Source organism: Arvicanthis niloticus, chromosome 9 (genome assembly GCF_011762505.2).
Source record: "Arvicanthis niloticus isolate mArvNil1 chromosome 9, mArvNil1.pat.X, whole genome shotgun sequence".
Lineage (NCBI taxonomy): Eukaryota > Metazoa > Chordata > Mammalia > Rodentia > Muridae > Arvicanthis > Arvicanthis niloticus.
The window spans coordinates 59,689,672-59,803,198 of record NC_047666.1 but is presented as its reverse complement, the minus strand read 5'-3'; the positions used below and the strand labels follow the sequence as shown (position 1 = coordinate 59,803,198).

General features: G+C 39.5%; 1 protein-coding gene, 3 long non-coding RNA genes and 3 pseudogenes across 7 annotated transcripts; 2 read left to right on the top strand and 5 right to left on the bottom strand.

The window, feature by feature from the left end:
* Positions 1-3,442: 3,442 nt before the first annotated feature.
* LOC143443634 (uncharacterized) lies at positions 3,443-7,445 on the bottom strand. The gene is made up of 3 exons (XR_013112771.1): positions 7,312-7,445; positions 4,175-4,287; positions 3,443-3,514 (listed from the first exon to the last, which is right to left on the bottom strand). It is a non-coding gene; the product is annotated as an uncharacterized LOC143443634 (long non-coding RNA).
* Positions 7,446-7,476: 31 nt separating this feature from the next.
* Positions 7,477-22,027, top strand: LOC143443633 (uncharacterized). Its single transcript, XR_013112770.1, has 3 exons — positions 7,477-7,585; positions 18,305-18,440; positions 21,037-22,027. It is a non-coding gene; the product is annotated as an uncharacterized LOC143443633 (long non-coding RNA).
* Positions 13,524-14,593, bottom strand: LOC117715736 (farnesyl pyrophosphate synthase pseudogene; annotated as a pseudogene).
* Positions 22,028-28,284: 6,257 nt separating the features above from the next.
* LOC117715735 (murinoglobulin-1-like) lies at positions 28,285-81,125 on the bottom strand. 4 transcript variants are annotated; one of them, XM_076940503.1, is made up of 37 exons: positions 80,905-81,124; positions 79,554-79,737; positions 78,574-78,733; positions 78,410-78,462; positions 73,989-74,009; positions 73,591-73,759; positions 73,119-73,203; positions 72,037-72,145; positions 66,607-66,736; positions 66,352-66,461; positions 65,206-65,367; positions 62,268-62,324; positions 60,966-61,196; positions 60,717-60,780; positions 58,238-58,386; positions 56,365-56,514; positions 55,300-55,455; positions 54,788-54,872; positions 52,665-52,851; positions 51,843-52,071; positions 50,975-51,101; positions 50,592-50,713; positions 50,074-50,125; positions 39,847-39,930; positions 38,842-39,018; positions 38,540-38,627; positions 37,306-37,462; positions 37,003-37,077; positions 36,063-36,243; positions 35,111-35,334; positions 33,513-33,731; positions 33,225-33,352; positions 32,284-32,374; positions 30,730-30,798; positions 29,849-29,951; positions 28,748-28,789; positions 28,285-28,429 (listed from the first exon to the last, which is right to left on the bottom strand). In XM_076940503.1, the coding sequence occupies exons 1-37, from the start codon at positions 80,988-80,990 to the stop codon at positions 28,413-28,415; spliced, it is 4,533 nt and encodes a 1,510-aa protein (XP_076796618.1). In that variant the 5' UTR covers positions 80,991-81,124; the 3' UTR covers positions 28,285-28,412. The 4 variants fall into 4 exon arrangements, with proteins under 4 accessions (XP_076796618.1, XP_076796617.1, XP_076796620.1 ...); XM_076940502.1 differs by having other exon boundaries at positions 28,360-28,789; XM_076940505.1 differs by lacking the exon at positions 39,847-39,930 and having other exon boundaries at positions 28,360-28,789; positions 80,905-81,125.
* On the top strand, positions 67,997-68,276 carry LOC143443605 (thymosin beta-10 pseudogene; annotated as a pseudogene).
* A 6,594-nt stretch (positions 81,126-87,719) lies between the features above and the next one.
* LOC143443632 (uncharacterized) lies at positions 87,720-94,251 on the bottom strand. The gene is made up of 3 exons (XR_013112769.1): positions 94,166-94,251; positions 91,148-91,261; positions 87,720-89,722 (listed from the first exon to the last, which is right to left on the bottom strand). It is a non-coding gene; the product is annotated as an uncharacterized LOC143443632 (long non-coding RNA).
* A 6,734-nt stretch (positions 94,252-100,985) lies between these two features.
* On the bottom strand, positions 100,986-102,050 carry LOC117715641 (farnesyl pyrophosphate synthase pseudogene; annotated as a pseudogene).
* Positions 102,051-113,527: the final 11,477 nt, after the last annotated feature.

Below are 113,527 nucleotides of genomic sequence, written 5' to 3'. Positions count from 1 at the left end.
TGTCATTGGCTACTAACTCCTTTTAGTGAAGATGTTGGAGCTTGACTGTAACTCAGCTTTGACATCTGTAAAATCTCTGATGATCCTTCTCAAAGGAACAGGTAATAGACATGCCATAAAATGGATTATACTCCATGTTTTTCTATTCCCAATAAGAGACATGTAAATGAGGACCATGAAGGAATAATGGCCTGTAAGTTTTTTAGAATATCATTTGCAGTGCTAGCAGTGTCAAAAGACAAAGCTTTGCATCTCTTAAACTTCTTAACCTTTGTATGTAGAGCTAACAAATCTAAAGAAATATTAGTATTATACCAACTACTCTGAGGGTGCCTTTTTATTCTCGTCTAGTTATGCTGACTCTTGTTATACATTTTTTGAGTTTTACAAATCCAGAGATATCAAGCATGACATTCCAAATGGCTTCTGACTTTCATTCCTTGTATCAAATCTCTCATGATCTTAGTTATATCATATAATATTTCAATTCTTTGTTCTAGATATCTATCCAAATCCTCTTGTATGCTCAGGGCATTGGTTACATTTTCAACAAGATGATTAACAAAACTAGCTGTTTGTACCTCTTGCACTAAAGTTAATGCAGAAGAAGCATCACTGGATATAAGTGTTATGAGAGCAACAACACTGGCAATGATCAGCCTTTCTATATATTTACTCCTTGTCAGAACTTTATCTAATTCTTCTAAAACTGTGAGCCTTTTTCAGAATACCAGGGTTCAGGTAAGTTTGTAGGAATCATAATAAACGCTGGTTGATGTACTACTGTTACAAACTGACCATCATACAATGCTGAAGCAAAAAAGAAAATTAAAATAAGAAATATTGAACTCATTATCAGAGCTTACATGAAAGGTAAAATTTTCTTGAGGGCCAGTATAAAGAATGGGAACAGGCAACATAGGGAGGTAGGAGATTGGAGGGATTATCTAGAATGCATCAGAGACCAGGGAGATGAGAGACTCTCAGGAATCAAAGGGAGGGAACTTATATAAAACTTGTGACAGTAGGGAGTGGAAACTTATAGAGGCAATCTCTAGGAGGAAGACTTGAATCAAGTGAGGGAGGGGGTTGCCATCCTATACTCAAAATTCTCACTCATATTTCTTCTTGTAAAAGGATCTGCAGGGATGGAAATGGAGAGGAGCCTGAGGAAAAGAAAGTCCAGCAACAGGCCCAAAGTGGGATCCTGCTCAAGGGGAAGTCCCAAGTCATGACACTATTACTGAGGCTATGGGGTATCTAAAAAAAAAAAGGAACCTATCATGACTGATCTCTGGAACCCAACAGATAGCTGAAAGAGTCAGCTGTAGATATTTGTACCCAACAATGGACAGAAGCTGCTGACCCCTGTAGTTGAATTAGGGAAAGGCTGGAAAAAACTGAGGAAGAAGTCAACTCCATAGGACATACTTTCCTGACCCACCTTTGCTACATTCTTTGGTATGGTCAAAGCCAAAAGTACTTGTGACCTCTAATAATATTCAGCTGTTAGGATTTCCTTGTTGTGAGTAAAATATATTTCAAATTACATTTGAGTCCTGAGAGTCTCTCACCTCCCAGGTCTCTGCTGCATTCTGGAGGGTCCCCCCAACCTCCTACCTCTCTAGGTTGCCTGTTTCCATTCGTTCTACAGGCCCTCAGAGAAATGTTACCTTTGTTGTAGGCTCTGATAATGAGTTCAATATTTCTTATTTTAATTTTCTTTTGTCAGCAATCTCAATTAACCTGGACCCCTGAGATCTCTCAAACCTTGGACTACCAACCAGGCAGCATAGTCTAGTGGATATGAGGGCTCCAACACATATATAACAGAGGACTGCCAGGTCTGGGTTCAATCAGAGAAGATGCACCTAACCCTCAAGAGACTGGAGGCCCCAGGGAGTTTAGAAGTCATGTTGCATGATGAGTATGTGCTGGGGACATTCTCGTGGAGACAGGGTGTGAGGAGGAAATATGGCATGTGGAACAGTTGGTGGTTGGATGAGTGGGGAGGTGGTAAAAAAATCTGGAATGTAAAAAATAATAATATTATTAAAGTAGGCAGGTTAATGCAGTATGTTCCATTTATCTTAATACCTGAACCTGTTCCATTTTTATACACAGCAAACATAACACCATACAAGGCAGCTGTGTTGGAAAATGTCCTGAACCAGCCCTCCAAATGCCCATTGTCATTTTCTTTTGTCCAATACTGGATTGATTTCCAGACCAATTCATGACTGAGTCAGAATAACTGGACACTTTAACGGATAGAGGAGGGGCATTATAACAACTTATCCTTTTGATTGATTTTTCAAAGGCAGGTTCCACAGTCTATGTCTTTTCTGTCCTGCAGTGTCTGAATATCTGATGCAAGGCACCTTGTCCAGTCTGAGATATAGGCATCCCCATCTTAATGCTTTGCTCTACAGTCTTAGAGATATTCTTCTTCTAAGTCTTAGAGTGCACAGAAACATATCCAGCATGGGTACTCTTTCTAGTAAAACAAATAAGTAGGTCCTGATCATAGAAGTGTAATTCACTAATTTGAAATACATTTTACTCTCACACAAGGAAATCCTAACAGCCGAATATTATTAGAGGTCACAAGTACTTCAGACCTTGACCATACAGATGGATGTAGCACAGGTAGGTCAGCAAAGTACATCCAATAAGCTTCCCTGTTCCCACCATCAGGGCACTCAGCAAGCTCAAGGTCAGCATCATTTTTTGTCCCAGCATCAGCATGTCTCACCAATCACTCTGGCAGCCACTACTTCTTCAGCATCCTATGAAGAATCACAAACATGCCCTCTTGCCTATATTAATACTGCATCAGGACCATGCCATGTGCCAGTAAGTGAATCTTTCTATTTCAGCTGGCCATAAGTATACCAAGTTTTTGTGTGTCATAGACACACAGCAGCCGAGATTCCCTTGGCATCTAAAGTCAAAAAATTCAAAGTAAAATCATGTAGTGAAGGAGTAAACAACTTCTTCTTTTTTCTTTATTCATAACTAATTTTTAGAGCTCCATGGGCACAATCCATAATTCCCTGTCCTTGAGAACATGTAAAATTAAGTATATTATATAGATTATAAGTTATATAGATTTAACTCATATTTAATTTATATTTTAACATATATGAAGTATATTTAAATGCATATAATTTTCATTTAAAGTATATAATTAATATTTAATGCAAGTGATTTATATTTAGTGTATATAAATATAGTAAAATATATTAAATATATTAAATGTATATAAATTGTTTAACTAGTATAATTTATATTTAATATGGATGATTTACATATGTACATGCATATGTGAATTATACATGTGTACATGTGTGTATATACTTTCCAACTTGTATGATTTATGTTAGTATATATGAGTTACATCTAGGGTCACCTGCTGAATTAGAACAGGGAGGTGTACTTACCTGGAGTACATTTGATCTGTGACAGGTGGGATCAACTCTTAGGACTCTTGATTCCCTGAAGTTTCTGTGAACTTAATTTTATAAAAAGATATACATTAGTATTTACCATTGTATTGGATCCATAGTTTAGAAATACAGTTAACAGGGGTCTGTTAGACAACAGGAGTAGAGCCATGCCTTTCAGACCTAGTAAAAGCAATAGGTTTGGGTTAAAAGGCAGAAGACGTGGTTTCCTCAATCCAGAGAGCTAGATATGCAGATGGAACAGAGATGTTTTTAGCATGATGAGAAGCATCTTTAGTTTATATTGAAGAGACAACCAAAGGGAAATTAAAATCTTAAGCTTATGATTAAATTATAACTGCCAGTGTTTCATTAGTATATCAGAACTCCTGTGATCAATGTTAAAATTCTGAACTTTGAGATAACAAAAGCATGTGGAGGGAATATGAAACATTTCCCATTTTTTCTTTAGCCCATTTCTTTCATCTCTAAAATTTGCATTTACATATATTACAACACCTTCTTAGACCCTCCAACATTTATAACTTGCATTTACCAACTTTATACATCCTAACCTGCAATTACCAACTTTAAATATCTTTACTTGCATTTACCAACTTTAAAACATGTTTCATCTGAAACACTTTTTATTTCTTCTTGCAATTATCAATCTCAAACATTTTCCATAACCATTTTCTTAGACATGAACCTGCTGGATCATAGCTCACCTATGCAAAGCACAGCATCTCTGTCTCCTCTGCTAGGTAAGAAGGGAGGGGTGGCAGTGAGCTCCTGCTGCTGCCTCAGGGATGCTCACTTTCATTTTTTTCTTCTTTGTCCCCTGGACAGGAGGGAGGACTGCTTCAGTGAAACACATTCTCTCTTCTAGCACTAATCAGTATCCAAAGACTAAGAGTATCTACAGGCACTTTTGCCTATTCCATACACATCATAGTAAATTTAAAGTCTTTCCCCAACTTTCTTCCTGATTGCTAAATGTATCATTCCTTCCTCAGAAAATCCAAATCCAAAGAAATTTCTATACCTGTAGAAAATCTAAACACATGTGTAATTGCTGTTGCCATACTTTAGTGGAGTATATTAAGCATTTGCACACACAAGTACACACATACCCACCCGTGCACACACACAAGTGCACACACAGACACACACACACGCACACACACAAATACAACTGTTCCCATTTTCCATATTTTCTCCCCTCACATTTTTTCTTGACTTTTACTTTTTCCCAGTTCCCTTTCCTTATCCGAGCTCCCTTACTTTTTTTGGAGCTTCGTTATCTTTCCTGAGTTTCCTTACGTGTATTTCTTAAGTCTTTTACAATGATATCATTCACTGCAAACCTCATTGTTGAGCCTCACACTGGATGATAATCTGTAGGAGCCAGCCAGTCAGTTAACGTGGGGGCATGAAGTGGTGTCCTCCAGGTAGGAAAGGGGTCTTTGGGTGTGTCACCATATGAGATAGATGTCATATACACCCACAAGATTCCCCTGTGGGTCAGCATTCCAAGGCAAGCTAGTATCCAGTGTGTTGTATAAATCATGTGATCTGGGCCTAGAGAAGCCCTTTCTATTTATTTCTTTATTTACCTCCTGCCCTTTGTTGTCCTCAAATGCCATAAATGTGGACAAGGGAGGTCTATTACATCTCCCCGTTAAGGGAAGGTAGGAGAGTTAGAGGATATGCAAGGTCCTTGTTTGAATGGACCTTTTGAAGGTCCATTACCTCATGGAGGCCCTATTACCTCATGGATGTAACCACTACTTTTTTTCTGGTAGAAGATAACTTTTAAAAAAAAGGGCCAGGACATCAGTAAGCCTATGTGTTCCTCCAGTTACACTGGCATGTAGCTCAAGAAACACATAGCATCCACAGTGGTAGAGATGAATCACCTGCAATGTCTTTCTCTGAATGCTGGGAGCAAATTTGTATCACAGAGATCCACGAATGGAAACCACATCTCAAATTTCTCCACCACATAGGTGGGGAATGACACTAGTATAAGATGCTAGGAAAAAATAAAGCAAAAAAACCCAAAAGCAGGACTAAGAGACAGGTTTATGAATATCAGTTTCTATATCATAAAAAATCACAGATATCTCAAGCATCCAAATGATGCATATTGTGTTCAGAGACTCAAAACAACAGCAAACTCCACCCAAACCCCAAAGCAGTTATGCAAAGCATCAGAAAGACCAGAGCTGGAAATAAGCAGATGTATTTAAGATGAAACAAAGATCAAAGAATCAAAGACCTGGAAATTTGATAGGACAAACAAATCTACAAACCCTTGGCATTAATCACTCAGAAGACACAAATTGTTGAAATGAGAGACACAGAAGAGAAAAGTTAGAATCCATTGGTACCCTAAGGGCTATGAGACAAACTTGTATTCCAGAGTGCTGACAATCCTGAAAGAAAGATATTTCTCACTTTACAAAACAGACACTAAAATTGATAGGAGGTATCAAATATGAACCACCTGCTGCCTTCCCAGTGCTAACCCTTGGTCATGATGACAAATTCAGGATGTTACAAAATATATGAAGAGATCAATATAGGGACAAAATGGAAAGAGGTGATATACTCTCCCCTAACAAAGAGAGCCTAGACCAACAGATTTATGGGTCTTACCTACTGGCTGTAAAATGCCATGAAGAATGCTCAATCTGTGTCACCAAAAAAGACCACTTTAAACAACCTAAAAAGCCAGTATTACTCTGGTGTCAGAATCATAACAGCACATGAACAAACAAGTGCATGCACACATGGATGCACATACATACATCCATAAACACACATACACATATACATGCATACATGCACATATACATGCATAAATGCATGTGCCAATATCCTTGAATATTCACATGTATATTTGTCATGAGATTACTTTGTAGTTCAGATAAATTTCAACACATGACAGAGATGGTGTTTCATGTTCATATTCGATTCAGTATGGAATCCTGGTACAATTCCACACACAAAATGGACAACAGCAAGCATATAAGGAGGTCAAGGGAAGAGGCCCATGCTCAGCCATGAAAAATGAAATGTTATCTTGTTTCTGAAACGTAAATGGACTTAGGGTTGCTTGTCTCCAACATGCCAGTTCCAGAGATAAGGTGAGTCTAACTAGAGCCAGGGAGGTGTAGCTGGAAGCTTAACAAACAGGAGAGGCTTTCAGGCCCATGTCAGGTCCTGCTGCAATCCAACAGAACAAATAATGAGCCAAGTTCACTATGTAAATGTATAGAAGTGTCACAAGGAAATTCTTTTCAGATAAGGTTGCAAATAAGAAAATGAAACCAAAGGAAAACACAAACTGTTGAAAAGGAAAAATTAATATAATTTACCAAGCAAGCAGAAATCAGTGCTTCAGGCAAAAGAATTGAGTTAGTGAATCCAAAGAAAAAAACCCATCACAAAACCCAAACCAACAAAGAAGAAACCTGCCCATATCAAGGTCCAAGAGATTAGGAAAGCCAAAGTTTATCAAGATCAATGCTAGGGTCCAGCTGGCATGTTTTTGTTTTTTCAAGGAGGGGTCATGGCTAGATAGTTATCAGGGCAGGCAAATTGTAAACTCATCAAAGCTTAGGGATATAACAGTACAGAGGATGCATTTAAGTATATACTGTGATGAGATTCCTCATTGTCTACTTCTTCACACTAATAAAACATTAAAAATCAGAAGAATTAAATTGACAAATATCAAAGAATTGTGCTTTCATTTTCTTATTTAAGAATAGATTTATGAGTCTAGAAAACAAGAAACTCAAGGAAAACCACAAATTAATCCAGAAAGCGATTGAGATATAAATTGAAACCAGCAAACCTGGATACAAACTGAGTCTTTGGATGCCAAATCAGATCAACAATGTCTGTTTTTCAAGAGATCAATAATATCAAAGTCTACAAGAACCAATGTCTGAGTCCAACCTCTCTGCAGCCAACCAAATAACAGTTTCTCTGTAGTGAGGACAAGATCCACCTGTCCTTTGCCCCTTTCAGGCCTTCAATGGGGAGGGGTCTGCACTTCCTCACAATGGTGCCAAGGAGGTCATTGAAAGAAATGAGCCAATCATCATCTCTAAGAGAAGTAACATTCAGTAAGTACACAGGCATTATTTTGACTCAGTCTCTCAGAGATCAGGGAAGGCATGGCTGGAGGCTGGAGATACAGAAAGATGGGTTTGTACCAGCTGCTTAATTGGCAAGTCCATTGCCTCTAATGACCCAATTACTCCTGCTGGGTTCCACTGTCCTGGTGTTTAGTAACTTCTCCAAACACACCCTTGCAAGAGACAAGCTATTCAGAGACAGGAGGTGGTGTGACCTCTCATATTCAAACCTCAAGAAGGACATTTTGACCCTAATAAGAGCAGCAGTAACAAGAATGGTGAGCCCTGTGCTGACTTGGATTCGAGATGTGGTTTGAAAGTGAACCCAGGAGATTTGTTAAAGCCCTTTTCTCTAGTTCTTTTCAAGAGAGGCAAAGATCATTTTGGCTCAGCCCTCAAATTCTCCAGTGACTAACTACTGCAGACTTCCTATTCTCCACCTATAGGCATGAGACCTACTTCCTTTTTCTTAACGTCTTAGTTATAGGCATCAAAAAGATGGTAGCTTGTCTGTGACAATGTGGTGCCATAAGGAATTGTGCTGTCCCTCAAGATCCCCCAGGGTAGTTTTGTCTCCTGAGTGGCAGGGTGGTAGGGAAGGACCCTTAACATGATAGGGGGATTAATCACTACAGAGAAAGGGTTGGAGTTGGGGCGGAGTATCAAGCCGGTGGTTATGATCTAAGTTCAAGGCATAATTGAAGTCCTTATTTTTTACAGCCAATATTTTTTACAGCTAACAAGAACTTTACAGTAAAGAAAGAAGTAAACATCTAAAATGTCAAAGATCAATGAAAAGATAACAATAGAAAAAAGGTGACGATAATAATTTAAAAACACCTGAAGCAAATGCACAAACTAATTTCCAAACAATAAACAGTAACTCAAAATCCAGGTACAAAAAACAAAACAATAACCCCCCCCACACTCGGTAAGCAAACTCATTATGTTCAGGCCAGTGGGGATCACAGTTGTTCAGTTCTAAAGAGGGACAATAAAAAATAAAGTTCTCTGAGAACCAAAGTCTGAGTCCAACTCCTCTGCAGCCAATCAATTGCCTTTCTGCAGCATGCGCACAAGCTCCAGTTACAGCTGTGCCTTCTGTGGGTGGCCACTATTATTTTTCACAATGGCAGATTATGAGGTCATGGGATACATGTGCCAATCACAGTTCACAAAAACCCCATTATCATTTTCTAGTTCTTTTCAAGAGACATGGAGACCATTTTGGCTCAGACTTTGTCTTAGTTAGGGGTCTATTCCTATGACAAAATACCATGACCAAAAAAGCAAGTTTGAAAGGAAATTATTTATTTGGCTTGCATTTCCAGATTATAGTCCAGTATTAGAAGAAGTCAGGACAGGAACTCAAGCAGGGATGAAATCTGGATGCAGGAGCTGATGCAGAGGCCATGGAGGGGTGGGAAGTGCTCCTTACTGGCTTGCTTCCCATGGCTTGCTCATCCTGCTTTCTTGTAGAACCCAGGACTACAAGATCAGAGATGGCACACCCACAATGGCCTAGGCTCCACCACATTGACCACTAATTTAGAAAATGCCCAATAGCTGGATATCATGGAGGCATTTTCTCAACTGAGGCTCCTTCCTCACTGATGCCTCTAACTTGTGTCAAGCTGACACACAAAACCATCCTGTACAGGCTTTCAGACAACTAGGCACAGCATGGTGGTGGGCTCAGTTGCTTCCACTGGCAGCAGGGTCTGAGGCAACTGGTTTCACTGCACTGACAATCTCCCAGATTTCCGTAAGGACCCATTCTGCCTCAAGCCAGGCTCACATCCAAAGATTTCCTAACTTCTCAAATGATGCTGCCTAAGAGGAGAAAGTGGGCAAACATCAGACTACACAGGACATGTAAAAAATCCTTTTATTCTTTTTTGGGGGGGCAGGAAAGGTTTTATTCAGTTTATATTTTCTTTTCTTTTTTTATTGGATACTTTAGTTACATTTAATATGTTATCCTCATCCCCCACTTCCTATCACTCAGAAATCCCTATTCTATACCCCCTTCTCCTGCTTCTACTAGGATGTGCCCCTACCCACCCACCCACTACCATCACTCTGCCCTCGATTCCTCCACCCTTGTGCATCCAGCCTTCATGGGACCAAGGACCTCCTCTCCGACCTATGCCTGACAAAGCCATCCTCCCCTACATATACAGCTGGAGCCATAGTTCTTTCTCCTACATTCTGTTCATTCTGTCATATGAATTTTCATCCAAAGCATCAGGCCTGATCTGCCTTTTTGCCCTGCACAGAGACAAAGCTGTTAAACTGCTTTTAAACTGAGAACTCCTGACTCTCCTAGGGCTTCCTTTTAGTTTAGTCCCTGCCACTGACAAGGCCTAATCAACCAGTGTCTGCCTGTATACCTCTTTGTAAAACATGCTGTCTGTCTATCTGCCTGTCCAGGACCTTGTCCTTACTTCTTTGATCTCATATCTGTAGCTCTGAACTCAGACCCAGGATGTGTGTTCAGCTTCCTTGCAGCTTCTGTCTCTTCTGTTGTCACAGCAGACTCATTTGCATTTCTGTTATTCTGCTTCTGAAACCTCAAGGGTTCTGTGTCCTCTTGTGCCCTTAAAGTGATTGTAAAACCTATGGATAGGTAGCAAGCAAGGAAGCAGAAATGATACAAAGAAAGATACATAGAAAGAAAGAAAGATGGAAGAAAATGATAGATTTACTTGTAATATGTGATTGAGTGTTAATATTCCTAATTAAAATTGTATCATTAGCCAAAGCTTCTCACCTCAGCAGAGGTCAACAAGTAGAAATGTCTGACCATTTCCTGCCTTTGACATCTCCACACCTTGTGAATTCATTACTCATTGACTCCCGATATTGTGGAAAGACACACATTCTGTTTTCTGTTCAGGACATTGTGTGCTCAGAACATGCCTTCTCTTTAAGAGGGTGTAACTCCTAGGAACACCTTCCACACACAAGAGCTGAGCCTTGGTAGACAGCTGCCTGCTACCCTCTGCCTTCAAATGTTTTTTCAGAGGGGCCCAGGATTTGAGCTAATCATTTAAGACAATATTATAACTAGACAACATTACATCTAAGACTGAACTTTCCCCAGCATTGATCCACTCACCCAGAGTCAGCCCTTATGATTGATCTCAATATCTCAGTTAAATCTAGCTTTTTTTATTTATTAACTTTCTATTTATTCAGACTTTTCTTAACTTCAGTCACAATAATTTGCATTTGTTGTACTTAATACCTTACCTATTGTACCATATTTATCTAATTTTTAAATTATAGTAATGTAGTCCACAAAAATATAATAATTTTTAAATAAAAATTAGTTTCATGTCTTCAATGTTTCTATATATGAACAAATATGAGTTTTAAAATAGTGGTCATATATTCCACAACCTTATCCAATTGCTTAGCTGTTACATAAACATATCTGATAAATCCTGGAGTCTGTCAACATATATGAGCTTGCTGTCTGAGGAGAACACTTTTCCTTCCCAAGGTGCATGCCTTCTCTTCTCTTCCTACCTTGCTACCTACCTAAGTCTTCTAATGGGAGATTGCGTATGAGTGGAGAAAAAAGATGTTTGTTCTCAGTCTTTAGGAGAAAGCACCTAGTTTCTCTGTGCCTTCCATGATGAGAAACAGCAGGCTGTGGGATGGCTGCTGCCATTCTCAGTCACAGGAGGCTAATAGCTTACTGGATCCCCCAGTGAGGCCTCTGTACCGTAGCCAGGATATTTCCTGTCTGATTCCTCAGTACTTTTGTGTCAGATCTCAGCGCGTTTTCATCTATGGGTATCTGTGGACAACCACTGGGGATTTATGAGGCAATCTTTGCCTGAGGGTTGACTTTGACAAAAATCTTCAGAGAGTTTATTGGCAATGGAAGCTGAGGACACTGCTCCCTGGAACCAGTGGGGTGTGAGCATGCCCTCTAGTGGAGCTGGAAGGCATAATGTGGAGGTAGAATTTGAGAGCACTTGCCTGTGGTTTTATGGGGCAATACTGAAGAGAATCCTGCCCTCCTGCCAGCCCAGATATTTGGGATTCAATTGATCTTTTCAGTGGCATCTAAAAGACCCCTGCTCTGCCCTGCTTTGCTAAGAAGCTCTCAACTGATTACTTGTCTGTGTTGGCCCCTTCTCTTTGCTCTTGTTCAGGTCTGAAACCTAGCTGCTGCCTGGTCACTCCTGTAGTGTCCATTGGGCTCCACATCCTGAAGAACTTGGTGTGCAAAGTTCATGAATGACTCATTGTCTTGGCCACATAAGCCAGGTTACCTAAAGCAAAGTTTTGATTAGCAGAGCCCCAAATCACCCGCCCTCCATCTGCTCCTCATGGAAGCTTTGCTGGGAGAAAATTCTATTTGTTTATTTGTATTTCTTACAATTTTCATTCTTTTAAATTTTATTTGTGGTTGCTTTATTGTGAGACTTTGTATCTGTCAGGTCTCAGGCAGCTCATATAACCAGAACTATGCTCAAGCTGGACTACAGAAGGATTTCTGGTGCACAGATAAAAGTCAGAATCTTGCAGGAACTTGTGAAGCAGATTTTCTGTCCCCCAGAGGAGTCCTTTCCCTTACCTCTAGTAAATCAGACATATGGCTCTGCAATTCATATCTACCCATGGTGCCTGTCAGTGTATCAAAGCCCATGCTGGACTCCAGGCTACCTTGGAATCTCAAAAACCAGTTATACTTTTCAAAGTCTACATTCAAGCATCCTAACCCTTCTCAACTCCTCTAACCTCCCTCCAACTTGCAGGCTCCCTTGCCTCAGTTACTCGCCTTTCTGACTATTCACTCTCTTGCTAGCCTCTTTATTGCTCTCTTGCACACTCATACTTTCTCACTGTGCTCTATTCTCTACCTCTTGCTATCTCTCTAACTCTACTCTCCTTCCCCACTGTGCTCTCTCCTGCTCTGCTGCTTCCCCAGCTCTGCCCATGCCCAGTCTGATTTGCATTCTGCCTGACTGGATTATTCCAGATGCCTCTGGATATTTTCTCTCTCTTATTCACAATGCAAACCTTCCTCTAATGATGGATCAGTCATGTCACAGTTTCTTTACCTCACCCCCCTTGAATACAATATTACCTTTAAATTTTTTTGAATGTCTTGCTGATGAAGCCCATGGTAGTGTGAAACTCAGTACTATACTGCTTCCCTCCTGCATGGTGGCACTACATGCATGCACTGTGACACAATTCCCACCCTATCTGATAGACTTCATTTGACTGCATCACAGTTAAGAATGTTTGTTTCCCTGGGTAGGCACTGATGGCTAGGGGAGGGGAATCAGCCCTCTATGGTACTTCCATGGTATAGCAGATCCAGGGGACATGCCTCTTATACCAGACAGTTAGCTCCACTCAGCTCTCCATGGATATGATATGCCTGCCTCTTCTCCTTCAGGTCTGCAAACAGGGGAGAAATTACTACCAACAAACTGCAAGAGAAAGGCCTTATTGGGATGCTTATCTTTTCAGATATATCTCCACTCCATTCCTGAGATTTCTTTGGAATTGTTTTACAATATTTTAAGGATCCAGTTGGTAATGAAAATAAAAATTTCATGGCACACAGCTCAGAATAAGGCACATCTACCCCATTGCTACTTTTGTAGGGACTAGTTGTAGTGTCTGCTTCCTGGTCTTAAGGACCTTTGGGTATCACCCAGAAAAATGTGCACAAGGAAGTGTTCCTTTCTATCTGGGTATCTATCAACTAGTCATTCATTCCCAAATTATCCAGATCCACATCTGTGTTCAGATAGCAGAATACTGGCCACCTTAATAACTGTAGATTTTCTTTTGTAAAGGTAGATAATCATGTCCTTCAGATCTCTGTCTGTCTGTCTGTCTGTCTGTCTCTTTGTTGAACAATAAATTTATTCAGATACCTCCTTCCCAGCCTCTACAATTTTGTGGTCACTTTCTCTGCTTGTTCCAAGAAGAGGGATGGGGGCAGAGGCACAGAGCACTGCTCTGTGAGACTCTGTGAGGTGGTTGTTACTGTCTTCCTCATACTTGAAGAACACAGTCTGTAGATTCAGTGCCTTATACAGTGCTTTTATCTAGGCCACTCTTTCTGGGCTTTTTTTGTCCATAATGCTCTAGGATCTGGTGTTGTTCAGGAGTGACTCATAGCAAACACTGAAGCACCAGCCAGCTGGATTTGTTGTCCTGGATGTCAGTGCTGACATTTCTGGTCACACTGGAGTCTCCAAAGAGATCAAGGTAGTTGTCCTGGCCCTGAAGGAACTTGGCTGTCTCCAACAGGATCTTCAGTGCATTGCAATGCTCCTTCTCCCCATCAATGCCATGTCCATGACAACTGTGATAGGCAGGTAGAAAGAGCAGAAAACTGCCTTGTCCTTGCCAATAGATTTCTACCTCCTTTCAGTGTATCTACCAAGAGTCACATGGCCCTGGGGTGTTGTGATGAAGTCCACAGTCTGCCTGATCTCAGTCTGATAGAAGCTCTGCAGAAAGAGCTCACCAGGTTCAGGTAGTTGGGCTGCTGCCTGCAACAGAACTTTAGCAGGCAGTAGATAGAGCAGGCTTCCAGAAACAGAGCAATGTTGATGACATCCAAGCCTATGCCTGGCTTTGATACTAGCAGATCTTCTCTCTGTGAAATAGGAAAGAGTGCATGATATCATCTGACTAAAAGAAGACAGCCCAGAGCAGTTCTACACACCAGGCCACAGTCAGGGCTCATTGAAGACTCTCAGCATTCTGTTTCTTTGGCTCCATCAGCTCCTGGATGGATTGTATCATGGTTGAACCTGGATTGTACTTGCCTCCGGTGACATTGTACTCTATGACTTCCCAAGCTGGGTAATAGCATCCCATATCTCTGGATGTCCTAGCTCATCCTCAGTCAGCATCTTGACAATCTGGAATAAGTGCTGGATGAAATCCTGCTTTTCTTGGTTATGAATATCCAATGTCTGGGTCCCCTTCATTCTGAGAGAGGAGCTAAATACTCTGTTCTTCAACACATATTCTCCTGGGAGGTGTTTCTCTTAATATGGTAGTGATGTGATCTAGAGATCCAGGACAGAGCCTCCATCAGTCTCTTTCATTATCTGGTACAAACTAGTATCCTTCAGATGGAATCCACACTATTTGGCTACACCATGTGGACATAGCAAATCAATTTCTTTTGTAATGGGCCCTGTTTAACCTCCTGCTTCTTTCAGTCAATGTTTTTCTGGCAATTAATTTCTGACTACCATTATCAATGTCTTTGAACTTCTTACCAAAAGTTTTCCTAAGTTTTTTTCTAGCCTGGTGATGTATTCCTTGGAGTCTGCTTCAATTTCTGTATAACTGGCACCACAGAGTTCAGAATAGCCAGTTCCTGGCCACAGATGGTCTAGCTGTGCCACTATGCCATACCCCCTCCAGAAGAGTCTGTGTGACTGAGCAAAAGCCTGGCACACTCACCTGAGGTGATGACTTTAAGGAAGTCAGTTTCCTGGAGGTGTTGGCTGTCCTCTTAGAAGGATATGTTCTTCATGTGTTGTGGCTGCCATGCTTGGAACATGTTTTCTTGCTCTCTCATTTCTACCTGTGTACTTTTGCTCAGGGCACTTCCTGTTCTACTATCCTCCCATGGACAAAGAAAGGTCACAGAAAGTGCCACAGAGATAACCACTGACCCTATATTGGACTTAGCCTTTCTGTGGGAAAATGTCACCATTAATCCTACAGAATAGGTACTTTTGACTAAACTAAGCAGTAAGAATTGGTTTACCAGAACCCCCTGTAAAGACATACATTCCTCAAGAGTGGGGATGGTTAGACAGGAAATTATTCCAGTTACTGACTTTTAAGGGTTTCTTTTAAGAGATCCTGAAAACTCTAAAAAGAAAGGGCTTTATCGAATTTCTAAGAGATTCGTGGATGGCAGATGGCAATGGCTTATAGCCATTTCTCCTGTAAGCAGGATAGGGCTACAGCATGCTCCCCTGATCCCTTGCCACATATAGGAGTTTATGATGAATTTGAGAATTGATGGGTCAATCACAAAGGAGCAAACGTATCATATTATTCACTTTCATTTATGGAGAAATTGGCACTATCACAGTAACATCCCCTAAGTAGAGTTAGTGTTAGAATTAAATATATTAGAGGATATTAGGAAGAAGCCTAGCAATTAAAAGATATTAATGTAAAAGGTTACATTAATAAACGAGAAGAGCCCAGGCATATTATAAATAAGAAGCACATATATGATGAATCTAATTTGGCAGCTCACAAAGCAATAAGAAGAAGGTTACTGTATAATCTCAGATAGTAAACTGCTGACCACAAGTACCACTGGGTGGCTTGCTAACTTGGCCACTCTCTCCTGCCAGGGGGCCAGCCCCAGCTTGGTGGGAGGAGAAGAGGCTCATTTTTCTTCTCCTTGTTGTTGGTTCTTCTTGAGGCTCTTCTTCTTGAGGGTGATGGGAATGGAAGAGCATATGCAGGGGCGGGGGGGGGGTGTAAGACTTGGTCTTATGAGATTTGGGGTAAGGCTTTGGGCCTTACAAGACTATTAGGGTTGCTATAATAAAAGTTTACTTATCTATGCTAGAAAACTATACTCACTAATCTACTGTAGCTGACCTGCCCTCTGGTATCCTCCTAGGCCAGAAATTGCAGTCTCTGGCACACAGCACCCCAGCCCCAAACCAGTAAAGGATTAAGTAAATAGCCTTGTACTATCCTAAAAACGTCTTCAGAGGGTAAAAAGACTGCAGCCTTAGATGATTAACACCTGTAGCCTAACAGCAGAGAATTAGGCAAACAGCCTTTGTACCCTCTCAGCAGAAAAGCTTGGCTGTAACTTACATCTGCTAGTCTGAGGTCTCAGGAAGAAAAGACTCTTAGAGAAGTTGCTATAGAGTTTATTATTAATTGTAAAAAGTATCCTATGAAAGCTACCTGAGGGGAAAGGTGGAAAGGTCCTAAGTGGGGAAAAGGAAAAAATTCTAACAAGGGAAAAATTCTAAGGGAAATAATTCTAGGCAGGGGAAAAGAAAAGGAAAGGACGAACGGCTCCTAACAAACATCTACATCTACGACGACTTTACTACTACTACCACAACTACTACTCTCTTTCTCTTTGTCTTCAGTACTTTTGCATCATTCAGCGTACATGGTCACATGTTACAAAGTTCATCACAAGTTCACACCAAAATTCAAATCATAAATTGAAATAGAAGTTTACAACACAGAATGTTTACATGCATATCCATTAGGAACAATTATCTAGCTAAACATCTATCACCTGTCTAGCTCCACAGGTTCACTGAAGGTTTAAAACTATAACTAAGAAATTAGTGAGGTTTTGTATAGATAAACCCAGGCAATATTTTTTCTTCTGTCCTAGCACCTATAATAAATCATGAGTTCCCTTTTAGTGATCTCTGGTTAATTGTTTTACAACCTCATTGGAATGTGCTCTGAGCAGGACAAAGTCTGATTACTATCTAAGGGCAATTAACTGATGACACTCAGGAGACAGGCAGAGTTCTCATTGCAGTTTTGATTATCAGAAAGGGACCTAATAGCAGTCACACTATATAGGAGCTTAATAATCATTGATATAATTTTAGGAATTTTTATAGGACTATCATTAAGACTTAAGAAGTCATCTATTTGTCTATATAGCATCACTACAAGACAGTACATCCTCGTGGGTCTGCAGAGATCTACTCCAAAGGGGTGTGCTATTGCTTAGTGATTGGTACATATGTTTAATAATGATAATAATAGGAAAAGCATATTAATAGCAGGAACCTTTTCTAAAATAAGTCTCCCACAGCCCTGCTGAATGGGGGCTCACTTGTCACAGATTATATAAAAAGCATTTCAAGATGGTCATCTGCTAATAATTAGCTTGTCCAATTATGGCTCCTGACAGTCTCCCACATCAGAGATAACATCAACTTCACAATGGCCTTGCAATTGAATAGTTTTCTGCTTTCTTAGACTTGGGTCCAATTTATGAGTATGTAATAAAAACATTGTAAAAAATGTTCTTGAGAACCTTTGTCGTTTCTGTTCTTGTGTATATGCAACATTGCTTTTTTTCTTTGCTTTATTATTATAAAAGTCTGGTGCTTGAATAGTAAAATCTCACTCAGATCCAAGACAACCTTGTTTCTGTGTCTGTTTGTCATTCATCGACTCCTTTCCCACCTGAAATCAGTCCCCCTGGGCAGCCTCAATGGTCCATGGCATATATATATATATATAATATATGTGTATATATATATATATATATATATATATATATATACACATATATTATATATATCTGAATGGAATGAAGTCATCACACCAGACTGTTGGTAGCCAACTCCTGGCAGAAAGCGGCCATCATCTTTGTAGCCATCTCAGGCCATATACCCTAACAAGAGACTTATTTTTCAACAGCCCACAACAACTGAGCACACTCTGATAAACATTTTGTTTTTCTCACATGTCCTGTTTTTGTTGTACAGTGCCCACATCTGCAAAGCACTTGGCAAAGTGCTTTCAGCTGTGTTCCCCTGCTTGTACTTATAAATACCCTAGATTTCCTTTCAATAAAGGGGACTTGATCAGACTCTATGTCTTGTCTCCATTCTTTGAGATTCTTGCCTCTTCATCCCCACTCTCTCTCTCTCTTAATAAACCCTGTTGACTGACCCACAGACCAGGTCACTCTGGTGCTCACTGAGAGCAGCAAGAAAGAGAGACCCAGTGAGGGACTTTACTGGAAGAAGGGTGGACTGAAAATTCAGAAGTGAAACAAAGGTCATTGCCACAGGAACCTGCTGCATCAAGACCAGTAAGTCATAGTAATGAAAATGGGGCAAGAAATAAATCAGCCTGAACTCAGCTCTCTGTTTTTGTTTTGTTGTTTGTTGTTCATGTGGGTCAATTGTCTGCTTTTCTTTCATTGTTTGAATGCTGTGTTTCATGTTCAAAAGAAAAGGAAACACATAGAATCCAAAATACTACCAAAGGTTGATGATGATTTGTCAGAGCCAGTTTGTGCCTATCTAGAGGAAGAGGCAGCCAAATATTAAGACCCTGAATGGCCCTCTTCCCAAAGACCCCCTCCCTGTGCATCTCCACATCCAGATGCTCCTGCTATGGAGATGGTGGTTGTAGTTCCCAGAAAGGAGTTACAGGACAAAATTTCTACCCTTAAACAACAAAATTTTCTTCTTAAACAACAGATAGAGTTAGAGGAAGAGTATCAGGACTTAATTAATCAGCTACAAAAATTAAAGACAGGGAAGATGTCTCCAGATGGTAAGGCCACCAGAGAACATCCCCAGGGTTCTTGGGTTCCTCAACCTAGAGTCCAAAGACAGTCCCTGTCCTCTGGTTTTAATTCATCCACAGATCAGCCAGGGAGGAAGAGGCTGAGGCTTTCCCTATATCAGAGACCAGAGATGCTCAAGAGGTTGTTTGGAGACATCACACAGGGTTTAATTTTCAAATCATTGAAGAATTAAAAAACACAGTGTCACAATATGGTGCCACTGCTCCATTTACTCTTGCAATCTTAGAATCTGCTTCACAGTAGTGGCTGACTCCTGGTGATTAAAATACTTTAGTGAGAGCAGTTCTTAGTGGTGGTGACCATTTTACTTGGACATCAGAGTATCATGAGAATTGTAAAGAAACAGCTTAGAGAAACATTCAGGCAGGCAATGGTTGGGCCTTTGATGCCTTAGTAGGGGAAGGGCAATTTGCTTCTAGTGATAACCAGATGCAATATGACCCAGGCTTATTCACTCAAATTCAAAATGTAGCCATGAAGGCTTGGTGTAAACTCCAGGCAAAGGGAGTCCCTGGTGCATCTTTGGCAGCAGTCAGACAAGTGCCTGATGAATGATTTTCTGATTTTGTTCATTGATTAATGACAAGAGCAGGGAGGATTTTTGGTAATGCAGAGGCAGGTGTAGATTATGTGAAACAGCTTGCATATGAAAATGCCAATCCTGCCTGCCAAGTGTCCATTAGACGCTACAGGAAATAGACAGACCTTAGTGAGTATATCTGACTCTGTTCTGATATAGGGCCCTCCTACCAACAGGGCTTAGCTATGGTGGCTGCCATGCAAGGACAATAAATAAGAGATTTCTTGGCAAGTAGAGACCTGATTTAAGTGTGGCAAGCCTGGGCACTTTGCAAAATACTGCAATGCAAAAAATGAGTTAACCCAGAGACAGCCTGGAAAACAGCCTGGGCTATGCCCACATTGCAAATGTGGAAGGCATTGGGCTAATGAATGTATGTCCAAGACAGATGCACAAGGAAACAGCCTTTCCCATATTCAGGAAACTGGGAAACAGGGGCCATCCCCAGGTCCTGAACCAACACAAGCCAAAACAGGCTTATGAGGTAGTCAGTTTCATACCAGAAAACAACAACGATCCCTTTCAGAACTTAATCAAGCAACACCAGGACGTGCAGGACTTGACCTCAGTGCTGCCACTCACACAGTATTAACCCCAGATATAGGCCCTCAGGCCTTTCCTACTGCAGTGACTTCATCAGATCCACCATCTAACTTGGATCAGGCCATAAAGGCTCATGAGTTACATCACCTTAATTTTCAAACTTTAAAGGTCATATTTATAATTACCAGAGAATAAGCTAGACAAATTGTCAAACAATGTTAATCATGTGTTACACTTTGACCAGTTCCTCATTTGGTCGTAAATCCAAAGGGACTGACACCAAACAGTTTCTGGCAAATGGATATTACTCATTATAATGAATTTGAAAATAAAAAAATATACATGTATGTGTAGATACATACAGTGGTTTCATTTATGTGACATTACAAACTGGAGAAGGAAGCAAACATGTGATTACTTATATGCTTGCTACAGTCGCTGTATTGGATGTTCCTAAATAGATAAAAAACTGACAATGGCCCAGGTTATACAAGCTCCAGTTCCACCAATTCTGTGAAAAATTGGGAATACTACATAAAAGGGGTATTCCATATAATCCACAGGGCCAAGGTATGGTAGAAAGGGCACATCAAACCATTTAATGTCAATTTGAAAAAATTAAGAATGAGGAATTGTACCCTACCAAGGGATCCCCCTTGAAATATTCTTCATCACATACTCTTTATTTTAAATTTTTAAACTTTGGATTCTGAAGGAAAATCTGCTGCAGATAGATTTTGGCATCCTAATACCAAAAAGAATTTTGAAACAGTCTTCTGGAAAGACCCATTAACTGCAACCTGGAATGGGCCAGATCCAGTGCTTATCTGGGGAAGAGGCTCTGTCTGCATATATTCCCAAATGGCAGATGCCTCATGCTGGCTGCCAGAGAAACTGATTAAACAAATAGACAACAATAACAAATCCAGAGAGGAGAAGTCTCCTGAGAACCATATTTTTTCTTTGTAGGAAACATGAAGATGCTTCACAATTGCCTTCAAAATGGAACAGATCAACCAGCAAACCTGACTTATGAAGTTCTCATTGCAGAAGGTGATATCATCACCCACACCTCCAGGTGGCTCTATTGGACTCTTGGTTCCCTGACTTATGATTTAGTGGGGTACATTGGTTAGATGCAAGAGAGAATCCATTACCACAGTTACTATAGTTGTTTTGGGGGTTTAGGATTGATTGGGGGCAGGGATGGGGAATTCCTCGATTGTTTTGTTAAGATCAAAGCTATGATCAGCTCTGTACTTCTATAGATTTAGATTTAGAAAGAATGGAATCTGCTATATTGCATTTGTAAAGTTCATTAGCCTCCTTAGCTGAAATAGTGCTACAGAATAGAAGAGACTTATACTTGTTACTCCTCTAACAGAGGAGGTTGTGTGTTGCCCTTAAAAAGAGTGTTGCTTTTATACCACTCATTCATGCATTGTCAAGTCTCTTGTATCTTGGGTCCATGATGTTCAACAGACTGATGGCTTTTGTACAACAACAGATAGATGCTACTCAAATGAAACCCATACAGGCCCATTATTACAGGCTGAAAGTAGGGGACTCTAAAACCTCCATCATAAAAACTGATGAGGATTAACCCCTAACTTATGCACTAAGCCAGATAGTCAATGACAGGTAAGAGAATACTTCAAGACCCTTGCCCCTAAAATGGGAGGCCTCACCATCCTAAGACAGGAGCTCAATCAAATGGCTGTTGAGTATCCAAAGACAGGAAAGAGAGGCTAGGTCCTTTGTTCTGACCTAAGACAGGCACAGTTTCCATAAGTTTTCCCAGCCTTCCCTTTTGGAAAAAAATTAAAAAGGGGACCTGTTGGGAGCAGACTCCTAGCAGAAAGCAGCTATCATCTTTGTAGCCATCTCAGGCTATATACCCTGACAAGAGTGTTCCCCTGCTTGTGCCTATAAATACCCCAGATTTCCTTTCAATAAAGGGGACTTGATCATACTCTCTGTCTTGTCTCCATTCTTCAAGTCTCTTGGCCCTGCATTCCCACTCTCTCACCTGCTAAACCCTGTTGACTGACCTGCACAGGCTGGGTCACCAGACCACTTCACATCCACATTTATTATACATTGATTTTTTGTTTAAGATTTATTTACTTTCATGTATATGAGGGTTCTACCTGCACATATATGTGTACCATGTGTATTCCTGGTGCAAACAGAGGCCAGAAAAGGGTGTTGGATTCCCTCAAATTGGAGTTAAAGCTGATTTTGAACCTCCATGTATGTGCTGGAAACTGAATCTGACTCAAGAGTAAGAAGTGCTCTTAATTGCTGAGCCATCTCTTTAGTCCATACTGTTGCCATCTCTCTAGTCCATACTGTTGCACTGCTAATAACAGCCAAGATAAGCAATCTGTCTGGGTGTCATCATACAGAACTAAAGAAAATACAACACACACACACACACACACACACACACACACACACACACACAGAGAGAGACACACACACACAGAGAGAGAGAGAGAGAGAGAGAGAGAGAGAGAGAGAGAGAGAGAGAGAGAGAGAGAAGCACACTCACAGGCATAGGCAAACACACCTGCAGACACACCTGCAGACACAGATGCAGACTAAGATGCACATGCACAAGCACACACATGCACAGACCCCAACACCAAGTGCTGTTCTGCCAACAAAGAGGAATGAGAAATCCTATGACTTGCAGGAAGATGGGTAAAACTGAAGGTCATGGTGAAGAGTGCAGTAAGCCAGATGTAGAACTGCAAGTGTGATGTGTTTCTTCTCCTAGGTGGAAGATGAAGAGACATCCATGGTGGGCTGAAATTAGGAGACAGAGGCTGTGCAGATGAAGTTCCTTCCCCTAGTCCTTCCCAGACTATATACACTCTAACTCTCCCTGGCCACCAATACCCTGAAGTCAAGGGTGCAGTTAGGACAGAATTGGACACAACTGGTTGGAAGGGGTGACTGGATATTCAAGTGAGGGTCCCAGGACTGTCCTTGGTCTTTTTGAGGGAAACTGTAACAGTCAAGAAGGCTTTCTAAGATCATCTTTTGCAAGCAGGCACACCTGAACTCCTGAAGATGGTGGCTATTTGACTGGGAGGGTAGTTCATTCTCTCTCTCACTCTCTCTCTCACCTCTCTGTCTCTGTCTCTGTCTCTGTCTCTCTCTCTCTCTCTCTCTCTCTCTCTCTCTCTCTCTCTCTCTCTCTCTCTCTCTCTCTCTGCAGGCAGAAGAGGGCATCAGATTCCTTATTCCCTGAGTTGGAATTACAGACTGTTGTGAGCTGCCTAATGGAAATACTTTGACCTGAACATATGTTCACCTCTTAATGGTTAATTAATTAATTGTCCCACCTCTAAATGGTTGAGTCATTTCTCAGGCTCTCCAGCAGTTTTTTTTATTTTAATTAAACTTGTTTGTATATAAATCCACACATTTTCATGATGCTTACTAGCCATTCTCCCCTTGCCTTTCCTCATGACCCCTGATCATCTGACTCCTTTCCAGTGCTCAGTACATTCATTTTGTTAGTTTTGCTTTGTGACACACGAAGAATAAGGAGGGCCATCCATACCACTATGTGTTTGGAACTATCTGTTGGAGCCTGTTGACACACATAATGATACAGTGATACTCCTTCTCCCAGAATCTATCAATAGATTCATGTCCTTCCCCTTCTTTGACTGGTACTGCTAGGGCTGGTCTTGTAGGTTAAAACAACAGTTTTTAATCCACTGTACAATCTTAGCTAAAGAAGCAAAAGAATGGTTTCTCATGTCGTTTTAACTTGCATCTCTCTTGTTAAGAATTATAGCATCTTTTCATACACTGAAGAGCTGTTTGTATTTCTATTTCTGTGAACTAACAGCTCATAGTTTTTATCTTTAAAAAAGAAAAGAAAACAAAACAAAACAAGAAAAACAACTCTGTGTGATTGCTACTTTCCCTAATAGACTGTCCAGTCAAATGGTGTAAGCTTGCTCTCCCAGTTGAGGCTTAAGAGTTACTTGAGCTCTTGCATCAAGGGCCACTCTGGGAGACAGTGAGGCCTGGTTTCAAAACATTGACATGATCGAGGTACACAGGTGCTTGTCATATGGTACAGGCTGGACTTGAACTTGTGATGTCCTTCTGCTGCTACACATGGCTAAACATCTATCTATCTATCTATTATCTATCTATCTATCTATCTGTCTATCTACCTATCTGTCTAATTATCTCACATCTGTCTACCTATTTATCTACTATGTATCTGTTTATCTAACTCTTTATCATCTATTTATCTCCTTACCTATTTGTCTGTCTATCTATCTATTTATCTATCTATCTATCTATCTACCATCAGTCTCTTTATCATCTATAATCTATCAACTATCATCTATCTCTTTATCATCTATCTGCCTATTATTTCTCTCATTCTCTCTGTCTGTCTATCTACCTAACTACCTAACTACCTATCATCTATCATCTATCTTTCTATCTATCTATCTATCTATCTATCTATCTATCTATCTATCTATCTATCATCTATGGATCTGTGTAAGTCTTTTGAGCCTGATGCTAAAAATATCTTATCTTGATTTGCTCTTCTCCTAATTAGGGTGTTAGAATTTTCCTCGGTTGTAAGAAATTTTGATTTTTACATGCCAACTTCATTTTAATTTCTCTTGTGAGTTCTGAATTTTTAAAAATTGGATATTTTATTTATTTGAACTTCAGATGCCCTCCCCTTTCTCCATTTAACCTCCCTAGAAACCTCTTATTTCATTCTCCTACTTTTTGCTTTTATGCAACTTTAATTACGTGGAAATATTAAGGTCAGTTCTAGATTGAGGAAATAGCAAAACAATACATGGAAATAGTCAAGGAACAAGCAGGGCATTAAACATAATTCTGTGAACACTCTCATGATCAATGTTTCTAGAAGCTTATCAGGATGATCAAAATATCTGAGCCAACTTCATTGTCCTAGCCCAAAGTTATTTTCATGTCTGAAGGCTACATCCTTGTTCTAGTCTAAAATTTAGATTCCTGCCTGAAATTACTTCTTTGTTCTAGCCTAGATTTGGATTCCTGCCTGAAGCCCATTTCATTGTCCTTGGCCCTTTCTTCTGCAACTTGCTTTTGGTCATGGTTTTCATCACAGCAACTGGAACCCTACCTGAGACAAGTGATGTGTCTGGATGGACGATATTCTGTTTTCAATAATGATTGGCATAGTGACCAGACTAGTTACATCCTCAACAACAGCATGGAGAGTCACATTCCTGTGCATTGTGACCAACATCTGTTGCCTTTATTTTTTAAACAGTAGCCATTCAGCAAAGGAGAGTTAATATCTCAGTTTACTTTTTATTTCCATCTCCTTGATGGGTAAACATGGTTAACATTTTTTCACATCATCTGAAAAATGTTCTGTTAACTTGTTTGTTTATTAATGGCAATGATTGGTACTTCAGTGTTTTTTTTTTTTTAGTTCTTTTTCTGTGATTTTAAAAAATAAGAAATAAAACAGGCCTGCTATATAGCTTAAGTGGACCATGATTTTGTTATGTAGCCCAGGATCGCTCCAGCTTCTGTTTTTCTGTCTCAACCTCCTGAAATGTAAGATTAGGGGCATATGCCACAGGGTCATAGATTTTATATTTTCCAGGTGTATATATTTTTCATTCTCTATTACATATATAGTCAATTTATATACACACCCATATATGTATATATTACATATGTATATGTACATATACTTATCTACACATATACATATAAATTATATATATATGTATACATATGTATATATACATAAAGATATATTCATACTTTCTGTGTTTTTTCCTTGAATATCAATTTCCTGTCAGATGAATAACTGACAAAGGTTGTCTCTCATTCCCTGGCCTGTTTCTTCACCATGCTAGGAGTTGTTTCTCTGCTATTCGGTAGCTTTTTCACTGAATGAAATCCTGTTTGCCCATTTCTGATATTATTTCCTGAGAAATTAAGAGTCCTATTTAAATCTCTATTTCCCTGTATTTTCTTCTAGATGTTTAAAAGTTGAAGTCTTACATTAAGGGCCTTGAGCTATTATGATTGATTTTTTAATAGTGTGAGGGATAGGGATTGGTTTTTAGTCTTCTAAGTGTGGGTTTCCAGTTTTTTTCGAGCACCACTTGCTAACACAGATTCTTCAGCATATGCTTTTGGTGCCTTGATGGAGAATCTGTTGATTGCAGCTGCCTCCTTTATTTCCATGGCCCAGAGTGTGAATAAATGATTAATAAAAATAATAAAAAGATATGCAATGACTCTGGAAACACGTTTTCCATCCTGTTTTCTTACCTAAATGGAGCCTAAAAAAATTTGCACAGGAAGCTGGGCTAGGCTTCAGAAAAAAATCCACTGTTAAAATCTCTTAGGAGGCTTTGATTTTGTCTCCTAAGAGACAAAAATTGAACTTGTATTGGCTGAAACCATTTTGGCTTTTCCTAAAAACTAAATAACAAATGTTCTAAAGATGCTGAATGCATTTACAACCAGTCTTCCAAAGTTTCCATGAGACAGAGCTGTTGTAAGCTTCCCACCGCACCTCTGTTTGCCATTTGTTGCCCTCCAAAAACACAGGTGATTACACAGCTATGATAAAGACCCTTGATACATTACCCTCAACTCATTTCCCCAGTCTCACAGTGGCATGAATAAACACTGTCCGCTTGTTTCTGCTAGGACAGCCTTTTGTTTACTGGAGCATGTATCTGCCACATGAACTTAGAAAGGGAAAGTTTCATTCTGATCGATTGATGGTCCCTGCTCTTTTAGGTTCTGTGCTGAGGGAGCACAGAGGCCACAGAACACAGCAAACCAAAGCAAAACTAAGTCAAGTTCTTATCTCATGGTCACCAAAGAAAAACAGTAGCCAGTGAGGAGGAGCCAGCTCCCACTACCCTGTGAGGACATGATTCAGATCTTAAATCCCCATCACCTCTGAAAAGGTCACATTAACAACTATGGCCTTTACAGCTGGATACTTGTGTTCAAGGTTTGGCCCTCAGCCTGTCATGCCATTGGAAGGTGGTGAAACTTTGAAAAGCATCTGGCCAATGGTCAAAAGATAATTCACAGAGAGGATTATGGGACTCCTACCTCTCCTTTCTCTCTCTCTTGAATTCTGACCCTTAAGTGAGTGGATTCCCCCCTGTGAATGCTGCCTTGCAACAGGCTCCAGAATAACAGGCTAATCACTGTTAGTGTTTGAATCTCAAATATCTCCATAGGCTCATGTGTGTAAACACTTGGTAATCAGCTGATGGTTCCCAGGTCCAGGGGACACCAGCCTGTTATGGTAGGAAAGCATAGTGACTAGGAATGTTTAGGGCCAAGGATGGAAAACTTGTGAAATGGATTCCTCATACTTCATAGGTCAAGAAGCAAACAGAACTTGGCTGAGCTAGAATTCTTAAGCTTCTCCCCTATTTCCAGGTAGGACCCATACACCAAAGATTTTACATCCTTGCAGATCAGCACCAGCCTGGCACCAAACAAGTGCTCAAAGCCCATCACCCAAGCCCATCACAGACGTTTTGCATTCAATCACTATTTCTTCCATCACATAACTTAATGGATTTATCATTGCAGTCTTCAACATGGCACCCTGCTGGTCAGTAAGGTAAGCATAGCTATTTTTTCTGGCACCAACGGCTTGCTTTTTTTTTCCCTTGTAAAAAGTGTTTTTAGCTGGATGTTTTATATCCCTTGCTTTTCCCTTTGTTAGAAACTGAGTTCATAGATTGAAAATTGTCAAGTGTTTTACCATCAAGCAATAATCCCTGCATTTTGATTTTTTGAGAGACAGTCTTGTTATGAAGCCCAGGCTCACTTTCCACTTGCAAAGTAGCCTGTGTCACTCTTGAATTTGTGACTCTCCTGCCTTATTTTCCAGAAATGCTCTGAATGCAGGCCAGAATCACCATTTCTTGCTTGAAGCACAGCCTTGTTTCACTAATACACCATCATGATTTTCTTATGAAGGGAAGGTTGGATCCTTGTAAGCTTTGTGTCTGGGGTGCTGTTTTATTGAAGCAGTTGTAAAGTGTTCCCCATGTTCACAATGCATGCTCTTCTGTTTAAATGTCATTTCTGATCATTGCAAATGTAGGGTATATGGAAAAACACTAACTGAACATGGAGCAAATTTGGATTAAGTGAAAAATAATCACAGCTAGAGACTCTCAAGAACTATGCATTTATTTTCCAAGCATGTTCAGTATTTGTATTTCAGAGACAAACACAAATCACAGTCTTGAAGGTTCCTGGGTTCTGGGATTCCGGGAATGCGTTGTCTGCAGATAGGAGTCTCAAACATTTTGATTTTCTGTGTATGGGAAGAGAAGAAAACAGCACATGTGGTGAGTGTAATCTAACTGGGTACAGGCAGCAGGGTTCTCAGCAGGAAAGCAAACTGGCCTTGGTGGAGAACGGGATCCTTCAGATTTTCTACCATGAACTACCATACACTTTGGTAAGAGAGTCAGAGGAGTCTTCCAGGGTTAGCACACCAATCCAAAGGTGCACATTTCTGTGTTTCTGTCACTCAGCGACAATTGTTTGAGCTCATCTCACAAAAGTTGTGGGTTGTTTTGAGGGGAAGGAGGTCAGAGGAAGGCTTGTGGTAGGAATGCTAGGTGCTCACCTGAGCTGCAGGGGCTGCTGTATTCAGCAAAAGCCACGTCATCTGAAAGACATGGGAGTCAAACTTGAGAATGGGAGTTTTTGAGAGGATTTTGTGGAGGGCAGGTGATGTGTTAGGACTGACCACTTTCCTCAGTCAGGACCTGTATGATTGCTGAAAAGTCACCTCTCTGGGGACATCAGACAAAACAAAGGAGGGAATTTCGCTCCTTGAAGCCACTGGATGACACTTTTCCTTAGGACAGCAAGATGGCTCAGTGGGGAAAGGTGATTGCTGCCATGCCTGATGACATCACTGATTTCATTCTTCAGGATCATCATGGGAGAAGCAGAGAACCAATTTCCCCAAATGGCTCACTGACCTCCACAGGCACCATGATGTGCCTGCCTCTCACACAATAAAGTAACAAATGTATAACAACACTGGAATCATTTACCCTGTAGAGAAAAGACAAAGTGTGCTTCTCCTACAGTATTTAAGCAGAGTATGAGCCATGATTCTTGTAGACATATATTCTTTCTGATTCTGTTCTACGTTTCTGCTTTTCCTTCAATATTTCTTGAATTATTCTCATCTGAAGCATTTATTATCTCTCTTCACTTGACAGAAAACCCACAACTTAATTCCCCAGGTCTGGCCTTGCTTTCTTTCTTTCTGTGTTCACCGCTGAACACACAGGCTATAATTTTCTCATATTTTTATTCCTTTTGTGATTATTTGTACAACTCTTCATTTTCCCATTGCTGTATTCGTAAGAAGATTTTTATGTCTTTCAACCTATAGACCCTACTTTGCATAATGTTTGTTCCCTTGTGTTATTTGGACATGGCACATGATTGCTTGGACAAACATGGCATGAGTAGATGAATGAACTAAAAATGTATAAATGGTTGTTTGGCCTACACAGTGGGTCAGTGTCTGAACAATTGTTTTTAATGAATATGATGGCATATGCCTGTAATGTCACCATTTGGGAGGCTGAGTCAGGAGGACTGAGAATTTGTGCCAGCCCAGGTTACATAGTGAGAAACTGTAGAAAAAAATCAAAACAACAAAAAGAGAAACAAGTTTATTTAGGGTCCACTACCATCTCTTGCTCACCTGTCTCATAATAGTCATAGACTTTCACGATGGCAGGCTGCAGGTTTCTTACTGGGATATCTTGTTGAATGATGAAGGAGAAAGCCAGTGTCTGATTGGTCACCTGGGAAACAGAGGAAAAATGATGCAGACTCAGGAAAGGGGCCAGTGATTTTCTTCAGCATGGAGCAGTTATATCTTAGATAGCATTTAACCCCACAGTCAATGTCTTCTGTAACTGCCGACCTATGTGAACTGTGATATAGTGATATGGATTTTAGACTGGGACTTGAGGAACTGAAGTAGAGGCTTCTGAGAGTGCATGAAACTTTTCCAGGCTATTAAACCATTCCAAACATCCATATTCCTCCTTAATGTATGACATTTGACTTTGTCCACTGTGAGAGTTAAATCCTTTGACTTGCTGACTTGGGACTCTATGCTAAGTCTCAGGAAATCCAGCAATGAGGAAAGATGTTTTAAAGATTTGTTTTAGTGTGTGTTGTGTGTGTGTTGTGTGAGTGTGTGTACTGATAGGGCCCAGAAGAGGGAATCAGAGCCCCTGGAACTGGAATTACAGACAGTTTTGAGTTGGTATGGCTCCTGTGAACTGAATTCTTGTCTTCTGCAAGAATAATAAGTGTCCTTAATGCTGAGTCATGAGTCCAGGCAAGAGAAAAAGAACTCAAAGTATCATGTAGAATGAGGAATGATGTGCCTCTAATTATAAATGCATCCTTTAGAATAGCTTCTCTTCTGCTATGGGATTCCCACATAAACTCACCAAGAAAGATTGTTCACCTTGGCATGTTCAGGAAGGAAGGAAGGGCCCTCACCTGACCTACATAGATCACACAGGACTGCCTACCTCAGCATGTCTAAGGAGGCACAAGGAACCGTACCTGATCCAGATAGAATAAGACATTGTCATTGCTCACTTCTGTTCTGCTCACGTGCTCTATTTTTTCAAGCTGAAAATAAGAGAAACCCCCTCATGTTACTGAAGAAGCAAAGGCCTTGCGGGTGAGAGAGGTAAATGAACTGTGGGACTGCAGGTGATAAAAAGGTAATGTTATTGAACTCACTTAAAGGAATGGAAAGAAGTTTTTCCAGTAAGAATGAACATATATTTAGAAAATTGTGGAGGGTTGTGAACATAATCTGATGTAGTAATTGGTAATCTTGACTTTTGTTTGAACATAACAATAGTCATCCATTTGGTAGTACTTACCACATATTCTCTCAGCTCTGCTATCAACCTTACCTTGTTAATTTTCATAATTCTTGAAGAAACATCTAAAACTACACCTTTAGTTTTTACATTTAAAAATATTTTCCCTTGCATCATTATTGACCAGGGTCATTACACTTTAACAGTTACTGTTAGCCCGATTGTGGACTCCATGAACTCAGACACCTTTCTTTCTTTCTTTTTTTATTGTATATTTTATTTACATTTCAGATCCCATCCCCTTTTCCCATTTCCCCTCCCTAGAAAACTCCTATTCCATACCCCCTTCTCCTTTTTGCTTTTATACAATTTTTTTAATGTCAACCAAAGGCTTTGTAAGTTTGGTAATGCTCAATATCAATCAGAAGTGTAACCTAATATCCAATCTAGATATATCAACTATCTTTGACTGGCTAAGACATGTGAATATCTGCCTCCATGTCTGGCCCCCCTCTCTCTTTCTCTCTCATCACATAGCTCCTCCTCTCCTTCTCCTCCTCCTCTCCTTACTCCTCCTCTCTGTACTCCTCCCACCTTAGCTCCTCCTACATATCACCCTTCCTGTTAAAATAAAACTTTTCTCTCAAAATACAATTAGAGCATAATTATGCCTATTTGTACTAGTGAGGTACAAGATAGTTCTAATACCCAGTCCATCATTTTGTTGACTAACCAGAACCTCTGTCATCTCGCCTAACTAAAACACTTAGTTCTGAACCTGCCTTTTTTCTTGGCTTTAGAATGAATGACAGCTGAAAACTGACTCAGATCTTTTCTCTCAAAGTAAATAGCCAGGATTGGCTATGAGACTATAGGTTTTCAACTCCATCAGAAATCCAGAATGACTGAGTTAATTGAAATTATGGGAAGCACAAAGCATAACTTCTAAAACTTAGCCAATTTATAGAGACCGCTCAACACCTGGACAGTTCCTATACTATAGAACATTGGAGCATCAAATCTTCAGCCTTCTGGCCCAGAATCATCTGACAGACCTTAGTGATGCAGAATTATTAAGGGCTGATTACTCTTTCAGACACCTTTCTTATGTGTCTTGTGCTGGCTGCTATCACAATCCATACCGATATTGATCAGTATTTTAACAACTTCAAGTGTGTTAAATGAATGCTAACAGTGCTTTGACATGGTCTAACATAATTATGATGGTGTTGGTAGATTTCTAGTGTGAGGATGGAGAGAATCCAAACATCTCATCTCTGCTTACCTTTTTCACTGTTGGTTTCAATGGGATGAAACCAGATACCATCTTCACATCAGCAATCACCATGTTGGAGGATGGACGGCTCCCCGTGTAACTACAGACCAGAGAAGTGAACAGAAGGAGTCATTTTAATAGTTTGAATCTTGCCTCCTTTGAGGTCCAGCAGTAATTCCTGGTATAGCTTGTCTGATTTGTCCATATCTTAAAATATATGGCCTTTATAGTTAATATAAATAGACTGCATAACAATATCATCTGGAGAGTGCATTAAAATCACTGGATCTGCCAAGCATGCTGGTGAGACAACAGTCTGCTTAGTTGGTAAGAGACCTAATATCAAAAACAAGTATGTGTGGAACCTGAGGGCTGAGGGCTGACATTGTTCTATCTCATACACACACATACTGGCACACACACACACACACACACACACACACACACACACACACACTATGGTAAGTCAGGCTATGGATGTATAATTTCCATCCAAGATCCCTTAAGTTTCTGCAGTTGGACACTGTGTCTGGTTATATTTTGTACAAAGTTTTGACGAGTGTCAGAAAAACTGAATATCTTTTTTCTTCTAGAAAAAATAGAATTTTAAAAGACCATTAAGACTATTCTTTGTTGGTGAAAAAGAATTACCCATGTTAAGTTCTCATGGAAAAGAATAATGTATTATTTTATTATGATATTGGTCACTAAAAGAACCCTAAAACTAGACTAATTAGAAATTATAATTCTACAATTCTTCATTGTTCATTTTGTTGAAGTCCAGTATTTTTATTTATTTTTTTACAAACCAAGCAAAATGTTAATGAAGAGACCCATTTTAGATATCTTTGATCCTGTTCCATGAAGAGTTGTAGGAAGACAGCCTTATAGTAGCTGAGAGACAGAGTCAGATGCTCATCCAGAGACAGAGACACATGCCTATCTCATACCTGATTTCTAGTGAGATCTGGAAACTGTCTTGGCCTTTGGGATTATTACAAGTTAGAGGTGTTGTCTGTACCCGTAGAGCAAATGCAGCCTGTTGCTTCTCCAAGTGCATGTTGTATCTCAGTGTAGTCTGATAATCAGTGAACAGAAATACTTCACCTCCATTGCACTGTGTTCTTGGATCAATTTTTCCCAATTTGAACATAATGTGTTCTGGTAGGCAAAGCCAGACTTTCCATTTTGGGGAAGGAGGCTCACAGCTGCATACTCACAACTTCCCAGCATCTTACCTGAACATACGCACATCCTTCACCTGACACACTGATGGTGTAGTCCCCAGGAATGTCTGGTAATGGGACCTGCTGCAGTAACAGGCGATTACTGTTGTCTACTTGGAACTTTTGGGAAAATGACCCTGAAGACTGGATGGTCACCAAAGCATTTTTCTGGCTTCTGGAAAAAGTAACTGCTCCATATTTGGACAGAGCATCGAGGGCCACCACAGTGTCCTGACAGGAATGAACAAAATCTTTTAGGATAGCATCCATTTGGAAGGTCTGGTGCTCTTCGCAAAGTTCATTCTAGCTGTGACAAACTGTCATGAGATTTTTTTCTCAAATTATTTGAGCTCTAGATTTTATTTCATGCTTTAATATAGAATACATGTGAGAGTCAAATCCACATGGTTTTCCTTTTTAGACTATCCTACCATATGCAGTCCCCCTCAACAGCCAGCAGAAAATATAAATACAAATGTGATTATCTCCCAGCATCTATTGCTTTTCTTCCTCTGTCCCAGGTGCCCATGGTTACGTCTTCCATCTTCCCACAAAAATCTCACTCCTGTTCTCCAGAACAGTCATAATTTTTGCCCTTGCTGAGTCATCAAGACATACAAACAGCATGGCCAAGTGCCTGTCCTGATTCAGTCTTATTAAATAGAAAAACCTATGATCTAGTGTTGTCCTTCACTGCCTGGCTCCTCAGTGGCATGCTCTGTGCAAGTGTACTTCATGCTCCAGGAAGGATCTCTGTCACATGATCCTTATCCAAGGAGCTCCAGATGCTGTCCCGAGAACAGAGTCCGACAAGAGAGCAGAAGCATGCACTGAGGATTCATAATCACAGCATTATCAATAGAAAGGAGAGAGGCAAAGAACTGAACTGCGAAGCAGAAGTTTTGTTCCATACATTGTATTTCTGCTTTAGAGGACCCTACCATGTCACAATACTTTTCTGGAGATTATTTCTGCACTATATGCCCAGAATACCTGGAACAGAAATTAGTTATTATGGTAGACGTGTATTTTTGGGGGTGGGAGATATTATTACCCCTTGAGAGTTATACTCTCTAGATAATAAAGTGAATAGTTTACATCTCTTGTTGTTCCCAAGTATCAAGAGGTAAATCGGGGGAGCAGGACCTCTGGCTAGCTTGGAGAAAACCTGAGGGTGACCTACCCTTCCATAAGATTAAGGAGAGTCTATCAGGAGAAGGGAAACAGCTATACCTAAGGCCAGTATGGCAATAGAAATGTTGGTTTGGTCTTAGGTCTCCACAAGCTGTTCTAGAGTGTAGAAACTATGTCTAGGATTCTGGATATTCCAGGATTTTTGCCATTATTTTATATTAGGGATTGGATCTGGGTTAGAAGTTCTAGGCAACGTATGCCTGTTTCACTAACTGTGGTCTGAAGAGAGCTCCTGTGGCCTGGCACAGGAACTAGGGCAATTTATTATAGAACACAGGAGCCCTCACTTCCTACAGACACAAAATATCCATGAGTAACATGTCCTTGTTCTTTCCTCCTCTTCCACTTTCTGTGGTCCCTGTATCTCTTGTTCAAACCCTCTAACCTAATGGGGACTCTGAAGGAAAACCACTGACCTGTGTGGAGGCGAAGCCACCATTGGAATTCTGCTGCTTTGTGAGCCACTTGATGGTGTTCATTGACAAAGTCAGGTCCTCAGGGGCTGGGGCTGGCTGGGCAGTGAGGCGAGCCAGGACGACATAGGCACTCATCTCTACCTCAGCAGAGGCAGCTTGGTGTTTGTACAAAGTGTCCTCAGATTTACTGGGTTTCTGAGGTCTTTTCCAATGGATGGAGTTGTCTTGGGGTAAAAATAGAGAAATAAAGAAAAGTCTGAGTGGGCAATGACTGCATGTCTATATGTAGAAAGAAGGAACTATAAAAGGTTTTAGAAGGTTTTAAAAATTTCACTCACAATACGCCCACATTTACTAATCCATAGTGAAAATCTTGAGTTGGTGTTATAGGTCTTGATTGTGAAAGACCATGTACAGAAATGTGTAAGTTATTAACTAAATTACATCCTCAATGGTGCTCTAGCAGAGCTGTTGAAGGGACAGTAGCAGACAGATTCTTTTGCTCATTAACTCCTTCATACCCAACAAAATATCACTTCTTCAGCTTTCAAACCAGATGACTACTAAAGTTTTCCAGTGGGGTCAGAGTTGTCACTGAAATAGCAAAACCTTGATGGATCTTTCCTCTTTGTGTTTTTCATAGTCTGCTGCTGTTCCTGGTAGGTTTATAGGTAAAAGAGAAAAGGTGGACTTAACTACATTCACATTGTAACAGAGTTAGACCTACAAGTGTTCTATTGTGATGTTGTATTTGTTGATTTTGGTCACACTATCAGAAAATACCAACCAGAAGTCTTTTGTATAGAACGAAGACTCAGTTCTTAATGGGGCAGCCCAAGGAGAAATCTCAGTGTGTCATGGAGATGGGACTGACATGGAAAGCTCTTTCCACACTCCACATGCTCTTCTGTTTTTCTTCACTAGAGACAAACATGAGAACACACATTCCTACCTTCTTTTATAGCTTCCTTATCAAGTGACTTCAGGATTTCATTTCTCTTCTCCTGGTTCCCCGCCAGAGCAAAAGCATAGGCCATCAATGCCTTGGTGTACACAAAGCTGCCATTTCCTCCTTGCTCTATGGTCTTCCAGGATGACTCCAGGCAGCTCAGGGCTTTGGAGACTACGGAGTGCTTTTGGCAAAACAAGAAAAACTGAGCTATCTGTAAAAGGTCATAGCAGGGCTCGGACAAATATGGAAGTTATAGTGTTTATGCATTTCAAATCAATTGTCCTTATCTTCCCCTTTCCTTCCTTCTCCTCCCTCCCCACTCTTTCTTCAACTGTCCCTTCCTTTACCCTCCTTCCCTCTTCCTTCTTCCCTCCCCTTCCCTGTCTTCCTTTCTCCTTTCCTTCCTTACTTTCTCTACCCTCTCCACCCCTCCTCTCCTTTCCCTCTCCTCTTTCCTTCCTACTTCCCATTCTTTCTTCCACTCACTCCTTCCTTCATCCCTTCCTACCTTTCTGTCCATTCCTTGATTTTCCTTCCCTCCCTTACTTCCTGTATCCTCTCTTACCCTCTTTTCTTCCTTCCCTTCCTCCCTTTTTTCTTTCCTATCTTATTCCTGTCATTGATTGTCTATCTATCCTCTCTTCTATCTTTTGGGAGCCATTCCGTTTTATAAATTGTGTTCCATTTAAGATACAGACTAACAGGGACAGTATCAGAGGCTGTGTTTTCAGGTTGATCTTTGTAACATAGAGGAAAGAGAAAGAGGAGAGGGAAAGGAGAGAATTTAATTGAGCAAGTGGATGATCATTAATGGAATCAGAGAAATGCAAAGCATTGTAAAAAAAAAAAAAAAAAAAAGCTGCCACTTGGCTTTAGAGAGATTAAAATGGCACAGGGTTTATACCACTTTTGGATGCTGGAAAAGCAACATGGCACCTACCATGGCTGGAAGTGAACTTTCTAGAAGGGCTATGGTTATGTAGGCAGAGAGAGTCATTTCATCATCTACTCCCCCCTGCAAACAAGGAGTGAAATCAGCAGAATATACAGCAAGCAATCCATCAACACTGCCTTCCCCGCTCAAGGCCAATCCATGTATTCAATGGAAGTTCCCATTCATATCCCCATTATGAAAAAGTACATTCCCAACCTACAGGCTTATTCTTTCCCATGGTAGGTAGTATGACCTGACTTTAAGGTATGATTAGGTCACCGAGCTTATAAGCAGTTCAGAAAAGATCACCTTCAAGTCATTGTTCAGCAGAGACCCAGAGCTCCGGAAGCAGCCATTGTCCTTCTGCTGCTGGGAGAGCCAGGTGAAGGCTTGGTTGATGTGTGACTCATCAATGAAGATGAAGGCTCGAGCTTGGGCAAAAGACTTGAGCACAAAAGCTGTGAGCCTGATGGGAGAGGGAGGGAGAGTGGGGGATGAAGCTTTAGATCTGAGGCAGCTCCTCCACAGAGGGGTTTGCAGGGGCCCGGTCCACACCAGTGAGCAATCAGTCTAAGGGTCTCTGAGAAGAACAGCTGGACAGTGACTCTGGCTATTACAAAAATGTCTCCATTCCTTGGTCCACTTGGATGGACATTCACTAGGTGTGGTTTCAGGTGCTTCCTGCTTTCCTTTCTCATTGTTTCTCTCCTGTGTTCTCTGGCAGTTATCTGACACACCTGCATGCTTATCCTAGGCATTGCCCACTTCCTGTGATTTCCTTTTGTAGATAAAAATAATTTCCTTTCCTAAAAACCTGAGCTATATGTTTTCTGCCTCAAAAAATTAGGTCTCTCTTCTTGGTTTATCTCTGGTTTATGCTAGTCTCTTTTTTCTCTGTCACCTGTTGGTCATTTGTGTTTTTTTTTTTTTTTTTTGTATCTCAATAACCCAGTCTTTTTGTATTATTTTGTTTTTTGTTTTTAAGTTAGTGAATAATTATTTTTTAAAAATTATTTATTTATTTTATGTGTGTGAGCACACTGTTGGTGTCTTCAGATAAACCAGAAGAGGGCATCAGAGCCCATTATAAATGGCTTTGAGTGACCCTGTGGTTGCTGGGAATTGAACTCAGGACCTTTAGAAGCACTGTAAGTGCTCTTAAGCAGTGAGCCATCTCTACAGCCATCAATAATACATTCCTATGCAATGCAAGATCACATAAAGAATGGCAACAGGTTTTTAAATCTTAGTTATGAGCATCTTTAGATGCTCAGCCAAGTGTAGCCAGTCATTTACTGATGACTGATCTTGGAATGAAATGAAAAAGCCAGCTTACTGAAGCCAGTAAAGCACATGGTACAGACTGATCAAAGAAGATGAGCCTGGAGGAAATCTTACTCCTGCAATCTATGACTTGTGTTACCTCAAACATATCCCTCTCATGTCCAGGCATCTGCTAGACTTCCATGAAATAAGGAGCGTGTATAACTGTTGTGAAGAACAAGAGTTGTACAAGGCCTGGCACACAGTGGACTATTCTTACCAAGTGTTTCCTTGACTCTGGCCAGATTGATCCCCAAAGGCGCTGTAGGAACCATCCTGGTGTTTGTAGTTCAGCTCCCTCTGATAACCTGAAATAGAAGGGTTTGGGTTTGTTCTGAAGACATGGAGACATCAGAGAATGGCAGGCAGTAAATCTGAAGTCAGAGAGACTGTCATGTACCCTGGCTTATAGGACTGAGTGAGCACGTTCCTCAGCTCTCCCATCCAATGCTAAGCCCATTTCTAGACATTTCTAGAGAGAATATTTACAAGAACAAGGTGTCTTTTCTGAGCATTACTGACCAACTCTGAGGAAGCCAAGCGCCTTGGATTTGATCTTCTGAGTCAGTTGTTGGGTTTCATTCAGATATTTCAGTACGTAGATGTTGGGAACAAAAAGGACCATGTTCTGCTCCCCACAGCCATAGGGCATATGGAGAAGATTTTGTGTGTTTTTTATGGCTGAACTCAAGATATCACCTGGAAGTGAGAGGCATGACATCAGAATAGCCATTCTCTTCAAGAACAAAATAACATCTTTAATAAAATCACTTTTCAGTCATGTGAAGGAATTTTATGGGTGATGTGTGCTGGAACCCAGTGGGTGTTCTGGTATATTTCCCACTATGTTAAAGTCGGGAGGAGCTTAATATATTATTTTGGGGGGAGCTAATTTGGGAGTAGTAAGGAGAAGGAAGAGGAGGAGATAGGAAAAAGGAAGCAGGGGGGGGGGGGAAATGGCAGCACATGTACGTGTGTCTCCAGCAGTCTAAAATAGTTGTAATATCTAGGTTAGGTATTGGGCAACACCTCTAATTGTGTGGGCTTCTTGTTATTTGAGCATTACCAAATATATAAAGCTTTTATATAATCTTTCAACATTAGAGTCTCATTCCTTCTGGGTAATGCATGGGTGGTAGGATGGTCTGGGCTCAGCCCAGCCTTGTGGACACAGTATGGAAGATTGGCAGAGCCATCTCCCATGCTGGCATCTAGTGGGTGCCAGGGTAGGTGTTTTTGGCAGGCCATTTCTAGCTGTGGAACATCAGTGGCCTCTGGTCTCTTCCAGCCGTGGAACACTTGGCTTTAGGCCACTGAGCATGGCAGCTTGAACTAGGCAGAGGTTCTGCCACTTAGAATGTTGGCCTGCACAGACACATTCATTAAATATTACCAGTATTATTTAGTGGGTATTAAAAATGCTACGAAGATCAAGTGTAGCAGTTTGGATGCTACATTTGGAACCATGGAGGTGACAGGGCAGGGTTAGTGACTGTTGTTCCAAGTCCCAGGGATGGATTGACTCACCCATCACAGAGAAATGGGCTCTGGCTGAATCTTTCACTACTGTTGGTGGGAGCACCAGGGACAATTTTTCTGACACCTCAGCATCTTAATAAGCAAAACAAACATGTAAGTGATCATCTCTGTTCTCTGCACATCTAAAGTGCCCTAAGATCAGTGGCTTCAGAACTGTGTCTTAAGATTTGAGTTCTTGCCTCCCTAGAAAAATATGATCTTGAGGTAAATATCACAAATCTATATTTCCTGGTATCACAGGCTTCTCCATCTCTGTCACCTTCCATTTGATCACCCATTACTTTGAACCAAATCATTTGTACATAGTGGAATGTCTGAGATTCTTAGATATGTGATCCTCTACTTCCATCAATGCCCTAATTAGTTATTTTAATAACGAAACTTTGTTATTGATTGAATTTTGGTTTAGAAAAATCCTCTCCCCCGCGTGTGAGTGCACTCTGGATACCGCCAGACACATTCTGGGAGATCCCATAGCCAGCACTAACACTCCCCTTCTGCCGCTCGCCTCTCTTCCGGTCTGAGGCCTGTGGTGAGTGCACCCGGATACCGCCAGACACATTCTGGGGGCTCCACAGATCCCACAACCAGCTTTAGGTAGGAAAACCCACATACTACCCTGAGCTCATAGCTGGGTGCCCTGAGTGCTCAGAGTCCAGCAGATACACACCCCCCCCCCCGTGCCTCTGCTGGCTAGCACCTCCCTTATGCCCATCTCCCGGGTCTGAGGCCCAGACCGGACCTCTAGCAGGTCTGCAGTTGTGTGGACCCCGGATTCCGCCTGAGACATACTGGAAGGTCCACTCAACCCAGAGCCACAAAGGAACAACTGAACTCAGAGTGTCAGACAACATATCCTGAGATATCCAAGAGGAGACACTGCACCCAGAACAGCAGACACCTAGCTGGACTGCTACCTTGGAGGCACCATATCCTGAGGCATCCTAGAGATACCACCGTAATCAGGGCAGCTGGAAAAAATCACAGAGACATCCGGACCCCTAGAAGACCAAACACAAGAGAGACAACTGGAAAGACAGGTTTCAATCAGATGCAGAAGTACAGGTAGCACTAGATTTAACCAGATGGCAAAAGGCAGGCGACAAGAACGTAAGCAACAGAAACCAAAGTTGCATGGCATCATCAGAACCCAGTTCCCCCATCATAGCAAGCCCTGAACACCCCATCACACAAGAAAAGCAGGATTCAGAATTAAAATCACTTCTCATGATGATGATAGAGGACTTTAAGAAAGACATAAATAACACTCTCAAAGAACAGAAAGAAACCCTTAGAGAGGAAACACAAAAATCCCTTAAGGAATTGCAAGAAAATGCAACCAAACGGGAGAAGGAATTAAACAAAACCATGCAGGATCTAAAAATGGAAGTAGAAACAATAAAGAAATCACAAAGGAAGAATACCCTGGAGATAGAAAACTTAAAAAAACGATCAGGAGTCATAGACACAAGTATTACCAACAGAATACAAGGGATGGAAGAGAGAATCACATGTGCAGAAGATACCATGGAAAACATTGACACAACTGTCAAAGAAAATGCAAAATACAAAAAGCTACTAACCCAAAATATACAAGAAATCCAAGACACAATGAGAAGGCCAAACCTAAGGATAATAGGAATAGATGAGGGGGAAGACTCCCAACTTAAAGGACCAGTAAATATCCTCAACAAAATTATAGAGGAAAAATTCCCTAACCTAAAGAAAGAGCTGTCCATAAATATAAAAGAAGCCTACAGAACTCCAAATAGTTCAGACCAGAAAAGAAATACTTCCTGCCACATAATAGTCAAAACATCAAATGTACAAAACAAAGAAAAAATACTAAAAGCAGTAAGGGAAAAAGGCAAAGTAACATATAAAGGCAGACCTATAAGAATTACACCAGACTTCTCACCAGAGACCATAAAAGCCAGAAGATCCTGGACCAATATCATACAAACCCTAAAAGAACACAAATGCCAGCCCAGACTACTATACCCAGCAAAACTGTCAATCATTATTGATGGAGAAACCAAAATATCCCATGACAAATCCAAATTCACACAGTATCTCAACACAAACCCAGCACTTCAAAGGATAATTGGTGGAAAACTCCATCACAAGGAGGGAAACTACAACCTAGAAAAAGCAGGAAAGTAATCTTCCAAAAACCATAAAAGAAGGTAGCTACACAAACATATCTCCACTGCCAATAACAAAAATAACAGGAAACAACACTCATTTTTCCTTAATATCTCTTAATATCAATGGACTCAATTCTCCAGTAAAAAGGCATAGACTATCAGACTGGATACGTAAATAGGACCCAACATTTTGCTGCATTCAGGAAACGCACCTCTGTGGAAAGGACAGACACTACCTCAGAGTAAAAGGTTGGAAAACAATCTTCCAAGCAAATGGTCCCAAGAAACAAGCTGGAGTAGCGATTCTAATATCAAATAAAATCATTTTTCAACCAGAAGTAATCAAAAAAGATCAAGAAGGACACTTCATATTCATCAAAGGAAAAATGTACCAAGAGGAACTTGCAATTCTCAACATCTATGCCCCAAATGTAAGGGCACTCACATACATAAAAGACACTTTACTAAAACTTAAAGCACACATTGCACCCTACACAATAATAGTGGGAGATTTCAACACCCCACTCTCAGCTATGGACAGATCATGGAAACAGAAACTAAATCGAGACACAATGAAACTAACAGAAGTTATGAACCAATTGGACTTAACTGACATCTATAGAACATTTCATCCTAAAAAAAAAAAAATATACCTTCTTCTCAGCACCTCATGGTACCTTCTCAAAAATAGACCATATAATTGGTCACAAAACAGGCCTCAACAGATACAAAAAGTTTGAAATAATCCCTAGTACCTTATCAGACCACCATGGATTAAGACTTGTCTTTGACATGGACAAAAACAACAGAAAGCCCACATACACCTGGAAACTGAACAATGCTCTACTCAATGATAACTTGGTCAAGGAAGAAATTAAGAAAGAAATTAAAGACTTTTTACATTTAAATGAAAATGAGGACACATCATATCAAAACATGTGGGACTCATTGAAAGCAGTACTAAGAGGAAAAATCATAGCTCTAAGTGCTCACAAAAAGAAAATGGAAAGAGCACACATTAACAACTTGACAGCAAACCTGAAAGCATTAGAACAAAAAGAAGCTAGTATACCCAAGAGGAGTAGACGGCAGGAAATAGTCAAACTCAGGGCTGAAATCAACCAAGTCGAAACAAAAAGAACTATACAAAATATCAACAAAACAAGGAGCTGGTTCTTTGAGAAAATCAACAAGATAGACAAACCCTTAGCCAGACTAACCAAAGGGCGCAAAGACAGCATTCAAATTAATAAAATCAGAACTGAAAAGGGAGACATAACAACAGAAACAGAAGAAATTAAAAACATTATCAGATCCTACTACAAAGGCCTATACTCAACAAAATTGGAAAATCTGGAGGAAATGGACAATTTTCTAGATAGATACCAGGTACCAAAGTTAAACGAGGAGCAGATAAACCATCTAAACAGTCCCATAACGCCTAAAGAAATAGACACAGTCATTAAAAATCTTCCCACCAAAACATGTCCGGGGCCAGATGGTTTCAGTGCAGAATTCTTTCAGACTTTCAAGGAAGACCTAATACCAATCCTCTTCAAGCTATTCCATTGAATAGAAACAGAAGGAACACTACCCAATTCATTCTATGAAGCTACCATTACACTCATACCTAAACCACAGAAAGACCCAACAAAGAAAGAGAACTACAGACCAATCTCTCTTATGAATATTGATGCAAAAATACTCAATAAAATTCTCACAAACCGAATCCAACAACACATCAAAACAATTATCCATCAAGATCAAGTAGGCTTTATCCCAGGAATGCAGGGATGGTTTAATATTCGGAAATCCATCAATGTAATCCACTATATAAATAAACTCAAAGAGAAAAACCACATGGTCATCTCACTAGATGCTGAGAAAGCATTTGACAAAATTCAACATCCCTTCATGTTAAAAGTCTTGGAAAGATCAGGAATTCAAGGCCCATATCTAAACATAGTAAAAGCAATATACAGCAAGCCACTAGCCAACATCAAACTAAATGGAGAGAAACTTGAAGCAATCCCACTAAGATCAGGGACTAGGCAAGGCTGCCCACTCTCACCTTACCTATTCAATATAGTACTGGAAGTCTTAGCTAGAGCAATTAAACAACAAAAGGAAGTCAAAGGAATACAGATAGGAAAGGAAGAAGTCAAAATTTCACTATTTGCAGATGATATGATAGTATACTTATGTGAACCTAAAACTTCCACCAGAGAACTCCTAAACCTGATAAACAACTTTAGCAATGTGGCTGGATATAAAATCAACTCAAACAAATCAGTAGCCTTCCTCTATTCAAAGGATAAACAGGCAGAGAAAGAAATTAGGGAAATGACACCCTTCACAATAGCCACAAATAAAATAAATTATCTTGGAGTGAATCTAACCAAGCAAGTGAAAGATCTGTATGACAAGAACTTCAAGTCTCTGAAGAAAGAAATTGAAGAAGATCTCAGAAGATGGAAAGATCTCCCATGCTCCTGGATTGGCAGGATTAACTTAGTAAAAATGGCTATCCTGCCAAAAGCAATCTACAGATTCAATGCAATACCCATCAAAATTCCAAATCAATTCTTCGTAGAGATAGAAAGAGCAATTTACAAATTCATTTGGAATAACAAAAAACCTAGGATAGCGAGAACTATTCTCAACAATAAAAGAACCTCTGGGGGAATCACCATTCCGGACCTCAAACTGTACTACAGAGCAGTAGTGATAAAAACAGCATGGTATTGGTACAGAGACAGACAGGACGATCAATGGAATAGAATTGAAGACCCAGAAATGAACCCGCACACCTATGGTCACTTGATCTTTGACAAGGGAGCTAAATCCATCCAGTGGAAAAAGGACAGCATTTTCAACAAGTGGTGCTGGCTCAACTGGAGGTCAACATGTAGAAGGATTCAAATTAATCCATTCTTATCCCCTTGCACAAAGCTCAACTCCAAGTGGATAAAGGACCTTCACATAAAGCCAGGTACACTGAAAATATTAGAAGAGAAGTTGGGGAAGACCCTTGAATACCTAGGCACAGGGGAAAAGTTCCTGAACAGAACACCAATGGCTTATGCTCTAAGATCAAGAATCGACAAATGGGACCTCATCAAATTGCAAAGCTTCTGTAAGGCAAAGGACACTATCGACAAGACAAAATGGCAACCAACAGATTGGGAAAAGATCATTACCAATCCTACATCCGATAGGGGGCTAATATCGAATATTTACAAAGAACTCAAGAAATTAGACGCCAAACAACAAAATAACCCCATTAAAAAATGGGGTACAGAGCTAAACAAAGAATTCTCAACTGAGGAAACTCGAATGGCCGAGAAGCACCTTAAGAAATGCTCAACATCCTTAGTCATCAGGGAAATGCAAATCAAAACAACCCTGAGATACCACCTCACACCAGTCAGAATGGCTAAGATCAAAAACTCAGGTGATAGTAGATGCTGGCAAGGATGTAAAGAAAGAGGAACACTCCTCCATTGTTGGTGGGGTTGCAAGCTGGTACAACCACTTAAGAAGTCAGTCTGGCGGTTCCTCAGAAAATTGGACATAGCACTACCTGAGGACCCAGCTATACCACTTCTGGGTATATACCCAGAAAATGCCCCAACAAATAACAAAGACATATGCTCCACTATGTTCATAGCAGCCTTATTTATAATAGCCAGAAGCTGGAAAGAACCCAGATGTCCTTCAACAGAGGAATGGATACAAAAAATGTGGTACATTTACACAATGGAATATTACTCAGCTATTAAAAATAATGAATTTGAGAAATTCTTAGGTAAATGGATGGAACTAGAAAATATCATCCTGAGTGAGGTAACCCAATCACAAAAGAACACACATGGTATTTACTCACTGATAAGTGGAAATTAGCCCAATAATTTGAAACAACAAAGATTCAACTACCAGACGACATGAAGCTCATGAAGAAGAAAGAACAAGTGAGGATGCCTAGGTCTTTCTTAGAAGGAGTAACTAAATACCCAAGGGAGCAAATATGGACACAAAGTGTGGGACAGAATCTGAAGGGGGGGTTGTAGGGAGACCATTCCATCTGGGTATTCACTCCATGGGCAGTCACCAAAAATAGACGCTGATAGGGATGTCAGGATTGGAAAGCTGACAGCAGCCTGATAAGGCTGTCTCCTTAGAGGTCCCCCAGAGTCGGACATACCCAGAGACAGATACCCACAGCTATCCATTAATCTGATCAAAGGTTCCCAATGGAGGAGTTAGAGAGTAAATTGAAGGAACCTTAAGGGCTGGTGGCCCCATTAGGAGAGCAACAATAATAACCAGCCAGAGCTCCCCAGGGTCTAAACCACCAGCCTAGGAGCACATATGGAGAGACACATGACTCCAGCTGTATATGTAGGGGAGGATGGCCTTGTTGGGCATAGGTGGGAGACAAGGTCATTGGTACCCTGAAGGCTGAGCACTGGGGGGGGGGAGATCTGAGGGTGGGGAAGGGGGCTGGAGGTAGGTGGGTAAACACCTTCATAGAAGCAGGAGGAGGGGGGTTGGGATAAGGGGTTCCTGGGTGGTGGGGGAAATATGGGAAGGGGATAAAATTTGAAATGTAAATATTATATCCAATAAAAGAGGGGAAAAAATAGAAAAGCGGTTAGAACCAACATTCTTAATAAAATGTCAGCCCTCTTTAAAAAAAAAAACTATCTTGATACTAAAATTTGTTTTGAGAATTGTATATTGCAGAATGATCAGCCTTGGTGTATCTACTCAACAAGCAAGCTGGGCAGACCTGCTCAAACCTCTGAGGTCCGGGAATTCCATCTGGAGGCAGCAAAGACACAGCATCAGAGGATTGTCAATTTGCTCTCCCCCCCCACTCCTCTTCTAATATCTCAACGCCCATAATCAGCTTGAAGAAGCTAATGATGAGTCAGCGCCCCTATTCCTTGGGCTTGGGGACTAAGGTGGTAAATGTTGGACTGTCTTTCTAGGGAAAAGTAGTGGTTTTGTGGGAATAGAGAGGATTAGCTAGGGTTTATTGCATAGCCATAACCTATTAGTAGAAATCTGTATAATTAGTATCAAGATGAAGATATAAATTCTTAAACGGCACCAATTTACTTTGATTACAAATTTTAAGGTTTTCATTGGTACGAGCTTCTTATTGATATAAGAGTGAGATGAATATTGTTACCCTTATAGGCATTGTACCAGTATAACACACTTAGGAATACAAGGCTTAGACCCAGTCCTTCTTTAACTTTTTTTTAACAGATTTGAGATGGTCAGCCTGTGAGTTAAGGGACTACAGCAAATTCATGGGTGGGAGTTTATTGTTAGGGTGTTTTCTATGTTTTATTTAGAAATAGCTGAGTGGAGTTAACAGGCAACAGTCCAGATTACCTTACATGGATAGTTGGTTTTCAAAACATCAGAAATCCACAGAATTGACATGACAAACATTTCAGTATTAATATTCATTTTCATTAGAGACCTGTCTGCTCCGGACAGCTTCCTATAATAAATTCTAAGAAGAAATTGAGCATCCTTGGAGTTACTCCAGTTGTGGTGAGACAGCCACTAGGCAAGAATTGCCACTTTCCTTCTACAGACAAATTACTGTCCAGAAAAGGACACACTTGCAGAATAGTCGACTGATTATATCTGCCTATACAGAGTAATCAGCCCTTAATAATTCTGCAGCACTAAGGTCTGTCAGAAGATCCTGGGCCAGAAGGCAGAAGAATAGATGCTCCAACGTTTTGAAGTAGAGTGAGTGTCCAGGTGGTCAGAGGTCTCTATAAATTGGCTAAGTTTTAGAAACTACGATTTGTGCTTCCCACAATTATAGTTAACTCAGTCATTCTGGATTTCTGATGGGGTTGAAAACATATAGCTATTGACCTTAAGAGAAAAGATTTGAGTGGATGGTCGTCAGCTGACATCCATCCTAAAGCCAGGTTCAGAACTAAATGTTTTAGTTAGAATAGATGACAGAGGAGCTGGTTAGTCAACAAAAGGATGGACTGGGTATTAGGACTATCCTGTACCTCACTGGTACAAATTGGCATAATTATGCTCTAATTGTATTTTGAGAGAAAAGTTTCATTTAAACAGGAAGGGTGATGTGTAGGAGGAGCTAAGGTAGGAGGAGTACTGAGAGGAGGAAAAGGAGTAAGAAGAGGAGAAGAAGAAGGAGAGGAGAAGCTAGGTGATGAAAGAGAGAAAGAGGGGGGAGAGAGGGAGGCAGATATTCATGTATCTCCACCAGTCAAAGATAGTTGTTATATCTAGGTTGGGTAGTGGGTTACACCTCTGATTGAACAATTCCAAACTTATAAAGCCTATGATTAACATTTTTTTAAAAAAAATGTATAAATGCAAAAAGGAAAAGGGGGCATGGGATAGGGGTTTCCTAAGGGGGGTGGGGGGAAATGGGGATAGGGGATGCCATCTGAAGTGTAAATAAAATATCTAATAAAAAAATGAAAAAAATCCTCTCTTTCTCTCTCTCTCTCTCTCTCTCTCTCTCTCTCTCTCTCTCTCTCTCTCTCTGTCTCTGTCTCTGTCTCTGTCTCTATCTCCCTGCCCCTCCCCTCTCTGTGTACTTTGACATAAGTTATTGTTTTCTGGGAATGGAGAACCTCAGTTGAGAAATTGCCTCCCTAACACTGGGCTGTAAGCCAGTCCTGAAGCTTATCTTTTTAAATAATAGCTGTGGCAGGTCCTGACCCAGTGTACACTGTCTGTAGTGTATAAGGAAGCAAACTGAGCAAGGGCAAAGCAAGCTAGGAAGCTGCACCACACCACAGCTCCAGTTCCTGCTTCTAGATTCCTGCCTTGACTTCACTTCATGATGGACTGTGGTCATGTAAGCTGATCAACTCTCCAAGTTGCTTTTGGTTATGGTGTTTTATCACAGGATGGAATTCTAAGACAAAGCAATGTGTGACTAAACATCCTATATCATGAGAATAAGGGAACAGAGAAATCCTGAGCTGCTTTTGTTCTTTCTGGTTCCCTGAGTTACTTTGGAGGCTCTCTGATCTCTTCCATGCAGCTGTCATGGATGCTTTCCTATGGCAGGGATAGTGGGTGGATTATACTGTAATCAGTTGACCGGCCGAAAGAATAGGGCTTTTGTTATCCTATCTTTGGCTTAAAAAATATTTATCTCTAGTGACCCACCCTGCCATTCCTTCTTTTTCTCCCATGGAAAACATTTAAAGGATTTTAGTATTATATGATGATTTTCTTCCATCTACCATATTCGGAACTGTTACATTAGTTTGCCTGCTTTATAAAGAAATTTGCTTTATTTAATCTTTTTTGCTAATTATCATATAATAATGGATTTTACATTAAATTAAAGTTATTATTCTAATTTCTTTATTCTTTTGACAAATACGTTTTGAGTAGACACTACCAGTACCAGCTAACAGACGTGTAGGCAATGCAGTCATTATTGCAAGTGGATGTTCCCTGACCTAATGCGTGTCCCTCCTAGGTGACAGCGAGCTTCTTTTTGTGTGATACGTTGCTATATTTCCATTGCAATAGTTAGTTTCTGATGAGGAGCAGGGATTAAAAAAAGCAAGGTATAAAAACAACCACTAGAGAAAAATGTTATTCTAAGTATATACCACAATTTAGCTTGGCTCATGTATGAAGCTTTTTCAGCCATATAAATCTTTGTTTTCTATTTATGATCCAACATAAAACAAATATGGTACTTCCCAAGATATTCTCTATCTTCCCACCTTCTCATTTTAGAGAAAATCTCAATTGTGACCTCTTCTCAGTCATTCCTTTTCTATAACTTTCTATGTATTGAGATGGATGAAGAGGCTTCTGAATTCTAAAGCCAAAAGAAGCTACAGTGAACCATGATACACTCTTGAGAGTTTCATTGGGTAAATGATGATCTTAATTTATGAGACTCAGTTTTGTTTGTGTGTTAGGTGTTATAAGGTATACAGTATTCTGATTTTCTTAAAGCAGTACTGCAAGATCTCTTATTAAGCGACTTAAGTCACTATCTCATTGTGCTTTGACAGGTTCTCACCTGATGTGCAGAGCAGTGAGCTGAAGGTATGCTCTTTCTTGATTCCTTCAGGCTTGGACAAAAAGACAGGAAATCCAGACATGAGAAATCAAATACTGAGTGTGCAAACACAGAATTGCTGGAGGCAGTTTTTTTGTTTTGTTTTGTCTTTTAAGAGACAGCTTTACTTGTGGGTCCATGGGCTGGAATGGCTTCACATTTGAAAATTTAGGCATGCCAGGTCAAAAAAGAAACCCATAGGGAAAGATAATAAAGAGAAAGGGGCAGGGCATAATCGGAAAAAAGAGATATAGCCTTGAGAAGATAAACTGCCTTAGATTCTCTTCCCTGCACTAAAAGCATAAATTTAAAGACTAGTAAGGGAAAAGACAACAGAGCATATGTGGGTTTAAAAGCATGGGCTTGCCAGATATGATCTATCTCAAAGTTTTATGTTATTTTTATTTTTCATCTAAATATAGTCAACATTGCTCCATTTTCTGGACTCAGCACACTGCTGACTGAGAAGGGTTACTCACCTGAACTATCAGGACTCTGACTACTGTGTCCTTTCTCCCTGTTTCAGGAACTGTGGCCACCTCAGAACCACAGAGCTCCGGGGACTGTTGTGCTTCGGCAGACACAGAGAAATTCACATTCCCTGAAACAAAGGGTCCAGAGAGCTGAGCTCAGATCTGCCAGGTACCTGGCATCCACCAAGCCACAAGATCTCTAGGGTATCCTCTGTTTTAGGAGTGGTTCAGGAGCCTGTCTTGTATTTAAGAATGTGGTAAGCACACTCCAGCAGCTGCAATGACTGTGAGCTTCCTCTTGGGGACCCAGTGAGAAGGAAGTAACTGAGGAAACTTGCTACACTCACCTTTCTGAGTAGAACCAACCCCCTTACAAAATTTTCACTCACCTAAAGTTTTGGGAGTTACCAACCAGGATGAGGTGTGTCTCCCATTGGCACCAAGGCAGTAAGAATCTTGGTCTTTTTCTACTGGAACAGCTGTGAAATCAGGAGAGGCTTCCAGCTGCACAACCATCTGTGGCCCCACAGGAAAAAAGAAAGGGCAAAAACCAATGTCACTGTGGGAGGACAAGGTGTTATACATGGGAGTAGGTAGGCAAAAGAGTGTGAAGGGGACTTGAGTTAGAATAAGAACAGGAGAGGATGTGTTTGGAACACATGTCTAAAATGTCATGTAAATTGACACAGAAGGCTTGAATAGATTTCATCCACACATATATGTCCTAAACTTTATTTAGCTATCATCCATGTATTATCTACACAAACCATTAAGGAGATAATTACATATGTGTGTACTTATATCTGTTTTATTTTGATGGCAGAAATACATTTACTGTACTAGATTTTTAACTACTATTTTGAAGTATACACCTACCTCTAACAACAGCAAAATCCATTGTAAAACAATATGCCATTTTATCTGGACATCAACCTCCTATATCTATGTGGACTATTGCCTTTGATTGTATACAGAGGCTACATGGAATATCCTATTTCTGTTAGTACAGTTTGTGCTGTTTAAATACTGGCAACATCACCTAATTTTACGTACTATCCATATTGTTAAACAACTTCTTGCTGTATATATGTAGCTAGAGTCTGGGAATTGTTTAAGCATTTGAAACTGCTTGCTGAGTGGTTCAATACAATCTCTTCCCCACTTTCTTTCTTCTTTTCCTTTAAGTCTTAGTTGTAATTTACACACACTAATTGTTCTCTTCCACTCTGGTCATGCTTAATTCAGAAAGGTGTTTACCCGCATGCTTGTAGGGAGGTAGTTCATTACAGTGGCTTTGAGCATGAAGGCTTCTCCACGAATGACAGAATAGGGCAACGAGAGCTCCACAAAGAAGGGCTGAAAGGCTTGGAGAGGTGCCACAGAGGAGAGGCCAAGGCCAGTATCGTTGGACAGGCAGAGGGCTCCGGCCTTCCATTCAGTGATGGTGTCAGGGACTGTCATCTCCACTTCAGCCACTCCTGAGGAGCTGGGAGAGTAGGAGAGTAAAGCACAGAAAGTGAGCACATGAGTTGGTTATCTCTGAGATGGTAACTCTTGAGTGTGACAAGACACCATTTCTTTGAGTCCTTCAAAGGAATGATAGGAAAGGAACAGAACAAATGGGACTCCAGGTGGCAAAATAAAAGTCTTTCTGTAATCTTCTTTTACCAACTCATCTCACAATCCCACAGCATCTCAGAGTTCATAGGTTAGTGGAAATCTGAACATAGATTTGATGTTTTCTCTGAATTCCCATCTTCAAAATATCATGCAACAGTTTTATGACTTATATGGTAAATTCCATATAGCCATCTCATAGTCTGCTCCATGTAAGACTGCCTCACCTATTAGTCAATATGGTGACCCTGAACAGTTTTAACTATCAGAAAGGTAAGTGACAATTTTTATGTGCATTTTCTGGGGGTGATGGTAATAGGCATGGTTTATAATTGATGGGTATATATGCTATGGTTTTCTATATGACCAGTTTTCTTTGTTTACGATAAACATTAGAGAAATCCAAGAGACTTAAGAAAAATTTTTTACCCAGCCCAATTGATACAAATGGCAATCACTTACTTTACTGTGACTATGTCCCACACCCAGGTTTCAGGAAAATATTTCCGAATGGTCTCAGTGAGTGGATCTTTAGGTGGTGGATCTTTACGTGGTGGCTCTTCAGGTGGTGGATTTCTATCTGGTACTCTGTGGTAATATGCAGATGTTTTACTGCGAAGTAGTACTGAATCAGATTCCAAAGCAGGTACTGTGAAGTTACAAAGGAAGAAAGGAACATAGAACTTGAATACAGTGGGGCATGGTGGTGCAATGGAAATGTAGCTTAATTTTCAGTTTCTTCTTTACGTTTCAACACTCTTAAGGTAACACTGGAAGTAATGCATTGAATCACTCATTTTGGAGGAGACTGGGTAACATCCTTGTCAAACAAGAGATCTCTCCTAGAATAGTTGAAGTTGGAAGGAACCATGTTGCATACTTTTTGGGTTGGATATTGGAGACTTGGTGAATGCTTACAGATATAATGTGCCCCCTAGGAGGAATGAAGATCCACAATACAATCCTAGGTAACAGGTCTTGTGGCTACAATGAGAATCACTCCAGACCAGCGCTGCATGATGTGTACATTATCAGCAGATGTTTTTTCTTTCTTCAGGTCTGAAAGCTTAACCCAATATTTTAATAGGTTTTCAATTTGTATAAAAACTGAAAGAGGTATAAGTAGAAATTCTTGGGTTAGAAATAGGAAGTTTATTACCCAAGAATCATAGCATTGGCTTGCTTTTTCCTGGTAAGAAATGTAGTATTTAAAGGTGGCGATGAAGGGTCTGTACTCTGCATTTTTTTTTTAAATCAAGAACAAGTATACATGCAGATTTAGTTAGTACTTTAACTAAGTATTTCCCAACTGACTTCAAAGCATAGAAAATCTCTCCCAGTTTTTAATTTGTAGACACACATAGAGTTTCATTTCTATAGGTTCTTCCCTAATAGCCACAACCTATAACCTGACCTCAGTCTTTCTATTTGCCTTCAAAAACTGAGTATGTTTTAGTGTTTTAAGTTCTTCACGCATTAACTTAACAGCTACAGGTATAGTTGCCCATTATTCCATTGTCTAGAGTAGTCACAGTGCCTCAGGTCCTGTTGCTTTTAGAAACTTGTGAAGGTATTTCAATTTCATTTCAAATCAATATAAGGGAAATTAAAATAGTCCAGTCAGAATGTTTTATTTTATGTTAACACAGATATAAAAATAAATTTTAGTATTTAGAATATAAATAATAATAAAGATAGTGTTTCCTGATTTCAAGTTATATTACAGAGGTATAGTAATAAAACCATCATGGTAAAGGCACAAAAATAGACATGTAGATCAATGGAACAAAATACAAGGCCCAGTTACACTCACGTAATCACAGGCATATGGTAATTGACATAGATGCTAAGACATACACCAGAGAAAAGACAGCATCTTCCACAAATGTTGCTGGAAAAACTGAATGCTCACACATAGAAGAATGAATGTAGACCTATATCTATGACCCTACACAAAAAATCAACTCAAAATGTGTCACGGACCTCAACATGAAACAGGAAACTGTTAGGGGAAGAACTATAGGCAGCAACCCTACAAAATACATGTGTAGGCAAGGACTCTGAATGAGAACCATTCATTTAAAAAATCATGGTAAATACTTGACAAATGGGACCTCACAAAACTGAAATGCTTTTTGCACAACTAGGGAACAATCAATTGAGTGAAGTGGATGCCCAGGGAGTGGGAGAAAATCTTTGCTAGCTCTACATCTGATAGAGGATAGACACTCAGATTGTGTAAAGAACTCAAACACTGAAGAGTCAAGAGAACAAAAGGCTCAACTTAAAAAATGGGCTGTGGATCTGAACAGTGGTTTCAAAAGAAATTTTTAAAGGTTAAGACATATCTTCTAACAGTGTTTGTTATGCAGGCAGTTAGGGAAATGCACATTAAAACAATTCAGTATCCATCTCATCCCAGTCAGGATGGCTAAGGTCAACAAAATAACTGACAACAAGTGCTGGTTAGGTTGGGTTCTTTTTCTCTTACTTGAATGTTATACATGCAGTACAATTTTATTTTACCATCTTTGATAAATAATTCACATTTATTTTGTTCTGAAAATAGTGATTTGTTATTTTACCTGACATTAGAGCCATGTCATAATAGTCATAACAAAGTGTAGGATATTTGATCTTCAAGTTTGTGAGTGCCGTTAAACCCATGTCCTAAAAAGAAAAGTATTAATCAAGTGAGATACCTCAAAATTCTGAAAAAAAAGAAGGTATAAAATTTGCAATGAATATTTCTCATATGGTTTTACAGGTTCAAGTATATTTCCTATTCAAATTGTGTGTCCCATACACACAATTACATAGAGCTACATAATGAGAGCCTGTTTGAAAAACCGTTAATATGATGACAACAAAGACTACTACTATTAAGCAGTTTGTCCCCACTCTGTGACAGTTTCCTGCAATAGAGAGGTAAAATAGTCTAGACTGCCCACTTTCCAAGATGTAGATGTACATATAAGGTGGGTGATCTGCCAGTGACTCACATCCTTGGCCTAAGCCTAAAATTCTTCATTAATATGGTGTTTCATTAAACCTAAATAATTCACAGAGCAGGATGCTGATAGATAATAGGGCTTACCTCCACATATCTGTAGACATCCTTCTCATTTCTGTGTCGTACTGAGTCTGGGTGTTTATTAGTTTCCCAGGTTCTGTACCACACACAATTATCATTTTCAGACAAGTGGGAACTTGGAATAAATTTCTTTTGCTTCATACCTGGCAGATTGTATATCTGTAAGAGACAGGAGATTAGGGGGGGCATGTGGGAGCACTTCCTGAGTTATCCTTCCCTGACATTGTGGTTCCCAAGTTAACTGACTCGTTGCCCTCTTTTAAGATCCTCCTCCTCCTTTCCCTCCTCCTCTTCTTCTTCCTCCTCCTCCTCATCACTACATATGTGATCAGTACAAATACTTGAATGTTCAAAATAGGTGTCCTTATCAAAAGTACAGATACCCAGTGCATGGAGAGGGCATGGTGAGGGGAGCAAAGGAACTCCATTTTACATTCTAAAACATGCTATTAGCCACTGTCAATAATAATATTTACATTATTAGAGTGATCATATAATTATTCCTAATAAGGCCTGTTTTTAATTCAATATAAAGAAGAAGTTTACTGTCATTGTCTTGGGCAAGGCTCCTGTAAGTAGTGTATGGTTTCATTTGTGCTTTTGTGCTTCTGAGATTTTTCAAAACAAGTTGAGAAACTTGCATTTTAAAATTTAAAAATTTTTAATATACATTTTTTTTATTTGGGGAACCACTGAGATGTGCAAGATTCTTTTTGTATAAATGGTTTCCTTTGGCTCCCAAGTGTAGTGTGACTCTGAAAAGCTCCATCATGAGCATCTGAAGGGGACAAGCCACTCATGGGGCAGGACAGCTGCAGTAAGAGCATAGAGAGTTTACAGCTCACAGAGCGCCTTATTTCCTTCTTTGTCTTCAGTTTATTCACTAAAGTTTTCTCATCTGTTCTTCGGGCTTTTATAATGAAGAGCTCCCTTACAGAGCTGTCAGCATTAAATGCAGTGTTTTTACATTCAAGAGCCCTAGTGGTTGAACAATCATTGTTTCATCAGAACCAGGGTCACTTCTGGTCTCTGCTGACCTGTTTTGGACAATGGCTGAAGGGGACTCACCCAGGAAGGGGAGAGCTCAGCCTCAGGCTTCAGGAGCAGCACACTTTGGTCCACAGCTCTCAGGCCACAGAGGGACTGAGGAGAAGCTGTGACCCGCAGATGGGTTTGTGAGCCAGGAAGACTTTGAGATGAGCTGAAGCTCAGGTCCACCTGAGAGAAGGAAAATCAAACTTGGGGGTAGAGTAGGGATTCCTGCTTTTGCAGTCCCAAAACCTGCCAGGTGGAGTCATCCTGGAACTCTGCATGCACATCTGTTCTTCAAGATTATGAATACTGAATGTGAATCTGAGTGATCAAGCTCTGCTCATCCGGCTTATCAGCAGGAACCTTTACCCACTGAAATATCTCATAGACCCTTAATGTCACAGAGACTTATGTGACACCAGTCATAGGATCCAGGCCTATCAATTGTTAGTATATTTATTTTCCCTCAAGTTTTTCATTATGATTTTTCTATATGTGTGATAAGAACATAAAATCCTTAAATGTTATGATACAGCATATTGAATGTGTGCTATATCATAGATATACATCTTCAGTACCTATTCACATTAGGCAGTTGGAACTACATCTGTTGGTGAGCATCTGTGCTTTCCTTACTCTAGAGTAGTTAACTACACCTCTGATCTGCTTTCATCATCCTCTTTCACTACAACCCTGTCCATGGCAGCTTGCTTCACTGGCTGGAATGAAATAGGAAGCATTGAGAGATGAAGGTGAATGGCAGATGATCTGGTAGCTAGAAAGACAAATCTAGACATATTTCCAATTAGAATACTGATTTTTCCACCCCAGGTATGAGATTTGCCATGAAAAAGTCTTTTCAAATGAGTAATTTTGTTGCTTGGTTTTGGCGTGAGCCTTTAATCCTAGCTCTCTTAGGCAGGCCGATCTCTGAGTTCAAGGCCAGCTTGGTCTATAGAGTGAGTTTCAGGACAGCCAGGGCTACACAAAGAAATATTGTCTCAAAAAAACCTCATCTGAGAGAGAAGGTGGGGAGGTGGAAGGGAGAAACAGAGAAAGACACACAGAGAGAAAGACAGAGGGAGAGACAGAGGGAGACAGAGACATAGATGGAGAGAGAGAGAGAGAGAGAGAGGGATTTGGGAGATAGGGGAGAGGGAAAAGAAAAGAAGATGTGGAGAGAGGCAGGAGTGTAACTTCAAAGTTGCAGAGATGGCTCAATAGGTATTAGCACTTCCTGCACTGAATTCTGATTCCATCACACATATAAAAGCCAGGCAGGACTAGAGGGTCCTATACCTCCAATGCTGTGGGGGCTTGAGGCAGAGAATTGCTGAAACTTGCCTGCTGCCAGTTTAGCTCCAGGATTATGAGGGACATTTTCAAAAGAATAAGGTAGAGAGTCGGAGCAGGGTATCCACACTCTCCTCTGGCCTCTGCTGGTTGCACAGATTCATACATCTGCACACACATGTGCATTATATCACAGTCACATACATGTGCACACACACCATTATGAGCTATTTGTAAGAATATCTGGGAGTCAAATTTTTTCTTTGTTTGAAGAAGGAGAACACAGACTTCTAAAACTTGTTTTCTTTCCTCCACGTGTACACATTCACAAGCACATGTGCACACACAGATAAATACAGTGAAAATGTAAGTTATACAACTTTAAACTAGTTATTAAGGGCTTGGTTCTCCTCTCCTGCTCTCCACTCCCTTGCTTCGTCTCTCTTAAGCCTCTGACCATGTGTGGGGTTTGTGAATTGAAAGCTAACACTCTGCTACTGTCCACATCTTTGCCACTGAGGCACACACCACTGACTGGGTTTAGCATATTCATCTGAATTCTGTGTCCTTAAGATCCTGCCTTTTAAATAGAAATTTTAGGGACTAAATCCCTCACTTTGTTGCGAAGACACTTTTCCACTTGAAAGCTTGCAGAATCTGCAATCACTTCTCCATCAGGCAGGATGGCATAGATGAGCATTTTAGCCACGGGGACCATGCTGAACTCCACAGGGATCTCCAAGGCAAAGCTGCCTTTTACTGCAGCTGGAGGGAATGGGAAGAGATGGTCATGGGTCAGACTACTGACAGGAAAACCCACATAACTGAGCACAGGGATTTGGAGGACTGTCTTTATGTGGAAGACAGTCTTCCTGTCCTGTGGTTAGTTGTCTGCATGCTAATGCTCTCAGGAGGATATCATGAAGATGTCTTCCACCAAGATGTTCGCTGTCAAAAGTTATCTTGGTTATTTATAGCTAGTCATATGCTAACCTCTTATCTCTTTTATACCTTAGCATCCCAAACAGCGTGTTAGATATTCCTGTTATAGTAAGGGATGAGACAACCGTGGCTGATGTCCCATTTATTATTCATATAAAAGGAAGATTAATGAGAGGAAAGCCTGGTACTCAGAAAGCTGAAAATTAACAATCATCTCAGAGTAGCAAGCCACATTTGGCAATAATAAGCATATGTTTGGTATTAAAATATTTCTCAATGCAATGTTCACAGTATTTACATCACTTGAGGGAAATTTATGCAATTTTTGAAGTCTCTCTTATTGTTTCTCAAGATAATTCCTACTTAGTGTTTATTTAAGAACTAACTGCATATTTTATTAAATAGCTAAATAGTTTTTATAATTGGTCAATAACAGGGAAACCACTTTTCAGTAAATTTGTTGAGCATTCACTGAGTATCCACTACTTCGAGACATTACTTGAAAGATATCAGTGACTGTATGGAGCAAGCAGGTTTACATCTAAAACTTGCTATTAGCCAGTGTCAATAATTATTTTTAAGCTATTAGAGTAATAACATAATTATTCCCAATAAGTTCTGTTTTTAATTCAATATAAAGAAGAGTTTTACTGTCACTAACTTGAGTGAGATTCCTATAAATAGTATACAGTTTCAATTGTGCTCCATGTAGTTGATATGGCCATAGAGAGAAATGAATAATAAAGTGCAAAGTATAGAACATGGGTTTGCATGTGGTAATTGCTCTTTGGGAAGGAAAGGATGGTAAGATCAGAGCATTGAGACTGCCAGGTTTCAGTGATAACTTGCGATCTTAATAAAAGTGGGTGCAAGAAGCACTAAGGCAATGTAAGAATGTTACAAGTGAGTAACATTCTGGTAGAACTGAGGAAATATCACCAGGTGATGACAGGGTGATTTCATTCACAGAGTCACAGCAGCTATGGTTCCCTGCCCAAGACCTTACCAAAAGCAAGCCAATCAATATTCCAGCATGGAAGGGGAGGGTTTTGTGAAGACCCACTCTTAGCTGAGGAACTATTGACAGTTGATGGCTGTGGAGAGGAGGGGAAGAAGAGTCAGATCTAACTAGTGATGTGACCCTTGGTAGATTGTCCATGTCTCGGGAGCTGGGCCAATACCTCATCATGTATGAGTAGCACTGACTATACTCAGTAGGTTAAAAAAAAAGAAGCCGGGCAGTGGTGGTGCACACCTTTCATCCCAGCACTTGGGAGGCAGAGGCAGGTAGATTTCTGAGTTTGAGGCCAGCCTGGTCTACAGAGTGAGTTCCAGGACAGCCAGGGCTATACGGAGAAACCCTGTCTCAAAAAAAAAAAAAAAAAAATAGAGAAGGGTCCTTTTGAGGTAGGCAGGGTGGTGTCAAGGTGGATTAAGTGGAGAGAGGGTATGATTAAAATACATGGTATAAAAATATATAACCTTCAAAAATAAAGAAAATATCTTTAAAAGTAAAATAAATGAAAAAAGAGATAGTTCAGAAGTTAAGATCACTTGATGCACTTTTAGAAGACCCAGGTTTGATTCCCAGCTCCCACACCAGGGTACTCAGAACTCCATAATTCTGGCTCCAGGATATCCAGGAGATCTGACTCCTCTGGCTTTCAGAGTACTTGTAGTGACATGCACATAGTTACCCACATGCACCTCACACACAATTTAAAAATAATAAAAATGAATCAAATACATGAAAATCAGTGTAGCTAGAATGGCAAAGACCAAGGCTGGCACTCTCCAGATTGTTTTTGGACAGACAATAAGATAACTCATTTGCCTTGTGGATAATCTGTATGTGAATGCATAGGTTCCTCATGTAGATCATATCTTGAAGTATTGTGTGTTTTCAGGTGCTACATAATCACAATAGATATTTCATCATATTGAATGATACTCATTTTGGGACTCTGAGGCTTTTTCCTGAAGCTCATGAGTGAGAACACACATTGGACAGCAGAGCCATGATTTCCTACTGTGGAGAGTGTCTACAGAGACACACAAGCATGATGGCACTGTTAGTTGCTCAGTGGTAAGATTCCCTTGGTGAGCATGTGGACTCTCAGTTGGAGAAATGTTACTGTGTGGGAGACACTTACATTCTCTTGGCTCCACGAGATGAGTGTGGTTTCCAGTCTGGATGATGCTTCCCTGGGCCATGACCTAAAATGGAAAGTATTTTCCTAGTTTATACCTCTACAAGACTTTCTTCTAAATATGCTAAAAGAAATAGAAGAATCTATTGTATTCCACACAGAAATACTTAGCCTAGAACCCAATGTGTCTGGAGAGACATGGTCAGGAGAAAAAGACATTTTTTTCTCCCCCAATGTGGAGCCAGAACTCACCAGGTAGTGGAAAACGAGCTCTCTCAGCACTCCCAAGTTCTCCCCCTTCAGAATAAAATGTGCCTGAACTGCGTGAATCTGGTTGCAGGGCAAGATGCTGCTGGTCTCTGTCTCAAGGTAGATGTAGCTCTTGCTGGGGGAGTAAACAGCATAGGCCATATGCATTGCCTCTGCATGTCTTTCTTCCATGCAAAAGGAATAGGAACCTGAATTTTCCTGCTTGTGGTAGACCTGGAGAAACAAAAAAGTACTGTGCTGTAGATTGTCTAGCAGGCAGAATCTCTCTTCTGTGATAAATCAGAATACTTTTCCATCTCATTTAATGATCGAATATTTTGTACATCTTATTAAAAATGGAGGGGAATTTTTTATTTATTTATTTTTTATTAGATATATTATTTACACTTTAGATGCCATCCCCTTTCCCCATTCCTCCCCTTAGAAAACCTCTATCCCATGCCCCCTTTTCCTTTTTGCATTTATACATTTTTTAAAAAATGTTAATCATAGGCTTTATATGTTTGGTGCTGCTCAATCAGAGGTGTAACCACTACCCAACCTAGATATATCAACTATCTTTGACTGGTAGAGATACATGAACATCTGCCTCCCTTTCTCCCCCCTCTTTCTCTCTTTCATCACCTAGCTTCTCCTCTCCTTCTTCTCCTCCTCTTCTTACTCCTTCTCTTCCTCTCAGTACTCCTCCCACCTTAGCTCCTCCTACATATCACCCTTCCTGTTAAATTAAAACTTTTCTCTCAAAATACAATTAGAGCATAATTATGCCAATTTGTACCCGTGAAGTACAAGATAGTCCTAATACCCAGTCCATCATTTTGTTGACTAACCAGCACCTCTGTCGTCTATCCTAACTAAAACATTTAGTTCTGAACCTGGCTTTAGGATGAATGTCAGCTGACGATCATCCACTCAAATCTTTTCTCTCAAGGTAAATGGCCAGGATTGGCTATGAGGCTATAAGTTTTCAACCCTGTCAGAAATCCAGAATGACTGGGTTAACTATAATAGTGGGAAGCACAAAGCATAGCTTCTAAAACTTAGCCAATTTATAGAGACCTCTGAACACCTGGACACACCCTCTACTTCAAAACGTTGGAGCATCTGTTCTTCTGCCTTCTGGCCCAGGATCATCTGACAGACCTTAGTGCTGCAGAATTATTAAGGGCTGATTACTCTGTCTAGGCAGATATAATCAGTCGACTATTCTGCAAGTGTGTCCTTTTCTGGACAGTAATTTTTCTGTAGAAGGAAAGAGGCAATTCTTGCTAGTGGCTGTCTCACCACAACTGGAGTAACTCCAAAAATGCTCAATTTCTTCTTAGAATCCAAGACAGGAAGCTGTCAGGAGCAGACAGATCTCTAATCAAAATGAACATTAATACAGAAATGTTTGTCATGTCAATTCTGTGAATTTCTGATGTTTTGAAAACCAACTATCTATGTAAGGTAATCTGAACTGTTGCCTGTTGACTCCACTCAGCTATTTCTAAATAAAACATAGAAAACACCCTAACAATAAACCAGGAATTTTTAAAAATAAATTGATGTCGAACACCCCGAATTTTCAGAATGGAGGCAAATATTTATACCAGGGAAGAGTGAAAAGTGAAGTTTTTTTTTTTTTGAGCAAAAAAAAGCATTTATTATGCATCTAATAATATAATGAAAAAATTTTACATATATGAATTTTAGTGCATTATGACTACGCAAAATAACGAGTTGACAGAAACATTTTCATATATCAATGTAATGTTCTCTGCATACTCATTCATCTGAATACCCAATCCTATGTTTCCCTTGGGTTCCCTTCCTTCTTAATAGACTCTCTTGCTTTCATTCTTGTTCTTTCTCTAGATTCCACATATGGGGGGGGGGACATATAGGGAATAACTTCTAGTCTTATGCTAATTTTCTTAAGTTGACAACTTGCTAAATCCATTTTTTCTCTATAGACAAGATGATTCTATCATAATTATCTGAGTAAAAGTCCAATGTTCACATACTTCTAATATTCTCTGTTCACTCATGTAATGGTGGGCTTTTTCACCTGTGTCCAAGTTCAGGAAATAATGACTTGGAGGCCGAATTATTATGAATAATCATTTAGTCCAAAAACTTTGGCTCTTCCTGTTAGCTCCTAATTTAACCATACTGTTTATTCTTTTCTGGGGTTACCTCTCCTTAGTTTGGGGCGAATCTCCCACGCCTGACTCTATCCCAGAAATTCTCCCTTTACTGAAACTCCCACCTCTCTGTTTCCTACCTAAGCTAATATAGTCCAACAGCATTTTATTAACAGATGATGCTTCCACACATTGCCCAAGAGATTCTCTGTAAACACTCATCTACCAATAGGCATTAAAGTTGGCTCCATATCCCAACTGTGCTGAGAACTGCTGAGATAATCATGGAATGTAGATGTCCCCAACATATGTTAGCTTTCATTCATATGGGCATGTAGATGGCCGTGGCATACCTGTAGTGTATACTGGCTTCCTTTTGAATTTTTGTAAAACTCTGAGCTTAATGGTCATACTAATTTACCTTTGCACCAGCTGTGCATATAGGTTTCTTTGTTCTTATAACCTTGCCAACATTTGCTTTCCTGATAGCCATTTTGATGAGTGAGATGAACTCTCAGCATAGTGTTAGCAGCATGCATCTTATTGAGAGTCACCTGTGCTGAGCATCTTCACATGTGTTTCTTGACCATTTGTCATTGATGTCTTAAATATAGACTATTTGTTGGATCTACTGAGATGATCATGTGATTTTAACTCTTGATTCTAATTTATATGCTGTTTTACAGTTATCAGCTTACAAATGTGAAACCATCTGTGTATTCTTATTATGAAATCAGTATAATCATGGTACATGATTTGCTTGTGGTTGAATTTGACATAGAAAAATTTCAATGCAGACTTTCCTTTAACGCCCATTGGATAAATTAGTCTGAAGATTTCTTGTCACTGTTTCCTCATCTAGTTTTGGTCTCAGGGTTATTCTAGATTCATAGAACAACTTTGGAAACATTTCTTCTTTTGAATCTTTATAGAATAATATTTCATTTTTGAAGTTTGGTTCAATTCGGCAATGAGTTCTTCCCAGTCTCAGTCTTAATGTGCTGTGTCCCTTTAATTATTTCTTCAATCCTATTTCCCATAGCTGATCTGTTAGGTTGTTTATATTCTCCTGGTTCACTTTTGGTAGAATATAAATATCTAGATATTTATTTGTTTCTTCTGGATTTTTTTTAATTTATTGGAATGAAAGTTTTCAGATTGTTCTCTAAGAACCCCATGGATTTCCACAGTATGTGCTGTAATAGGTATCTCTAATTTGTTAATTTGGGTTTTAACTCTTTTTGGGTTTAGATGCAGGCTAATCACTTTCACTTCTCTTTGTGACTTCAGAATCATCATTGGTTCCACTGGACCTTTTTACTGTTCCCTTTGGTCCCCATCATTACTCTCAGTCATATTTATTATTTCCTTCCTTTCACCAATTTTGTATTTGTCCTGTTCTAGTTCTGTTAACAATAAGAGGTACAGCAAAAGGTACATTATTTATTTGATAACTATCTGATTATTTATTGTAGAATTTTATTCCTTATAGACTATACAATTTTTTTCTCAGAATTCCTTTCCTGCTACTATACTAATAAAGTTTATCTCTATTTTTAAACTTAACCATTTAACTTATATTGAATATTCCACTTTCTATTTCTTGGAACTGGGTATATAGTAACTGTCTTTAATTGTTTTTAAATTATATTCATAATTGTTATTATTATACTTAATGAGTGGGAAAGATAAACTAAAAAATCATGGCCACAACTTTCAAGGCACCTGCAACCCAGTTAAGACACAAGGCATGAAGATGTTAGTATTACACAGAGGTAATGAATTTGAGTTTACACAGTAAATATCCTCAACTAAGTAGACAAAAAATGGACTTTTAATCACTTTTTACTTGAAAGCCCAAACAAGAGATATTTAAAACATAAATAAAGTAAAAGAGACTATGAAAAAAAACTATTATGTTAAAAATGTTTTCACAACATATGATCATAGTTTTATTGATGATCAGAAACTTTTTGGGTTTTGCCATAAAGCAAGAGAGTTTGGGATGGGATATTTTTTCATTAAGCTGGCCAATGTTGAGTTCACACTGTTGCAAAGCCTCACCTTTTGTCTTATGCTCCCCATTTCTGACTTACTTTGATATTGAGGGAATGGCCCGAGATGCCGCTGGTATCTATGGAGAACTTTGCCAGGCCATGCTGATCAGTGGTAGTAGCATTGGTGTAGCTAATCTCTTGTGCTTTGATGAAGACTTGCTCATTTGGGATAGGAGCTCCTTTGAGATCCACTAGGCGGACCTAAATTGAACAACAAGAGTATAGTCTGGGCATGGAAATATGACACAGAATGTAAGAGAAAACCCTGTTTCAGTATTATATAAAGATTTCCAAAGATGCACCAACTACTTCAGCATGCAAAAACTGGTTTTGAAAAATCTATACCAGCAGAACTAGCTCCCCTGTAAAAGTATTGAGACTAAAGGTATAATACTCTTTAATTTTATTGAATATTTTGTTTCTTTACATTTCAGATGTTATCCCATATCCCCATCCCTCCCAAGAACCCCCCTATCCCATCTTTCCTTCTGCTGCTTCTATGAGGTTGTACCCCCACTCACCTACTCCTGCCTTGCCTCCCTCACATTTCCCCATACTGGGACATCTAGCCTCCCCAGGTCCAAGGGCATCCTCTCCCACCCATGCCCCACAAGGCCATCTTCTGCTACATATATGGCTAGAGCCATGTGTCCTCCCTATCTGTGTTTCCAGGCTGGTGCTTTAGACCCTGGGAGCTCTGGTTGGTCAATATTTGGCTCTTCTCATATCATAGTTTTAACTTCATAACAGATGCTTCATAGATACTTTCTACTTTCCTATTATTAATAAGAAACCCTCAACAAATCCAAACTACAGGAATTAGATGCTCTGACACAATCACAAGAACAACTTTGAGGGCACAGAGGCTAATGGAAAGCATAAATTTGTTGTGGATATGTATCACACGTTGATTCACCATTGAAACACAGTGACATTTGAGGTTTAAGGCACAGTAGTTATCAATAAAAACTTTGCTGCGTATGTTTTAGATTTGGAGTCTCTTGATAAACTTTGTAAGTCTTCAGTTTATTTCTGGGAATTGCATGTGATGTACAAACTCCACCACTAAGCTGTACCTCTTGTGTTACAACCAATGATGTCAGACACGTTTAACATTGAGCAGAATGGCCTGGGTTGAGGCACCACCTTACAACTTGACCATCTATGAACCAAAAAGCACCTTACTTTCACAAAGAAAGGAATCCCATGTCTGAACTGTGAATCTGCTTTCAGAAATATGAGCTTGCTTGTGCTTCTTTCAACTTTAGTTGTTCTGGATCCACTGTACTTTAATCCTGAAGAAGAAATCAGTGACAACATTGAAAGCCCAAGCTGGTTAGAGAGTTGCTTGCAATCTGCATCCTTTGAGACATCATCTCGATGTGAGAAGATACCAATTTTCAAAGCTTAATCTTCTATATTCTTAGGTTACTCACATACCTGTCCCTTCTTCTGTAACAGATGCATTCACATGAAAGAGCTGGACTTTACAATCTTTTCCAACTGTTATCATTGGTTGTTCACTACTGATGTTCACTTCTTCTGTCCTGCAGCCATTGTTGTCGAGCTTCTATGTGAGATAGGCAAGGTAACATGGCACACTGTCAGATTGATGGTCTATCAAACCCACACATGAGGACTTCTTTCAGAAAAATGAGCACTTATTGAATGGTGTTCTGGGTATAAGCACAGGACTCAGCTCAAAGACAGGGCTGATGTGTGCCATGATCATAACCAGTCACAGTGCTGCCTTGGTGTAGTCATCTAAGGAGTATTGAGTAAACTCTCAATTATAATGTATGGAGCACTTAACTTGCATGCCATTAGGATTTAATAATAAATTCCTATTATTAAAATAGCAACCACAGGCATGGATGTAGCTCAATGCTACATTTTACCAGCAGGCATGACATTGTTGGCTTGATACTTAGTGCCAGTAAGTAAAGTGAAATCCATTTCTAGGGTGAGATGGTGCATAGAAGCTGCCAGAATGTGGTTCTGTGAGAGATAAAAGTCTTCAGAAGAAAGAATTGACATTAATCTGAACAGTGAAAGATAAGAGTCACCAAAATCAGTATTTTGTTCTTGTATTTTGCCTTCACAGCTTACTTCTTCCAATTTTCATTGTTACAATTATTGTTGGCACAGTAGTATATATTATTTTATTTAAATCACATTGCTCTAACAACTTTACTTTCTGCTCTTATGTTAGTTTGTCTGGATCTCTTTCCCTTTTCCGGGCTGCCTCATCTGTCTAGCCTTCATAAAAGATGTCCCCAGTCTTACTGCATCTTGATATGCTAAAGCTGGTTGAAATCCATGGGAGGCCTTCCATTTTCTGGGAGGAAGGAAACAGGGGTAGGTGGCTGGGATTAGAGGAGGTGAGAAGGAGGGACTGGGAAGAGGACTGGGACTGGGAAGGAGGGAAGGGAAACTGTGGACAGGATATAAAGTAAATAAATAACTTAAAGAAAAAGAAACAGAGGAAACATGACCAAGCAGGGAAGTATGACATGTACTAAAGTGCATAGCTCTTCACTAACTGAATACTAGGATACACAGTTTGTCATAATGTTGGACAAATAATCCAGTATTCTAGTTTTGGATATTACTAGTGACCTCAAACAGAATTTAAACAAACAGATGAAGATATGAATGCTATCAATTCAGAAAAAGATTGAGAAAATCAGCAACATATATGATGGTTAATAAAAGATAAATAGTACATGAACCAACCAGAACATCCAATAAAGTCAGAGAAATAAACACATAATCATCAACAATAGTCCAAAATATAAGTTATTTTAACACTTTAATTAAGATACTCGGGCTAGGTCTCTTGCTGCAGCAATGCGAGTGGGAGCACCCTGAGCACCAGCTCAGAACAAGGCTTGAGTTGTAAGAAAATGGCAGACAAGCCAGCAGTGGGGGAAATCAGTAAATACAATCTGAAGAAACCCGGGATGCATGAGAAGAATACCCTGCCGACCAAAGAGACCATTGAATACAAAAAGAGGAGTGAAATTTTGTTGAAACCTAGGAGGATTTTCCCACACCACCTCTTCGTCTCTGAGACCCCCCTCATGATGTGGAAGAAGAGTCATCTGTAAGATGGACAGACAGAAGACACAAAATGCACTGTGAACCCACCAGGCCACTCTGTTTGCCCAGTGATATTATAGAAAATTATTTGTATGATTGATGAAGATAAAACACACCTCATGGCCAAAAAAGAAAAAAAAAAGATAAAGGCTAGCTAATTAGACTAAAAAGAACACACACACGCACACACACACACACACACACACACACACACTAAAAATGAAACGCTAGGAAGGGATAGATCAAGTAAATCCAAGCTGAGAAGAAACAGAAATAGCAATACTCATGTATGATAAAAATAGATGAGTCCAAATGTAGTTACAAGAAATAAAACTGTCACTACATATTAGTGCAAGGAATAAACCAAAGAAAAGAATTTTGAGTAAACATATCAATCCATCATATATCAGGAAATAAATACTATTAAGCAAAGATTAGATAGATCCAGGTACAATAATAATGGGTGACTTTACTACTACATACTCATTAGTTGATCATCTGGCCAAAATTAATAATTCTTAGACCATTGTATATACATCTCATCTAAATTTAAATATTCCATCAGGAAGGAGGCTTACTTAGACTCAGAACATTTAGAAGATTTATAAAACTGCGGGCATAAACAACTTAAAAGGCTCAAGAAGTTCCTAAAACTGACAAAATTGTAAACAGGCTAAAAAAATTTACGTCTACCACACAGATCTACAGAGAATACTAAAAACAATACTTTGGACTGAAGAGAGGAAAAAGCAAAGCAAACAGGCTACTGAAAGAAAACAAATGAAACTATAAATCCTGAAACATAAAATAAGATTAAACACTAATAGTACCAAAAGTAAAATGACAGCAATGAACATGCACTTTTCAATGATAACTGTAATATTAATATTCTCAACTCTCCAATCAAAAAACATAGGATAGTTGAATAGGTTAAGAAACAAAATCAGTCATTTTGTTGTTTTCAAGAAACTCAATTTATCTTCAGAGTAAAGGGGTTGGAAAAGTATTCAAAGCAAAACATCAGAAAGTAAGCAGGCATTACTATTATCACATCTGTCAAAACTGATTTGAAGCAAAAATTGATTAGATGAGATAAAGAAGGACACTTTATTCTGATAAAGAGAACAATTAACTGAGAAGACACTACAATTATGAACCAAGTTCTAGCACACACACTTTCATAAAAAGCATACCACTTGATTTCAAGACACTGATGGTGAAACCCAACTCAGAGGTTAGAGTTGATTTCTGCACCCTAATTTCTCCAATAAAACTTTTGACCAAAAATAAACCCAGAATCATCAGAAATAAATGACATCAATTTATCATTTGGAACTAATGGATATTTATAGAACATGTCACTGAAACACCAAAGAATATTTATTCTTTGTAGCAGTGAGCAGAAGTTTCTCTAAAATAGATGACAAATCAAGATACCAACCAAATCTGAAAAATTACAGAAAAATTGAAATAACCCAAGTGCACCCTATCTGACCACAATGCAATAAGGCTTAAAATCAACAGCAGAAGAATTTATAGAAATTACATAAATTCATAAAAATTAAACAATACCCTTCCTAATAATGAATGAATCAAAGAAGAACATAGAGAGAAAGAAAATCCTGGATTTAAATGGAAATAATAACACAACACAAAAGCCTTTGGAAGATATTCAAAGTGAGAGAGAACTAGTTCTGAGTTCTGCTGAAAATAAAGAAAAGATATAACATAAATAAATGACTCGATGATATAAATCAAGAATTCAGAAAAAAAAAAAAAGATCAGTCCAAACTCTGTATTAGCAGAGAGGAAAAATAATAAAAATCAGAGCAGAAACTGTTAGAGCAGAAATAAAGAATACAAAAAAAATCAATGAGTCTAAGAGATAGTTATTTAAGAAGATAAGATCAAGACCAATCTTTGGCACAATTAACCAGAAGAAAGAAAATGACCCAAATTAATAGATTCAGGAATGTGCATGGTAACATTACATAAACATTAAAGAGATTTGGCATATTGTAGGTGAATAGTTTAAAAACCTGTACCAAATTAATTCCTAAAACTTGAAACAAGTGGACAGATTTCTACATTCATCCAAAACAAATGTTAAATAAGCAGAAATGGATAACTTCAACAGTTACATACACTCTAGAGAGAGAAACTTATTACTGTCTTTTTCCTTAATCAATATATTTCATTACTGTACCCAAAGATTTACCCTTATTCTTACAGATGCATGTGGTTCTCACCTCATCAAAGAATCTTATTTTTCAAGAGACAGAGACCTTTATAGAGATCTACAACTTATGAAAATGCAGAGAACTGCCTAGGATTGCCCAACCCCAACAATACATCTCCAACATAACCCCTACATTGCAAGATAAGGAAAAATGGAACAAGGGTCAGAAAGGTTGCAAAAGATCAGAAAGCCTATTACAAAAATAGTGTCTGTCAAACACAACAGGGACAAGACACCCACAAAATCCCAACAATGTGGTTGCCTGAACAAGACTTAAACAATAGCAAGTTATCCTGCTAATGTGGTGGAAAGGGGAAATTTCACAAAGCCCCACTCCTAGATCAAGAGCTACAGGGAACCAATAGCTGCTGAGAATGCCTGAGATAGATATAAAAGTCTGTGGGAGTCAGGAGTCACTTGGGCCTACAGATAACATACAGGTCACACAGGCTATTGTAAAGTACAAAAGAAATCTCCCATAACGATGGATTTTATTGCCTGAGAAGCTAATCAAGATACAAGTCTAGAAAGGAAGAGTCTGGAATAGACTCAGGTGTAGCCTTGTCTCCTCCTCCTATACATCTCATAAGTTGTGGGTGAGATTAGAACCTGGTACAACCACTACCCACATCAGTATAGAAGCTCCTCAGAAAATGGAAGGTCAAGGTACCATATGCTCAGCTGTCAGGAATCTACAAATGGAATCTATATCAGCACACCAAAAGATGTTCCCATTCATGACTTGTCATTTATGTGCATGACAGAGAAGTGAGTCCACCAGCTGAAAAATTGATAATCAAAACCAAATAGGAGAATATTATAGGTATGGAGATTATCACCTTTTACAAAATATACTAGACTCTAACACACATCAGTGCATGTTTTCTGTCATATGGGATAAAACAAAAGAGAAGCAAAACAGAAGTTGTTCTATTTGGGAAGAAAGAGGGTCTGGAGGGAGGAGGGATGGAAAGAAAGAGGTACACAATGAAGGAGGAAATCAAGTTCATGACACACTTGAATGAATATATAGTAACAAAGCCTATTTACCTTACTTACATTTCATATGTGCAAATTGAAATACACCTTCAAAGGACAGTCTATAAGGCACAAAGGAAGTGGGGGGTGACATAGGAAGAGGAGAAGGACACATAAAAGTGAGGTCCTAAGGGAGCAGAGGCAGCAGTGGGACAGGGGGATGTAGTTAAAATACATGACACTCATGTATGGAAATGTCATAAACCTACTATTTTGTACCATGAATATATACTCAAAATAAATTGGGTAGCCAAGGAAAGTTGATGAAATATGCCTTTAATGTAGTGGGTCCCAGGCTTATCACTTTTGTCATTGGGGGCTTCTAAAGATTTCACACATGCCTGGCTAGTGTTATATTCATGAGTTACAGCCCAAGGTCTCAGGCATCCTCCTTCAATGTCTGGGTACTTGTTTCCTCTCATCTTTGCTGTCTGCCTTTCTGTCAGTTAAACTTGGATATTTTAAACAGGCCTTTGAACAGATTCACTCACCTGGGGGAGGAATAAACTGCATGCAAACACATTATAATAGTTAGATAGTTGAAATTCATGGCATATGTCTATCTCTATATCTCCAGGCACAGGCTTCCCATAGGTATATCTGTCACAAGACACAAGATAAATTCACAGACAACAGTCTTTCTAAAGCAGACACCATTGACTTCTCACTGATTCTGTGTAGTTTTAAAATGATACAAGCATGGCCCATTATTATTACCTCCTGACATTTTCTAATTGTATGTGTTAAGAATTTGCAATTTAAAAATAAATTAATTAATAAACAATTAAAAATTAGCCCTATTAGAATCTATCGAAGACATGGTTTTCTTCCTTTGGTGGTTCTAAAAATGTTAAGTAGCCAAACTAGGATCCCCAGATACTACATGATGGGGCTGAGATGAATGGGGAGTGTGGGAAAGGACTCAGAATCCTAATCTAAAAAGTCTCCTTCATCTTTTGTCTTTGTTCTATTGGTTTTAGTTTTTGAGCCTGTCCACTGTAAAGACAAGCAACTATGAGCTGAGGTGTGTGTCTTTTGTTTCATTCAGGCACATATTGCAAGTTCCTTCTCCTATGGTTCTAGACTTACATAGAAATTTTAGTGGTAGTACAATGTCCTCATTTATCAGGCACAAAAATACAAGCAGAAGACTGAGGTGACTGAAGGTTAAACTTGGGTGGCAGTGGTTTGCTCTGGAGACAGACTGGAAGCTCTGGTTTCTCTGCTCTTTCTGTCAGCCCATAAGAGGTAAATGAGATGCCTAGATTGAGTGCCTGTGTTCTGTTCACATGTTTCAGTGGATCTTATTAGGTCCCTTCCTGTTTCCAGAGGCAGCAATTGCATCATACAATTGATTTTATCCATTGATATCAGCAACATGTGCAGTGAATGATTGTGCAGTAATCGATGCAGAGTAGTAGGGAACACAAAAGAACACCACAGGGGAAACATTCTAGTGGATAAAGGACACAACTATAGCATTTCTACATATGCTCCAATGATACATTATTCTAGGGGTTTTCTGTGTCCAAGTACATTCTTAAGGATAGAAGGACAGAAGCAGGTAACTCACTTTGCACATACAGTCACATTGACTATTTCATTATGCACAGAGATGTCATCTGGGACCTTCACATCGACGTCAAATCTGGGAAGAACTGTTGGGAGAGAGAGGAGACACTCAGGTGCAGAGTGACTTGTCTAGTTGTCTAAATGATCAGTCTCTGCCCAGAAATGGTGAGTTCACATTATTAAGGCATGTCCATTCCAATAACGTTAGAATGTTGAGTGGTTATACATTATGTCACTTCCTGAAAATCACAGGGGTATCTACTTAAATAGGAAAAACAAACAACAAACAAGTAATTTGCTTCAGAAAAACCCTAGACCTTTTTGGAAGGCCCATGTTGCTACATGGATAACCTTAGCTGGAGTCAGATGAAACCCAGCCTTTCTCATTTGGAACTCATTTGCTTAAAATAATTCATCCTATGTTTACCAGAAACTTATGACACTCTCTCTTTTTGGTCTTCCCAAATCCATACCGAATTCCATCACGGTGAAGGAGTGCTCTTCCTTCCGTCCTGACTGTTTCTGCATCACTATCTTGTAGGGGCCCTGAATGGGCTCTGCTGCCAGGCTGAAGGACATTTGCTTAAGCCCATTCTCCGTCTTAACATCCTGCCACTGCATAATTCGGTTCGTTTTCGGATCCTGTGAAAGAGGTTGTAAATTTTCCAAGTCAATAATGTATTAAGTACAACAGAGCATCTAGGATCATTGTGTTGGTGATGGAAACATTTGGGAGCTTGGTAATATTCTTTCTGGGAAGGAAGAAATAAAGGTGAACTGGGAAATAACAAACCAGTTAACAACATTCCAATATCAGGTTACTTTCATAAGATTGATTTCTCTCTGATTATGGAACATTTAATACTCTTACCTCAATGTAAGCCAGAGGAAACTGAAACACAAGGAAAACAATATTAGTTTACAACAGCAGGCAAACCTGTTTCCAAAAATATTTACATTGTAATTCCTAACTATCAAAATTATCATCATGAAGTAGCAACAAAATAAAAAAAGTGAGGTTTGGGGGTCACCACAATATGAGGAACTGCATTAAAGGGTCGCAGTGTTAGGAAGGATAAGGACCACTGATTTAGAAATTTCACACTCACAGAAAATTCAGTAGATTTATATAATAGACCATAGGATAAGTTTTCAGCCAAAATGTGATGAACTTAATGCCTAGTCAATTTTAAGGCAATTCACTACCATAGAGAACTTTTACATATATTTTCTAGAACTCTCTTAATCATAGGAATCACTCAATGGACAGGGACTCACAAACAGAACTTTGAGGGACATCATGTGCAGGATTTCTCTGATGTTCTGGGAGACCCTCCTATCCGGAGCCTTTACAGTATGGAGATTACAAAATGTCATTTTCAAATTGGAAACTTTTTTAGTGTGAAGTGGGGTTACTAGTGTTAAATATATCCAATCAAAATGTATAACTTGGGGGTGTCCTGGGAAAGCCATATATACCCACTGTACCCCAGGTAGTGCCTTCCCATTCCTTGTCTGATGAGCTACAAAGGGATCAGCTTGTATAGTCAGTACTCACCTCCTGAGCACAGTTCAACAGAATAAATCAGTGCCTAACTCTGCCCAAGAAATATCAAGAAAGGGCTCAGTAGGTGCTCTTGCTTCAGAGGAGAGTTGCTGCTGACCAGGGCAAGAGGTCATGGTCAGAGCTTTGGTGGGTGAAGTGTTTCTGATCAATCAGATGAAGTGTACACATTAAAGACAGACAGTGACAAAGTCATTTAAGGTTCTCTAGTAACCGAGCTGTTTCAAGAGGCAAGCTTACTTCAAGTGAGCATAAGCTTAAAGAAGACACATCCAATTCTAGCAGTGAATAAGAAAGCAAGCAATGGCAGTTGTAAGGGAATTTTAGTGATAATGAACTCATTTCTGAAAGTAAGGAAAAGAAGCCATGAAACGGATGATGAAAATATGGTACAAGTGTTCAAAATGGAATTTTATTTAGCTGTAAAGAACAAAGTCACAAAACCTGCAGGCAAATAGATAAAGCTTTTTTTTTTTAAAGTTACATAGATAAAGAAGGCTCAGAGAGAGAATGGCTGTGTGCTTTTTCTCATATGTGGCTCCTCACTTCAAATATTTAGTTATATGTTTAATCTGGAGTAGCCATGTAAGCAAGAAAACCAGAAGAGGGCAACTTGGGAGGTGGGGGGATTCCTTATGTAGGGGAAATAACATGATGTAGGAGACAGGAAAGCACAGTATAATGGGGGACATACAGAAAGTTGAAACAGGAATCAGTGTGTGGGGTGCGAGAGGTGAGAGGAGTAGATGGAAAGTGGAGAGGGAATCACGGGAAAGGGAAGAGGAGAAGGTGGCAAAAGTGAGAGGGTAGGGTGGGAGAGGTGAGATGGGAGGGTGGGAGGGTTAACCAACACTAAGCATGTTTGATAAAGCCATGTGGAAACTTACTGCTTTATACACAGATTAAGAAACATAAGTTAAAAGGAGAGGTGTAGGAAGACACCCTGCATGTCTTGACAATGTTGTACCTGAAGGTCAAAGGTCATTAAACAAAGCTCTCAGTACTAGGAATGAGATACTTCTTCAATAAGGTATTTGTCCTAGAGACCCTCAAACAATAATGCATCTTGTCACTCTTCTTGATTGCATGCAATAACTAGTTGATAATATTCTATTGTGGAAGACACCACACACCTTAAGTAAAGGGTGTAGAGAAATGAAGCTGGTACTGTGGCTTCCTCCCTTGCTGCCAAGGCTTCTCCATTGCTGCAGGAGAGGAGACCTCAATGGTCTCATCCAGCTGTATGAGAACTGTATGATGTATGATATCGACCTGCTAGGTAAAATGTGACCATGCAATAGTGGCACAACTTTTATGGTGGCAACCAACTGATTTCTGATTAATTGAATCTTGTTCTGCAAGATGGAGTTCATACTAGGTACTGAAAACCCAGTCAACAACCCATGCCTGAGGAAGCCTTAAGCCCAAGGGGTCAGGGGATGATGCTTTTGTTTAGCTAAATTGTCATGGTGCCAATATTCTTCTTAATAAGTTGTTCTTATATTCATAGACAAATACTATACTCAGAGTGAATGAGGAAAGCTGCTCTGCAGTGTAACCTGGCTTCAGGATACTAGGGACACTCTATTTTCTGTGTGTCTTATTTTCTTACCTTCTGGACTAATTGGTACCTAAGACAGATGCCTTCTCTTTCCTGTTCTCACTCTCTCCTTTAAGTACTAAGAAGGATGAAGAAGAAGAGGAGGCAGAGGCAGAGGCAGAGGCAGAGGCAGAGGCAGAGGCAGAGGCAGAGGCAGAGGCAGAGGCAGAGGCAGAGGCAGAGGCAGAGGCAGAGGCAGAGGCAGAGGCAGAGGCAGAGGCAGAGGCAGAGGCAGAGGCAGAGGCAGAGGCAGAGAGGCAGTGGCAGTTGAATATCTATGAATTCCAGGCCAGTCAGAATTACATCATGAAACCATGACTCAAAAAAAAAAAAAAAAAAAAAAGCAAACAAAACAATTGACACTGCAATGTAATCAAATTTGTGAAGAAGAAGAAAAAAAAAAAACCCTTTCACAGAAGGCCTGTAGGCCTTGGCCTAAATGGCCAGCAAAGAAAATTAAGTTATAAAAACTGTGAGTGAAGAAGTAAAATTGTTCCTATCAGACCAAGGGAATAAAAATTAGACCAGTTCCTGATAGGTTGACAGACAGAAAGAGGAACCACAAACAGACAATAAAAATGGTATAATTCTGGCTTCCTCCTCACACTTCTGATCTAAGACAAAGAGCTAGAGGCCTACTATGGGGCTCTGCCTCCTAATATGAAGGCACCTCTATAGTAGACCAGTCTGACACATTCAAGTCCAAAACCAGGACAAGTTTGCCCTAAAGTCTCTGTCTTCAATCAAACTGATCAATGCTATATTAACGAAAGAAGACATCTTATAGATCCTTAAAGCCCCCAGTCTTAAGAGAGACAGGACTTCCCAATCCCAAGAATCTGCAGTCTTCCCACCCATGTGCCTGCAGTGTGTGTTTCCTCACCTCTAATAAAAGCCCTTCTTCACTGGCTGATTTTGCCTATTGTGCATGAGATTTTTCCTGCCTTCTAATTCTTCAAGTGGCAGAGAAATGAACCCCAAACAGTAGTAGAAAGACCACTTTATAACCAGAACACAAAACCTATTGGAATCCAAGGTAAGTCAGTTTTACTAGTGATTTCAGCAAATTCAATGTGATAAAAAGTAGTAAGATACTTGCAATGATTATAGAGCCAAGAACCTGGGGTTTCATGCATCAGACGACCCAGGAGAGGATCCACTATTATTATGCTGCTAAAAGACACAGTATTAAACCAAATGTTACTAATTTATCTTTCTATTTATAGATTAAAACATCCCTTGGCCCTCATCAGAGAAGCTTCTATTCATACTAGAGGGTACTTAACACAGATACACACAACTTGCCTAAGTACAGAGAACAAGAGACTGAAACACAATTTTATTCTCAAAAGAGCCTAATTAGGGGAGAATTCAAGTGTTAAATATGAAGTTATAAAAATATTAGAACTGACCAGGCAGTGGTGGCGCACACCTTTAATCCCAGCACTTGGGAGGCAGAGGCAGGTGGATCTCCGAGTTCGAGGCCAGCCTGGTCTACAGAGTGAGTTCCAGGATAGCCAGGGCTATTCAGAGAAACCTTGTCTCGAAAAACCTATATATATATATATATATACATATATATATATATATATATATATGTATATATATATATATGTGTGTGTGTGTATATGTGTGTGTGTATATATATATATTATATATATAATATATATACACATATATATAATATATATAATATATTATATATAATATATTATATATATATATAATATATATATATATATATATATATATATATATATATATATATATTAGGACTGTATGAGAAATACCTCTGTTACACTAGCAATGGATTTCTTAAGGGTGACACAAAGTAACAGAATCTGCAAAACAAATGACTGAAAAACATGAGGTTCTATACACTATAAGTCTCCCCCCAAAATAAAGAAAACCCAGAGATGCTTACCCAGTAATAGACTCCAAAATACAGACACTGACATATAAGAAAGCCATAGGATGGCCTATGGTAACTGAGTGAGGGATATAAACTGGTAAAAGAGCAGAATAGACAAAAAGACCAACTTATGCTTGAAAAGTGGCTAGAAATTAGCATATTGCATTGACATTTTGTCCTGAAGAAGCCACCAATACCTATAGATAAAAGACTCACCAACTCATTCAGGGGGTGTAGATTTTTATCCATAGAGACAACCCGAAATTTAACTGAAAAGAGAGAGAGAGAGAATTTTCTAGTGAGATCCAAAGACCCAGGCCTTCTTCCTGCCATGTTGAGAATGATATCTTAATTCCTTTGCCCATTGTGGAGCTTCATACCTGTCTGTCCTGGCTTGTACACGGACTTATCTGTCTGGATGAAGACAACACTTTCTTTGTTCTTCACCAGCACGGTATTCCTTTTGCTGAATTTATGTGTTGGCCCTTTGATGTTGATGTCAAGAGACTCCTCCCCTTCAGAAGAGGACAATCTAGGGATCTGAGAACACGAGAACCTTCACAATCTGACTCTCTGCACTTCTTAGATCACCTCATTAACCTTCTCTCCTTTCACCTCACAGGAAAGAGATGGAGGGTCCATCAATTTCTGTTTAAGTGTTATATGGATGGAAAAACTGTGTGATAAAAGGACGAAAAGAAAACACATCCTTTTGTGTAAGTCAATGCGAGTTTATGTGAGTAACAGCAACACAGTCATTTTTATGGAGTAAACAGAATCTTATTAAGAATTATCTCTAAGAAATAAAAGAAAAATAGCTCTAATTCTGAAACTGAGGCAGAGAGAAAGATAATGTATTAATGGTGGTAGGAAGTATGTCTGGAGGACAGGTTCTGAGGAAGAAACCCAGCACTTATTCAGGATATCAGGATTACACATAGGAGATGTGTTCCTAATTAGCTGGAGAACTGTTTCAAAGTTTATTAACTCACTAGCAGAAAGTACTCTGGATTGGAGAGTCCTTTCTTTCCCTGTGCAGTGGGCTTTTTGAGCAAATTCAGTGAAAACACAGTATATGCACAGTATTGACTCTTCTCATTTTGAGGTAGAATGATCTAAGGTATTTGTTTATTGGGTAAAAGTTCTAAATTTCTATTGTTTGGAACTAAAAAATTAGATTCTAGTTTAACGTTTTCTAGAAATATGTATGTATACAATTTCTGTTTAAGTGTTATATGGATGGAAATATGTATGTATACAATTTCTGTTTAAGTGTTATATGGATGGAAAATACATACATATTGACACACATATGTTCAAAAGTATATAAAACAAATCAGGATAAGTATCTAGTACTTACAATGAAGGAAACACAGTGGAACAAGTCCTTGTCAACTATAAGATCATCGAACAGTTGTCTCCTTCCCCACTGAGATATCAAGGAAGCTGTGACAGTCACTGTCTCATTCAGATGGTAGAGATGGAGGCAGATTTTCTCAGGGGACTCAGTGTAGAGCTGGGAAGGGGCCAGCACCATATACTTCCTGGAAAGGAAGGAGTTCCGGCCAGCTGATGGCAGATCTCACTGTCTATAACTGCAGTTTCATCACAGTAACCATTATTATTCATGTTTCCACAGCCTGAGATGGCAGCTTGAAACTGTGGCAACTGTCACATTTTGCCACAGAGCAGAATGGCAAGACAATTATCAGCTCATCAATCATCAGCTTCAGCAGTGAGAGCTGCCAAAGTAGGTTCAAATGGCATGTCCTCACTTCACTAAGCAACCACCACTCAAGGTCTAGAACAGTTTTATTTTTTAAATGAAAATATGGGAGGAATAATTATTCTTCTCATAAAAATTTATCATGATTGTTTTTCATTACTATTTTGAGATTCTTAAAAAAAATAACTCAATACCCTGTTTTTATTTTTGGGTACTCTTCAACCTAAGAGTAACAATGTAACTGTGAAATTCAAACTTGCATGATTCACCTGTGTTACACTTGAGCAAGTGCCAAAGGCTTCTGTAGGAATCATTCTCTATCTTTTCCTAGAATTAGAGATTTTTGTCCCCCCAAATCTAGCCTGTCATTGCTATATCACAGTGTGCAAAAATATCACTACCTTACTTTTTATTTTTGAAACCTTAAATTTATTTTCAGAACACAGATACAAAAAAACCACACTCAGCAATATAGTCTTAATTATATGGTTATTTTGGACATCAAATAACAAGTTCTCCTGGTAGTTTAATCGAAGGTCTTTGATCTTAATAGGAATATTGCTTTAGCACACAAACATACACAGGGTTCTGATGTACCTGAAGTCTTAACTGTCTCAAGGTTAAACCATAGACTGCACATTTCCAACCGAGAATGCCAGCAATTTAAGTGTTTATTTTCAAAGCACTTAAGTAGTTTGAACACCCAAGAATGTTGCTGACTGTTGGGATTTGAGATACTGCTGGTTCACTAATAAGGGACACACTATTCTAAATCACACCACACCTCAGTTTAGACACACTGGAAAGAAAAGATTGTCTAGAATCATGTAATACTAAAGTTAGAGTACTTATATACAGTTATTTGTTAATTAAAAAGCAAAAAGTACTTCGGGGGGGGGGTTCATGGGAAGGGACTCTGAAAAGAAAGGGATAGTATTTTGATTGGAGGATGGATGATATGGAAGAGGGCCTTGGAGCTACTTACAGGTCTCCATTGAGCACAGAAGAAGAAGGCAGGAAGGTAAGAAGAACTGAAAAAAGGCACAGCTGAGCCTGTCTGTCCTTCCACATGGTGTGGTAAGAGGACAGGAGAACAGGGCTTATGGTGTCCTCCTTAGCACTGCACCCAGAGTCCTTCAATCCACAGCAGCTTATTTATGAGTCCTCTGTGTGAACAGAATGCTCTGCCCAAGGTGTACAAATGGCAACATAGAATATTTGCTCTCTGTCAATGTCACTGTGTTCAGCAGTGGCCTGAGCAGAACTCAAATAAATTACAACAGTCTCAGGAAAGGTGCCAGAGGAGCTGTGGATGGTGTTGGTAAAGGATCAAGGCCACAGTTTGAACAAACTCTCTCAATTCTAATGACTACAAAATCTTTGCAGTAGGTGTCTATGCTATGACTGTGTCACATTTGTTACCTCACTGCTTCTACTCACTTAGAATCTAGTAGCACTCTCTGGGATGTGACATCTTTGTTTCTCTCTTTCCTTATTTGAGAGTCACTAGAATCTTCTAGATAGGAGATTTTATGTTCTCCTGTCTCTGACCATCCAAGCATGTACTTTTATGGGTCTTGTGTATAAAAAATGGACTTTGGATACTAGGAAAACTAAAAAAAATCACCTATTACAAGTCACTGTGCCTAAATCATCATTGTTAGAGCAGAAGTCCACAAACATCATCTAGAAGTTCGCTTCTATCTCTACAGTTTACTAGGAGGCCAAGTATCACCTGTGCAACTCAAGGTGATTGCTTCAAATGTGGAGGTATCAGTATTCAGGATGCAGTTCAGTTCTTCTGGAAGGGTATTAAGGTGTGAGTTGGGAACCACATTAGAATTTCTATTCTAGATCATGGGGCTGTTTATTTTTGCAAAGATCCTGTGACATTGGCTTAAGGGGGGCCATAGCATAAGCTGGATCAATTATAATGTTTAGGCATTAGATACAAAAGAAAGAACATGCTAGAAAGTGATGTAATATAAGCATATAAGAGATGGAAAAAAAAAGTAAAACTTATGGTGGGGCACCCCTTTAGTCCCAAAACTGGAAAGACAGAGGCTGGCATATCTCTGTGAGTTTGAGGACAACCTGGTCTACAAAGCCAGTCCAGGACAGCAAGAGCTTGCAGAAAAAAACACTGGCTTGAAAAAAAGACCAACACGCAACTTATGTATTTTATTGTTGGACTCTCAATCCCAATTAATCAGCAGGAGACTAGTGCTAGATGCAGGCTTATTGGTTATCTCTAGTTCAACCTTATATCAGGTTCTCTAAGATGGAGCCTAAACCCAAGATGGAGTGGTCTGGTCATGGTCACACTGATTATGAGAGTCAGAGACACCCAGAACATGCATTAATATTTATTGTACATTTTAGTGCTTCAAGTAATTTGTGTGGATCCTAAAAGTCACACAAAAACAATAGTAGGAAAAGTACATGAAGTAGTTTTTTTTATTTTAACTTAAAAATATCATTTATGTCTAAGATATGTAGATCAAGAGACACATTTCCTAGACATGCTGAAAACAAAATCTATCAGAAAAAATAGGTTATTTTGGTGTGATGGTGAATATTATGTTTAAAAGTTGAAAATTACTATGCTTAAGAGAAATATAAAACAAAATGCATCTAACCTGTGAGTTCCACTTGCCCAAGGACAGATGGACTTCCAGGAATGCTGGGAATTATTCTTGTAATTACGTGATTTGTTCACATAAGATAAAAATCACATATTTCCATTCTTATATACAAGCTTGCTTGCCCCTGACAGCATGAAGGATGTGTGCTTTTCTACATGTAGGCCACATGTGTGGCTGGTTGCACATAAGCAGGAAGTACATAGTCTTGTGAGGTTTGCCTATATAAACACTTTATGAGAGTGCTCCCAGGTTCAGTCCTGGCACCATGCATATTTGGTCCTGGTAAAAACCATCATTTCAGAAAGATGAAATGCTAATCAGTGGTTTTCTCTTTTTCCTCTATTTTGTGCTGCCTATCTATGTTTTGTGTGTGTGTGTGTGTGTGTGTGTGTGTGTGTGTGTGTGTGTGTGTGTGTAGGTGTATGAGTTTGTATGTGTGGTTATATCACTTGCATGTGTGAATAAGATAGATTTGTGTCATTTGTACCATGCTTACTGAGACACTTTCCTTGATGCTGAAAGTTGTAAATTAGGTTACACCATCTAACATAGGAATCCCAAGGGATTTGGTTTCTTCTATCTCCATAGAAGTGTGATTTTAGGCACACCACTTTGGTGCAAGGCTTTTAATGTGGCTACTAATTCTACATTCATGTTCTTCTATTTGCAGAAGTTTTTGTCTAGTGATCTTTTATCTATGACACAAGAAGGGAAGTTTTGCTGGCAGGATTCTCATTGCATGCCTTCTCTCATGAGCCTAAATTAACCCACAGAGCATTTGGTTCATTAATATTGTGCCACTGTTAATGCTCTTTACAGCTCTCTACAAGACAGCAGAAGCTGTTAGGAGAATATGGTCTCTGCATTGTCTAGAGTGTATGACTAATAAAAGTCTGCAAACTAAGAAGCACCATGGGTTATTATCAGTTTTTAGTCATCTTAGAATTTTGAGGAACCAGGGATTCTAGCTTTAAAAGTTGTAATATATATATATTGGTTATTTTGGGTGAAATAAACTCATCCATGAACATGTCCAGGGCCAAGCAATGGCCTCATACCATATGAGACTTTGTGCCTAGGAGGTGTGGGAGGAAAGTAACCTGGATAAAAGGATGGCATTCATAGTTGCTCTTGTGACCTTATCTATCAGAAAATAATTTTTCTCATATTTCATAAAATTATGTAACCTTTGTCTTGAGAAGTGATTGGCGGTTTTTCTGCTTACATGTTATTCAGACAAAGTAACCTTGTCTCACATACAAGACAGAAAATTGATAACTGTAGTCATCCTGAGTTTATCATCTCTTCCACTTTCATGTCCTAAATCTTTGTGAGCCAGGCTCTGAAAACCTTCTATTGCTTGCTTAGCAGACTTTCCCAAGCCCAGTTGCTCATGGGCAGAAAACTCCCTAAACACCATGGTGCACTGCACTGGGGCATAATATATGTTCACACTGACATACTGTGTCTGGGAGAGTTAGGGGCTGAGAGACATTGACATTGAAGGTCACACCTGTTTGATACAGTTACCAAAAGGCTATGGAATGGGATGATTGACTGGTTGCTACCATGGTCAGACTTTTATTGTCATAAATGGCAGACCACTGATTTTGTGTTTTCTGTCTCTCAGTGAGAATTGTGATGTGTGCTTTGTATTTGTCTTTTTTTTTTGAAACATTGTTAGGCTCAGGATTTATTCCCTTTTGAGCCTGTGATGTGGATAAGAGTCATCCAGCACGGGTGTGGGAAGTGGGAGATGGGCCAATTATGAGGATTCAAAAGACAAAGCTCTTTCAAGTTAGTTCTTTCTTTCTCTCTCTCTTTCTCTCTCTCTCTTTCTCTCTCTCTTTCCTCTCTCTCTCTCTCTCTCTCTCTCTCTCTCTCTCTCTCACACACACACACACACACACACACACACTTCAGGATCAGAGATGAGCTCTCAGCACTTCTCTAAACTCATACCTGTCTGCTTGTTGCCATGTTCTCTTCAATGATGGTTGCAGACTCTAATTTTTCTTTACTGGGAGCCTCAAAATTTGATGTTCTCCCTTATAAATTACCTTGATCATGATAGTTGACCTAGCCATAGATTATAAGTTATGGCAGAAGGAATGGGCCCCATCACTAAGTAGATAGGGGAAGGGACATGAGCCAGAGCATCAGGGAACCCAGGTTCAAGTTCTTCTTATGATGAGCTATTGTACCATGACTGCTATGAGGGCTGGATAGAGCAGACTGCTGTATGTACTTGGTCATGGCTAAAGATGTAAGTTGTGGCCAAGGATGTGTACTGAAAGCTGTCACAAATTCCCATATTCCCATTGACCATAGCCAGCTGTCTGCAAAGAAAACTCAAATATGTTGGTGTTACACTAAGTTGAGGCTTCAGAAACTCATCTTCTGCCACAAGTAGATATTCAATGGTCTGAATCTGAATGAGCTTGAGTGAGTCCGAAGATTTTACTCCTGCATTTCCTATCAGTTGGGCAGCCTTTGCTGACTCAGAGAGCTGTTTCCTACCTGAAAATGAGTAAAGTGAACATAACAGACTCCTAATCAGCAAGGCTCCACATCATAGCACTTGCTGGTATCCACAGCTTCTGGAGCCAGCTGGTCAGTCAAAGTGAAAACCAGGACTGGACGAGTGAGGATGATTATAGGAAGGGCAGAAAGAAGATACAAGATACAGGTATAGGATGGCCACTGGTTAATACTATGCCACCTTGAAAGTGTATTTTCTCGGTGTCTTTTAAAGGGAGGGAACACAATGCATGACAAATTGCAAGAAAATAAACAATGGTTACAATTCCTTACATGGTGAACTTATGGTTCACAGTATCTATGTTTGACTAAGGCCATTTCCTTGAGGTTAAAACAGTCTCTCAAGGATGTATGTGTATGTGGAGGAACTTAGCAGAGTATAATGCATGCATGTCTTAATTAAAAACAAAGACAGATGTTTGTAGACACATTCATGATTATTTACATGTAAGAAGTTAGCCAAAAGCTAACTCCCAAGTGCTCCCCACATATCCTCCTTTTTTATCTATGTGAGACAAAGCTGTTTCAGCTATTGGTGCAGAAAGACTATGCTTGTCTTAGGCATTCCCTCAAAAGATATGAACCTTACCTATCACTGGTATGAGAATCCTATCATTTCTGCCCTGTCTTAGGTTGATCCACCTCTGTGAGAATCTTACCTGTCATTTTGATCTATGAGAGGGATTTATTTCATCAGTCATGAAACAGAAAGTTGTGCCTGTCTTGGGTTGTCACCTGAAATCATAGATCTTACCAATCACTGACACATGAATAGTCTTGTATCCGTGGCCTGTCTTCAGTTGAAGACATTTTCAAAATCTTACCTGTCATCAACTACCAACTTCTTCTAGTGAAGACGTTGGAGCTTGAATGTAACTCTACTTTGACATCTACAAAAGCTCTGATGACTCCTCTCACAGGAACAGGTAATAGACATGTCATAAAGTGTATAATAAAGCCAAGTCCTGCTATGCCCAATAAGAGAAATGTTAATGAGGACCATGAAGGAATAATGGCCTATAACTTTTTTAGAATATCATTTGCATAGCTATCATTTGCATTTCCAAAGCTTTGCATTTCTGAAACTTACAAGCTTCATATGCAGAGCTAACAAATCTAAAGAAATATTAGTATTATACCAACTACTCCGAGGGTGCCTTTTTATTCTCATCCAGTTATGCTCACTCTCATTATACATTTTTTGAATTATACAACTCCAGAGATATTGAACATGACATTCCAAATGGCTTGTTACTTTCATTCTTTACTTAATCTCTCATAATCTAAATTATATCATATAATGTTTCAGTTTTTTATTCTATCCAACTATCCAGATTATTTTGTATACTCAGGGCATTGGTTACATTTTCAGCAAGATAATTAATAAAACTAGCTCTCTGTATCTCTTGCACTAAAGCCAATGCAGAAGTAGCATCACTGGCTATAAGTGTTATGAGAGCAACAACACTGGCAATGATCAGCCTTTCCATACTTTTACTCCTTTCCAGAATTTGATCTAATTCTTCTAAAACTGTGAGCTTTTTTCAGAATACCAGGGTTCAGATCAATTTACAGGAATTATAATAAAAGCTGGTTGATGTACAACCATGGCAAACTGACCATCATAGAGTGCAGAAACACAATTGGACAAAAGAAAATTAAAATAAGAAATATTGAACTAATTATCAGAGCCTAAAACAAAGGTAACATTTCCCCTGAGGGCCAGAATAAAGAATACAAACAGGTAACCTAGGGAGGTAGGAGGTTGGGGGAATGCTCCAGAATGCACCAGAGACCTGGGAGGTGAGAGACTCTCAGGACTCAGTGGGAGGGATTTTAGATAAAATAATTGACAGCAGGAAGATGGAACTTATAGAGCCCACCTCCAGCAGGAAGACAAGAATCGAATGAGGGAGGGGGCTGCCATCCTACTCTCAAAACTCTGACCCATATTTGCTGCTGTCTGAAGGATCTTCAGGGATGGAAATGGAGAGAAGCCTGAGGAAAAGAAGGTTCAGCAACAGGCCCAAAGTGCGATCCAGCTCAAAGGGAGGTCCCAAGTCCTGACACTATTACTGAGGCTATAGAATGCTCAAAAAATGAACCTATCATGGCTACTCTCTGGAATATCCAGCAGGCAGCTGAAAGAGTCAGATGCAGATATTTGCACCCAACAATGGACAAAAGGTGCTGACCTCTGTGGTTGAATTAGGGAAAGGCTGGCAGAAGCTGAGGAGGAGGTCAACCCCATAGGAGGACCAGCAGTCTCAATTAACCTGGACACATGAGATCTCTCAAACATTGGAACACCAACCAGGTAGCACACACCAGCTGATATGAGGTCCCCAACACACGTACAGCAGAGGACTTCCAGGTCTGGGTTCAATCAGAGAAAATGTACCTAACTCTCTAGATTCTGGAGGCCCCAGGGAGTTTACAGGTCTGGTTTGGTGGTGGGTAGTTGGTGGGGACATCCTCGTGGAGACAGGATGTGATAAGGTATGGGACTGGAACAGTTGAAGTGTAGATGGGGGTGTGAAAAAATATGGAATGTAAAAATAAATAAATAAATAAATAAATAAATAAATAAATTCAATGATAATATAAAAGTAGGTATGGTAACACAGTATGTTATATTTACCTTAACCCCAAAAACTGTACCATTTTTTATTGGTTATTTTATTTATTTACAATACAGATGTCATCCCCTTTCCTTATTTCCCCTCCCTAGAACCCCCTATCCCATCCTCCTTCCTCCTTTATGCTTTTATACCATTTTAATTACATGCAAATATTAAAGTCAGTTCTAGGTTGAGGGTCTAGCAATATCATAGATGCAAATAGTCAAGGAACAAGCAAGATAATAAACACAAATATTCGAAGAAAATGCAAGGCATTAAACCAAATTACATGAACAATTTGTTTCTATGGGTTTATCAAGATCTACTGTCCTAGTGCAAGGTCATTTTTGTGTCTGAAGCCTACTTCCTTGTTCTAGCCTAAAATTTAGAATCCTGTCTGAAATTACCTTTTTGTTCTAGCCTAATATTTAGATTCCTGCCTGAAATTGCTTCTCTGTTCTAGCCTAAGATTTAGATTCTGACCTGAAATTATTTCTTTGTTCCAGCCTAATATCTGATACCTGCAAAAGCCTGCTTCCTTGTCCTTAGCCAATGTCATATTCCTGTCAAGCAGCCCATTTTATTGTCCTTGGCCCATGTCAGAGTCTTACCAAGCAGCCCCAAAGGCTTTCTGCCTCTCCCCTTTTTAAATTTCATTAACAAGACAGAGCTTGTTTTAGGTCATCCTGACAAGAATGCCTTCCTTACCCATCATGGAATATGCATTATCAAAGGCAATGTATTTCTGTCTTAGATTGGTAAGGCTCTGTGCACAATCTTACCCATCCTTGGCTTGCCAGGCTGTTAATCTAATAACTCTGTGTGGAGATCTATTTTCAGGTTCAAGCCATTTACTTGGCTGCCAACATGTTGATGTTGTTAAAGAAAAGCTTTAACACAATGGGCAGGAATAAAAGTATTCCCAGGACAAAAATGGCTACCATGATCAAGCTATATATGCCATTTTTGAAGCTTGACCAAAATAGAAATATTGACCTCAGGCCATGGGTAATTTTATCTGCAGTATCTACTGCATCAATGCTCAGCAGAGCAGCATTCCTGAAATTCATAAGCTCTTTATGTGTAGTTAAAGCATCCCGAGAGGTGTTAGAATTATGCCAAACACTCTGCAAATGTCATTAAACTTCTTCCTACTTATAATGACTACCACTGTAAATTGTAGAACTAACATGAATGCATTGGTATTTGGCATGACACTCAAGATAGCTCCTTACCCTTAAATTCTGAATCTCTTTACAGTAATCTGAATAGGATTAAGAGTATCAATCCATTCTTCCAAATGTGTATCTAAATCTATTTTTATCCACAGCAAAGATAATATCATACAAGGCAGCTGTCTCTGAAATTGTCCTGAACCAGCCCTCCAAATGACCACTGTCATTTTCTTTTGTCCAATATTGTATTGATTTCCAGACCAATCTATGATTAAATCAGAATAACTGAACACATTAAAGGATAGAGGAGGGTCACAATATCAACTTCTCCATTTGATTGATTTTTTCAAAGGCAGGTCCACAGTCTATGTCTTTTCTGTCCTGCAATGTCTGAATATCTGAGGCAAGGTGGCTTGTCCAGTCTGAGATATAGGTATTCCCATCTTAATGCTTGGCACTACAGTCTTAGAGATATTCTTCTTCTAAGACTTAGGGGCCACAGAATCATATCCAGCACTGGTCCTATTTCTAGTAAAAAATAGGTAGACCCTGATTTACAGCAATATAATTTACTAATTTGAAATACATTTTATTCTCACACCAAGAAAATCCTAACAGCCAAGTATTATTAGAGATCACAAGTACTTCTGGTCTTGACCATACAGAAGGATGCAGCAAAGGTGGGTCAGAAAAGTACAACCAATACGTCTCCCTTGTTGCCATCATCAGGGCACTCAGCAAGATCAAGGTCAATATCATTCTTTGTCCCAGTATCAGCATGTCTCACTAATCACTCTGGCAGCCACTACTCCTCCAGTACACTGTAAAGAAACACAAACATGCCCACTTGCACATATTAACACTGGATCAGGACTACGCTGTGTGCCAGTAAGTGGATCCTTCTATTTCACCTGGCAATAAGTATGCCAAGTTGTAAGGTGCCATAGAGATTCAGCAAGGTCAAAAAATTTTAAATAAAATTTTGTAGTGAAGAAGTATACAACTTCTTCTTTTTTATTTATTCAGAACTGATGTTTAGAGCTCCATGGGCATGATCTATTATTCCTTGTCCTTGAGGACATGTAAAATTATATATATTATATAGATTATAACATATAGATTTAACTCATACTTAATTTATATTTTAACATATATGAATTATATTTAATGCATATAATTTTCATTTACAGTATATAATTAGTATTTAATTCAAATAATTTATATTTTCTGTATACAATATAGTAACATATATGATATATATTAAATGTGTATACATAATTTAACTAGTATAATTTATATTTACTGTAGATGATTTACATATGTACATATATATGTGAAACTGCATGTAGTTATTATATACATAGTACAATGTATATAATTTCCAACTTGTATTATTATGTTAGTTTATATGAATTATATCTGTGGTCACATGCTGGGTTGGATCAGAACAGTCAGGTGTACTTATCTAGAGTTTATTTGATCTGTGACAGGCAGATCCAAGTCTTAGATTTCTTGATTCCCAGAAGCTTATGTGAATTTCAGTTTACAAAAGGATATACATTAGTATTCACCATTGTATTGGATCCATAGTTTAGAAATACATTTAACAGGGGTCTGTTAGACAACACGAGTAGAGTCTTGCATTTGAGACCTAGTAAAAGCTATAGATTTGGGTTAAAGGCAGAGGACATGGTTTCCTCAATACAGAGGGCTAGATACACAGATGGAACAAAGATGTTTTTAGCACAATGAGAAGCATCTTTAAGTTTATATTCAGGAGACAACCAAAGGGAAATTAAAGTCTTAAACTTGTGACTGAATTGTAAACTGTCAGTGTTCCATTAGTTTATCCAAACTCCTTTGATCAATGTTAAAATTCTCAACTTTGACATACAAATAGCATATGGAGGAAATATCAAACATTTTTCATTTTTATCTCATTTCTCACATCTCTGTAATTTGCATATATATTAAAACACCTTCTTAGACCCTCCAACATTTATAACTTCCATTTACAAACTTTATACACCCTACCCTGCAATTGCCAACTTTCAATATTTTTACTTGCATTTACCAACTTTATACATTGTAACCTGCAATTACCAACTTTCAATATCTTTACTTGCATTTACCAACTTTGAAACATCTTTCATCTGAAACATTTTTTATTTCTGCTTGCATTTATCAGTCTCAAACAATTTTCATAACCATTTACTTAGACATGAACCTGCTGGATCATAGCTCACCTATGCAGAGCACAGCATCTCTGCCTCCTCAGCTGGCCAAGAAGGGAGGGGTGGGAGTGAGCTCCTGCTGCTGCTTCAGGGATGCTCACTTTCATTTTCTTTCTTCTTTTTCCCCTGGACAGGAGAGAGGGTTACTTCAATGAACCCATCCTCTCCTAGATCAGGATCCAAAGACTAAATGTATCTACAGGCCCTTTTACCTATTCCATACAAATCATAGAAAATTTGAAGTCTTTCTCCAACTTTCTTCCTGGTTTCTAAAGGTACTGTGCCTTCCTCAGAAAACCCAAGGACAAACCTCTAGAAAACAAGTGTGTAATTGCTGTTGCCCTACGTTGGTGGAACATATTAAGAACTTAAATACAGGCATGGACATACACACACACACACACACACACACACACACACACACACACACTCTAATACAACTTTTTCCACTTCTCATATTTTCTCCCTTCACCTTACTTTGTGACTTTAATTTTTTCTAAGTTCTCTTACTTTATCCAAGCTCCTTTAATTTTTTCTGAGCTCCCCTTATGTGTATTTTCCTAAGTCATTTACAGGGATGTCCTTCACTTCATGCCCCATAGTTGAGCATCACACTGGATGCCATTCTTCAGTAGCCCACAAGTCAGTCAAAGTGGGAACATGAAGTGGTGTCCTCCAGGTAGGAGAGGGGTCTTTCGATATGTCACCAGATGAGATACATGTCATATACACCCACAAGATTCCCCTCTAGGTCAGAATTGCAAGGCAAGCTAGTATCTAGTGTGTTGGATAAATCAGGTGATCAGGACATAGAGAAGGCCTTGCTACATTTTTCTTCATTTACCTCCTGTCCTTTGTTGTCCTCAGATGTCATGAATGTGGACAAAGAAGGCTTATTCCATCTGCCCAATAAGGGAAGGAGTAAGAGTTAGAGGATATGCAAGGTCCTTGCTTGAATGGACCCTTTGAAGATGCCCTATTACCTCACGGATGTAAACACTACTTTTTTTCTGGTAGAAAATATCTTTTTTAAAAAATTTCCAGGACATCAGTAAGCCTATTTCTATGTCCAGTTACATTAGTGTGCAACTCAAGAAACACATAACATCCACAATAGTGGAAATGAATCACCTGAAATGTCTTTCTCTGAATGCTGGTGACAAATTTGTATCACAGAGATCCATGCATGGAAATTACATCTCTAATTTTTCCACCCCATAGGTGGGAAAGACACTACTATAAGATGCTAGAAAAAATGCAAAAAAAAAAATTCCAAAAGCAGGACTTTGAGACAAGTTTATGGCTATCAGTTTCTATATCATGAAAATCACAGATATCTCAAGCATCCTAATGTTGCATCTTTTGTTCAGAGATTTAAAACAACAACAAAAACCAACCCAAATCACAAAGCTTTATGCAAAGCGTAAGAAAGATCAGAGCTGGAAATAAGCAGATACATATAAGATGAAACAAATATCAAAGAATCAAAGACCTGGAAATTTGATAGGACAAACAAATCTGATGAACCCTTGGCATTAATCACTCAGAAGAAACAAATTATTAAAATGAAAGACACAGAAGGGACAAATTAGAATCCATTGGAACCCTGAGGGCTATGAGACAAACTTATACTCTAGAATGGTGACAATCCTGAAAGAAAGATATTTCTCACTTCACAAAACAGACACCGAAATTGATAGGAGGTTATCAAATATGAACCACCTGCTGCCTTCCCACTGCTAACCCTTGGGCAAGATGGTAAATTCAGGACGATACAAAACATTTGAAGAGATCAATATAGGGACAAGATGGAAAGAGGTGATATACTCTCCCCTAACAAAGAGAGAATAAACCAACAGATTGATGGATCTTACCTACTAGCTGTAAAGTGCCATGAAGAATGATCAATCACCAAAGGAATAAGGAAAGATCAGTCTAAACATCCTAGTAAGCCAGTATTACTCTGGTGTCAGAACCATAACAGCACATGCACACACAAGTGCACACACATACACATACATACACTTGCCAATATCCTTGAGTATTCACATATCCAGTTGTTATGAAATGACTTTGTAGTTCAGATAACTTTTAGAGTTGGTATTTCATGTTCATGTATAGTTAGTTCAATATGGAATCCTAGAAGAATTCCACACACAAAGTGGTCAACAGCAAGCATATAAGGAGGTCAAGGGAATAGGTCCATGCTCAGACATGAAGAATGAAATTTTGCATTTTCTGGAATGTAAATGGACTTAGGGTAGCTTGTCTGCAACATGCCAGTTCCAGAGATAAGTTGAGTCTAACTAGAGCCAGTGATGTGTAGCTGGAACCTTAACAAACAGGAGAGGCTTTCAGGCCCATGTCAGGGCCTGCAGCAATGCAACAGGGCAGATAATGAGCCAAGCTCACTGTGTAAATGTATAGAAGTGTGACAGAAAATTCTTCACTTTACAGGTAAGATTTTAAATAAGAAAGTGAAACCAAAGGAAAACACAGCAGATACAAACTGTTGAAAAAGAAACAATTAAGAAAATGTACCACACAAGTAGAAATCAGTGCTTCAAGCAAAAGAATTGTGTGATTCAAAAGAATAAAAACAGAACACAAAAACCAAACCAACAAAGAGGAATCCTGCCTATATCAAGGTCCAAGAGATTAGAAAAGCCAAAGTTTATTAGGACCAATGCTAGGGTCCAGCTGGCATGTTTTTGTTTTTTCAAGGAAGGATCATGGCTAGATAGTTATCAGGAAAGGCAAACTAATCTCACCAAAGCTTAGGGATATAACAGTATAGGGAATGCATTCAAGTGTATACTGTGATGAGATTTCTTATTGTCTATTTCTTATTCACACTAATGAAGCATTTAAAATCAGAAGAAGTAAACTGAAAAATGTCAAAGAATAATGCTTATTTAAGAACAAATTTATGGGTCTATAAAACAAAAAAACTCAATGAAAACCACAAATTTATCTAGAAAACAATTAAGAGATATAAATCAAAACCAGCAAACCAGGATACAAACTTACTTTTTGGATGTCAATCAGATCAACAATGTCTGTTTACAAGAGATCAATAATATCAAAGTCTAGAGGAACCAATGTTTGAGTCCAGCCTTTCTGCAACCAACCAAATAACAGGTTCTCTATAGTGTGAGGACAAAATCCATCTTCCCCTTCCCCCTTTCAGGCATTCAGTGCAAGAGATCTACCCTTCCTCTCAATGGTGCCAATGAGGTCATTGCAGGAAATGTGCCAATAATCATCTTAAGAAGTAACATACAGTACACAGGTATTACTTTGACTAAAGCTCTCAGAAAACAGGGAAGGCATAGCTGGAGACCTGGAAAGATGGGTCTGTATCAGCTGCTGACATTGAATTGGCAAGTCCCATTGCCTCTAATGACCCAATTCCTCCTGCTCGGTTCCAATGTCCTGGTGTTTAGTAACTTCTTTGAACGCATCCCTGCAAGAGACAAGCAATTCAGAGACAGGAGGTGGTGTGACCTCTCACATTCAAACCTTAAGAAGGACATTTTGACCTTAATAAGAGCAGCAGCAACAAAAACGGTGAGCTCTGTGCTGACTTGGATTTGAGAGGTAGTTCAAAAGTAAACACACAGGCTTCTTTAAGGCCCGTTTCTCTAGTTCTTTTCAAGAGAGGCAGAGATCATGTTGGCTCAGCCCTCAAATTCTCCAATGACTTAACTACTGCAGACTTCCTATTCTCTACCTAGAGGCATGAAACCTACTTCCTTTTTCTTAACCTCTAAGTTACAGGCATCAAAAAGAAGGTAGGAGGTCCATGACAATGTGATGCCATAAGGAATTGTGCTGTTTCTCATGATCCCCCAGGGTATGTTTTGTCTCCTAAGTGGCAGGGTGGTAGGGGTAAATTCCCAACATGTTAGGGGTGTTTATTACTGCAGGGAAAGGCATGTGGTCAGGTGGGGTTGGGGAAGTAACAAGCTGGTAGTTATGATCCAAGTGCAAGGCATAATCGAAGTCCTTATTTTTTACAGCTAATATTTTTGGTAGATAACAAGAGCTTTACTGTAAAGAAATAAGTCAACATCCAAAATGTCAAAGATAACTGAAGACAAAACAATAGAAAATAGGTGATGATAATAATTTAAAAAAACACCTGAAGCAAAAGCACAAACTAAACCCAAAACAATAAACAGTAACTCAAAATCCAGGTACAAAAAACAAAACAAACAAACAAACAAAAAACCCTTAAATCAACAGGAAACAAACTCATTATGTTCATGTGAGTGGGGACCACAGTTGTTCAATTCTAAAGAAGGACAATATAAAACAAAATTCTATGAGACTCAAAGTCTGAGTCCAACTGCTCTGCAGCCAATCAACTGCCCTTCTGCAGCATGCGCACAAGCTCCAGTTCCAGCTGTGCCTTCTGTGGGTGGCCACTATCACTTCTCACAATAGCAGATTGTGAGATCATGAGATACATGTGCCAATTGCAGCTCACAAAAAAAAAAAAAAAAAAACCCATTATCATTTTCAAGTTCTTTTCAAGAGAGATGGAGATTATTTTGGCTCAGACTTTGTCTTAGTCAGAGTTTCTAGTTCTGTTACAAAACACCATGACCAAAAAGCAAGTTCGGAAAGAAAGGGTTTATTGGGCTTACACTTCCAGATTATAGATCACTATTGGGGGAAGTCAGGACAGGAACTCAAGCATGGTTGGAATCTGGAGGCAGGGGCTGATGCAGAGGCCATGGAGGGGTGGGAGGTGCTCCTTACTGGCTTGCTTCCCATGGCTTGCTCATCCTGCTTTCTTGTAGAACCCAGGACTACCACATCAGGGATGGCACACCCACAATGGCCTGGGCTCTGCCCCACTGATCACTAATTGAGAAAATGCCCACCAACTAGATCTCATAAAGGCATTTTCTCAACTGAGGCTCCTTCCTCACTGATGCCTCTAACTTGTGTCAAGCTGACACACAAAATCATCCTGTACAGGCTTTCAAGGTCTAGGAAAAGCATGGTGGTGGGCTCAGCTGCTTCCACAGGCAGAAGGGTCTGAGGCAACTGGTTTCACTGCACCGACAATCTCCCAGATCTCCTAAGGACCCATTCTGCCTCCAGCCAGGCTCACATCCTAAAGCTTCCTAACTTCTCAAATGATGCTGCTAAGAGAACAAAGGGTGCCAACATCAGAGAGCACAGGGCATACCATATGTAAAAAAAAGCCTTTTACTCTTTTAAATTGGTGGGGGGAAGGAAAGAAAGGGTTTATTCAGTTTACATTTTCTTTCTTTTTTTAATTGGATATTTTATTTCATTTCAGATGTTATCTCCTTTCCCCATTTCTCCTATCCCATCCCCCCTCCTCCTGTTTCTATGAGGATGTGCCCCCACCCACTCCCACCTCACCGTCCTTGAATTCCCCCACACTGGGGCCTCCAGCCTTCATGAAGGGCCTCCTCTCAGATCAATGCCTGACAAAGCCATCCTCACCTACATATACAGCTGGAGCCATAGTTTTTTCTGCTACATTCTGTTCATTCTGTCATATGGATTTTCATCCAAAGAATCAGGCCTGATCTGCCTCTCTTCTTGCACAAAGACAAAGCTGTCTAAAGTGCAGGAAGATTGTAGAATTGTCCCCTAGGAGATACTCTGCAAAGCTTTCACCTTGTCTTCCAGGGTATGTTTTAGGGATGGACAGATGGAGAACTCCTGACTTTCCTAGGGCTTCATTTTGGTTTAGTCCCTGCCATTGACAAGGCCTAATCTACTGTTGTCTGCCTGTATACCTGTTTGTAAGACCTGCTGTCTATCTACCTAGTCCGGGAACTTGTTTTTACTTCTGTGAACTCAATTCTGTAGCTCTGATCTCAGACCCAGGATGTGTGTTCAGCTTCCCTGCAGCTTCTGTCTCTTCTGTTGTCACTGCAGACTCATTTGCATTTTTATCCTGCTTCTGAAATCTCAAGGCTTCTGTGTCCTCTTGTGCACTGAAAGAGATTGTAAAACCTATGGAGAGCTAGCAGGCAAGGAAGCAGAAATGATAAAAGAAAGAAAGAAAGAAAGAAAGAAAGAAAGAAAGAAAGAAAGAAAGAAAGAAAGAAAGAGAGAGAGAGAGAGGAAGGAAGGAGGAAAGGAAGAAAGATGGAAGAAAGATGATAGATTCACTCTGTAATATGTGATTGAGTGCTAATATTCCTAATTAAAATTGTATAATTAGCCAAAGCTGCTCACCACAGCAGAGGTTAACAAGAAAATTAGAGATGTCTAGCCATTTCCTGCCTTTGACACCTCCACACCTTGGAAATTTGTTATTCAGTAGGTTCTGATATTGTGGAAAGACACAAATGCTGTTTTTTATTCAGGACATAGTGTGCTCAGAACATTCCCTCTCTTTAGGAGGGTGTAACTGCCTAAGAGCACCTGCCACACACAAGAGCTGAGCCTTGGTAGACAGCTGCCTGCTACCCTCTGTCTTCAAATAGCCTTTCAGTGGGGCCCAGTATTTGAGCTAATCGCTTAAGACAACATTGCATCTAGACAACATTACATCTAAGACTGAACTTTCCCCAGCATTGATCCATTCACACAGACTCAGCCCTTATGACCGATCTAAATATCTCAGTTAATTCTAGTTTTTTTATTTATTAACTTTCTATTTATTCAGACTTTTCTTCACTTTAGTCACAATAATTTTGTATTTGCTGTACACAATACCTTACTTATTGTACCATATTTATCTAATTTTTGGAATATAGTAATATGGTCCAAAAAATGGAATATTTCTTAATAAAAACTAGTTTTAGATCATATATATATATATATATATATATATATATATATATATATATATATATGGGTTTTTAAATATTGGTCATATATTCCACAACCTTATCCAATCACTTAGCTGTTCCAAAAACATCTCTGTTAAATCCAGGAGACTGTCAACATACATGAGCTTGCTATCTGAGGAGAACTCTTTACCTTCCCAAAGTGCATGCCTTCTCTTCTCTTCCTACCTTGCTACCTACCTAAGTCTTCTAATGGGAGATTGAGTATGAGTGGAGAAAAAGATGTTTGTCTGTTCTCAGTCTTGGGGAGAAAGCACCTAATTTCTCTCATTAAATATGATATTGCCTTAGGATATTTGTGTTGTTGTGAATGTCTAGTTCTAGCTTGTTGAGAGTTTTTGCAACAAATTGACATTCAGTTTTTTTCAAAATTTTTCTGCACAAATTCTTATACTCAACTTCTTTTTAAAAATTCCATCAATATTGTTGACTAAAGAGTTGAGTTTGGATTTACTTTATTTTACTTTATCTTCTCAAAGACTTGTTGATTTCCATTTTTCTGTGTGCTCCGAATTACAAATTTGTACTACATGCAGTTCTTGGTGGCCTATGTGAACAAAAGAGGCCATCAGCTACCCTGGAATTGGAGTTACAGATGACTGTGAGCAAACATGTAGGTGCTGGGACTGAATCCAGGGTCATACGTGTTTGTAAGGGTCATAAGTGTTCTTAACCTGAGCCAGTCCCTTATTTCATTCATATTTATGCATATTTTAGTCTCTGTTTGTGAACACCATAGCCAGGATATTTCCTGTCTGAGTCCTCAATACTCTTTTGTCAGATCTCATCGTGTTTCCATCTTTGGGTATCTGTGGACAATCACTGAGTCTTTATGAGTCAGCCTTGACCTGAGTGTTGACTTGGACAAAAATCTTCAGAGGGTGTATTGGCAATGGAAGCTGAGGACACTGCTCCCAGAAACCAGTGGGGAGTGAGCATGCCCTCTGGTGGAGCTGGAAGGCATGACATGGAGGTAGGATTTGAGAGCACTTGCCTGTGGTTTTATGGGGCAACACTGAAGAGAATCCTGCCCTTCTTTAGGGATCATTGGGATTCAATTGCTCTTTTCAGTGGCATCTAGAAGACCCTGTACCTCCCCACTTTTCTAAGAAGCTCTGGAGGGATTAAGTGTCTGGATTGACCTGTTCTCTGCTCTCCTGTCCAGGTCTGAAACCTAGCTGCTGCCTGGTCACTCCTGTAGTGCCCCGTGGGCTCCACAGCCGAAAGAACTTGGTGTGCAAAGTTCATGAATGACTCATTGCCTTTGCAGCACACTACCCAGGAGACCCAGAGCAAACTTTCAATTATCAGAGCCCAAAATCACCCACCCTCCATCTGCTCTTTGAGGAACCTTTGCTGGAAGAAAATCTTATCTGTTTACTTGTATTTCTCACAATTTTCATTCTTTTAAATTTTATTTGTGTTTGCCTTATTGTGAGATTTTATATTTGTCAGGTCTCAGGCAGTTCATATAACCAGAACTATGCTCAAGCTGGACTACAGAAGGATTTCTGGTGCACAGATAAAAGCCAGCATCCTGCAGGAACTTGTGAAGCAGATTTTCTGTCCCCCAGAGGAGTCCTGTCCCTTACCTCTGGCAGATCAGACATATGGCTCTGCAATTCATATCTACCCATGGTGCCTGTCAGTGTATCAAAGCCCAGCCCACACTGGCCTCCAGGCTCCCGTGGTATCTCAAGGGCCAGTAAAACTTTTCAAAGTCTATATTCAAGCATCCTAACCATTCTCAACTCCTCCTCTAACCTCCCTCCAACTCGCAGGCTCCGGTACCTCAGTTACTCGCCTCTCTGACTATTCACTCTCTCGCTAGCCTCCTTATTGCTCTCTTGCACACTCATACTTTTTCACTGTGCTCTATTCTCTACCTCTTGCTATCTGTCTAACTCTATTCTCCTTCCCCACTGTGCTCTCTCCTGCTCTGCTGCTTCCACAGCTCTGCCCATGCCCAGTTTGATTTTCATTCTGCCTGCCTGGATTCTTCCAGATGCCTCTGGATATTTTCTCTCTTATTCACAATGCAAACCTTCCTCTAATGATGTATCGGTCATGTCACAGTTTCTTTACCTCACCCCCCTTGAATACAATATTACCTTTAAAAATTTTTTTTGAGAATGTCTTGCTGATGAAGCCCATGGTAGTGTGGAACTCAGTACTACACTGCCTCTCTCCTGCATGGTGGTGCATGCACAGTGACACAAGTCCCACTCTAACTGATAGACTTCATTTGACTGTGTCAGAGTTAAGACTACATGTTTCCCTGGATAGGCACTGATGGCTATGGGAGGGGCATGGGTCCTCTTTGGTACTTCCATGGTATAGCAGATCCAAGAGACATGCCTCTTACACCAGACAGTTAGATTCTCTTAGCTCTCCATGGATGTTGTATGCCTGCCTCTTCTCCTTCACTTATAATGGGATAATCTACTACCAATAAACCTCAAGAGAAAGGCCTTATTGGAATATTTTTCTTTTCTTTTTCAGATCTAGTGACTGACATTGCCATTCCATTTTTGAGATTTCTTTGGAATTCTTTTACAAGATTTTAAAGATCCAGTTGGTAATGAAAATAAACATTTCATGGCACACATCTCAGAATAAGGCTACCCATTGCTAGTTCTATAGGGACTAGCTGTTGTGTCTGCTTTCTGGTCTTAAGAACCTTTGGGCATCACTCAGAAAAATGTGCCCAAGAAAGTGTTCCTTTCTATCTAGGTATCTGTCAACTAGTCATCCATTCCCAAATTATCCAGATGCACATCTGTGTTGAGATAGAAGAACACTGGTCCCTTTAATAACTGTGGATTTTCTTTTGTAAAGGTAGGTAATTATGTTGTCTGTCTCTCTCTCTCTCTCTCTCTCTCTCTCTCTCTCTCTCTCTCTCTCTCTCTCTCTCTGTCAGCCAGCCTGTCTGTCTGTCTCTCTACTTTTGTTGAACAATAATTTATTGTGATCTCTCCTTCCCAGCCTCTATAATTTTGCTGTCACTTTCTTTGCTTGTTGATCTTGTTTGCTAGTTCCAAGAAGATGGATGGGGGCAGGGACATAGAGCACTGGTCTATGAGATTCTTGAGGTGGTTGTAACTGTCTTCCTTAAACTTGAAAAACATAGTCTGCAGATCCAGTGCCTCATAAAGTGCTTTCACCTGGGCCACTTTTTCTGGGTCCTTCTGTCCATAATTCTCTAAGATCTAGCGCTGTAGAGGAGTGACACATAGCAAACACTGAACCAACAGCCAGCTAGATTTGTTGTGCTGGATGTCAGTGCTGACCTTTCTGGTCACACTGCAGTCTCCAAAGAGATCAAGATAGTCATTCTGGACCAGAAAGAACTTGCCTTTCTGCAACAGGATCTTCAGGGCTTTGGCATGTTCCTTCTCCCCATCAATGCCATGTCTATGACAGCTGTGATTGGCAGGTAGAAAAAGCAGAAAGCTATCTTGTCCTTGACAATAGAATTGCACCTCCTTTCAGTGTATCTACCGAGATCCACAGGGTCCTGGGTTGCTTTGATGAGGTCCAGAGTCTGCCCGATCTCAGTCTGATAGGATCTCTGCAGAAAGAGCTCAGCAGGGTCTGATAGTAGGGCTGTTCTCTGCAGTAGAACTTTAGCAGGCAGTAGATGGAGGCTTCCAGAAGTAGAATATTGTTGATGGCATCCAAGCCTATGCTTGGCTTCTGATACCAGCAGATCTGCTCTTGGTGAGATAGGAAAGTGTCCATGATGTAATCTGATATGAAGAAGAAAGCCTGGAGTCTTTCTACACACTAGCCCACGGTCAGCGTTCCCTGAAGATTCTCAGCATCCTGTTTCTTCGGCTCCACAAGCTCCTGAATGGCTTGTACCACAGTCAAACCCGGATTGTACTTTCCTCCTGTAACATTGTACTCTAAGAAGTCCCAAGCTTAGTAATAGCATCCTGTGTCTCTGGGTGTCCTAGCTCAACCTCAGTCAGCACCTTGACAATCTGAGAGAAGTGCTGGATGAAATCCTGCTTTTCTTGGTTATTAACATCAAATGTCTGGGTCCCATTCATTCTGAGAGAGAAACTAAATATTCCCTTCAGCACAAATTCTCCCAGGAGGTATTTTTCTTTATATAGTAGTGATATGACCTAGAGATCCAGGACAGAGCCTCCATTAATCTACTTAATTATCTGGTCCAAACTAGTATCCTTTAGATGGAATCCATACTATTTGGCTATACTATGTGGACCCAACACAGTGATTTCTTTTGTTATTGTCTCTGTTTCACCTCCAGCTTCTTTCAGTCAATATTTTCCCAGCAATTACTTTATGACTCCCAGTATCAGTGTCTTTGAACATCTTACCACATGCCTTTTTCAGTTTTTTTTTTCTGGCATGGTGAAGTATTTATTGGAGTCTGCTTCAGGTTCTGTATGACTGGCACCACAGAGTTCAAAATAGCTACTTCCTGTCCACAGACGGTCTAGGTCTCCCACTTCTGTGTGTGTGTGTGTGTGTGTGTGTGTGTGTGTGTGTGTGTGTGTGTGTGTATTCACACAGACACACAGACACACACACATGTATACACACACTTACATACATATATATGAATGGAATGAGGTCATCATACCAGACTACTTCACATCCACGTTTATTTTACACTCGTTTTTCATTTAAGATTTCTTTATTTTCATGTATATGAGTGTTTTACCTGAACATATATATTGTACCATGTGTATGCTTGGTGCCAACAGAGAGGCACAAAGAAGGTCTTTGATTCCCTTGAATTAGAGTTAATGATGGTTCTGAACCTCCATGTGGGTTTTGGCAATTGAATGTGACTCCTTTGCAAGAGGAACAATTGCTCTTAATTGCTGAGCCATCTCTTCAGTACATATTGTTGCACTGTGAGTAACAGCCAAGATAAGCAGTCTGCCTGGGTGCGTGCCATCACACATAAATAAAGCAAATATGATGCACATGCATGCACCCAGGCAAATGCACACAAACGCAGGCATGCACACATACACATGCATGCACCCCACACTCAAGTGCTATCCAACAACAAAGAGGAATGAGAAATCCCCTGACTTGCAGGAAGATGGGTAAAACGGAAGGTCATGGTGGAGGTGGAGAGCGCAGTAAGACAAAGTGTGGTGCTTTTCTTCTCGTATGTGGAAGATGAAGAGATATCCATGGTGGGCTGAAAGTATGAGACAGTGTCTAAGAGCCTGATAGAGAGGCTGTGCAGGTACAGAGACAGGAAGGAAGTAGAAACAGCATGGGTAGATATGATCATTGGATGTATTGCAATAAATCTCACTAATCTGTATACTTGTCATAATGAGTTAACGGTTATAACTAGCGAGACCATAGAGAACTATATGGGATGTGCATTTGCATAAGCTATGCTCATAGTGTTTGTAAAAATATGAAAAAAGCTAGCCAATGATGGAATTCTCGTAATGTGTCCCCATGACTGAGTGGCTCTATATGACCATTCAGTTGTTTACGTTCATTTATAGATTTGTTTATTCCTTGACTTTCCTTTAGAAAACTCTGGTCCCTTTTTTGAGAGGGGCTGGGACATCGTGTGGCCAGCACCTCACTGGTTTCAGTTAGGGAGTCTTTGGGGAGGTTCTGCTAATATAGCTCAGCGACAGTGTTTGAGGTCCTGGGTTTAATACTCAAATACTGCAAAACAAAACAAAACAAAACAAAAGCCAAAGCAAAGCAAAGCAAAGCAAAGCAAAGCAAAGCAAAGCAAAGCAAAGCAAACCACAGCAAAATAAAAGAAAACACTACCACCACCAGCAGCAACAAAAAAAACCTTGTTGTTAATGAGTAAAATGGTTTACATCTATGAGTTTATCTGGAGCCTTTCATTGCCTCCTTCCTTGGAAGTTCATCAGATTATTTTTCTATGTTCATAATTACCAACATGCCTTATTTCACTTTGTGTTGTCACTTTGCATTGGATGCCAGCTACATTCCCCAGGCTGGTCTTATGGGATCAAGATATTGTCCTACTTCAGCCTCCCATGGAAGTGGGATTATAATTCTGTGTCATTGTGTCTGGCCACCTTCTAATTCTTTCATGTGAGTAGATTGAGGTTATTTTATGGATTTATCAATCTGTTTGTCTCTCAGTTTAGGCCTAGACCCTGCCCTCCTTTGCCTTTACATGGAGGCTTTTTATGACTCAATTACTGAAGATATAGTTTTGTGTATTTTTACTGCTTGTTTATTTTACTATGCTGTTCTCTCTGAAAATCAAGCTCATAGCATCAATGAACTAGAGTTCATTTTCTGTCTGTGTTTTTATACCCAGCCTAAAAACATTTATTTTATTTTATTTTATTTTCACCCCACCCCTCTCATATATGTTTCAAGTGAGATTCCCCTTAGGAATTAAGCAACGCCAATTCCCTCTCCTATGTGGTCAAAGAAAAATCAAAGTTCCATTCTACCAAGTTTCCCCTGGGAACCAGTGAGGGGGTTTGGGCTTACTTATATAGCCTAGAGAGGATTTACTGAAGGTGGGTGAATCTAATGTAGCAGCACTAGAAGGTCTGTGTCCAGAATGGATGGGGCTTCTGCCCCCCTTCTCTCTCTCTCTCTCTCTCTCTCTCTCTCTCTCTCTCTCTCTCTCTCTCTCTCTCTCTCTCTCTCTCTCCCTCTCCCTTTCCCTCTGTGCAATACCTGCTTAAGGCAGAAGAGGGCATCAGATTACTTGAGTTGGAGTTACAGACCGTTGTTGTGAGCTGCCTAATGGAAATACTTTGACCAGAATGTATATTCTCTGTAAGAATTGTCCCACCTCTTAATACCTCTTAATGGTTGACTCATTTCTCAGGCCCTTCAGCAGGTTGTTTTTGTTTGTTTTTAGGATTTTTATTAATTAAACTTGTTTATAAACAAATCCACACATGTTTATGATGCTTACTGGCCATTCACTCCTTGCCTTTCCTCATGGCCCCTGATCAACCGACTCCTTCCCAGTGCTCAGTTCATTCATTTTGTTAAGTTTGCTTTGTAACCCACAAAGAATTGGTAGGGCCATCTGTACCACTATGTGTTTGGAACTATCTGTTAGAGCCTGGTGGTCCACATAAAGAAACAGTGATACCCCTTCTCCCAGAATCTATCAATAGGCTGTAGCTCAGAGGTAAGGAGTAGGTCTCCATGTTACTTCCCCTTCCTTGACTGGGACTGCTAGGGCTGGTCTTGTAGTTCATAATAGCAGTATTTAACCAACTGTACTATTTTAGCTAAAGAAGTAAAAACTGTTTTCTCAAGTGGTTTTAGCTTGCATCTGTCTTGTTAAGAATGATAGCATCTTTTCACACACTGAAGAGCTTTTTGTATTTCTATTTCCGAGAATCAATAGTTCATAGCCTTTATCTTTAAAAACAAAACAAAACAAGAAAGCCAACTCTGTGTGAATGATACTTTCCCTAGTGGACTGACCGGTCAAATGGTGTGAACTTGCTCTTCCAGTTGAGCCTTAAGAGTTACTTGAGCTCTTGCGTTAAGGGCCATTCTGGGAGACAGTGAGTCATGGTTTCAAAAAACTGACATGATCATGGTATACAGGCTGTCATCATATAGTACAGGCTGGACTTGAACTTGTGATGCCCTTCTGCTGCTACACATGGCTAAACATCTATCTATCTATCTATCTATCTATCTATCTATCTATCTATCAACTGTTTATCATTTATCTACTTACCTACCTACCTGCCTATTATCTACCTAACTATCTATCAATCTATCAATCTATCAATCTATCAATCTATCAATCTATCAATCTATCAATCTATCAATCTATCAATCTATCAATCTATCAATCTATCTCTCTATCTCTCTATCTCTCTATCTCTATCTCTATCTCTATCTATCTATCTATCTATCTATCTATCTATCTATCTAAGTCATTTGACCTGATGCTGAACATATCTTATCTTTGCTCTTCTCCTAATTAGCATGTGTTAGAATTTTTCCTCAGTTGTAAGACATTTTGATTTTTACATGCCTACTTCATGTCATTTCCTTTGTGAGTTCTGAGATTTTATAATCCAAACCATTCCTTTTACATTAAAGAATACAGAAAACATGTTTCCCACATTTTCTCATAGTGCATTTTAATTTTTCCTGCCCCATATTTTAAATATTTAAAATGTTTGGAATTATTCTTGGTGCAAAATATGATATAAGCCATAACTTGACTATTTCTGTCAAGGGTGTAGAACTGTCCCTACAACACTGATGCATTTACACTTGCTTTTTAGAACTAAATTGAAACCTTACCTACATCATATATCAAGATCCCTGCAAGTAGAACTGTTTATTGCTTTCTATTTGTTACACAGAGCAGTGTGCTTCTTCAGTTACCTAGTCCACAGGGCAAGTGATTGCGTCATGATATAGTTTGAGATGCAATAGAATTGTCCCACACATTTCCTTCCTAGAAGTTTCCTGCTTCTTCTTTGCTAATTTTTCTCTGTGTGCATTAGAATCATATGGGTAGACTTGATTTTTCATACTGACTTGCTATTTCTTTTGTTTACGTGATTGGCACCATTTGCGGTTTTCAGTAGTGTTTCTTTTTATAAAAAATATTTATTTTATGTATAGGAGTATACTGTAGCCATCTTCAGACACACAAGAAAAGGGCATCAGGTTGTATTACAAATGCTCATGAGCCACCATATGGTTACTGGGAATTAAATCCAGGACCACTGGAAGAACAGTCAGTACTCTTAACCAATGAGCCATCTCTCCACACCCTTCAGAAATGTTTATTTAGAGATTTCCTTAATGCATTTAGTTTTTTTTTTTTATCATATTTGCCTTCTGTTATCCTCTCTCACATCCACTTCCTAATCTCATTTCTTTCTCTTTCCACCTCATGGTCTGATCCCCTTTTTCTTTCATGTGCACTCATTCCCCCTAAAGTCCACATATGGGAGAAAACATGCGATGTTTGTCTTTCCAAGCTTGGCTTCTTTTGCTTATATGATGATAGAATTCTACCAAACTGCAGGCCAATGCGTAATTAAATTTTATAATGGCTGAATAAAGCTCCAGTGTGCACATACACCACACTTGTGAGACCCCTCCATCTACTGAAGTGTGCTTGGGTGATTCTGTGCTTGGCTGCTAGCAACAGTGCTGTGATGAATGAGGATGCAGTTATTCCTACATGGCTGGTGGACTTTGATTCTTCTGGGTTAAAGAAGAGATGTGCTGTGTAGTTTTATGTCAACTTGACACTAACTAGAGTCAAATGAGAGGCGGAACCTCAATGGAGGAAATGCCCCCATAAGGTCTGTCTGTAGGGCATTTTCTTAAGTGGTGATTGATGGGGAAGAGCTCAGCCCATTGTGGGTGGTTCCATTCCTAGGCTTGTGGTCCTGGGGTATATAAAAAAATCAGGGTGAGTAAGCCATGTGGAGCAAGTCAGTAATCAGCAGCCCTCCATCGTCTCTGCATCAGCTCCTGTCTCCAGGTTCCAGCCCTGCTTGAGTTCCTGTCCTGAATTTCTTTGTTTATGAACAGCAATGTGGAAGATTTGGAAGTGTAAGCTGAACAAACCCTTTCTACTACAACTTGGTTTTGATCATGATTTTCATCACAGCAATAGAAACCCTACCTGAGACAAGTGATATGTCTGGATGGACCATATTCTGTTTTCAATACTCATTGCCATAGTGACCAGACTAGTTACATTCTTAACAACAGCCTGGAGAGTCATGTTTCTGAGCTTTGTGATCAACATCTGTTGCCTTTATTTTTTTTTTAACATTCGCCATTCAGCTTGGGAGAGTTAATATCTCAGTTTACCTTTTATTTCCACTTCCCTGATGGGTAAACATGGTTAACAATTTTCACATCACCTGAAAAATGTTCTGGTAACTTATGTGTTTATTAATGGCAAGGATTGGTACTTGGGTGTTTATTTTTTTAGTTCTTTTTCTGAGATTTAAAAAAAATAAAAATAAAACAAGCCTGCTATATAGCTTAAGTGGACCATGATTTTGCTATGTAGCCCAGGATCGCTCCAACTTGTGTTTTTCTGTCTCAGCCTCCTGAGAGCTAGGATTAGGAGATATGCCACAGGGTCATAGATTTTATGTTATCCAGGTTTATATATTTTTCTTTTTCTATTACATATGTAGTCAATTTATATACACACAAATACACATTATATATGTATACATATGTATATACATATATATTCAATGTTTCTGCATTTTTCCTTGAATATCAATTTCCTGTCAGATGAATAACTAGCAAAGGTTGTCTCTCATTCCCTGGTCTGTTTCTTCACCCTGTTAGGAGTTGTTTCTTTGCTACTTGGTAGCTTTTTTTACTGCATGGAATCCTGTTTGCCAATTTCTGATTTTATTTCTTGAGAAATAGAGTCCTATCTAAATCTCTATTTCCCTGTATTTTCTTCTAGATGTTTAAAAGTTGATGTCTTACTTTAGGGACCTTGAGCTATTATGATTGATTTTTTAACAGGGTGAGGGATAGGGATTGATTTTTAGTCTTCTACATGTGGGTTTCTGCCAGTGGCCAGCCACAGCTTGGGTAGAGGAGGTGGAAGTCTTCTTTCTTCTTGTTGGTTCTTCTTGAGGCAGCCAAGGGGGTTAAAACTTGGTCTTAGGAGATATTTAGGGTTGCTGTAAATAAAAGTTTACTTACATATGCTATAAAAGTTTACTTACTATGCTACTGTAGCTGACCTACAGAGGATCTGTGATCCTCTGGCCAGAAAACTGCAGTTTCTGGCACTTAGCACTTCAGCCCCAAAACAGCAAAAGATTAAATAAATAGCCTTATACTCTCTCAGCAGGAACTGCTGGGCCCTAACTTATGCATGCTAGCCCGAGGTGGCAGGAAGAACAAACACTTAGAGAAGTTATTATAGAGTTTATTACTAAGTATAAAAAGTTTCTTATGAAAGTTATCTAAGGGGAAAAGTGGAAATGTCCTGAGTGGAGAAAACGAAAAAATTCTAATAAGGGAAAAGTTCTAAGGGAAAGAATTCTAGGCAGGGAAAAAGGAAAGGAAGGGAAGAGTGGCTCCTAATGAACTTCTACAACTACTACTTTGTTTGTCTTTGTCTTCAGTACTTATGCATCTTTCAGAGTACATGGTCACATGTTACAAAGTTCATCACAAGTTCACACCAAAAATCAAATCATAAATTGAAATAGAAGTTTACAACAGAGAATGTTTACATGCATATCCATTAGGAGTAATTGTCTGGCTAAACATCTATTACCTGTTTAGCTCCACAGGTTCACTGAAGATTTAAAACTATAACTAAGAAATAAGTGAAGTTTTGTATAAATAAACCCAGGCAATATTTTCTCTGCTGTCCTAGCACCTATAATAAATCATGAGTTCCCTATTAGTGACCCTTGGTTAATTGTTTTACAACATCTTGGAATGTGGTCTGAGTAGGAGAAAGTCTGGTAACTATCTAAGAGCCATTAACAGATCATACTTGGGAGACTAGCAGAGTTCTCAATGCAGTTTTAACTATCAGAAAAGGACCTAATAGCAATCCTGTTATAAAAGAGCTTAATAATCATTGATATAATTTTAGGAATTCTTATAAGATCATCATTAAGACTTAAGAGGTCATCTATTTGTCTATATAGCATCACTACAAGACAGTGCATCTTCATGGATCTGCAGATATCTGCTCCAAAGGGGTGTGCTATTGCTTAGTGATTGTTACATATGTCTAATAATAATAATAATAATAATAATAACATATTAATAGCAAGAATCTTCACTAAAATCAGTCCCTTACAGCCTTGCTGCATAAGGGCTCACTTGTTGCATATTAAATAATAATCCAAGGCAAGCCATTTCAGGATGATCACCTGCTAATTATTAGCTTATCCCATTATGGCTCCTGACAGGTTTCCAGTTTTTTCCAGCACCACTTGCTAACACAGATTCTTCAGCATATCTGTTTGGTATCTTTATAGAGAATCTGTTGATTGCAGCTGCCTGGCTTTACTTCCATGGCTCAGTAGTGTGTTTTGAAATCTCTTTCTTTCTGTTTGTGTGTGTGCATAAGTGTGTTTATTTATAATGTTCAACTTTTTTCTTATTTCTGAGAAGAGGGTAAGTAGAAGAAATATATTAAATCTATAGATTCTTTTTATTTATTTTTTAAAATTATTTCCTTTTTAATTTTTTATTAGATATTTTATTTACACTTCAGATGCCATCCCCTTTCTCCCATTATCGCCCTTAGAAAACCCCTATCCCATGCCCCCTTTTTCTTTTTGCACATATACATTTTTAAAAAATGTTAATCATGGGCTTTATAAGTTTGGTATTGCTCAATCAGAGGTGTAACCCACTACCCAACCTAGATAGATCAACTATCTTTGACTGGTGGAGATACATGAACATCTGCCTCCCTGTCTCCCCCCTCTTTCTCTCTTTCATCACCTAGCTTCTCCTCTCCTTCTCCTTCTCCTCCTCCTCTTCTTACTCCTTCTCTTCCTCTCAATACTCCTCCCACCTTAGCTCCTCCTACATATCACCCTTCCTGTTAAAATGAAACTTTTCTCTCAAAATACAATTAGAGCATAATTATGCCAATTTGTAACCATGAGGTACAAGATAGTCCTCATACCCAGTACAACATTTTGTTGACTAACCAGAACCTCTGTCGTCTCTCAAAACTAAAACACTTAGTTCTGTACCTGGCTTTTTCCTTGGCTTTAGGATGAATGTCAGCTGACGACCATCCACTCAAATCTTTTCTCTCAAGGTAAATAGCCAGGATTGGCTATGAGGCTATAAGTTTTCAACACCGTCAGAAATCCAGAATGACTGAGTTAACTATAATTGTGGGAAGCACAAAGCATAGCTTCTAAAACTTAGCCAATTTATAGAGACCTCTGAACACTTGGACACTCTCTCTACTACATAACGTTGGAGCATCTGTTCTTCCCCCTTCTGGCCCAGGATCATCTGACAGACCTTAGTGCTGCAGAATTATTAAGGGCTGATTACTCTGTCTAGGCAGATATAATCAGTTGACTGTTCTCCTTTTCTGGACAGTAATTTGTCTGCAGATGGAAAGAGGCAATTCTTGTCTAGTGGCTGTCTCACCACAACTGGAGTAACTCCAAAGATGCTCAATTTCTCCTTAGAATTCAATATATGAGGCTGTCAGGAGCAGACAGGTCTCTAATCAAAATGAACATTAATACTGAAATGTTTGTCATGTCAATTCTGTGGATTTCTGATGTTTTGAAAACCAACTATCCATGTAAGGTAATCTGGACTGTTGCCTGTTAACTCCTCTCAGCTATTTCTAAATAAAACATAGAAAACTCCAACCCATGAATTTGCTGTAGTCCCTTAACTCACAGGCTGAACATCTCAAATCAGTTTTAAAAAAAGTTAAAGAAGGACTGGGTCTAAGCCTTGTATTCCTAAGTGTGTTATACTGGTACAATGCCTATGAGGGTAACAATATTCATCTCACTCTTATATCAATAAGAAGCTTTTACCAATGAAAACCTTAAAATTTGTAATCAAAGTAAATTGGTGCCATTTAAGAATTTATATCTTCATCTTGATACTAATTATACAGATTTCTACAAATAGGTTATGGCTATGCAATAAACCCTAGCTAGTCCTCTCTATTCCAACAAAACCCCTAGTTTTCCCTAGAAAGACAGCCCAACATTTACCACCTCAGTCTTCAAGCCCAGGGAATAGGGGCGCTGACTCTTCATTAGCTTCTTCAAGCTGACTATGGGCGTTGAGATATTAGAAGAGGAGTGGGAGGAAGAGCAAATTGATAAGCCTCTGATGCTGTGTCTTCACTGCCTCCAAATGTAATTCCCGGACCTCAGAGGTTTGAGCAGGTCTGCCCAGCTTGCTTGTTGAGTAGATACACCAAGGCTGATCATTCTGCAATATACAATTCTCAAAACAAATTTTAGTATCAAGATAGTTTTTTTTTTAAAGAGGGTTGACATTTTATTAAGGATGTTGGTTCTAGCCGCTTTTCTTCTTTTTCCCCTCTTTTATTGGATATTATATTTACATTTCAAATATTATCCCCTTACCGCATTCCCCCCACCTCCCAGGAACCCCTTATCCCATCCCCCCTCATCCTGCTTCTATGAGGGTGTTTACCCACATACTCCCCAATCCCCCTCCCCACCCTCAGATTACCCCCCCCCCCACTCAGTGCTCAGCCTTCAAGGTATCATTGACCTCATCTCCCACCTATGCCCAACAAGGCTATCCTCCCCTACATGTACAGCTGGAGTCATGTGGCTCTCCATATGTGCTCCTAGGCTGGTGGTTTAAATGCTGGGGAGCTCTGGCTGGTTGGTATTGTTGCTCTCTTCATGAGGCCACCAACCATTTAGGCTCCTTCAGTTTACTCTCTAACTTCTCCATTGGGAACCTTTGATCAGATTAATGGTTAGCTGTGAGTATCTGCCTCTGGGTATGTCAGACTCTGGGGGACCTCTAAGGAGACAGCCTTATCAGGCTGCTGTCAGCTTTCCCTTCCTGACATCCATATCAGTGTCTATTTTTGGTGACTGCACATGGAATGAATACCCAGGTGGAATGGTCTCCCTACAACCCCCCCCCTTCAGATTCTGACCCACACTTTGTCTGCATATTTTCTCCCTTGAGTATTTAGTTACTCCTTCTAAGAAAGATCTAGGCATCCTCACTTGCTCTTTCTTCTTCATGAGCTTCATATCGTCTGGTAGTTGAATCTTTGTTGTTTCAAAATTTGGGCTAATCTCTGCATATTAGTAAGTAAATACCATGTGTGTTCATTTGTGATTGGGTTACCTCACTCAGGATGATATTTTCTAGTTCCATCAATTTACCTAAGAATTTCTCAAATTCATTATTTTTAATAGCTGCGTAATATTCCATTGTGTAAATGTACCACATTTTTGTATCCATTCCTCTGTTGAAGGGCATCTGGGATCTTTCCAGCTTTTGGCTATTATAAATAAGGCTGCTATGAACATAGTGGAGCATATGTCTTTGTTATATGTTGGGGCATTTTCTGGGTATATGCCCAGGAGTGGTATAGCTGGGTCCTCAGGTAGTGCTATGTCCAATTTTCTGAGGAACCACCAGACTGACTTCCAGAGTGGTTGTACCAGTTTGCAACCCCAGCAACAATGAAGGAGTGTTCCTCTTTCTTCACATCCTCGCCAGCATCTACTATCACCTGAATTTTTTATCTTAGCTATTCTGACTGGTGTCAGGTGGTATCTCACTGTTGTTTTGATTTGCATTTCCCTGATGACTAAGGATGTTGAACATTTCTTAAGGTGCTTCTCAGCCATTCATGTTTCCTGAGTTGAGAATTCTTTGTTTAGCTCTGTACCACATTTTTAATGGGGTTGTTTTGTTGTTTGGTGTCTAATTTCTTGAGTTCTTTGTATATATTCGATATTAGCCCTCTATCGGATGTAGGATTGGTAATGATCTTTGCCAAATCTGTTGGTTGCCGTTTTGTCTTGTTGAC

What these genes read in the sequence shown, in the direction of transcription:
- LOC117715735 (XM_076940502.1), bottom strand. Translation starts at nt 80,990, where the DNA reads ATGTGGAAGGACAGACAGGCTCAGCTGTGCCTTTTTTCAGTTCTTCTT. An exon ending in TGGGACATAGTCACAGTAAA is followed by an intron (nt 52,072 to 52,664) that starts GTAAGTGATTGC and finishes CTACTCTCCCAG; the next exon opens with CTCCTCAGGAGTGGCTGAAG. An exon ending in TCTTATTCTATCTGGATCAG is followed by an intron (nt 29,952 to 30,729) that starts GTACGGTTCCTT and finishes TCTGTTTCCCAG; the next exon opens with GTGACCAATCAGACACTGGC.